Raw genomic sequence first — 109,689 nt, 5'->3', positions numbered from 1 at the left:
ATGGAATAATGCTCAGCCATATAAAAGAATGAAATAATATATTTGCAGCAATATGGATGGACCTAGAGATGATCATACTAAAGTGAAGTAAGTCAGAAAGAAACAGACAAATACCATATGATATCACTTATATGTGGAATCTAAAATGTGGCACAAATGAACTTATCTGTGAAACAGAAACAGGCTCACAGACGTAGAGAACCAATTTGTGGTTGCCAAGGGAGAGGCAGGTGGGGGAGGGAGGGACTGGGAGTTTGGGATTAGAGGATGCAAGCTATTATATACAGAATGGATAAACAATACGGTCCTACTGTGTAAGAGAATAATATTCAATATCCTGTGATAAACCATAATAGAAAAGAGTATGAAAAAGGAGATATATATATATATATATATATTTGATTTACAATGTACAATGTATTAATTTCTGCTGTACAGCAAAGTGATTGTCAGAAATTAATATATTGTAAGTCAACTACACTTCAGTAAAATAAATTTAAAAAAGAATAAACTCATTCTCTTATATAATCACAATAGCCTTTTCCTCCTCCCGGGGAATCTCCCTGACCCAGGGATCAAACCCGCATCTCCACACGGCAGGCGGATTCTTGACCAACTGCGCCACCTGGGAAGCCCGTAACCACAATGCAAGGATCAAATGCAAGGAATTTAACATTGATAGAACATTATCATATAATATATGGTCTCCTTTGACTATCTATTGCTTTGTAACAAATGAACCCAAAACTTAGAGGCTGAAAATAACAATGTATTAACTATTATATCTCGTGATTTTGTGGGTCAGGAATTCAGATATGGCAGAGTGGGGAGTGCTCATTTTTGTTTTATAATGTTTAAGCCTCAGCTGGAGGTGACCCTGAGTGGTTGGTGGCTTCTTCACATGGCTAGTGTGGGCTTTCTTATAGAATGGTAGCATCAGGGTAGCCAGGCTACTTCCATGGTGGTTCAGGGTTCCAATAAAAAGTGAGTCTAGTAGTCATGTATGGATGTGAGAGTTGGACAATAAAGAAAGCTGAGCACTAAAGAATTGATGCTTTTGAACTGTGGTATTGGAGAAGACTCTTGAGAGTCCCTTGGACTGCAAGGAGATCAAACCAGTCCATCCGAAAGGAAATCAGTCCTGAATATTCATTGGAAGGACTGATGCTGAAGCTGAAACTCCAATATTTTGGCCACCTGATGCAAAGAACTGACTCATTGGAAAAGACCCTGATGCTTGGAAAGAATGAAGGCAGGAGGAGAAGGGGATGACAGAGGATGAGATGGTTGGATGGCATAGACAAACTTGGTGGACACACATTTGAGTAAATTCCGGGAGTTGGTGATGGACAGGGAGGCCTGGCATGCTGCAGTCCATGGGGTCACAGAGTCAAACACAACTGAGCGAATGATCTGACTGAGAGATCTCCAATAATACAATTAGTGTCATACATAAGGTGATGCTTGAGGACATAATATCATTTTTTAAATCATATTTCTTTTTTGTGGAAACAATTTTTTTTAAATTTTAAATTGAAGGATAATTGCTTTACAGGACTTTGTGGTTTTCTATCATACATCAACAAGAATCAGCCATAGGTATACCCATGTCCCCTCCCTCCTGATAGTGGAAACAATTTTTTAATGCCATTTAAAAATTATTCATTCATTTACTTTTGGTTGTACTGGGTCTTTACTGAGGTTCTTGGCCTCTGTTGCTGGGTGCAGGCTTTCTCTAGTTGCTGTGAGCGGGGACTACTCTCTAGTAGTGGCTCTTGTTGTTGAACTTGGGCTCTAGGGCACTTGGGCTTAAGTAGTTGTGGCTCATGGTCTTAGTTGCCACATGGCATGTGGGATCTTAGTTTCCAGACCAGGGACTGAACCCATGTGTCCTGCACTGGCAGGCGAATTCTTTACCACTAAGTCATAGGAAACAATCAGACAAACCCAAATTAAAGAATATTCTATAAAACAACTGGCCTGTGAACTTAAAAAATGTCAAGGTCATGAAAGACAAGGACAGATGAGAAACTATTTCAGATTAATGGAGAATGTATTAGTCAGCTTGAGCTGCTAATATAAATATTAATACCACAGACTGTGTGGATTAAACAACCGAAATGGATTTTCTTACAATTCTGGAGATTGGCAGTCCAAGATAACGGTGTTAACAGGTTGGTTTCTTCTGAAGCCTCTCTCCTTGACTTGAAGGCGGCCACCTTCTACCTGTGTTCTCACATGGTCTTCCCCCACCTGTGCTGGCTTTTCCTCATCTCTTCTTCTTTATAAAGACACGGGTCATGTTGGATTATGACCTACCCTAAAAACACAATGTTAACTTAATGACCTTTTTAGAGGCCCAGTTTCCAAATAGAGTCACATTCTGAGGTACTGGGAGTCAGGGCTTCCACATCTGATTTCAGGAGATTCAATGCTGTCCATAACAGAGGCTAAGGAAATTTTTTTATATGTGGTCTTAGATTGGAAAAAATTGTTTCAAGGTATATTATTGAGATAACTGGAAATGAGTATGTACAGCATTACAAATTAAAAACAGCTTCAAATTCTTTGACAGTTCTCTTACTGAGGAATGGGGCTATGTTGCCCATGCCTTTAAATCTGGACTGGCCTATAACTGCTCTGTCACATAGGAGAGAGCGAAAGTGGAAGCAGAAACTGCCTTTAAAAGGCTGGACTCAGAACTGACATAGCTTCACTTCCTTATTTTCAATCTACTTATTACTGCTTAATATAATCATTTCCAATTGTCTCAGTAATATACCTTGTAACAAAAATTTTTTTCCAATCCAGGAATTTAGATGTCACATCTAACATTCCTCATCTATCCTTGTCTTTCATGACATTGACTTTTTTTAAGTGTACAGGTCAGTTGTTTTGTAGCACATCCTTTAATTTGGGCTTGTCTGACTGCTTCTTCATGATTAAATTCCAATGATGCATTTTTGGCAGGAATACAATAATGGTGATTTTATGTCCTCAGAGTATCACCTCATGTGTGATGTCTCTTTGAACTATTGCTGAAATTAATTTGGAGTACTAGGTTAAGGTAGTAATCTGGTAGAAATCTGCCAGATTTCTCCATTGAGTACTATCTTCTCTTTGTAATTGGTAAGTAACCTCTAGGGTATTGTTTTTTCTTTAAAATGTAAAAAAAGAGCTTTCCTGTATCCTGTTGCAGACAATTCCAGTATCTGATGTCCTTGGGGGATCAGGCAGGTCTAAATCTTTTGGGTATTCCTGCTAACTGTTCTTACACGTGGCTTCCAGTGCTTAGGGTTTTTTTAAATTTATGAACTTGAATTTGAGTCCTCTAGGACTAAATTGAGGATGCATCCTCTAAAGTGTGCTTCCATTGCACAGTGCACAAAGAACTCCTCAGTGCTCTTCTGCAGCCTTGGCTTGACAAGGAAGGCACAAGTTTGGCTCTTCTCATTTGGATCCCAAATCAGTGTCAGCAGAAACTTTCAATTACTTCAGTCGTGTCTGACTGTTTGCCACTCTTTGGATTGTAGCCCACCAGGCTCCTCTGTCCATGGGATTCTCCAGGCAAGATTAAGTTCAGTTCAGTTGCTCAGTCGTGTCCGACTCTTTGTGACCCCATGGACTGCACCACGCCAGGCCTCCCTGTCCATCACCAACTCCCAGAGTTTACTCAAACTCGTGTCCATTGAGTTGGTGATGCCATCCAACCATCTCATCCTCTGTCATCCCCTTCTCCTCCTGCCTTCATTCTTTCCCAGCATCAGGGTCTTTTCCAATGAGTCAGTTCTTCACATCAAGTGGCCAAAGTATTGGAGTTTCAGCTTCAGCATCAGTCCTTCCAATGAACATTCAGGACTGATTCCCTTTAGGATGGACTGGTTGGATCTCCTTGCAGTCCAAGGGACTCTTGAAAGTCTTCTCCAACACCACAGTTCAAAAGCATCAATTCTTTGGTGCTCAGCTTTCTTTATAGTCCAACTCTCACATCCATACATGACTACTGGAAACACCATGGCCTTGACTAGATGGACCTTTGTTGGCAAAATAATGTCTCTGCTTTTTAGTATTCCTATCTAGGTTGGTCATAACTTTTCTTCCAAGGAGTAAGCGTCTTTTAATTTCATGGCTGCAGTCACCATCTGGAGTGATTTTGGAGCCCCCCAAAATAAAGTCTGCCACTGTTTCTACTGTTTCTCCATCTATTTGCTATGAAATGATGGGGCCAGATACCATGATCTTTGTTTTCTGAATGCTGAGCTTTAAACCAACTTTTTCACACTCCTCTTTCACTTTCATCAAGAGGCTCTTTAGTTCTTCTTCACTTTCTGCCATAAGGGTGGTGTCATCTGGGTATCTGAGCTTATTGATATTTCTCCCAGCAGTCTTGATTCCAGCTTGTGCTTCATTCAGCCCAGCGTTTCTCATGATGTACTCTTTATATAAGTTAAATAAGCAGGGTGACAATATACAGCCTTTATGTACTCCTTTTCCTATTTGGAATCAGTCTATTGTTCCATGTCCAGTTCTAACTATTGCTTCCTGACCTGCATACAGATTTCTCAAGAGACAGGTCAAGTGGTCTGGTATTCCCATCTCCTGGAGTGGATTGCCACGCCCACCTCCAGGGGATTTTCCCGACCCAGACATCTCTTTTGTCTGCTGCATTGTCAGTTGAGTTCTTCACCACCAGCGCCACCTGGGAAGCCTTTTTCTTCCCATGGTTTGTTCCTTTTGGGGTGGGGTGGTTCTTGGAGACATTTACTTCCCCATCAGTAGAAGGGTGACTTGGAGAATCTAGTCTGCTATCTTCCCTGCCTAAGCAGAACCCACTTTAATGATTTTCCATTCTAATCTTTAGTATAAATATGATTCTGCTTTGCTTTTTGTAATGATATCTTTGAAGAAATTTGGTTTTCTCACAACTTGTTAATATTCTCAATAATCCTGTTAAATGAGGAAGTCAGTTACCTTGGTACGTTGTGCAGCTGGGGTGGTGCTAGTATTAAAGAACCCGCCTGCCAATGCAGGAGATTAAAGAAACACGGGTTCTATCCCTGGATCAGGAAGATCCCCTGGAGAAGGAAATGGCAACACACTCCAGTATTCTTGCCTGGAGAATCCCATGAGCAGAGGAGCCTAGAGGGCTACAGTCCATGGGGTCGCAAAGAGTCGGGCACGACTACAGCGGCTTAACACGGGGTGATGTAAATTTATTAACTTGTAAAACCTCAGTTTTCTACTCCGGAAAATGGACAAGTTCCTATCTCCTTCCCAAAGCTTTGTGAATATTTACGAGGATGTAATTTGGGAAGTGCCCAGACCCTCGCGCATTACTGGCACAGGGCTTTATTAAGATCACCTGAAGAACAAGGGATCCTTTTCCCTCCAGCTTCCCCTTCGGTCGCCGCGGGCAGCGGGGCGGGGAGGAGACCGAGGGTAGGGGCTGGAGGGCTGGCATCCGTCGGGCCCGCCCAGCGGAGGACCGCGCAGACCCGCCCGGGGCCTGGCAGTAGCGACTCCCGACGCGGGCGGGGGCGGAGCAGGCGAGTGGAGCCTCCTCCCGGCGGCGGGGGCGGTCCCCACGGCAGCTGCTCCGCGTCTCCGCTTGCTCCGGGCGGTCCTCGTCGCCGCGGCGTCTGGGGTGAGTTCGTGGGGCCTCCGCTCCGCCGGTGCCCGGGACGCAGGGTTTCACGCGGAGGGCGACTGGCGCCGTGTGGGCATTGCCGGGCGGCAGGGCGGGTCGGTCCCCGGGTTGCGGCTAGGCGCGCGCGGGCCGGGCCTCGGAGGGCCGTCCTGCCTCCTCCCGGGCGGCGCGGCCGGGCAGGGGGCCTGCGGAGGCCGAGCCCAGCGGGAGGCACCAGCTCAGGTGAAGGCACCACTGCGGCGCTCCCTCTGCTGCCGGAGGGATGGCCAAGCGAGGTGCTGCCAGGTAGGAATCCAGGGGTCATCCCCCGAGGCCCCGCGTCACGGTTCCGGGGTCGCCGCCAGCACCTCTGTCCGTGCGGGGAGCATCAGCGTGAAGATGTCCCTTCCTCCTTGCAGCTCTCTTTCCCCAGGGTTTCTGCTGGGAAACCCACCCGCTGATCCCAGCCTGTGGCCTGCAGGGAGGGGCCGACGAGTGGTGAGGATCGACTGGATGGTAAAGTGTATCAGCTCTCTACGCTTAGTCTGGCTCTGAGTCCATACACTGTGTGTTGATCCAAAGCCCATGAGGATGGGGACTGAGGAAAGGCCTTTGGGTTGGTGGCCTCGGGAGAGCAGTTATCAATAGCGTGGGCGTGTGCCGGGTTGCATGGTGTTCAAGAGTGGGTGAATGCTGAAGACGTGGTGGCGGCCGGGGCACAGCCGTTGGGTGATGAAAGGGAGCAGGAAGAACACAGTCCTTTGAAGGTTGGGGGTGTTGTTTGTTTAATTTCTAAATTTCTGTTAAAAAAGAAAAATAACATTGAGGATGCGAGAAAGTCAAGGAATCTCGGATAGAGATGACTAAGATTCAGTGTCCAGGCTGAGAAAGTGGGCTTAAAAAGAGGGGCGGAGGGCGCTCCTAGGCACCCAGGCTGAACAGGGGGGCTGGAGTGCTGGAATATCACTCTGGGGAAGGAGATAATGCTTAATAGGACCATAGTTTTCCTTTTGGAATTTTATTTTCTAGAGCCAGGTTGGCCTTTAAACCCTATGAAAGTGCACAAGTTTTCACCTGCCTGTTTGTGTTGTAGGGGAGAAAAACTTTTCTTCTTGCCCCCTTCTAGGTTCTTTGGCTAGACAAATAATTAAATTGGATTAACATACAACAAATTAACAGGAGAAAACCAAATTTAATTTCATGCCAGTGGGATCCCTTAAAAATATGAGGCTCAAAGAAGTAACCAAAGCAGGCAGCCTTTATTATCTTTTAGACAAAGAAACACACATATGTGAAGAATTGATAAGACAAAGAAGTTGGGTTTGGGGTAGTAAATTAATGAAAAAGTATTAAGGTTTATTGTACTGAGCTCTCTCCCTTGCATTCTTATCTCTGATAATAAGGATGCTTGATCTGGTGCCCTCCTGGTATAGAAAAGGCACCTTTCACATGGGATATATTTCCGCTTTTAGGGGAAGAAAAAAGGGTAAAGTGTCCTTACACTGGCTGTTAAGTAACTTTAATTCAAAATAATCAGTATGTCAAAGTGGCCTATTTTGGTGTGGCATATCTTGCTTCCCTTCAGCGTGCATTTTTAATCTGATTCAAAACATCTGTTAAAGAGCAGTACTGAACTGTTTGACTACACAATGTTGCAGGGGGCAATAAAACTAACTCAGTATATTTTAGGTGCCACTTGATAGAATAAGCTTTTGGTATCTAGTTTAAACTGAGCTGTTAATATTGTGTGTTTTTTCCAGAAATGCATGCAAGACTTGAGAACTGTTTCTTTGAAGATCTTTAATTCAAAGTGGAAACATTCAAAGCAAGTCAGTTGTGGTTTTCTTCTCTCTTTTTTTTTTAAAAAAGCCATCGATGAACAATGGTTTCTCAAACCCAAAATATTGATTACCTGGCCCCATCTTGGGCCTTGGAAATAAAGATCTCTTGGGGTTGGAGCCTAGGAATAGGAATTTCAGAGAGAGATCACAGAGTTCTCTGGCATGGGAAATTATTTGACCCCTTCTGAAGTTTTTTAGGATTTGGGCTCATTGAGGCCTCTTTAGAACAGATTTCCTTACCAGTTATGTTAATAAATTGCTACTGCTGCTGCTGCTAAGTCACTTCAGTCGTGTCCGACTATGTGCGACCCCATAGACGGCAGCTCACCAGGCTCCCCCGTCCCTGGGATTCTCCAGGCAAGAACACTGGAGTGGGCTGCCATTTCCTTCTCCATTGCATTAAAGTAAAAAATGAAAGTGAAGTCGCTTAGTCGTGTCCGACTCTTAGCGACCCCATGGACTGCAGCCTACCAGGCTTCTCTGTCCATGGGATTTTCCAGGCAAGAGTACTGAAGTGGGGGCCATTGCCTTCTCCAAAATTGCTACTAAAGTTAGGTAAATTATATGCTATACTATGCTAAGTCACTTCAGTCATGTCCGACTCTGTGTGACCCCATAGATGGCAGCTCACCAGGCTCCCCCATCCCTGGGATTCTCCAGGCAAGAACACTGGAGTGGGTTGCTATTTCCTTCTCCAATGCATGAAAGTGAAAAGTGAAAGGGAAGTTGCTCAGTCGTGTCCGACTCTTAGCGACCCCATGGACTGCAGCCTACCAGGCTCCTCCATCCATGGGATTTTCCAGGCAAAAGTACTGGAGTGGGGTGCCATCTCCTTCTCCGAGGTAAATTATAATCCCTGTCTATTGTGTCATCTCTAAATTTTAATATATTTTAAAGGAAAACTATAAAGTCATCAGAAAAAAAAAAAACTTTGTTTCTGATTATAACCCTATTTTTTAAAAAATAGATTGTGAATAAACAATATTTCTCTAATCTATTATTAAGAGACAGTCACCAGTGATTCTTTCTGGCATTTTGTATATAAAAGGCATGTACACCACACATACATAGCATAATGTGGATTGTATTCTATGTACATTTTTATGTTCTGTTTTTTTTTTTTCTCTTAGCTATCATGAGTATTTTCCTGTCTAGTTAAATTTTTAAGTGCCATTTTAAGGAAAGCGTGTGGCATCATATGTAGGTATTGTAATTAATTCAATCAGCTTCCCTGGTGGCTCAGATGGTAAAGAATCTGCCTGCAATGCTGGAGACCCAGGTTTTATGCTTGGGTTGATAAGATACCCTGGAAAAGGAAATGGCAGCCCACTTTAGTATTCTTGCTTGGAAAATCCCATGGACGGAGGAGTCTGGTAGGCTATAGTCCCTGGGGTTGCAGAGTTGGACACAACTGAGTGACTTCACTTTCACTTTCTAGTATTCTTGCCTGGAGAATCCCAGGGACAGAGGAGCCTAATGGGCGACAGTCTGTGGGGTTGCAAAGAGTCGGACACTACCGAGCAATTTCTGCCTGTCTGTTGTCCCTATTGTTAGCATTTTGATTCTTTTGAATTTTTGGTGGTTTTAAGTAATGTTGGTTTGAGTATCATGGTTTACCTGATTATTTCTTAGAGTGATTTTCTAAATGATAGAGTCGAAAGCTATTCAAATACATTTTAAACATCTTCTTTTCACATATCTTCTTACTGCTTTGCCTCACCAGAAGGAAAATGGAATGTTTCTGAAGATCTATTGCATTACAGGTCCAATCTCTTATTTCATCGGTTCTCAAACTTTAATGCGTATAAGAATCACCTGGGGAGCTTGTTAAAAATTCATTTTCCTGAGTCCCAGGCCCAGGTGTTCTAATCCATTTGCTCTGGAGCAGGGCCCAGGAATCTGCAATCTTAACATATTTCCCTCTGCATTTGATATAGGCACTCTTGAAATCACACGTTGAAAAATGTTTTTAAAATGAATGGCAAAACAGACTCAGCTTTAGGTCACTTGCCCAGCGCCATTCATGCATCTGGTAACCAGATTTGAATTAGCTTTCGTGGCTTCAAAACCCTTGTTTTTTCCATTACCTCAGACCTTCTTCAGCCTCTCATTGATGTGCTTCTAATAATGGCAGAAAGGGAACTTCAGCTGACCCCACTGCAGCCTTCTCTGGGATAGCTGAGAATGACACATAAATACACAGTGAGCCTCCACTAAAATCCCCCACTGGAAATTCTTTTCTTTCTGCTGCATAACATAGACTAAATGAAACAATTTCAGTCCTTTCCCGGTTGAATTTATTTCCTGTTTCCTGACGGTTTCATGCCAACCCTTGTAAAATAGGTGGTGCCGGACCATCAGGCCCCTCTTGCCCAGGAGGCAGGGACACTGCTCTGGTGTGCTCCGTGGGATCAGGGAGGAAGTGGCAGGGTAAACAGCATCTCCTCCTAGAATCAGAAAAGAGACGTACTGCTTTTGAAAAGTCAGTGGTAGAGGAGCAAAAGGTGGTAGGCATGACTGAGACAAAGTGTCATTTATTAGAGATAGGGCCTCTACCCTTAGAAGAGCATTAGTGTTAGTAAACCAAAGGGAGCTAGCATGGGGGTGAGCCTTTTGCAGTTTTAAAAATCTTCCCTAAATAGAATTTTATGCCCAGTTAAATTTCCCCCTTCTTTATTAATCTTTATTTATTCTCCTTTTATACTGTTATCACATTTATTTTAGTAGTAGTTGGGGATAATTGTGTGTCCTTATGTATTTCAACTAGTGTATCCTAGAAAGTCATTCATTATTTACCAAATTTAGCACCTATTATGTGTCAGGTCAGTGTGAGGCACTAGGAATACAAAGAAATAGTGATTCTCCTTGAGAATTAAGTTAACCTTACTGCTGTATGTTGACTTGGATTATACACAGCCTTTGAGTTTTTAGCTTTAGTTGTAATTAATTTTAGACTTAGAGAAAAGTTGAAAATATTGTACAGAGAATTCACTCAACTTCCCCTTTATTGGCCCTTTACATAACCATTGTTCAGTTATCAATACTATTAACTATAGACTTTATTTGAATTTCATCAGTTTTCCTGCCCATGATTTTTTTTTTCTGTTTCCATATGCTGTCGAGGATCCTACCTTGCATTTAGTTATTTCCCCTTAGTCTCCTTCAGTCTAAGTAATTCCTCAGTTTTGCCTTATTCTTCATTATCTTCACTCTTTTAAAGAGTACCAGTTGGTTTGTAGAATGAAGGTATTTTGTAGAAAAGTAATGATTAGTTATTTGGTAGAGTGCAATTCATCACTGATTCATGAGGTTGATAGGTCATCACTGATGATGTTGACCTTGATCATTAGTTAAGGTGATATCTGCTAGGTTTCTTCACTGTAAAGTTACTCTTTCCCTTTGTTGTTTGTTTTTTAGTCACTCAGTCTTGTCTGACTCTTTGCGACCCCATGGACTGCAGCATGCCAGGCTTCCCTGTCCTTCACTATCCCCTGGAGCTTGCTTGAACTCATGCCCATTGAGTCGGTGATGTCACCCAACCATCTCATCTTCTGTCATCTGCCCCCAGTCTTGCTCAGCATCAGGGTCTTTTCCAATGAGTTGGCTCTTCCCATCAGGTGGCCAAAGTATTGGAGCTTCAGCATCAGTCCTGCCAATGAATATTCAGGGTTGATTTCCTTTAGGATTGATTGGTTTGATCTCCTTGCAGCCCAAGGTACTTGCAAGAGTCTTCTCTAGCATCACAGTTCAAAAGCATCAATTCTTTGGTGTTCATCCTTGTTTATGGTCCAACTCTCACATCTGTCAATGACTACTGGAAAAACCACAGCTTTGACTATATTATTTGAGAGGAGATACTTTGAGACAATGTAAACTCTGTTTATCCTCAAATTTTTACCTACTAATTTTAGCACCAATTGGGGATCTTGTCTGCCACAATTATTTACAATGATGTTTGCCTAATGGTGATTCCCACACCCCCCCCCCCATTTCCTGCTTCTTTATTAATTGAAAGTTTATTGTAAGAAAGAGCTGCCTTTTCCCATTTATTTATTTAATCATTTATATCAGTATGTACTAATGGATATTCATTTTGTTCTGTGGGTTAAAATACAATATCATTATTTTCTTGCTCAGATGCTTCCAGTTTTGGCCATTAGGAGCTCAGTCTGAGTTTAAATGACCTGTACGTGTAAATGGCTGTTAATCATTTCTATCCTTCCCTTGCCAATAAAACAGCCAGTTACTTTACAAGCAAAATGGGTTTATTCAGGAGCAGTAAAGAATTGCAATTTGGAACATGCAACTGTGTCAAACCACATGCAAGTCTGGTAAAGCAAAGGCAAGGAAACTCTTTTATAGAGTAGAGGGGGAAATTGGGAGGGGCTGTTATTGAAAAAAAAGTTCATTGGACGAAACTGGGAGTTTGAAGTATGGTGGCTTTTCATTGGCTCAGTTCTGACAGTTGTGACAGTCTCTCATTGGCTGAGGTGTTGCCAGACTAGGAGAAAAGCTTCCTCTTCCTGCTAGTGGTAGTAAAGTTGCAACACTTCCTGCCAGAGTTGCAAGAAGTCTGTTTTGATGTGATCTATATCTCCCCTTCTGGCCTCCCAATTCCACTTCAGTTAGGTTTTTCTTCATTAATTTTCACAGAACCATTGCTTGTTTAGGGTCTGGGCAATGATCACTGAAAAGCCAGGTTCAGTTCAGTTCAGTTGCTCAGTCGTGTCCAACTCTTTGCGACCCCATGAATCGCAGCACACTGGGCCTCCCTGTCCATCACCATCTCCCAGAGTTGACTCAAACTCACGTCCATCGAGTTGGTGATGCCATCCAGCCATTTCATCCTCTGTCGTCCCCTTCTCCTCCTGTCCCCAATCCCTCCCAGCATCAGAGTCTTTTCCAATGAGTCAACTCTTCGCATGAGGTGGCCAAAGTACTGGAGTTTCAGCTTTAGCATCATTCCTTCCAAAGAAATCCCAGGGCTGATCTCCATTAGAATGGACTGGTTGGATCTCCTTGCAGTCCAAGGGACTCTCAAGAGTCTTCTCCAACACCACAGTTCAAAAGCATCAATTCTTCGGCGCTCAGCTTTCTTCACAGTCCAACTCTCACATCCATACATGACCACAGGAAAAACCATAGCCTTGACTGGACGGACCCTTGTTGGCAAAGTAATGTCTCTGCTTTTCAATATGCTAAATATGGTAAAGGAGCTTTAATTCCGAGGAAAGTAGGACAATACGTGTGGAAATAGTCTGCTCTGAGGAACTCCGCAGGAGTAACAGGAGTAGCGAAATGTTGGCCTTTCCGTTGGTGCTATCCCAGAGAAGCTCAAAGGAGTAGGACCATGTGCCTGGTGCCACATTTTGCGCACTCTAGACATCCTGTGCGTGCAGGATTACCAGATGGATTTAGAGACACTGGAATGCTGATTTTAGTGTTCTTGGCTGCTGAATGAAAACCACACCCCTCTCCCTGGGTGCATAAGTGCTTAGTGAGTATTTATGGAGTGACACTTGGTGTCTTCCCGTGGTCTCCCATGGTGCTATAAAAATGTGTGCATGTAGAGATTCTCTAAGAATGATAATGATACTTAGCATTTATGCTGATTTGCCCTTTGTTATAGCTTGTCTTCTGTGCTAGATTTTTTTTTTAATGGAAAATTCCAAGCCTTCAAAAAAGTAGGGTGAAAAATAAAATGAAACTCTCAGGTACCTGTCACCTTACTCAATACTTTTCAATTATTTAATCTTTTTCCCCATTTTCAGGGTTGGGGTGGCATATTTGAAAACGAATTGCAGACATTAAAATCTAAGGAAGGGTTGGAAATACTCTGAGTACAAGGACTATATCTTAATTCCTTTGGTGCCTAGCACTGTGCCTGAAAATAGCAGGTGCTCAGAAAAGACTGGTTAAATTGAGAGGAGAAAGAGCAAAATTAGGAGAACATCACCATTTTGAGCTAACTCTAGGGCAGACCTAAGAAGGAAAAGGGTGGTGAGACTTGCCCTAAAATAACTTCTTTCACATTACCTGAATTTGTTCTCTATAACTGTGATCCTCCTGTCACTTTAAGATAGCCTTAATTAAAAGAGAAAACTCATTTTAGGGAGAGTTCAGGGACTCTCTTTTATTTAAATATTTTTACAGGTAACTCCAATCTGATGACATTTTCTCAAACACCAACCAGGAATGACTTGCCCTAAAAAGGACTTTCTTTAAAAAAAATCATTAAAAAAAAAATTATAAAAGTAGTATATACTATCCCTGGGTTGGGAAGATGCCCTGGAGAAGGAAATGGCAACCCACTCCAGTACTCTTGTCTAGAAAATCCTATGGATGGAGGAGCCTGGTGCAGGCTACTGTCCATGGGGTCGCAAAGAGCTGGACACGACTGAGCGACTTCACTTACTTAGTATATACTCATTGAAAGAAAATAGGAAATAACAGAGAAATAGAAAATGAAATGATTCAATATGGATTTCAATATGTAATTCCAGAGATAACATTTTCTTGGTTAGCATTCTGATAAAATTTGAGTGTGAATCACATTGGTAATCAGAGTCAGATCAGATCAGATCAGTCAATCAGTCCTATCTGACTCTTTGCGACCCCATGAATCGCAGCACGCCGGGCCTCCCTGTCCATCACCAACTCCTGGAGTTCACCCAGACTCACGTCCAGTGAGTCAGTGATGCCATCCAGCCATCTCATCCTCTGTCGTCCCCTTCTCCTCCTGCCCCCAATTCCTCCCAGCATCAGAGTCTTTTCCAATGAGTCAACTCTTCGCATGAGGTGGCCAAAGTACTGGAGTTTCAGCTTTAGCATCATTCCTTCCAAAGAAATCCCAGGGCTGATCTCCATTAGAATGGACTGGTTGGATCTCCTTGTAGTCCAAGGGATTCTCAAGAGTCTTCTCCAACACCACAGTTCAAAAGCATCAATTCTTTGGCACTCAGCCTTCTTCACAGTCCAACTCTCACATCCATATATGACCACAGGAAAAACCATAGCCTTGACTAGACGGACCTTTGTTGGCAAAGTAATGTCTCTGCTTTTGAATCAGAGTCAATAACTATTTATTTGTCTGTGAGAATGTGCTAGGTCTGATCGATGCATCATCTCATTAAATTCTTACAGCAGTGTTGTAAGATAAGTTAATTTTTTATTATTGCTTTGTAGCTGAGGAAATGGAAATGTGGTAAGAGTATTTGCCTTCAATCACTTAGCTGATAAGCAGGCTGGGCAGATCTCTATTGAAACACCATTCCTTTATAAGCATAGCAGCTCTTAGACAAACAATGTTCCCTAAGTTTTCCAAGATTGAGATTTTATCAAAAATGATTGCCAGTCCTAGCATTCAAGCCTTCTGCTGTTAAGTCTGTGAGACAGTCTGGCTCCAGGAACCTGCAGGCTTACTGTTACCTGGAGGGAAGGAAACAGACCTCCAGGAAACCATATCAAAAGACAGTCCCAAAGAAAGGGACAGGAGGGGAGAGGTAGAAAGCTGCATATTTCAAGGGTTTGTGCTGGGCACAGCCAGGTACCAAGAGGAGGAAAGAGATAGCAACATTAGTGTGAAGGGTGTGGCAGAAGCCCAGGCTTTGGAGCTGAACACTGGGCTCATACCCTAGCTCCACCGCTTACTATTAATAGTTGTGTGGTCTCTGGCAAGTTCCATAATCTCTAAACCTTTGTTTTCTCCTCTATAAAATGAGGAGACTTGGAAGGAAAGTTATGACCAACCTAGATAGCATATTCAAAAGCGAAGACATTACTTTGCCAACAAAGGTCTGTCTAGTCAAGGCTATGGTTTTTCCTGTGGTCATGTATGGATGTGAGAGTTGGACTGTGAAGAAGGCTGAGTGCCGAAGAATTGATGCTTTTGAACTGTGGTATTGGAGAAGACTCTTGAGAGTCCCTTGGACTGCAAGGAGATCCAACCAGTCCATTCTAATGGAGATCAGCCCTGGGATTTCTTTGGAAGGAATGATGCTAAAGCTGAAACTCCAGTACTTTGGCCACTTCATGCGAAGAGTTGACTCATTGGAAAAGACTCTGATGCTGGGAGGGATTGGGGGCAGGAGGAGAAGGGGATGACAGAGGATGAGATGACTGGATGGCATCACTGACTCGCTGGACGTGAGTCTGGGTGAACTCCGGGAGTTGGTGATGGACAGGAAGGCCCAGCGTGCTGCGATTCATGGGGTCGCAAAGAGTCGGACACGACTGAGCGACTGAACTGAACTGAACTGAATAATTCTAAAGTCACAAAGTTGAGAAATAAGTAAGTTAATATAAGTGATTGAACTCCTAGAACATGGCACAGAATAAATGCACAAGTGAATCACTCCTCTTTTTAATGATTAATCTTCTAATGAGTTATTACTGCCTTTAGCATTTACTTGTGATGCCTTCACAAGACCCTAAGCACAGGCCATACTGTTTAACTGCTTCCTGGGTCAGATCTTCTCTTTTGTGGTTTGATCCAGGAACCTAACCTCCATTTATAACATTGTGTCTAGAGAAGAATGCTTCCTAGGTTTCCCTCAAACTCATCTAGGCTAAAATTTGGGGATACTACCCTTTAGTAAGTATGAGGCTGTCTTGAGAGTTGCTAGGGTTGTTTTATTTTTCACAGTAAATTACCACATCCCCGCATCTCATTTAAAGAATCAAATTTGTTTTCATTACAAAAAGACAAAAGTGTGTTATACTTTTCCAAAAATGAAAGAAAAAAGGAAAAAAAAACACCCTTGGCTAATCCCCTATTTCTAATAGAATCATTGCTAGCTTTTGGTTCTATTTCTTCCTAGAGTTTTCTTATTTCTATTATTTTAGTGGTAATCATATGCACAGATAGACTTTATTTTCTGTTTTTCTTTTTATTAGGATTTAATCATACATGTTTTTGTGTTATTTTGGCAGGGAATATAGTTTGGTCTCTATTCTCTCCATTTAATTGAGAATAGGTTTGCTGTGGAGATAATCAGCATCCTGGCTTTAGCATTTTCCACACTCTTACGATGACACATTTAGAATTTGAGAAGAGACGTGGTTTTGGTAATGCAGAGAAGATGTGGGGCCTTGCCAAGTAGCTTTCATCACCTTAGTGTAGTTACCATGGTCCAGGGAGGGCCCTCAACTAGGTGGCCTCAGAAACTGAATTTTTGTTAGTTACTAAGAGCATAGCCATCTCTCATACTATCCTAGTACATGCAATTGAAGTATAAAATGAGGATGGCAATTTCATCCTGACAGAAATGCAGCACAGCAGAGTGGTGATTCTGGCAGCCCAGTGGTCATCCTGGAGGTCATCCCTAGTCTGAGTCATTAATGTAAATAATGTAACAGCAGTGACAGTCACCACTTGGTGGGTGCTTCGGGCGGCACAGTGGTGAAGAGCCCGCCTGCCAGTGCAGGAGATATGAGAGATGCAGGCATGATCCCTGAGTCGGGAAGATCCCCTGGAGGAGGGCATGCCTACCCACTCCAGTATTCTTGCCTGGAGAATCCAATGAACGGAGGAGCCTGGTGGACTGCAGTCCATGGGGTCGCAAAGAGTTGGACGCGACTGAAGCGACCGAGCATGTATGCATGCACTGTGCGTCAGGACGTGGGCTAACACTTTTTGTATTAATATGTTACGTCATCCAGTCCCTCAATAACCTCTCTAGGAAGGTACAGTTTTTATCCCCATTTTACAGGTAAGAAGACCAAGGCCAAGTGAAGTGATGGGTCATACTTTCTGTCTAAACCCAAACCCCAGATCTGAAACACTGTGCTGTAGTCTGTTATTCTTGCAGATTCTTGTGTCCTGTGTTGGCATTCTTTTGTGTCCTCTGCCCTCTTCCCCACCTGTTGGGGTGTGCCCTGTGCCTTAGTGTGGCTATAACATTTATAACTGAAAAACCCTTGAACTTGGGGCTGTGCCAGCTCAGAACTGAGGAGGCAATGATCGGCTCTCCTTTGCCTTCTCCACCTGTGTGACGTCTGGAGTGAATGACAGCTGGAACCTTCTACCTCCAAAATCTCTGGGTTTCTGATCTTTAAGCTCTCACTGGAGAACTCCCATTACTGTTATAGTCAAGATTGGTTGGGGACAGGTTTTCAGTGTGTGCTGGTGAGTATTATCTCAGGTTAGGATTTCCATCTGAAACGGCATGCCTTTGTGATTGCATTTCAGGGATTGTTGGAGCAGAACGCCCAAACAAAGACAGGCATCGCACTTGTCATCGAGTTTGCAGACTGGAATAGCTGAACTTGAAGCTTCCTGCCTGCAGTGGAAGCCGAGAGATACCTGTTGCTGACATACTCAAAGACATGAACTTCAACGTGACTTTCCACCTTTCCTACAAATTCCGATTGCTGTTGCTTTTTACCTTATGCCTGACAGTGGTTGGGTGGGCCACCAGTAACTACTTTGTGGGTGCTATTCAAGAGATTCCTAAAGCAAAGGATCTCGTGGCTAGTTTGAGCAAGGGTGTCGTTTTAGGGAAGAAAGGAACTGTGACGGATGAAGCATTTGTGGAAAAAGCAAGACTTGACAATTGCCCTTCTGTGTCTCCACACCTCAGTAAGTATTTGTTTTTCCTTTTTTACAAGTAGTACATACACTTTTTATTTAAATACAACAAATGTACTGAAAAGCACATTTCAGAAGTGTACATTCAAGATTCACAAAATGAACATACCTGTGGAACCAGGACATAAATTAAGAAATGGACTCTTCCCAGAACCCCAGAAGCTCCCATGCTTCTTCCTGTCACTACCCTTATTCCAAGTTTATAACACCAGGCGTTAGATTTTTCCTGTTTTTGAAACTGCAGGTGATTGGAAACATCGTATGTACTCACAGAGTACATACGCTATGTACTCTTTTAGGTCTGGCTTCTGTTGCTCAACGTTATGTTTGTGAGCTGTATTCATATTGTGGACATATTATATTTATTATATGAATATCCCCAGTTTGATCATCCAGCCGCGGAAATCTCAGCAGGCATGTCAGTAGGCATGTGTGATGAGCTGGGGTCAGTTGCCCTAGGCTGGTGGCTCTGCTCCGTGTGTTTCTCATCCCCCCGGATCAGCAGGCTAACCTGGACGTATTCTCCTGGCATCCACAGAACACGGGTGGAGAAATGCCAGCACATCCAAGCTTCCACTTGTGTCACATCTGTTAGCATCCCCTTGGCCCTAAGGATGGAGTCAAGGGACAGGGTAGTACTTTTTCAGTGTTGTCTTAGTTTATTTCTTAAATATGTTGTATGTGTTGATACTCCTCTAATGCCTTGCCTTTCACTTTAAATGAACAGTAAGTTGGTCTTAGGAAGCACATTAATTAGGAAAAACTCCACAGCAACATTCTGTCTAACCCACACAGGTTCTATCAGACTTCTCTAGAACATCGAAGGCCTTGTGGTTCTCCAGATAATGCTTGGAGTGTCTTTCCAGAAGGCCTTTCCTCAACCCGTGTGGGTCTGGCAGATTCATGTTTGGTCATCAGATGTGTGGTTTAGATTCTTCTCTCCCAGAAAGTTTTCTGGGACTGTCCCAGAGTTAATATCAGGCTCCCTGTGTGCTTGCCTTTTTTCTGTTGTTGTGTTGGTTAGTGTACTGCCACATGTTTGACTTTCCTTCCCAGGGGACAGTGTGCAGTCAGGATGAAGGCGGGTGATCCTTTCTAGCTCTGTGAAGTTCAGAACTCCCCCCTGGTTTTTCAGAGGTGTAGCTCTGCACACACCCACTTAGCACTCCGGGGGCCAGTCTCGGGCTCTTCAGAGGCTCCTTGCACTTAGTTACACAAAACTAGCAGACTCTTTTCTTGAGTGACTCGCAGACTCATACTGTGCTCATACTGGCATGTTGCTTCCCTTTACTCAGTCATGGAAAAGCCAAAACATTTTTCCTGATTGTTTGAGGGCAGTCATTCTGCTCACAGATCACACAAGTTGAGATGGGAAAATGAGTTATTGAAACACAGATCTGACTGCATCATGCCCCTTGTTCAAAATCCTCTCAACATACTCAAGCAACAAATACATTCATGGAAACAGATGGGCAGTGACATAATAACACGTATGGATCCAGAGGTTGATGCAGTAGTAGTGAATCAGGATAGACCATTAGTGATCCAGTGGGGGACATAACTTGAGAGAATATCACGGGGGCGCTAAGGGAGAATGCTAGAGCAAGTGGAACCAGGTACCCAAGATTAGGTGCACTGAAAGTTGTGACCATGAGAGAGTGGCCAGGGGGACTGGTTTTCATCGAACCTGTTGCTTGTTCTCCCAGGGGCCAGGAACTGAGACATGGTCCATGTAGCCCAGATGATGGGATTTATGAACAGGCTACGTAGGAAAACATCTCAGCGGCCATCCATCCCATCGTCTCCCAGCAGCTCTGGTAGCTTGCTTTTCCTTATAACTGCTTTTCTTACTATTTGTTTTTAGGGCATTACTGCCTGCTGACCCTGTCTCATGTGCAGACCCTTCTGAAAAGGGTCTTGTAGGTCAGTTATTTTCTCTAGGTGGCTGGAAGCAGTTACCTGCTCTTGGTGCTATTGCCTTTTGGCTATGTCACAGACACTAGAGCCTGGTTTAAGCAGCCATGGCCAGGGTAGAGGAAGGTCACATGGAGCGAGGCACAGTGACATACACAGGAAAAGCGGGCGAATGCTTTGCTCAGAAGAGGATAGTGCAGTTGCAAAGCATCTTGAGATTTTATAGCCTGACCAGGATACAAGGAGTGTTAAAATGTGTGGCTCTGTTCCCTAACCAGAGCTCTGCCTCCTCCCTTACCAGTTGGTATTTCCTGTTCATTCAGAGCTGAGGGGCGGGTCAGTGGCTTCAGCTGTCTCTTTAAAGCTCTGCGTGAGATTGGTTACCGTGAATGGTCTTGGGTTTCATCCAGTCAGGCTGTGTCCAGACTTGCTGAGCAGATGCCCCATTGGGGATATCTGTCTTGTGAAACAATGGGAGGGCTCTTACAGTGTTGCACATACCTGTTATTGTTGAGTTAGGGAGGGAGGCTAGTTTCTGTTGCCTTTCACTGTTTTACCTTCAGGGAGTTAGTAGAGCTCTCAAGAGCTTAGGGAAGGACTTTAGGGAAAAGGGTCTTGTCCATGAGCTTGATTCCATGGAATGCTTGTAATTAAAAAAAATATATTTTATAATAAATTATTATAATTTATTCTGGGTCTTTGTTGCTGCATGCAGGCTTTCTCTAGTTGCAGCAAGCAGGAACCTACTCTCTAGATGCAGTGTGAGGGCTTCTCATTGTGATGGCTTCTCTTGTTGCAGAACATGGGCTCTAGGTGCACGGGCTTCAGTAGTTGTAGCCTACAGGCTTAGTTGCCTCTGTGGAATCTTCCTAATCTAGTTATCCAACCCCTGCATTGGCAAATGGACTCTTAACCACCGGACCACCAGGGAAGTCCTGGAATGCCCTTAATTTTTAGGAGACTTCACCCTCCTTTGGAATTTTTTTTAATGACAACCAAAAAGTTGGATTTATTTATTCATTCATGTATTCATTCATTCTATGGGTGAGGCTTCCTGTTATTTTTACCCCACCTTTGGAATTTTGAGAAGAAAAAGAGATTAGAGCAAATTTGAAGTTATTTAGTCTGCCCCTGATCTCTGCTCTTCACCAGGGTCATCAGGACAGAGTATATTTCCTAGTACGAATGAATCATAGAACCAGAACTGGTTACTCTGCCACAGGGGACTACTTTTGTATGTCATTTGCTTTTTTTTTTGCAGCCAGTAACCTGAGTCATAGATTCTGTGGTTCTGTGGTTATATTTTGTGACCAAAGGAGGCTTTACAATAGTGCTTATGGTGTGCCAGGCAGTGTTCAAAGTGTGCGGCATGTACTGGCTCCTGCAAGCCCATTAACATGTGATAAGCTTGCCCCGTTAGTTCCTGTGCCCTGTGTTTATTGTAGAAGGCCAGACCAAGCTCGTGTTCAAGCCAGATCTCACTCTGGAGGAAGTCCAGGCAAAGAACCCCAAGGTGCACAGAGGCCGGTATCGCCCTGAAGAGTGCAGGGCTTTGCAGCGGGTTGCCATCCTCATCCCTCACCGGCATAGGGAGAAGCACCTGCTGTACCTGCTGGAGCACCTTCACCCCTTCTTGCAGAGGCAGCAGCTGGACTACGGCATCTACGTCATCCACCAGGTGAGTCTGGGGGGGTGGACGACGCCTCTGCCCTCCAGACTCCCCTTTCTGTGGCTCTTTGTCTGTCTTGGGTAAAAGAGCGTCTGACCATCATCAAAGTTGAGGTCTCTTAACTCATTTGTCCTTGAAAGGAGTAAAGGAGTTTCTTGTCCCAGAGTTTGGAATAATGGGATAAGTGCTGGGAAATTTTACTGGCTCTGGAGGAAGCCTGTTTTCTTTTGTGAGCTCTTCCATGTTAGCCAATGACTGCCCTGAGATATTCCCCTGGTCTTGACCTTACATTGCCTTCTGTGTCTGCTCTGTATTACACAGTGAGATGTTGGAACCGTACTTTATTATTGAGCTTGGCTCTTTGATGGGGATCTAGATAGAGGAGTCGACTGCTGTGTGCTAATCACCATGGAATTCTATAACTCTTTCTGCCTTTAACTTTGCCACTATCTATTACATAAAACATTATGTTTAGTTTTCACTTTTTTGATTCAGTTTTGTGACTTCCAGAAGCATGAGTTAGTAGGAACACAGTAAGTATAAGCGTAGGCTGCTTTTCAAGAGTTTTGCTCTAAATGAAGCAGGTGATTTAAGATGCCTCTATTTGGTTTTAACATATATTGAAAGAAAAATAAGACATCAACTTAAATATCTTTTTTATGGCTATCTTTTCAAAATTATGCTGGGCCATCCAAATAATCCCCCTCAAATCCTTACAAATGCTCTGAAGGCAAGTGCCCAGTTGTGTCTGTCTCTGTGACCCCATGGACTGTGTAGCCCACCAGGCTCCTCTGTCCCTGGAATTTTCCAGGTAAGAATACTGGAGTGGGTTGCCATTTCTTCCTCCATTGAATAGAAGGAAAATAATTAACTACATGCCTAATATCAGTTATGGCTGGTAACATTTGTCTTAGGAAAACTTTTGATAGATCAGAAGATGTTATTCTGCAGTATATACATTGTAATAAACTGGGGCTCTTAGAAATTGATGTGCATATATATATATTACATTTATGCTCATTTTGTGAGGATTTGAAAAAAATTAACTGTTACACTGGTTTGTCATTATTTTTATTTTTAACACTGTAAGTCATTCAGAGTTCTTACTCAAGACAGCAGCCCCCAGCATATAATATTTTTATGAGTAGAAAAATATGCTTTATGTTATTCTTTTCAGGGAAGTACTGTGGTGAGTTTTGAGAATTGCCTGTACTTTTGTTATGATAAACTGTTTACTGAACTGGAATCTATTCTTAAGGAATTTGATTCAAATAGCCATGAAAAAATTACTAGTGTAAATTTTTTTTTTTTAATACTATAGCTTTGATTATGTTACTGGTTGATTTATGTTCTTTTCTTACCTGGTAATGAATCCCCTCTGTCAGGCCTCTGCAAGGATTAGCATCTGCAATTAACCGTTAAGACAGGATTCTTTCACAATGATTCCATGAGACTTTTAAGTAGCTTAGGAATATTAGCAGTAAACCTCTCTATTTATAGATCAAGATTTCTTTTCCTTTTTTTTTGTGGACCTCACTGTGCGGCATGTGGGATCTTAATTCCCTAACCAGGGATTGAACCCAACCCCCCTGCAGTGGAAGCTCAGAGTTTTAACCATCAGATCATCAGAGAAGTCCCTAGGTTAAGATTTTTTTGATACTTTCTGGCCAGCTATATTTTTGGGGAGCTTAGTGTAGGTCTGTTACATGGGGTATGATTGGGATTAGCTGAGAGTTGAACAGTGAAGCAGTGATACTACTTGTCATGACTAGTATATAAGAAAGGTTTTTTAGTTTTCCATGGAATAAATAAAGGTATGTTTAAAGATTTTTTGAGTTTCTTTATTAGTAAAAACTTTAAAAAACTATGTTTTTTGAAAAAATTGTTAAAAAACACACATAACATAAAATACACCATCTTAACCATTTTTATTATACAGTTCAGTAGTGTTAAGTATATTCATATTATTGTGCAGCTGATCTCAACTAATCTTTTTTCCTGCAAAACTGAAACTCTAAACCCATTAAACAACAGTCTTTCATTTTAAGGTGCTTTTAGTTATGGAATATAAGTATGTATGAAGCATAAAGAAAAACACAAAGGGTCTGTTATTGTTAATTCAATCTACTGTGTCAGATTTTCATGTCATGTGTGTATTCTTGTGTGTTAGAGAATAATACCCACTCCTGCATGTGAAATGAAGAGGGACACAGTGTGAAATCTTGTCTTAGGAGCTTTTCAAGTTGTAATTTCCATATCTACAGGCTGGAAGTAAGAAGTTTAATCGTGCCAAACTCCTGAATGTGGGCTATATAGAAGCTCTCAAGGATGAAATTTGGGACTGTTTCATATTCCACGATGTGGACCTGGTGCCTGAGAACGATTTGAACCTTTACAGGTGTGAGGATCAGCCCAGGCATCTGGTGGTTGGCAGGAACAGCACGGGGTACAGGTAAGGCGGCTCTGCTCACGGCTGGCTGGGGTCAGGACGCCTGGCCTGTGGTCATCTAGGCTGTGGAGACTATTTCTGGGGGTGTCTGCGGAAAATGAGAAATAGGAAGAATGGTCCATGACAGCTCCTTCAAAGTTTAAAACAGGAATTAGAGAAATTAGATTTTTTTTTCTTATTAGGAAAAAGTCCTACAAATGCCTTGGCAGAAGATCACAAAGCTAAAGGGGGAGAGAACAGGAGAGGAAAATCATCTAAACACTGCACATGGTGGCCAGACTTGCCTGCAGGGCCCGCCTGGTAGAACTTTGCTACGCGCTCCCACACTGAGTAGGGCTACAGTAACTCATCTATCTGTCCCTGACTTCTGTCTCTGGGAGGCAAAGAGAGGGAGCCTCCAGGTCAACTTTTAGGCCTCTTTTGTGAGCCTGTGATGTCTCTTTCCAGACTGTGGCATCTTTCTAGAGTCCAGGGGGAGCCTGGGAGGGGCATGTCCATCGAGTGGGCTGCCCGGGAGCCGGGACACCCGGGACAAGTCCCTTTCTCTTAAAACCACTGTGGGAAGAGCTAGGCATCGTCATTTCTGCGTCCATTCCCCACCCCACGCCTTCCCTCAGGAGAGCCAGAGGTGCTTTGCAGTCTTAGTTTATTAATAAGTTCCTCTTGAAAACAACCGAGAGGAAATAGTGAGCAGGAAGCTTTTCCAAAAGTGAACCTGCATGTTTACTTATAAGTGTGCACACTTACTTGTCAGCCTGCCCCAGGCCCTTCCTGTCATATATGCTCATATATGGGGTACTTACTATGCTGGGGCCAGGAGACCAGTCTGAAGAAGGGAGAGTGCCTGCCCTCACAGTGCTTCCTGGTGTGTGTGGGGAGACGGGCATCTAGAGTGGAGCTGTGTCAGCTTTGCACTTGTGCAAATTCAACTAGCAGCGCTTGTTAATGAGGGGGAGAGTATGGGAGTGGTGAGGCAGAGGAAGAGAGAGCTATAAAATAATAAGGGAAGTTCCACCAGGGTCTACTCCAGGAAGTGAGCACAATCTCTTGACACCTTCCTTGGTCTTGGTTTCCATGTTGTTCTTAGTATGTAGGTTTCTCACTTTGGACTGTTTAAGAGTTTTCCAGGAGTAACACTGACTGCAGGGAATTTTTGCCTCAGGTAATACTGTACAGACAGAGGATGAGATGGTTGAATGGTATCACTGACTTGATGGACATGAGTTTGAGTAAGCTCTGGGAGTTGGTGATGGACAGGGAAGCTTGGCGTGCTGCAGTCCATGGAGTCTCAAAGAGTGGGACACGACTGAGTGACTGAACTGAACTGACAGACTGTAAATCCAGTCCCTGTGTGAAGTGTGGGATATAAACAAATACCTAGAATAAACCGCAGTGGGTGAGAGCACACTGTCTTTAAGAAACACCTTGGGAAGGGTTTAACGCTGTTGTTCAGGAAACGTGGCACCTTTATCTTGTGAAATCAATGGGAGCTTCCCAGCAGAGTTCCAGGACATGGAAGCAAGAGAGAATGTGGCACAGGTTTGGAGGAAAAGCAGGTGGCTCGTTAGTGCTGGAGAATGAGTGTCTGGGATGGTGGAAGGAGGAGAGGCTAGAGATGAGAGTGGGCAGGAGCCAGGTTAGGCAGGCCTTATCCAGTCTCATAAGGTGTTTGGAGTTCCTGTGGAAGGTATCAGAGTGCTGCTGATGCACGGTTAGAACTGGAGAATGACAGGAGAATTCAGCTGGCCTTTGGTGTGCGGGATGGAGCCAGGCAGGAGGGGAGAAGATGAGGGCAGACGTCCACTCCTGCCTCCAGGCTTCAGGGACACTGGGGCAAGAGGGCAGGGGAAGGTCTGGAAGAGAATCCGAGGGCTTTTTCTTTTGGGAAACTTGATCATTTTCTGGAGGTTTTGGTGTCTGGTCTCTGAGCCACCTCTGCGTTGAAGAAAGCAGTATATCATATCCGGGTACCTTGGTATTTTCAGAAGCATGGCAATTATCTGCTCATTTACGGGTAGTAAAATGTCACTCTCTACAATACAGAATACTGTACTTCAGACCCTTGACATGGATGATAACTTCCCATTGCCCAGTCTTTCTAAACACTGTGGTGAGAAATTATAGTCACACAGGATTGTTCTTTTGTTTGTTTTTGGATTATGGATACACTGAATTGTCAAGGACAGCCCTTTTGTTAGGATTCTAGATTTTATCTCTGCTTTAAGCTGCACCATAAGAAAATGAGCTCTTGGGCATTTCTGCTGGGAACCGATCTGGAGTATAACTTTGGTATGATGATCGTGGGTTTTATCAGATGCCACACAGTCTAAAAACAGCCCCTTATGAATCTTGCTGTTTTAACTTGCTATGGCAATTGGCCAAATGTTTCTTTTATAACTAGATATCTGGCAGTCTTTGTCTTCCTTGAATAACTGACAGTTTTCCAATGTAAATCATGTGGTTGAATGTGTCTCCTCTTTTGATCTGGATGCAAGAAGCTGGGAGCTAAATCTATGACCTTCTTGTAGAAGCTGAACGAATCTTATTTGCAGATCAGAGTTCTAATGTATTTCATATCCTAATCTCTCTAGTTGGGGCAGGTGCAGTCAGTTGCAGGCAACTAAGTGTCTGCCCATGTGTAGAGTCTTCTCTTCTGTTTTTGGAAGAGGGTGTTTGTTATGACCAGTGCATTTTCTTGGCAAAACTCTATTAGTCTTTGCCCTGCTTCATTCCGTATTCCAAGGCCAGATATGCCTGTTACTCCAGGTGTTTCTTGACTTCCTACTTTTGCATTCCAGTCCCCTATAATGAAAAGGACATCTTTTTTGGGTGTTAGTTCTAAAAGGTCTTATAGGTCTTCATAGAACCGTTCAACTTCAGCTTCTTCAGCGTTACTGGTTGGGACATAGACTTGGATTACTGTGATATTGGATGGTTTGCCTTGGAAACGAACAGAGATCATTCTGTCGTTTTTGAGATTGCATCCAAGTACTGCATTTCGGACTCTTTTGTTGACCATGAGGGCTACTCCATTTCTTCTGAGGGATTCCTGCCTGCAGTAGTAGATATAATGGTCATCTGGGTTAAATTCACCCATTCCAGTCCATTTTAGTTTGCTGATTCCTAGAAGGTCGACATTCACTCTTGCCATCTCTTGTTTGACCACTTCCAATTTGCCTTGATTCATGGACCTGATATTCCAGATTCCTATGCAATATTGCTCTTTACAGCATTGGACCTTGCTTCTATCACCAGTCACATCCACAGCTGGGTATTGTTTTTGCTTTGGCTCCATCCCTTCATTCTTTCTGGACTTATTTCTCCATTGATCTCCAGTAGCATATTGGGCACCTACTGACCTGGGGAGTTCCTCTTTCAGTATCCTATCATTTTGCCTTTTCATACTGTTCATGGGGTTCTCAAGGCAAGAATACTGAAGTGGTTTGCCATTCCCTTCTCCAGACTCTATACATGGACATCACCAGATGGTCAACATCGAAATCAGATTGATTCTATTCTTTGCAGCCAAAGATGGAGAAGCTCGATACAGTCAGCAAAAACAAGACCAGGAGCTGACTGTGGCTCAGACCATGAACTCCTTATTGCCAAATTCAGACTTAAATTGAAGAAAGTAGGGAAAACCACTAGACCATTCAGGTATGACCTAAATCAAATCCCTTATGATTATACAGTGGACGTGAGAAATAGATTTAAGGGCCTAGATCTGATAGATGGAGTGCCTGATCAACTATGGAATGAGGTTCGTGACATTGTACAGGAGACAGGGATCAAGACCATCCCCATGGAAAAGAAATGCAAAACAGCAAAATGGCTGTCTGGGGAGGCCTTACAAATAGCTGTGAAAAGAAGAGAAGCGAAAAGCAAAGGAGAAAAGGAAAGATATAAGCATCTGAATGCAGAGTTCCAAAGAATAGCAAGAGATAAGAAAGCCTTCTTCAGCGATCAATGCAAAGAAATAGAGGAAAACAACAGAATGGGAAAGACTAGAGATCTCTTCAAGAAAATTAGAGATACCAAAGGAACATTTCATGCAAAGTTGGGCTCGATAAAGGACAGAAATGGTATAGACTTAACAGAAGCAGAAGATATTAAGAAGAGATGGCAAGAATACACAGAAGAACTGTACAAAAAAAATCTTCATGACCCAGATAATCATGATGGTGTGATCGCTGACCTAGAGCCAGACATCCTGGAATGTGAAGTCAGGTGGGCCTTAGAAAGCATCACTACGAACAAAGCTAGTGGAGATGATGGGATTCCAGTTGAGCTATTTCAAACCCTGAAAGATGATGCTGTGAAAGTGCTGCACTCAATATGCCAGCAAATTTGGAAAACTCAGCAGTGGCCACAGGACTGGAAAAGGTCAGTTTTCATTCCAAGAATGCTCAAACTACCGTACAATTGCATTCATCTCACACGCTAGTAAAGTAATGCTCAAAATTCTCCAAGCCAGGCTTCAGCAATATGTGAACCGTGAGCTTTGTGATCTTCAAGCTGGTTTTAGAAAAGGCAGAGGAACCAGAGATCAAATTGCCAACATCCGCTGGATCATGGAAAAAGCATCTGCTTTATTGAGTATGCCAAAGCCTTTGACTGTGTAGATCACAATAAACTGTGGAAAATTCTGAAAGAGATGGGAACACTAGACCACCTGACCTGCATTTTGAGAAACCTATATTCAGGTCAGGAGCAACAGTTAGAACTGGACATGGAACAACAGACTGGTTCCAAATAGGAAAAGGAGTTCGTCAAGGCTGTATATTGTCACCCTGGTTATTTAACTTAAATGCAGAGTACATCATGAGAAACGCTGGACTGGAAGAAACACAAGCTGGAATCAAGATTGCTGGGAGAAATATCAATAACCTCAGATATGCAGATGACACCACCCTTATGGCAGAAAGTGAAGAGGAGCTAAAAAGCCTCTTGATGAAAGTGAAAGTGGAGAGTGAAAAAGTTGGCTTAAAGCTCAACATTCAGAAAACTAAGATCATGGCATCCGGTCCCATCACTTCATGGGAAATAGATGGGGAAACAGTGGAAACAGTGTAAGACTTTATTTTTTTGGGCTCCAAAATCACTGCAGATGGTGACTACAGCCATGAAATTAAAAGACGCTTACTCCTTGGAAGGAAAGTTATGACCAACCTAGATAGCATGTTCAAAAGCAGAGGCATTACTTTGCCAACAAAGGTTCGTCTAGTCAAGGCTATGGTTTTTCCTCTGGTCATGTATGGATGCGAGAGTTGGACTGTGAAGAAGGCTGAACGCTGAAGAATTGATGCTTTTGAACTGTTGGTGTTGGAGAAGACTCTTGAGAGTCCCTTGGACTGCAAAGAGGTCCAACCAGTCCATTCTGAAGGAGATCAGGCCTGGAATTTCTTTGGAAGGAATGATGCTAAAGATGAAACTCCAGTACTTTGGCCGCCTCATGCGAAGAGTTGACTCATTGGAAAAGACTCTGATGCTGGGAGGGATTGGGGGCAGGAGGAGAAGGGGACGACAGAGGATGAGATGGCTGGATGGCATCACTGACTTGATGGATGTGGGTCTGGGTGAACTCCAGGAATTGGTGACGGACAGGGACGCCTGGCGTGCTGCGATTCATGGGGTTGCAAAGAGTCGGACAGGACTGAGGGACTGAACTTAACTGAACTGAAGTGTCTGCCCCCCGGTGTTAACTGTGTGTCCTTGCACCACAGAGCTTAAATCAGCACAATATTGTCACAACTGTCTGTTGAGTACAAAGAGAAGTGCAAGAAATGTTTTTACTTTACACACATGCAGAGGGAAGAAGTTTAAGTAACTTTTCTCAGCTATCTCAGTTTCTGTGAAGATAGAGATAAATCTTGTTTCTCCGCGTGATTATGTCAGTAATAAAGATCTCTTCTAGGCCGTGGGACATTTTGTTGCCAAGAATTCCTTTGATACCTTCCTGCTTTCTACAAGGACGCTACTGTTATTTTATGACTGCATTTTCCCCACCCTTGGGCCTTTAAAAATAAGTAAAACTGTCTCTGGGCCAATCAAGTATTTTATGCTTTTCTAGGTAAGAATAAAAACCAGGAGCAATGAACAATAAACATGTAGGTATTTGGCACCTAAGAGGCAACTGAGAAACTGATAATTCTTGAACCTCCCTTTCTGGCTGGTCTCCTCCTACAGCTGAACAGGTCTCTAGGTTCTCCTCAGACAGCCTGTACTTTTCTCCCTCTCTGCTTTTCCTAATGGAGCTTGGGTCATCTGCTGTTACTCAGTCGTGTCTGACTCTTTGCAATCCTGTGAACTGTAGTCCACCAGGCTCTTCTGTCCTTGGAATTCTTCAGGCAGAAATATGGGAGTGGGTAGCCATTCCCTTCTTCAGGGGATTTTCCCAACCCAAGGATTGAACCCCGTCTCCTGCACTGCAGGCAGATTCTTTACCATCTGAGCCACCAGGGAAGCCCCTGATTACCAGGAGTTCCCCCCATTTTTCTACCATTCTGAATCCTTCCAGGCCCACTTGCCCTGATGTTGTCATCGCCTTCCTCAGAACCCCGAGAATAGTCACCTCTCTTGTTGGACTGTCAACCGTGTGTGAGGCTGGGCCCACTTATTCCAGTGTTGAGCCAGCTGCTTTGCACCCAGTGGATAATAGTTACGTAATAGATGACTCCAAGTAATCAATGCTGTTCCCTCCTGGTGACCCCTTGTTGGTGCTCTGCAGGTTATGCCTGAGAAGTGATTCTACTCAGGGTCCTGATGAAGCTGCTGGTCTTTAGGTAGTTTAGGAATCCCTTCCCAGCCAAACAGTGTCCAGTCACAAGGCAGCAAGTCACTGTAGTTGATGTCTTGGTCAATAACACCTGTCTTCTGAGCACTTTGTTCTTTTTGTTTGTTTTAGGTTGGGGGTATATAAGTAAATCTGCTTCCATTGTGGGTTAAGCAGGGTCCACCCCGTCTGTACTCAGAGCATAGAAACAAACAGCTGAGCTACAAATTAACTTTTGGGACTTCATCTGTTAGGTGGCAGGTGTCAACATCAGGGGTCCCTAACCACTGGGATCTAATGCCTGATGATCTGAGGTGGAGCTGATGTAATAATAATTAGTAACAAGTGCACAATAAATGTAATGCATTTGCTACTGCTGCTACTGCTGCTGCTGCTGCTAAGTCGCTTCAGTCATGTTCAACTCTGTGCGACCCCATAGACGGCAGCCCACCAGGCTCCCCCGCCCCTGGCATTCTCCAGGCAAGAACACTGGAGTGGGTTGCCATTTCCTTCTCCAATGCATGAAAGTGAAAAGTGAAAGTGAAGTTGCTCAGTCATGTCTGACTCTTCGCGACCCCTTGAATCATCCCCAAACCATCCTTCTCTCATCCCCTGCACTGTCCATGGAAAAATTCTTCCACGAAACTGGTCCCTGGTGCCAAAAAGATTGGGGACTGCTTGCCTACTTGGTGACTGATCTTTCCTTTTGGTTTTCCTTCTTATCTGAAAAAGCAGAAATATTTCATTGGTCCTGGAATACTTTGAACTGACATTAATTAAAGTAAGAAATCTTCCATATTTTCACCTTCTCTTATTCGATAACATCTAAGTTGTTAAGCTGCCTTGGTTTGCGTTTCTAAATGGTTACCGTGTTCTAAGGGATGTCTCTATTTCTCAGATTTGCATTAGTCCTAAATGAGTGGGACATGCTCTCTGGCCAGTGCCTCTGTTCTTTCCCTTTTCCTTGTTGGTATCCCCATAGCTCCGCCCTCTTTACTCTTCTCTCTTCACTTATTGCATTGTCTTCAGGCAACTTTTGCTACTCTTGTGCCCTCAGGTACCACGTCTCGACAGCTTATTTCCGAAGCTATCTCTGTAACTACTCTTCTGTATTGAACTTGGACCCTGTATCCTTTTTCCCACTGGCAGAAGCCCCACGAGAACCTCAAATTCAGCTTATCCAAACCATAATTTGTCTCCTTCTCAAAACCTAATAATTGGTGTGTATACCCTGTTTTTGTGACAGGCATTATCATCTACCTAGTTGCCCACGCTGGAGCCCTCAGGGTTATTAAGGTATGTCGGGTTCTCCAGGAGACAGGCTCTGAGATGGAGATTTGCGTAAAAGTGGAGGTTTGCATACAAAGTGTGTTCAGGACCTGTCTCTTGCCCTCCACCCTACTCGCTAAAAAAAGTAAAAGTGAAAAACCGTTTTGTTGTTGTTACTCATGTTGTTGCTGTTCAGTCGCTCGGTCATGTTTGACTCTTTGCCACCCCATGGACTGTAGCACGCCAGGCTTCCCTGTCCTTTGCAAAATTTAATGCCTAACCTGGACCCAGCCTTAGATTTCTTCTTAACCCACACTGTTTGGCACACCACTGTTTACTGGATTTACACATGAGATGAGGTCTGTCATCCAGGTCTGGTGTTACAATGTACATGTACAGGTACCTGTGTAGACCTCTGCACACAACCATGAACAACCAAAGGTGGGTGGCACCTTGCTGAGCGAGCCTGTCTGGACAGAGGTTGGAAGGCCGGGAGTGTGGGGAGGTGGCTCTGGAGCAGGAGTGGACGGGTTAGAGAGCACAGTCTTCAGAGTCCCTGGAATACGCCCGCCCTGCGAAGTCTGGATCGGCTGTAGAGAACAAAAGGACTTCGTACTAACCTTCTTGCCTTCTCTCTCCTCTCTTTCAGGTTACGTTACAGTGGATATTTTGGGGGTGTTACTGCCCTAAGTCGAGAGCAATTTTTCAAGGTGAATGGATTCTCTAACAACTACTGGGGATGGGGAGGCGAAGACGATGACCTCAGACTCAGGTGAACAACAGAGACAGGTCCCCTTCACGGGGTCTGCTAGCCATAGTTGTGTGTGGTTCCTGTGGAGGCCAGGCCAGCAGGTCATGAGGCTTGAACTTGTCCTAGAAGGGTGGCAGAGGGCGGGGAGGGGGGCGAACAAGGGGGCCCAAATTGCCCCACTGGCAGTTTAGAGATGACAGAGGGTGGTCCAGTTCTGACTTATGGATGTCTGCCGTCCAGGAGTGTTGATGGAGGCGTCTGTGGACTTGGCAGCAGGTCCTAGCTACTGAGATAGGGTCTCCCCAGTGAACGGGAAGTCCCAGACTAGAGTGTCTGTAAAGCTACAATCCGAGGACGGTGGCCAGAGGTCTGTTCTAAGCCTCTGCCTTCTCTCAGGCCCCAGGTGACACTGGCAGTTCCCAGTGTTGTGCACAGCAGGGAGTGCCTGTCGCACGCCCTGGAGCAAACCAGGATGCCCTCTCCCACGCCCTGCGGGAGCAGCTGCTGGCATGACCCGGAGCTGCTGGCATGACCTCAGATTCTCTTGGACTCTTTCCCACTCTGGAGGATTCACAAGGAATATGCCTGGTCTCCTCTCTCAGCCCCTTTTCCTGAACTTGGGTTTCGTGGCCACATAGTTATGGGTATCCCTAACTCCCAGAATTAAGTAATTTTTTTCAAGAGCCTGGGGGCAGTATATTCAGACTTGTATTAACAAGGTCTTTCTGTTAGGAGACCCCCCAGCCCACCCTGCCCCATCCTCCTATTGTTGCCTCTTAGAAAGTAAACCTCTCAGCTGGGGTTCTGAATTAATAGATGTGTGGCTTCCAGAAATTTTCCTTTGCTTTTCCATTGCTTCAGCATGAGGAAGCCATGGCTCCAGGTTGCTCTTGTTCCCAAGTCTAGGCTGAGAGTCTCTCCAGTGTTTTTGGCAGGAGGGAACGGATCTCTCTGGCCAAAGGCTGCCTAGGAAGGGCTGTAGTGCTGGGCGGCGTACTTCATGGCCCAGCCCATCAGCAGCCTGTGTGGCTGTGGCTTATGAAGTGGACAGAAGATGCCCGCTAGATTGCAGGGCAGGAATAGCAAGGGCTCAGTCAACGTATCTATCATATTCCCCAGCTCCTTTTTACTTCCCAGATGGGATGGTTAGTAGAATTTTGCATTGGTGATGGATCTTCACTCTGCTATTCCTGTTGCTCTTTGGCTTCAATGTAAAAGGGAGCCCCCAAGTTTGTTTTCAACATCATAGCCTCCAGAGTGGTTCTTGACTAATGCTATGAGTAAACCAACTGATTTGAGCATAAAAATTTTGTGGAAATTTCTTTACTACTTATTTACTCATCTGTGCAACAGGCACCACCCTCTTTATGCTTATAGAGTACATTACATTTTGCAAAGGATCTTCCACATGGACTGTCTTATTTGAGCCTGTCAGATCACCTGTCTGTCCCATTGCTGTTTTACAGTTGAGGAAACCCAGGCCTGGAATAATGAACTGACTTCCCCAAGGTTGTAAATAATAAAGTCTAGATTTGAATCTAGGTTTGTGGGCTTTAGCAGTTGTACTTTCCCTACAGAAGATAACACTAAGTAAATTAGGGATCCTGAGAGACTTGGCCTTTTAAAGATGTATTTTCTCAGCTGTTTTTGGAAAACAACAAACTGTGTATTGATACATCTTTGCACCTCATTAGTAAATGTTAAATGTGGTTCTTTTATGAATTTATTGCCTGAGGTTCAACATAAGAAAATTCTTTTTTTAAAATACCAAAAGAATCAAGATATATGTATCAGTTCAGTTCAGTTCAGTCGCTCAGTCGTGTCCGACTCTTTGCGACCACATGAATTGCAGCACACCAGGCCTCCCTGTCCATCACCAACTCCCAGAGTTCACCCAAACTCACATCCATCGAGTCGGTTATGCCATCCAGCCACTCATCTTCTATTGTCCCCTTCTCCTCCTGCTCCCAATCCCTCCCAGCATCAGAGTCTTTTCCAGTGAGTCAACTCTTCGCATGAGGTGGCCAAAGTACTGGAGTTTCAACTTCAGCATCAGTCCTTCCAATGAACACCCAGGACTGATCTGCTTTAGGATGGACTGGTTGATCTCCTTCCAGTCCAAGGGACTTTCAAGAGTCTTCTCCAACACCACAGTTCAAAAGCATCAATTCTTCGGCGCTCAGCTTTCTTCACAGTCCAACTCTCACATCCATACATGACCACTGGAAAAACCATAGCCTTGACTAGATGGACCTTTGTTGGCAAAGTATGTCTCTGCTTTTGAATATGCTATCTAGGTTGGTCATAACTTTCTATGGGCACATGTATATAAATTTTTGCAAGTGACTTTTTTCTTGAGTACCTAGTGGCAGAAAAGTGGAATAGAATTTTTCTTTAAACACCTCTGTTATTTTTCCAGGGTTGAACTTCATAGAATGAAAATAACCCGGCCACTGCCTGAAGTGGGTAAATATACTATGATCTTCCACAAGAGAGACCAAGGCAATGAGGTGAATATAGGACGGTAAGTCCTGGAGTCACATGCCTGACATGCTACCTGTTTAATCTCTTCAGTCCATAGTCCTATGCCAGATTTGATCAGATAAACCAGTTTATTTTGTTCAGGGCTTTTTCTTAAGGTAATTTTTCAAACAGACCCAAAAACAAAGGGAATAGTCTATTGAATTCTCACATAGACATATCCCATACCCAGTTTCAACAGTTATCAATTCATAGTCTCTCTTTTTTCTCTCACTTTCTTTTCCTCACCCACTGGATTCTTTAGAAGCAAATCAGATATCACAGCATTTTGTGTGTAAATAATTCAATATGTATCCTTAAAATAAAAGAAGTATTTAAAAAAAGAATTGCAGTACACCATTATCATGTGCGTGCATGCTCAGTTGTGTCTGACTCTTTGCAACCCCCGGAGAAGGCGATGGCACCCCACTTTCTTGCCTGGAAAATCCCATGGACGGAGGAGCCTGGTAGGCTGCAGTCCATGGAGTCACTAGGAGTCGGACATGACTGAGCGACTTCACTTTCACTTTTCACTTTCATGCATTGGAGAAGGAAATGGCAACCCACTCCAGTGTTCTTGCCTGGAGAATCCCAGGGATGGGGGAGCCTGGTGGGCTGCCCTCTGTGGGGTTGCAGAGTTGGACACGACTGCAGTGACTTAGCAGCCGCAGCAGCTTTGCGACCCCATGGACTGCAGCCTGCCAGGCTCCTGTGTCCTTGGGATTTTCCTGGCAAGAACACTGGACTGGGTTGCCATTTCCTACTCCAGGAGATCTCGATCCAGGAATTGAACCCATGTCTCCTGCTTTGGTAGGCGGATTCTTTACCACTGCGCCACCTCCACCATTGTCATACCTAAAATAAAATCAGCAGTACTTCTTTACTGTTATCACATGTCCAATTAATGTTCAGATTTCCCTGATTATCTCATAAATACTTAAGAATTTTTTTAAACAGTTGGTTTATTCAGGTCAGGATTCTAGACAAGGTCGGCACATTACGTTTGAATGATCTCTGTGAAATTACTTTTAATTTGTAGGTTCCCCCTTCCTTTTTTTCCCCATTGTAAGTTATTTGAACAAGCCAGGTCATTTGTCTGATGGGATTTTCACATCGTGGAATAAAGGGAAAAAATTAGCATTGGTTTATCATTTCAAAATGATGAGTGTATGCTACCTGCATCCTTCTGAATGTAGTTAATATTCTTTTTGATGCTCGGATTGTCTTTGGCAAACGTTATCTTTTCCTAACTGTTGCTAAATCCTTTGACAGAGCTCTAATTGTTTTGAGAGCTTCTTTCCCTTTGCTCTGGTGTGATGAGCTGTTTTAGGTTCATCTTGTGTTTCTGCCCTGGGAATTAACTCTTTTGCCAAGGAATCCTGGCAGATAAACCAGTTCTTTTGGGCGCTATGACTGAGGACTCATAGATTCCCTGAAGCTTATCCAAGGGCCTGTCAGCAGTAAATGACATGTATCATTGTACATTCTTCTGTCCTATAGACCAGGGCTCACCACGTGCAGGATTGTTCTCATCATTGGTTCTCGGGGTCTTCCATGGGGTCTTCCATGGGAACACATGGCTGTCGTTGGTGTCTGTAACCTTTGATGAGAAAACTTCTTTTATAGTAGGAAGCCCAGCAGGTACAATAATTTAGAAAGATGCCTTTGCCAAACTTTATGGCAAGGCAAAAAGCAATGGAAGTAGATGTTACATTCTTATCATTCATGTTTGTTCTTTTTATCTTTAGGATGAATCTCTTACATCAGGTGTCACGTGTCTGGAGAACAGATGGGTTGAGCAGCTGTGGTTATAAATTACTCTCTGTGAATTACAATCCTTTATATGTCAACATCACAGTGGATTTCTGGTCTGATCCATGACCCTGGCTCTTCTGGTGACATTTGGAGGGACTGAATATTTGATTGCAGTACTGTAGAGACTTCCCCTAGTAGCACACGTTAAGAACTTGTTGTGGCCAATCTTTGAGCTGATTTTCCCTCTTTGGTATTTTCTTAGCAGAGTTCCTGGTGATGTGGAATGTAAAAAAATTGTAGAAGACAGCTTTCTTAGTTGTTTTGATCATGAAGGTTAACTATGGTACTGTAGATAACTTGGGACTAACTATGAAAGGACCACTCGAAAGATACCATGAAGGCTACTTGAGAACTCTGATTGGAGAAGACGTATTTCTGTTTGAAGTGATACATGTTTTCTGGAATGAAAAAGGCCATGGGAAATAAGATGCTGAATGTCCCAGAGAATCAGAATTCTTCTCGTCCCAGGGGGAAAGAGTTGAAGATAAGTTTCTGTTACTCATTTATCCTGCGTGGTTGTCTGTGAAGAGGCGGGTCCCACGTGAGAAGAAGGCTGAAGAAGAGGAGAGAAAGGTGAAGAATCAAGATGCCATGAACTTGGGGCTGAAGAGGTGGCAGAAGGACCACGTCAGGCAGAGGGCGGCTGTGGCTGTGGCCCTGCATCAGGTGCCCCCTGCCCAGGTACCCCTTCCAGTCCCAGCTCAGCAGAGAACACATTTTATCTACTAGTTTTTAGGGCATTTTTGTAAAATCATTTTGTACGTGTAGGGTATGATGTAGCAGTTTACAAATTGCATATTACCTAATAATACATTGGAAATACCTCTGTAGTAAAATATGAAGAAGCTTTGGTTGTTCATTCTTGTTTTTTTTTTTAAACTGTTCTTTTGTTACCAGACCAAACTTGGGTGTGCTTTCTCACATGCAGTATAGCCAGTCTACTGAAAGCAGTCTGGTGAAGCACTTATTGTGGGCACTAAGCAAGGGAATCCAGGCAGCTAGTGCCTAAGAGGTTCAAGCACTTTAAAAAAAATTAATTTATTTGTTTTAATTGGAGGCTAACTACTTTACAATATTGTAGTGGTTTTTGCCGTACACTGACACGAATCAGCCATGGGTGTACATGTGTCCCCCATCCTGAAACCCCCTCCCCGTCCCATCCCTTAGGGTTGTCCCAGTGCACCAGCCCTGAGTGCTCTGTCTCATGCATCAAACCTGGACTGGCGGTCTGTGTCATGTATGGTAATATACATGTTTCAATGCTATTCTCTCAAATCATCCCACCCTCGCCTTCTCCCACAGAGTCCAAAAATCTGTTCTTTACATCTGTGTCTCTTTTGCTGTCTCGCATATAGGGTCATTGTTACCATCTTTCTAAATTCCATATATATGTGTTAATATATGTATTGGTGTTTTTCTTTCTGACTTACTTCATTCTGTATAATAGGCTCCAGTTTCATCCACCTCATTAGAACGGATTCAAATGCATTCTTTTTAATAGCTGAGTAATATTCCATTGTGTATATGTATCACAGCTTTCTTATCCATTCGTCTGCTGATGGACATCTAGGTTGTTTCCATGTCCTGGCTATTGTAAACAGAGCTGCGATGAACATTGGGGTATATGTGTCTCTTTCAATTCTGGTTTCCTCTGTGTGTATGCCCAGCAGTGGGATTGCTGGGTTGTATAGCAGTTCTATTTCCAGTTTTTTAAGGAATCTCCACACTGTTCTCCATAGTGGCTGTACTAGTTTGCATTCCCACCAACAGTGTAAGAGGGTTCCCTTGTCCCCACACCCTTTCCAGCATTTATTGTGTGTAGACTTTTGGATAGCAGCCATTCTGACTGGCATGAAATGGTACCTCATTGTGGTTTTGATTTGCATTTCTCTGATAATGAGTGATGCTGAGCATCTTTTCATGTGTTTGTTAGCCATCTGTATGTCTTCTTTGGAGAAATGTCTGTTTAGTTCTTTGGCCCATTTTTTGATTGGGTCTTTTATTTTTCTGGTCTTGAGCTGCATGAGCTGCTTGTATATTTTTGAGATTAATTCTTTGTCAGTGTCTTCATTTGCTATTATTTTCTCCCATTCTTAAGGCTGTCTTTTCACCTTGCTCAAACACTTTTAGGGAAAAGTTTTTAAAGACAGGATGAGAGAGAGGGGTTGCAGTGTGTGATCAGCTCATGGACATCCTTCTGACTGGTTGTTGGTAAGGTAATCAGGAGTCAGCGTCATCAACCTTCTGGTTCCAGCACATCTGGTGTCTAGGTGTTTGTGGGCAGCATAGAATTAACTGCTTCTACCTGGTGGGTTTCAGTATCTGCAAAACAGCTCAAAGGACATGGCTCAGAATATTATCTATATAGTGCTTGAGGAGGAACTAAAACTCCTTGACTTCTTTTAATAGCTAAACTCTTATAATTTTATCTTTTTCCCCCTCCCATTCTGTCTGCAGTTCTTCACTTCTCTGATTAAATTTTCTCTTTGGAACTCAGGGGAGACCTTGGAGACTATAATTTCTGTGCACACAAGAGGCAGGTAGAGGAAATGGAGGTGGGTTTCTTCTGGGAAGGCCCCATAGGGTCCTCCTTGGTTCCAGTTTGAGGCCTTCAGATGTATTCATGTGAGTAATCCTGCTGCTTAAAAACAAACAGGTGAGACTCAGTCCTGTCTCCCTCCCGTCTTCAGCCTTCTGTCACTCTGGGCCATTACGCGCACATCCTCCTTGTGAGCAGCTCCAGGCCTGTGCAGGCGCCTCTGCGCCTCAGTTCCTGGGCTGCATCGTGTTTTTGTCTTCATCCTCCCGTGTTTGCTTGTGATCACTGATGGGCACAGAAGGGCTTACTCAGGGGCACACCTGGTTGGTGAGAGGATGGGAAGGGCTAGAGCCAGGGCCCACGGCTCCTGAGGCCTTTGATTTTGGAAGGAAGGTGGGGCCGTGGCACTGATTTGGTACTGCTGAGCTTCCTGGGAGAGGGGTTGCGGTGTGGGAGGAACATCTAAAGAAGGTAATTGGAGATGGATGCTGGCTCAGAACACAAACAAGAATATTTTGTTCACCTAGGACAATGGGCACAAATAGTGTAGATGTTGGTGTTCTTGAGCACGTGTTATGCACCTGTGCCCGAGGGTTTCTCAATCCATCATCATATTATGACACTTAGTTGTTAAACTTCTGCGTGAATGTGTGCCAGCCAGTTAGTGTGAAGTAACTTCCCAAGTAAGGCGAAGAAGGGCATAGGAGGACTGGGGGCTTCCAGTAAAGACAGCAGGCAGCACCTGAGTGGGCTTCCCTGGTGGCTCAGTGGGAAAGCATCCACCTGCCAATGAGGGAGACACAGGTTCAATCCCTGGGTCAGGCGGATCCCCTGGAAGAGGAAATGGCAACCCACTCCAGTATTCTTGCCGGGGAAAATCCCATCAGCAGAGGAGCCTGGCAGGCTACAGTCCATGGGGTCACAAAAAGTGGGATACAACTTAGTGACTAAACAACAAACACCACCACCCAAGTGGAGAAGAAGAATTTGAAAGGAAAGTGCATTCTGTGGACATGACAGGTTTACCTCGGGCTGGCCTGGCTTACCTTTAACCCAGTAGGGAAAAGTAAAAGCTGTGTTTTTTCTTTATTTAGAAAAGAAATATTGTAATAATGGTTTTATTCCCCCCATACCCTCTTGTCTCTTCTGAAGAATCTTCCTCTAGCATTCCATACTGATTTTTAAAAATTGAAGTATAGTTGATTTACAATATTGTGTTAGTTTCAGGTGTACAGCAGGGTTTTGTTTTGTTTTTTGCAGATTATATTCATTATGGGTTATTACAAGATACAGGTATCTTGTGCAATACAGTAAATCTTTGTTGCTTATCTGTTTTATTTATAGTAGTTTGTATCTGTTAATGATTCCGATTTTCTCAATTATAATCTTGTGCAGGCTGAACCTTTGTAATTGCCAGCTGCCTATGTTAGGGCCCTCCAGTTTGAAGGCTGTGGGTCCCTGGTCTTGGCTGGGGAAGGTAAAAGAAGAGAATGGTGTACGCAAGGAATTTGAGGATCCCAACTGAGAACAATTTCTCATTCCATGGAAACAAAATACAATAGGTACAACGAGGAAACTCCCTATGTATTTTCTGCTATTAACAAGGCATCTGCATTTTTTTAAAGGTTGGAAACCACCATCCCATGCCTATTGGTGTTCTTCAGGTAATTCTTTCAACCAAGATAGCATGCAGGTCATTTGAAGGACTTGCTATGAAAGTTTTTGTGGTGGAAGATAGTTTTTTAAGACCTTTCTTTTCCCACTCTGCCTCTGTACCTGCACCAGGGGTTGGAGCCCATGACACAGGAGGTGTGTGGCTGCCCGCTTGCTCTGCCGGGAAGGTTGGCCTCAGAGGAACCCAGCTTCCCCAGTTGCCTGCCCTTTGTTGTCATTTGCCACAAAGAGGCCAAGCTTTCTGAGTTTTGTAGATAAAACTACTGCACTTGCTGGGGATTATATGGGTGCAGTCTGTTTGGACACCACAAATACTTAACATGAAGAATGAACTGCTATAAAAGTTTTTATTGGTTTTTTCTCACTTATACTACCACTCCTTTTTGTAGTGCTTTATGGTTTATAATATTTTTACACAAACTTTATTGATGCTCTTGAGTCAAGAGCAGTAGGGTAGAAGAGGATGTGGAGGTCCCTTTACACAATATTATCTCCATCTGGACCCCTCTTATTCTTTTTTTTTTAGCCATGCCGCATGACCTGTGAGATCTTTTTTCTCTGACTAGGGATTGAACCCAGGCCCCAGCAGTGAAAGCAAAGGGTCCTAACCACTGAACCTCCAGGGAATTCTCTGGACTTCTCTTATTCTTTCGGGAAGGTTTCTTATCTCTACATCCTTGTCCCAGCTCCTAGAGAAGTTTGGTTTCTTCTGGACTCGAAAGTATATTCCATTCTCACCTAGTCTCTAAACTTTTTCCCCTGATTCCCTCCCTGGTTTTTCTGCCCTTTTCCCCTTCATGTCCATTCAAGCCCCTAGAGGGCTTGCTTTTTCCTGGGGCCCCAACTGCTCTGTGAAGAGACTCTTGGGAGAGAGGAAAGACATTTTCTGCTAGACTAACAACATCCACTTTCCTCAAGTCCTGTGAGTATATAGTCTCTCTCAAAAGCCATTAAGATGTCTCACAAAATGCAGCATATTCAGGGACATTTGATAAGTTCTTCGCTCATCACGTTCCAAAAAGTTTTTTCAATTTTTTTCAAGATACTATTCCTTAGTGTCTTAAATGTTTAGGCTATTGCCACCTTCATTAGCTTCAAATACAGTTTGAAGACGATCTTATACCTGCTGAGAGGGCCAGACCAGTCTCTCAAAGATATTCACAGAGGAAGGGGCCTATTGGCCCCCAGGGAGTGCAGCTGTACAGGTAGGCCTCCATTGTTCCACTGGCAGCTGCTGAAATAGAAAACTCAAATAAGATTGAATCTTATGTACGTATGTGGGGAGTGTGGTGTGTGTGTGTGTGTGTGAGAGAGAGAGAGAGAGATTTGGGGCCGTGGGCCCAGAGGTTGGTGAAGGGTGGGACACAATAATTGAATGCTGGCTCTGTATTTCAATTTTTCTCAGTTTTTAAATTTTAACTTTCAAACAGTCTTATAGGTAAATATGTAGTACTGTAAAGAAAATGCAGATTCAAGTAACTTCCCAAAATTGGTAAGAGGAAGAGAGAAACTTTGAACCCAAGTTTCTTGACTCCACTCTCTTGTTTCCCCGCCCCACCCCAGAACACTCAGGAGATTATGAGATTTCTCCGTGAAGGCAGAAAGGGCAGAGATCTCCTTTGTATTAATGAGACTCTGGAATAATAATACACAATAATACAGGACTCTGGAAATAATATACAAAACTTGAGATGTACCCATTAAAATGCCTTATCTTGATGTCCTAGTACATTCTTTCACTATTGAGTAGGAGTTTTGCTGAAAAACTTACTCACAGCTATTGTTTGAGGGCCAGTGAATTTAGACCAGTATATTTGGTCGTTAAGTTTATCGCAGTGAATTGAAGTAACAAGATATTAATTGGCATGTGGGATTATGGGCCAGAGATCTTCAGACCAGATTTATGGTATAACTTCCTGTTGGTATTTCTTACAGGCTGTTAGCTGTTCAAACACATACTTCTCGCTGAATCCTCCCAGTCCCCCGTGAGACCTGTCTTTCTGAAGCAGGTTCTAAGAGGCTGACTTGCCTGAGTCATGAAGTGCTGGGGTTGGGAGTCAGGTTTTTGACTCCAAGGCTTGTGTTCTTCACCACTTCACAGTAACAAAACAACAGATACACACAGAGAGGAAATAAGGGTAGGCAGAGTTATTTGGAGACTGTCTATCTACGGAAGCCCAGGGACACATCTGCAGATAAGTAAGTGGGATTCTGACTCATTGCAAAAGCTCTCGAGAACACACCATGGGGAACCTCGAGGTGTCTCAGGAAAAGGGAGTCAGACCAGGTCTTATCAGCATTTGGGTTTGGGGTGGGTCATCTGGGGAGGGTTTAACCAGACGGACGTGCTCTGTAGTGGACGCTCTCAGAAAGCAGGGGCAGTTCTGTGATTGTGTATCAACACATTTTACCCACAGGGAAGGACTAGTGGAAGAACAGAGCTGTAATTATAAACACGTAGCAGTCACTTATTTTACCCAAAAAAGTGTGTGTTTGGCATTTTGTGAGTGGCACAGTGACCTTATATCTTTGTGCTTGGACAGAATTATGAAGTGGCCTTGATTTGTCTCATTTCATGAAACATTATCTGAAGCTGATATTCTGTGAATTGTTTAGGTCTAGCAGGAGAATAGCAAGGTGTGGTTGTGAGTGCCAGGCTGGCTTCTGGAAGTCAGGGGCTGTCTTTTTTCGAGAGGGACTCAGGGTGAATACCTCTAGAAAGCAGGGCATGGCAGCAACTTTCTGTCTAATCCCAGAAGTTGGCAACTTGTCTTATTTAAAGACGATGTTTGCGTCTGTTTTTGGAGTTGTTTGGGGTTTTGGGGGAGGGTGGCTTGAGAAAGGGTCTGGTAGCTATACATTTCTCAGCAATGCACCATTTTCCAAGATGTTTTGGATCTACTCAGTAGATGTGGCCATTCGAGCTTTGTGATAAAAATGTCACATGTGAAAGCAAACTCAGTAGCTCACAACTAGTCTCCTCTGTGTTTCTTCTTTCTTTTAAAATTTTTTATAATTTTTAATTTTTTGGCCACACTGTGTGGCATGTAGGATCTTAGTTCCCTCAGCCAGGGATCAAACCCAGGCCCCCTGCAGTAAGAGAGTGGAGTCCTAGCCACCAGACTGCCAGGGAATTCCCTCTGCATTTCCTCTTTGATTGAGCCTCACATACAGGAGGTGATAAGGATCTGGGTGAGGTGAAGCAGAAAAGAGAAAGCAGGCACAGGAGAGGAGACTGCTTATTCTATAGAAATGAGAAAGCAGCTTAGCTTCCAATTCCTCAACCATAGCCTGGCTTGTCGGTCAGTCTGGTGGGGGTAGGAATTGGAGTGAAGTTAAGAGAAGGTTAAGAGGAGATTCAATTTTCAAACCCACGTGATGGTTGCTATTTCTTCTTTCCTTTATGGGTAGCCAGAAACTACCTGGTCTGCTGTGTAGATTAGGAGCAGTCCCTGTTTATTCCAGCTGATGTCGGAAAAACTTACAGGGCTAAAAAAAAATGAGCTTCCTAATGTTCAGGGTGAACAGCCTGCCAGAAGCCTGAGTAACAGTCTGGGGAGGAGACGGGCAACCAAGGAGCATGATGACCCGTCCACTATTGCAATTGGGTAAGACCTATCCCAAGGTCAGCCTGACACATTTTCAGTATCAAGTTGGTGGTAAACTGTTCTTCACCCACCCGATAAGCAGGCCTGTTGAAGCGGGAGGTTTCTCGAGATGGTTTTGTCTGTGTGTGTCTCCAGCCAGCAATCCAGAGCCCAGCTCTCCTGCTGTCGTCCTTCTCCCTGGACTGGTGGGGTGGGTTGGGGCCTTAATGAGACTGAGTCTGGGTTCCGCCTGAACAGTGTGGCTTGGGTCTTGCTGTGAGCCCCACTTCCATCCCAGAAGGAAGAGGGGCAGGGCTTGGCTTCCAGGGCAGGTGGAGAGGGTGGATGCAGGAACTGGGTAGAGGAGCTGCTCTGAGGTTAAACTACAGAACCTAGTACCAGGAAGTGCAGAGTCCTGAACGGCTGGACTCTCTGCAGGGAAGCCCTCAGGCCTGGGTCTGTCTCAGCTGAAAGATGTGTTCTCCCCAACTGCCAGGGGCTGAACACATTGAGTACCTGGGCTCAGGGTCTTACTTGGTAGGAGGCTATCTGGAGAGGGGGTGGTGGGTAGTGACCAACAGAAGCCCATTCTTTTTCTAGTTACTTCTTGGTGGAGAAGGCAGGGGGTAAAATTTAACGAGCAGCCAGTGGGCCATCTTTCTCCACAATAGCTCTTTCCAGCTTGCATTCCTGCACTGGATTCTACCAACAAAAATCCATTTCAGTTATTCAGGAAAAATCTACAGAGAAGATTAAGAGAGTGTGGACTAGCCATCACTCACACCTTAGTATGAATTAGTTTAGAAAAATGCTTTCCCTTAACCTAGCTGAGATCAAGTCACAAGGAGAATGGAATTTTGTAGGGAGAGAGAATTCTGAAGCTCTGAAGCCTTTGAGAGGGAAGGCAGGAGTGGGTCTGAGACAGGATTTGCTCAGGCTTGAGGGCACTGGGAAATCCAATTAGCGGCAAAAGAAAAAGACACCGGAACACATGAGAGAGGATGGAAAGGGAGATGGGAGAGGCGTTTCAAAGCTTTGCCCAGAGTAAAGCTTTCTCTTCCTTTCTTCAAAAAGACCAGAGAGAAACTTCTCAGTCATGTTCAGGGCTCATTTATCTTGACACACCAAGCTTTATCCTGGAGAGGAAAGTGAGGCTGGGGAGGGGCAAGCTGGTGGTGTGTCATGACAGGAGCCTTTGACCCCTGCTCCTCCTCCAGCTTTCCCACCCAGCTGCAGGCCAAGGTGCCATCCCCCCTGCTTTGTCCCTCCCTGCCCTGGGGCTCAGTCTGATGCACAAGAAAAGTCAAGGCCTGGGACCCGGCTACTGCATGGGAGAACCTGAAATGCCAGGTACATTTTCTTCATGGAGGGTACGGCTGAGCAGTTGGAGTCAGAGATGCAGGGGGAAAGGATTTGAGGAGCAGCAGCCCCATTCCCACTTCTGGGTGAAGTGTAGCGGGAGCAAAATGTTAACAGAAACTTGGAAGTTCCAACCCTTTAAATGTACAGTGGGATTACCCAGTATCCATGGGAAGCCATACCATACTGCATTTTCCATCTCCTAAACTTTAATTCCCGTGAGCCTCCTAAGCTCTTCTGTTGGAAAACCCATTTTGCTAGACTCATACATGATCAATTATGACAGTGCTAAAAAGAAACAGAAGTGAACATATTTAAAACTCTCTTTATTTATATAAAGACAAATGTTGTTATAAGAAATTCCTTCAGGATCACAAAAGGAAACAGATCAGAAGAAAAATATTTTGCAGTGCACAAATCACCCTAAAGCACCTAAGTAACAGCTGGCTTGCTTCTTCCCTGTTGGAAAGCAGTTTTAGGTTGAAGGTGGTAAATGTGTAACAGGTCTCTCCTTTGTCCCAAAAGTTCACATACTTTTAATTAGTGGGAGAATTGAGGTTACCAGCATGAATCACTCTGCAGTGTCTGAGAGGAAATTTCAACCACTGTTTGCCCAAGATCAGGCCTTGTCTTGGATAATAAAGGGTTCCCAAGCTAGCTTTAAGAGAATCACTTGAGTCTGTAGGTGGGAGCCACCATAGAACAAAGGCAAAAGATATGTTTCAGCAGTCTTCTCCTTAGTTCTCTCACTGGGACAATACTGACACAATGAAAGCCTTTGCTGCTGCTGCTGCTAAGTCACTTCAGTCGTGTCTGACTCTGCGCGACCCCATAGACGGCAGCCCATCAGGCTCCCCCATCCCTGGGATTCTCCAGGCAAGAACACTGGAGTGGGTTGCCATTTCCTTCTCCAATGCATGAAAGTGAAAAGTGAAAGTGAAGTCGCCCAGTCGGGTCCGACTTTTCGCGACCCCACGGACTGCAGCCCATCAGGCTCCTCTGTCCATGGGATTTTCCAGGCAAGAGTACTGGAGTGGGGTGCCATTGGGGTACTTTTAGAAAGCAGTGAGAAATACAGGCAGATTTGCTGTCCCAATACAGACTTGGCTTGCAGTATAACACAGGTTCCTAGGAATGTCTTTATGCCCCCACATTAAAAATAAACAAAGATGGGAATAGTTATTATCTACTATCCTAAATCCTCCCTTTCCTACAGTCTATAACAATGTTGCAGAATCCTAGATTAGGGTGAAAACACATGTGCTGAAAATTTCGGAAGTCTGAGAGCTTAAAGGAACCCCATACCAACTGACTTGGCAATGTGAGGAAGAATGCGTTAAGTTCCCGGGCAGCACAAAGGTAGAACATTAGGAGACAGCATTTCCAGCACCAAATCCAAAGTCACTGTGGGGAGTGGTATGGTGTGTACACTTCATTCTTAATAGTCAATTCTGCTCCAGTAGAACATGGTACCCAGGAGAACCCAGAACTAGAATACAAGAAAAATAAAAATAAGTAAGGAATTGTTCTAGAAACATTGTAGTTGGGGGTAAAATTATGTTAGGTTCATTCAAGCTTAGATGACACTGGATTGTTAAGAATAATCTTGCCTTAAGCGTCACAGGGGCAGAGGTGCCTGAGTCCATCCTGCTACATGCATTGCACGTGGATTCTTTACCCACTGAGCACCATGGAAGCCTATCCTGTCACGCAGTGAACCAGTATTTTCCCAAATGACCAGTCATGAATGGGTAAAAGATTTGTGCAAATTGCAAGACACACCAATGTAATGTACTTTAATGTAACAGAGTCCTAAAAGTTCTTTGACAAAGTTTCAGATTCCATATTGCAACTAACCTTTGAGAAACTAGTACTATTTGACCAGTTTTCAGTAGTGCCAAAGAAGAATACCCAGTTATTTTCAGATAAGGCTACCAAAATATTCCTCTTTTTTTTTAACTACATATCAGTGTGTAGGATGGATCTCCTTCAAATCTTTCAATGTAAGCAACATATATGACAGATTAAATGAAGATGAAATATGGGAAGCCAACTGTCTTCAGTAAAAGCCAGACATTGAAGAGACTTCCAAAAATGTAAAAAAATGAATGCTACTTTTGTCGCTTTCTGTCTGAGAAAATAGTCTTTTTTTCCCACAGAAATATATTCTTCATAGTAACATGTAATAGTTTGTTATTGCTATTTTAAATGAATTAACACATATTTTAAAAAATTCTGTGTTAATTTGTAACAAGGTTAGTTGGTTAACTTTCCCCATAGATAAAAAGTTTTTGGAGTCCTCAGTAATTTTTGAGAAAGTGAAAAGGGGTTCTAAAACCAAAAGTTTGAGACTGCTTCCTGAATGCACTGGGTCTTAATCCTGACAGCAAATTAGAACCATCTGGAAAATTAAAAAAAAAAAAAAAGACCTGGGTCCTTCCCTTAAATCAACTGAAATCTGAATCTCAGAGGTTGGGGCTCAGGTATGCTCCCCTGCAGCTCCTCCATGAGGTTTTAATGTGCAGTTAGGACTGAGACCCACTGTTATACCCTCCTGGCTGCATGTGCATCAGATAAGGTGGGCAGAAGGACCAGGGGAGACTGGTGAAGGCAGCCCTTTGTAAGGAGGGAGGTAGGTGAGGGTTGGGCAGGAGGCATCTAGAGAAATGATAGTCTTTGATATCTACTTGTAATGAATTTATAAGATCTAGAGAGATGGAGAAGATGCAAATGCACCCCAGTCAGCCAGAGAAGGACCTGTTTGGTAGAGGAGGTTCACGCCTACCTCCGCCTGGAAATTCACTTTTCTTTCCCTGGTGCCAGCACCCTGCTGACAAGCCCTCAGGTCTGAGCTTTTGTTTCTAGACAGTCTGGTGTGGTTGAGTTAACCAGGGACAGTCTCGAGGTCTCTCATCATCACTATCCTCTCAGAAATAAAACATGCAATGGGAAATACTCACAGTCCAACAGAGAATGGCAAATCCAAACCACGCAACTCCCCAGGCATGTCGGTTCATTGGTCCAGAGATCAGCTCATAGCAGCCCTGGAGAGGAGTGGGTGATTCCACATCCGCGTGGAAGGGACCAGAAAAAAAGAGGTAAAAGATGGTGGGAAGGTGATTTGAATCAACGCCAGCTCAAAGTCCAATTTAACATGACCCTGCTATTTCTATATCCCTGTGGACAGCCAGGTATTAACTGTGCTCTCCAGTGTTCTTGCCTGGAGAATCCCAGGGATGGAAGAGCCTGGTGGGCTGCCGTCTATGGGGTCGCACAGAGTCGGACACGACTCAAGCGACTTAGCAGCAGCAGCAGCACTGAAGAAATAGGAATAATCCTGATGAACAACTATTCTATATCATATTCATTTCTGTTTCTTTCTATTTGATCTAACCGAGGTGCTATTTTAACAAAACGTTTTCTCATATTGATTATGTGGCAATGTAAAGTATTCTTAATAAAATTTGAGCTTTTTTTTCTCTCCCCAAAGATTTTATTGGTGACATGTTTGAAAGCAGAGTCACTTTTTGATTTTTCAATAAAAGTGCTTCTAGTTAATGAGAATTAGAGGTTTTATTTTTTAATCATTCAAGGAACTCCTATACAGTGCTTTCTGAATTCTCATTTGACCTTGTATTCACCATATCTTTACAGGATTCTAGAAGAGCCACTGTGTGTGTGTGAAAGAGTGATTCATTTTTTACTCATCGAGTCATTCATTCATTCATGTATGCCATAATCTGGTTAGTTTTATACGTAGTACATTCTGTCCTAGTCTCTATGCAAAGTGCTGGAGTAATACATGTAATGCATGTAATGCATAGGGCTAGACCTGCCATCGGAGTGGCCTCTGCTAAAGCCCTTGAAATCACAGGAATGCCTAGGAAACGCAGTGACCAGATTGGTTTTATGAACTACTGAGATCTAGAGAGAAATGTCTTTGAAAGGCTGACCTTGAAGTTTAGGCCCTGCCTAGTGTCTACAGTCCTTTTGGACCCTGCCCCAGTCTCCTGTTCATCCACTCCCGTGCCCTGGCTTTGCTAAATATGCCTTGATTTCTGTTCATTTACCCTACTTCATCTACCTGACACCTGCATTCACCTTGATGCTCAGATGAGTCTTGGAATTATCCTTAATTGTTTTTCTCTTAAGCACATCTGTTTGGATTTAGAATACACTTCAAATCTAAGCATGTATTACTTCCTACCACCACCGTGGGCCGCCGTGGCCTCACTCCAGGGTTCCTACAGTCTTCTGCTTGCTGGTTTCCCTAAGGCCCAAGGCCACCCTTGGCACCCTACTAGTTTTCATACAGTGCCAGAGGGGTCCTAGTAAAACATGTCGGATCACTTCGCCTTAACCCCCTGAAGGTTTCCCACCACCTTAAGATGAAATTCTAAGCCTCACGATGGCCTGTGAGGTGCTGTAGGTTACAGCCCTGCCTCTGTCTGTGGCCCCAGCCCCTGCTAGCAGAAGCTGTCTCACTGCAAAGCTTGGGCTCAGGGCTCCTTAGTTGCAAGACCATTTCAAAGCCCTGTACCTAATTTTGTATTCATAGTATGCAAAAGCATTTAAATTGTTTTTCCAAAGGAGAATACCTCCCCACCAATCTGAAAAGCTTTAGGCCCTAAGAAATCTACCTTCTTCACTCCTACTGTTCTTCACTTGTTCTGGCCTTGCCAAATGGATTGCCTTGAGAGCCCCCACCTTAGGGCCTCTTCACTTGCTACTTCCTTGGTTCAGAACTCTCTTCAATTTCTTTAATTGAGGGTCTCCTTTCCTCACTTAATTCAGAACTCTGTGCAAGTATCTTAATAAAGCCTTTTCTGACAACCAGAGAAAAATAACTCTCTCCCCATCATTTTCTATATCTTTATCCTGCTGTATTTCTGCTCATAGCACTTACCACTACCTTGCACTGATTGTGTATTGGTTTGGTAACTTGTTTGTGGTCTGTCTCCCATGCTACAGTGCAAGCTCTATGAGGGCATGGACTTTATCTTGCTCCTTATTGAATCTCTAGAACCTAGAACAAGTGCCTGGCGCAAAGTGGGCACCTGGTTAGGATGAACGGAACATGATAGAAAGTAATAACTACAATGATGTTATTTGTGACACACTTGATGCTTCACAAACACTCTTCTATCTGTCTCTCACTTGGTCCCCCTGACAATCCTGGGAGGTGGTCATTTGTCCAGTAATGTGTTTAAAAGCCCACTTATGCCAGGTGCCAGGCTCCAGGCTGGGGATTCAACTGTGACAAGGCGGAAATGAGTCTTGCCCTCGTGAAGCTTACAGACAAAATCCCAGGTTTTCACCCCTTCTCATTTAGTGCCTTTCATGATGCTTTTTTCTCATTGTAGCGGTGCTTTCCTTCATCTTCCTTAGCTCCATCATAATGTTCTTGAGGTGTAGTAAATCAGAATTTGCACATAGCATTTTGGGGGGCAGATGAACCATGATGTAAGAATGTATGGATTTGCATCTGACATGCTATGTGACATTCTGGTGGGTTCTATTACTACTATACTTTTGATAATGCCCCTCATTTTGTTAGCCTTTCTTTGTGAATTGCAGATCTCACAAAGCTTTTGGATTGCCTCAAAACTGGGTTGTTTGGTTTTAAGTGAAAATAAAAGATACATTTTTCATTTTCATTAAGAATTTCATTGAACACTGTATTTATTAAGTGAATGAACTTTCTGGCCAGTCCAATACAATGTGGTCAATACAATTTGACCACCTAGCAAACATTTATTGATGCCTGTTTTGTGCCAGGCATTATGCTAAGTACTGAGATACAGAATTGAATGATGCATGGCCCTCAAGGAGACTAATGGAAAAAACAGGCTTGCAAGCAAATACTTATTTTTCAAGGTGTCAACTGCAATAATAGAAGTAAAGTATATGAGGTACTGGGTGGCATACTTTGCTTTGTGGAAAGGCAGTGCTATAGGAGACTTAGCAGGACCTGTCACTTGGACGGAGTGGTGGTGTGTGGGAACCTGGGAGATCAGAGAAGGGAGAATCAGGAGGAAAGTGTAGATAAGAGATTTAGTCAGGGGTGAGTGAGGGGGATTGAAAAAGTAGGAGCACAGGGAGTCAGACAGAGAGGAATTTCAGAATGCAGGAATTGGGTGCAAGAGCATGATTGAATGACGTGAATGTGTAGTTGTGGTGTAGCTAGTGGGTGGAGGAGGTGGTAAGGCCAAGGAGTGTTAGGGAGGACGAGACAAAAGTGTCAAAAGGAGTGTAGAGTTCCCTCATTACTAGAATATTCTATGTGTAAGGGAAAATGACGTGGCTATGAAATAAACCATTTTTTTTTTATGGCAAACCTCCTTTCTGGTCTCTTTCAAAGGCATGATCAGTGTGTATGGAATTACAGTCCAATCAAGATATATCTGCATGGGCTAGTTCCAAGGTTGAAATGTTAAAAGCATTTTATCATTCTTCAAAGTGATCATTATATTGCATATTGTGATTATAGGCAATATATTAAATTTTTTTTTAGCAGTCTGAATATAATTAAGATGATACCAAAACAATGTTGCTGAAAGGCTAAGTGAGAGTTTCTTTGAACAACTCTACAACATAATCTGTATCACTCCCATGTCATTTTCTGGGATAATGCAACCAATCCTAGTCCAGGCACCCTTCCAGAGGCGGTGGTGGGGGGTGGTGTTAAGGTGGGGAGGAGGGGAGGCCTGATGACCAGCAGTGCTTTGTCCTTCATTCTGAGAGTACATATTATTTCATCTGAGACTGAAGAGTCTGGCATTTCTCAGTTACTTAATGTACTGGCACACAACTAGCTTTGCTCGAAGTGGTAACTGGCACAGCAGTGTAAGCATTTTAGAGGCCGACTGCAAGTGTCGTGCAGAATCCCTGAAGTGAGGATTCTCTTCAGGGGTTTTTGGGATGATCACCAAGTTCCTCCTTGGCTTAGAGTCTGGGCTCTGCAGCCAGGCTGCTAGCATTTGAGTCCTGACTCTTCTACCTGCAGCCGCATGACTTGGGCAAGGCCCTTATTAGTATCTCTATATCTTAGTTCCTCTTCTGTAAAATAGGGATCAAAGTGGCACTACCTGCTGAGCCTTAAATGAATTAATGTCTGTATGGCACTTAGAACAGTGTCTGGCATTTGATAAGTACTCAGTAAATGTTAGTTTTCATGATCATCATATCATTCTCATCAGGCTGGAAACACTTTTTCAAAAACCAATTGTATGTAAACCACCTTTTACCCAAATCACCAATCGAATGTTTCGGGAAGACTATCCTAGCTTACCACTGAGTAAGGAAGGGGATACATCATTACTGCATCTACCCGCAGCAATCGCCATTGCTTTGGAACTGGCAAAATGTCCCTTTTGTATGTTATCCTTTTCAATTTACATTTTGCAAAAATAGAGCAAATCTTTGTTTGATGTAAATATTTTTTCAAAATACTAATTCTATACATTGTACAAATAGTTTTCATTAAATAAAATTGGATTTTGCTATTGCAATTCTCATGTTCTGTTAATTTCATTAAAATGTAAATTTTCCTAGATCAGCCCTGGATTAGCATTTACATTTTATTAACAGAGAAGGAAATAGTTAACATGAGGTTTAGGAAAAAGGATGCAGAATTCCTTAATGAGAGACTATTACCTACAGTTAACTAGTATTTTCTTCATGAAGAGCAGATAAACCTGGCAGGTCTTGGGTGGAACAAGGACAAACCTGGCAGGTCTCGGGTGGAACAAGGACTCACCTGACTGTGGTAGTATCCAGGCACTCCTAGTTTGCAGGCGTCCAGGTTGAGAGGTTCTTTAAGGCTGTTCATAACACAGCACTGACGAGGCCAGGGGTAGTCAGCATCGCTGTTTTCAGTCCGGAAGGCGGAGGTGTATTTCTGCCAGTCTGACGGGCCATTTACACCACAGCAATTGTCCTGTCAGCACACGAGATACAAGATTCTCTTTCATGATCCTTGACAAAACCACCAATGTAGCAACTGAGATTTCGTGGAGAAAAAAGAGATGGAAAGTGTACCCTATTTACTGTTTACTAAAAATCTGCAAATGAAAGCTGAAGGTATTTTTAAGGTATTATATTTTAGAGTTTGCAAAATACATTTATATTTACTACTTTACTAGCCATTAATGAGCTCTGTGCTGCTGCTGCTGCTGCTGCTGCTGCTAAGTCGCTTCAGTCGTGTCCGACTCTGTGCGACCCCAGAGACGGCAGCCCACCAGGCTCCCCCATAGGCAAGAACACTGGGGTGGGTTGCCATTTCCTTCTCCAATGCATGAAAGTGAAAAGTGAAAGTGAAGTCGCTCAGTCGTGTCTGACTCTTCACGACCCCATGGACTGCAGCCCACCAGGCTCCTCCATCCATGGGATTTTCCAGGCAAGAGTACTGGAGTGGGGTGCCATTGCCTTCTCTGAATAAGCTCTGTAGCTTTTGGCAAATTAAACTTTCCAAGCCTCATTTTCCTTAACTGCAAAGCTGGGACAGATGGAGTACCTAACTCCTAAGCTTGTGAAGATTAAATTAGCTAATACCTTTCATGTGTTTACACAGCCCCTGGGCCCTAGTAAACCTTTAATAAATGTTAATCATTTTTAGTATCTTGATATAATAAGGTGAGAGAGTTATAATTATTCTCATGTTACATATGAGCAAATGGAGAATCAGAAAATTAAAATTTTTGTGGTGAAGAAATTATGAGAAATTCTTCTTGTTTTACTTTTCTATTTTTAAAAAACTTTTTCTGGAGCAATTATGTATTATTTTTACAATGGGAGAAAATAAACTAGAATAAAACAACCAAAACCTAGTGGCACGTGGTTATTCCTCTACATAGGAAAGAAAGGTCACTTAATACATAGCTCATGGCCACGTGGTTACGCCTCTACATAGGAAAGAAAGGTCACTTAATACATAGCTCATGGCCATGTGGGTACGCCTCTACATAGGAAAGAAAGGTCACTTAATACATAGCTCATGGCCACGTGGGTACGCCTCTACATAGGAAAGAAAGGTCACTTAATACATAGCTCATGGCCACGTGGTTATGCCTCTACATAGGAAAGAAAGGTCACTTAATACATGGCTCATGGCACTCTGGATAGAATTGAGGATAGAGGAGAAGACACATTTCATATCACCTTCCTTCCTTTTTATAAAATCTGCAAAAATGTTTCAAGGGAAGGAATTAAAACTATGCCATCTCTCAACTTTTAGGACAAATATATTCAGCAAACTTGGTGATAAAACAACTACCTTAAAAGCATGTCCGGTTTTGGCACTGGATTATGGAAAATATCTCACCAAAGAAAGTAGTCATTCTGTAATTTGATGTGAGAATTTTGAGGGGAAATGATTAAATTTGAACCAGACTTGTTTCAGACTAGACTTTCAAAAGTTGGAAAGTGGATCTTTCAAAAGTGTGACCATTCACATTTTAATTTGAAAAGCTTAGTTCTTTGCTAATTGAGTGGGGGAAAAAAATGCTTGACCTCTAGTCAGAATAGTGATAGGAAATGAGAAAGTGACTAAGACGCTGGAGGTCCTAATGGGCTAAAAAACTACAGAACAGGAATATTAGACTAAATGAAGGAAATTTTAGAAGATAGAGTGTAAAGAGAGTTCAAAGAAGGGGTGGAGGCTATAAGAAGTTTGCTGATGATGGACTGGGAAATGGTGGAAGTTGGTTGGGAAGGGGGACAGGACTGTACAGAGTTGGGTCAGATAAGGGCATACGTAGGAGATAAGTATGTACATTCTTACAGCCACGTGGGTATGATAATGGGTATTCTGCAAGACTTGTACTTTTGATGGTATTTGAGGTAACTTTGGATATAAGGTTATGATTGCCAGTTAGAAAAAACTGGCTGATCAAGTCTAGAATAGGACTAGCCCACAGGTGTGAAAAGGCACTCAGTCAGTAAGATAGACAATAATTTCCACTTGAGTTCACTGTGGGGCGGAGGCAACATTTTCTTAATAAGTGATGTCTGAGTTCTAAGAAGCAGAGCATATGAGTAATCTACATTTCTTTTACTCCTATAAATGGAAGTGAATCAACATCACAGTTTAAAACAAAATATAGATCTAAGGGTTCACTGAGTCATATGTCCCTGCCAGTAAATGAGAGGAAACAGATGAACTTGCTTATGTCAAGTTTCTCCTTATTTTTAATTTTTCTTTACTTGGGTGCACTGGATCTTAGTTGCGGCACATGGAGTCTTTGTGGTGTCATGCGGGATCTTTTGTGGCAGGGCATGGACTCTCTAGTTGTGGCACTCGGGCTCAGTAGTTGCTGCGGGCAGGCTCAATTGTTCTGTGGCATGTAGGATCTCAGCTCCCCGACCAGGGATTGGACCTCTGTCTTCCACATTGCAAAGTGAAAGTTGCTCAGTTGTATTTGACTCTTTGCGACGCCGTGGACTAGTCCATGGAATTCTCCAGACCAGAATACTGGAGTGGGTTGCCATGCCCTCCTCCAGGGGATCTTCCCAACCCAGGGATCAAAGCCAGGTCTCCCTCATTGCAGGCAGATTCTTTACCGTCTGAGCCACCAGGGAAGCCCGCACATTGCAAGGTGGAATCTTAACCACTGGAATGCCAGGGAAATCTCTCAAGTCTTTTTTGAAGGAGGCCCCTTTAGAGGCTGTGGTCCCCATACTTTGACTTCACTCCTAACCACCCATACACCTTGGATATTGGTTTAGGTACAAAATGGGATCTCCCGAGCAGGTATTACCTGGAGCATAAGTCTGTCCCAGGTCTTGGTGACTCCATTGTTTTTCCATTGGTCATCATTGTTTGAAGGACTGTTGTTTTGGTATCTCTCCAGCATCTGCTTCAGGAAGAGGTTGGGTGTGAACTATGGTGGGAGGAGGCAACACAAGAGGAAGAGTTAGCATATTAATCCTCAAGGAGGCAAAGTGATGTTTAGCCTGTGGCTGGGGGCACTGAACATTATCTCCTAAATAAAACTGAGCTCAGAGGCTGGGGTGGGGGTTGGGATTGGGTGTGAGGTTGTTCCAGGTGGCTGAAGTGCCTGTGTGGGGAGAAGACTCCCATCTCCAAACACATCCCAATGAAACCCAGGTGGACAGGCATTGGAGGGTGACCTAAGCCAGGGAACGGAGAAAGGAAAGAAAGCAGGATGCTGACTTAGGAAGATGTCTTAGATACAGTGGATTACTGATCATCCTGGTGGAAGGCCCGTGGCTGTGGCAGGGTGGTGAAGGGCATGGCAGTGGAAGCTTGGGCCTTGGACATGGCCTGGACTCAGGATTCCTCTCTTTCATTTACCAGCTGCGTAACCTTGGACAATTTATGTTTTTAGTCTCATTTTATCTATAAAATGACAATAGTGTTAATATGTATTTCAGAAGGTTATCGTGAGGAGAAGAATTATATATTTATTATGAATGTGCATATTACGATGCCTGGTTCAGGGTAAGGGCTTAACGCATGTCAGTTATTGTATTGTTATCATGGTAATGATGATTCATACAGTCGTTTCTGGTCCACTTTGGGAGGCTGTACTCACAAAGTCTCGTTGTGTTGCTGCTGTGATACAAGATGCTACTTCAAAAGCATATACAATAAACATCAGGATGAAATACTGGAAAGGAAACAAATGGAATTAAAAAATTATGTCTACTTCCAAAGAATTTTTTTAAAACAAATTATTTTTTTCTGTAGCACATTTGCCTAAATATAATTATGCAATAATTTACACAATTATTCAACAAACCCTCACTGATCAGTTATTGGAGCCAGACTTGGTGCTAGGTTCTAATCAGCTCAAGTCCCTTCTTTCCCCAGAGAATAGAAGACTGTTAAATACACAGCTTTCTCAGTTCAGCACCTTGCATTTCCATTTAAACTGGGGAAAAACATACAAGATAATGAACTGGTGTTTCTGTGTTTTCATTCAATGGCTGGCAAGAGAGTCTTAGTGTATCGGACACTAGGTAGAGCCGTCTAACTTCCCTCTTTTGGGGGAACATCTTTATGGTTTACTGAAGATTTAGGATTACCGGGGACACAAAAGCTGAAAAGGGCCATGTTTAATATCTGTCCTGCCTCCTGACAATGTCCAGTCTTATCAGAGAGGAACAGGCTCTACCTAGTGCCTGATACACCTACTGATGTATCTTCTCTGATAGCACTTCTCTCACCCCCCACCCTAGTTGCATCAGGTCAGTTGAGTAAAACAGCATTGTGTGTTTTGGTGTGTGTGTGTGTGTGTGTGTGTGTGTGTGTGTGTGTGGTGGGGTGTGTGTATGCTCACGATGCCTCCACAGCACACTGCCCCTGTTTGTGGCTGGAGAATAACTGAAGGACAAATGACTTCTGAATATGGGCCGGGGACTTTGCTGTCCTCAGCCTTGCACAGTGCTTACTGTCCTCGGGTTCTTCTGGGGAGGGGCGCAGAGGAAACCGTTCTTCCTACCTGGGCAGGGGCGATTGGTTCTCAGAGCTGGACCTCTGCCGCCCTAACCATTCTGCCCAGGAAAAAGCTTTGGCTACTTTTCACTCCCATTTAACAGCAGGAGCCCCTTCAGAGGCGTCAGGACAGTATCCCCTGCTGTAATAGCTGTTGCCTTGCTATTTGTCGAGAGCTTTGCTTGCTCCCCTTAAAAAGGCTCAGAACCCCCTTAGAGATGCTCCAGAAAGGAGACACAGGGTGCAGGTGTTTCCCCTCAGTCGCATGGAGGGTGCATGGCTCGGTCTCCTTGCCAGGCTTGGCCAAGGGTGCTCCCAGCTGTGCCGTGCGCACACGACTGGCTCAGAGTGAGACCAGGACGTGGCTGAAGCTCACCTCTAAGAACACCTTTCCCTGAATTCCTTTCCCCACCCTGAAAATGTGGGTGCTTTTGCCCTGGGACTAACTCACACTAAGGACCCAGAAAATGTAAATATTCTACATTCCCTGGGTACCAGCATGATGTTAGTCCACAGGAAAAGCAAACCAACAGGCACCTTAGCTTGCTGGACTTGTTCCATGAAGATGGAACTCAGGTCCTGCAGCCTTTGGCTAGGAGAGATATTTCTGGGTAGGAAGTGGGGCCCCATCTTGAGGTGAGAAACTGCTGTCCTGAACATGGGTAGAGGGAGTGGAAGTTTAGACCTAGTACCGAGGGTTCTTAGCCTGGCTGGCTGAAAATCTGCTTCCACCTGCAAAGTCAGGGCACAGCCTGCTGTCTGCAGTTTGGGGCAGAAACCTCCCTATGGATGCCCAGAATTAGAGCCTTCATAGGCAGGTGGGAGGAGAAGGCAATGGTAACCCACTCTAGTGTTCTTGCCTGGAGAATCCCAGGGATGGCGGAGCCTGGTGGGCTGCCATCTTTGGGGTCGCACAGAGTTGGACACAACTGAAGCGACTTAGCAGCAGCAGCAGCAGCAGCAGCAGGCAGGTGGGAACTGAAACTCATCTCTACCTGGAGCCCAGCAAGGGGTTCCAGGGTCCCTAAAAAGCAGAGTGAATGCATGAGATGGGAAGTGTAGGCCATTCCACAAAATCATCAGCCTTGAGCTCAAAAATGTCTAAGGAGGCTCATGTTTTCTCTTAAAACTTTATGCATATTTTGTGATTTATATCCTAATATATTAACACTTGATTACTATTATAATAAGATTTTAAACTACTTTTTCTCAGGAGAAAAAAATCTGATCATTGAGTTCTCACTTTGTCTCTCCTTTGGCCCGTTGTAGCTCCTGGCTGTATTTGCTGGGCACATGCAGACACCAGTCAGAGAAGCCAAGATCTAGAATGTACTTAGTAGGTGACCCCCCAGGTGTCTCCCCTTCAGCCTCTCTGTACTGGACTTTTCTGGACTTGTGATACAGGAGAGCATCCTTGCCCCCACATGCAGGGAGGGTCTTCCCCTCTATTCTCCCCTCACCTGGCACCTGCTTCTACCTACCCCGCTGAAAACCAAAGCATTGTGCTCAGGGAAGAAGAAACAGTACATCAAAATTGGTCCAGGAAAGAAATGTACAGAGTTTTCAGGTCTTACCACCAGAAGAATTTTCCTGTTGGACTTCATGATGCCTACGATGCCCAGGACAGAGAGGCAGAAGAGGCAGATGCCAACAAACATGCCAATCCAGGCTGCTGCATAGATATCGTCATTGTTGGTGGCTTCAAGCAGTGGGTAGAGGCTGTTTTGGTCTGATACAAAGAAGATGCACTCTGCCATCAGGGCGATGCCACACATCTGCGAGCAGAGGGGGTTCAGTCAGGCTGATGGCCAGGAGAGCAGCGTTGGGAAAGGGATGGAGGAGTGGGCAGTGCTGGGAGGGACTAACTCTGCCCCCTGCATAGGCTTTAAGCAGCTGACTTAAACTCCTCACTGCCAGGCAACCAAACAGCTCCTTCCATCCTGTGAATTGGTTTCGTGCCTCCTTCCACATTTCTCTCTACTTTAGCCTTTGGGAGGAGACACAGGCAATTTCAGACCATCCATAAAACTCTTGGGGGCATGGACCACTCGAACAATGACTTCTTGTAGGAAGATCATCTTTCACTTACATTCCTGCTGCCCACCACCCTAATTCTTGGACTGTAATAAATACTTAAACTGGTCCAGGTCATGTTTATCAGTGCCAGAGAACCAGGCAATGTTGGAGGACGAAGGAACCTTGGTGGTTATCTTTCTTGCTCCCTGGATTTTATAGATGAAGGATCTTGGCCCAGAAAGACAATGACTTGTCCAGAGTCATGCAGTCAGGCAGGGTTGGGCCCAGAGCCAGCGATCCTGACTCCTAAGAGCTCTCACCTCACTGTGCCCATGCAGCCTGGCTATTGAGCTATTCTCACATCCCAGTCCTGGCCTTTATGTGACCAGAACAGGAAGATGCAGACTCCTGCCCCCAATAGCGGAGTCCACGGAAATCAAACCCAAAAGGGAAAGGAAAGACACAGCATCGTGTGTGTGTTGAGGATACTTGGACACTAACCATGGTAGGCATGGCTCCTTTTAGATTCTGGTGTTTAAAGCTTGGAGGAAAATCTATCTCTTTTTCCACATGGTCTTTAGATATATTACATAGTTGGGTGCGTGCTAAGTTGCTTCAGTCATGTCTGACTCATTGCAACCCTGTGGACTATAGCCCACCAGGCTCCTCTGTCCATGGGATTCTCCAGGTAAAAATACTGGAGTGGGGTGCCATGCCATTCTCCAAGGAATCTTCCCGACTCCAGGGATTGAACCCAAGTCTCCTGCGTCTCCTGCATTGCAGGCAGATTCTTCACTACTGAGCCACCAGGAAGCCTTATTACATAGTTACATAGGATTATTCATATTGTTAAATTCTAGCTAGTATGTTTTACTAATACATTTCTTAAAAGGGAGAAAAGATGAAGAGAATCAGTCACTATCTCATTATTTTCCTTTAAAGTCTTACTTTTGTTGGATCTAAAATCATGATTACAGAAAGAGCAGAACTTCCTGGAAAATACTCATTACTTACACCGATAATCACATTTCCAAAAATCAGCAGGCCCTGGAAGCAACGAACAGTGGAGTCGTCTTTGGCCATCTTCAGGATTTCCCCCAAGCTGTGGACACAGTTGAGAACATTACAACTGGATAGGAGCAGGGAATGAAGACGGCTGGATAGGAGCAGGGAATGAAGACGGCTGCAAGCTCCACAGCAGGGCTCACTCACACCACGTGCCTCCTTGTGTTCTGAAGCACCCACACTAAGCCAGGCGGCATTTAGCAATGGAGGATGTTTCGTTACTATGTTCAGTAATCACTGTAATTTCATAAAGAAGAAAAAAAAGGTAAAGCCGATCTGAGTCTGATTATCAACTTTTAGGAGTTCTTTAAGATGTGCAACATACAGACTGCATTCTTCTGAGTGATGATCTGAGGCCCAAAGTCACCCAGGACAGACCTGAGGTGGTGATGAAGCACCCTGAGGTCGCCGGTATGGTTCTTCTTGCCCTTGGTCATGGCAAGCTGAAGCCCAAAGGAAAAACATGTGGGTGGAGTGGGCAATTGGTTCCCATTTAGACTCTGGGCAGCTGTTAAAAACCATTATTTTCAGGAGGTCTTATTATCTTCAAATATAGCTGGGAAATTAAAAATACTCTGTCACATTGAGCGGGGGGTAGTGGGAGAAAGAGGGGCTAACCGTTCCTTCTATGTGCTACTCTGCTAGGGACTTGACATACACATATGTGATTTTCATAACCCAATTAGGTAGAAAAAGAAAAAGGATGAGGAGGCTCCATTTTGCAGAAGAAGAAACTCAAGCTTAAATTGGTAAATTAAGTTCCCTGGGGTCTCACAGCCAGTAAATGGAAGAGCTGGGCTGGAGGCTTGGTCTACATGACTCCAGAGCCCAAGTGCTTCTTCTTAGCTCATGTTGCTCCCAGAAAGTATTTACGAGGTTTAATGCTGTGTCCAGTGCTTTATGGGTCTCTCCCTCGGTAAGGATTCTCTGGAAGGAATGCGGGGTAAGTGTTTGGGTGCTTTATTTTGGCTTTTACACTGGAATTATAGCTATCCACATCTCTCAGTGTTTTGTTTATTAAATTAATTAACTACCCACTTCATGCACTCAGGCTCTAAATCAAAATGTATTATATGACACAACTTGCATTTTGAGGTATACAAAGATACATAAGGGAGATTGATGCATTCTAGACTTTCAGGCTTTAGTAGGGAAGCTGTGTTCCCAAATCATTATAACGCATGTAATAAGATCTTAATAACTTCAGAGTTTTGAGGAGGGAAGAGATAATGCTCGCAGGGTCTGTGTGGTTTCCGTGCATCAAATAGATGTGGGTGGGTGTGGGAGGAAAGTGGGAGTGACCTTCCAGGTAAAAGGAAAGGAAAGATCGGGGAGTAGAGCCTTAGAAGAGTGAAGAGCCCAGGAGATAACAAATGAGCCAGTTTGGCTGAAGTCCTGGTGTGTGTCGGGAATCCCTGGGAAGCAAGCCTTCTATTTGACTCAGACCTTGCTAAATTGTAACTTCTTTGTTACACTCTAATGTAAGTATCTACAACCTTCCAAGTACATCTCTAAGTATTTCCCCCTACCTGTTCACTTGGCTAGTGGTAGAAACTGAAGGAGTTGAAATTTATGAGTGTTTTTTGGCCCAGAATGGGGCGCACGGTGGACATCGCCAGTGTCATCAGTGTTTGCTGAGTGAATGGAAGAAACGGGGCCGTTGTTACAAGATTGCTATGCGGAGCTTCTGATTACAAATGGCATTCATTTCTTTCCGGTTGGAAATGTCATTTCAGGCTTAGAAATGTCCTTTCTTCCCTGAGACGGTTGCCCTGAGACAGAGTGGAGCCAGAGTCTGGAGTTAATGCACAACCTCCACAGACGGGAGCCTCACTCACGTAGCCGGCTCAGCATGTTATAAAGTCCCTCCCTGGAATGTGCAGATACTGCTCCTGACCAGTTGGGTTACCATCTAAACTAGACACAGATAAATAGACCGTGAAAGGTAGAAGTTCAGGCAACACAGGTACATATAGAGAGTAAAGGGTAAATGTCCAGAGAGGCCGGAAGCAGCCTGGTGAGCACCCAGCACCCATCTGCAGGGGCAACTTAGTTGTGGGCATTAGTTGGGCTTAAAGAACGGAAAGAAGGCAGTTTGTTCCTTTAAGGAATTTAAAGTGTGATGATAGCAATGTGGATTCAAAGCAAAAATGACTATACCCCCATAGAATAAAGGAGGAAAGTAGAGCTATGGGGAAAAGGGAAAAGGCAGGTAGGTCTTCAAAGAAAGAGGGGGAGCTGATGGGACCCTGAACAAAGGACCTGGCGCCAGTGGCCTAAATATATCCCACAAGATCCCCAAGACAGTTCTGCCACACAGAAGTTTAAAGAAGGGGAAGAGACCCAGGAATACTTTGTGGGAAAATTGCAAGTCAAAATTAGGGTGGGAAAATGTGGACCAGAGTGGGAGAAAGGCAGGAAGGAGGCAGGTGGGAGCTTGGTTTGAGGAAAAGGAGAGTGAAATGAAGAAATCGAGACAAGCGTGAGGTAGGAGATGTCAGGAGGCAGCCGGCCGGCGACTGATTGAGGAGGGCAGGACAGTGTGGATGGGCAGGAAATGCCCTCAGCTTGCTGCCGCTAGATGTTTCTCCTTTTCCACTACGAGTTCACTTCTCCTTCAGCAGTGCTTAATCACTTAGATAATGGCACAAAAGAACAAAGTGATGGTGAAAGCGTCATGTTGCAATCACTTAATGATAGCCTCAGCACATGCTGGCACTCTGTGTTCATCCTCTCAGCAGACCTGAGAGATGGGGATTTTCACCAAAATCTGTGTTTGTTTCTTGTTGCTGTAGTAACAAATTATCAAAGACTTAGTGACCTCAAAGAACAGCCCGGTTTCATCTTACAGTTCTGGGGGTCAGAAGCATGACATGAGTCCCAGTGGGCTAAAATCTAGGTATCAGCTGAGCTGATTCTCCCCTGGAGGATCTAGGGGAGAAGCTGTTTTCTTGCCATTTAGCAGATGCAAAAAAAGAGGCCGAAAGAGATTAATTGCTTTGCCCAAAGCCATGTTGCTAGAAAATGCAAAAGCTGAGACTCAAACCCAGATCTGCCAAGATCCAGATCATTCACTTACCAGGGCAGATTGTAAAGATCTGCCATGTGGCTGACACTTTGAGAAGGAAAAGAAACACCTGGGTTGTTGTCTTGCCTATCTGGGAGTGGAGAGGGTAGATGCTACATTTTCCTGCTCAGATGATCCTGTCTTTGCAAAGGTCAGAATCACTAGGTCTCTTTTCACTCTCCTCTCTAAGTTCTTGCCTCCTTAACCCCTCAACACTGCACTAATTTTTGCACATTTTCCCTAAACCCAAGGCTGCACCCATAAGTTGTTCTAGAAAACCTGTCTAGATGCATCCCAGACCTGGAGCTCTCCCACCCACCCTTTGGTACCAAAATTTTTAGAAGTAAGAGGTGCAAACATGCAGGTTAATGAGAGTCAGCATTTCATAGACTCTCCATGGCTGCCTGTAGTTAGACTAGGTTGGCGTCTAGAAGACCTAAAATATTTATTACATCCTCCAAACAGCCACAAATGTCAAGAGGTGTGGCAGTTAGGGGGCCAAGTGCAGGTTTCTAGCAGCTCACAGTGTGATCTACTGGCTGTGGTCTAACGGTAAGCAGCCCAGACTTGATGGTAGAAAGCCAAGGTTCAAACTCAGTCTTGCCCAGTCCTTACTGTGTAACCCTGGGCAATGCGACTCAGTGTCTATTCAATCCTCATATATAAAATGAGTAGAATACAAGTTGTCTGGTGGGATTGTTGTGATTACTGAGATAAAAGATGGGGAAGTGATCGGTAAACACCAAGATTGTTTACTAACATAAGAAATTATGCATAATAATTGGGCTGTGTCTTAGCTTTATGTACCAGTGACTCCTGGACCCTAGGAAGGAGGTTTCAGTGGTTACTGATGCTACAACCAAAGGCTTCTAGGTTGCGGTGAAGCAGCCTCTTTCACCTTCCCCTACTCCCTCAAGAGCTGCTCTGCTGGAGGGTCCTGAAAGACTTACCCATCTCCCATCTGAGCTCCTTTTTATTTTCCATGGAAGGATTCATGGTCGGGGGAGGGGAGCTCACTGGGAGAGGGAAAATGCTTCCCGGATGTGCTTGGGGTATGGCCAGTCAGGTACCAAACTGCACGTCCATATGGGAGGGGCCCTCTGTGCATTCCACCGGCATTCCTCAACGGTTAACACCCACCACGGGGCAGGCCCCTTCCCTCTGGCACTGGGGTGCTCTGGAGCCTCTGGTCCAGACTGCGAGGTGATGCAGAGATGACCCTCAAGATTCCTCCTCTATTCTGGGGCCGCTTCCTCTCTGACACAGAAGGGACTCAGGGAGTACTCTGTTCTGCCCTTGTGCGTTCTTTCCTCCCAGTGTCAGCCTGTGAAGGGCTTCCTGCACTTTACTGCAAGAGTCTCCAAAGCAAGAGAAGGCCCTTGGAAGCCTGTTTTATTTGCCTTATTAGGTCCTATGTGGCACAGTGCCTTACACGTGGTAGGCACTTAATAAATTATTTTACTCAGTAAAAGAGTATATGAAGTACATTTTTAAAATGTGTATTTGAATGAGAAGAATAAATGAGTGAGTTATTGGCCTAGATCTTTACTGCAGAAGAGTTTATAGTGAAGGAGAAAAACATGGGCTTTGGTCTGATCTAGGTTTGAATCTTGCTCTACCACTTAGTGGTTTTGTGGCCTTTGGTAATTACTTAATCTTTTTGAGCTTTCTCTAAAAGGGTAACACAAGACTTAACTAAAAGGGTTACTATGAAAATTACGTGGGTGTATGGGTGAAGTTCTAACACAGTATCAGTTACCCAACCAATATTTATTTTCTTTACCTTTGCCTCAGTTTCTTGAAGCAGACAGACCAGAACAAATAGTGAATGATTAAAGCACCTAAAACTAGTGATTTAATTTTGTTTTAAAACAGAAGCACATTGGGAATCTAAATTGGTACAGCAACTGTGGAAAGGTTTCTCAAAAAACTAAACTAAGCCATATGACTCAGCAATTTCACTTTGGTGCCTATTCTGAAAAAAAGAAAAAGCCCCACTATTCAAAAAGGTAAATGTACCTCTATGTTCACAGCAGCATTATTTACAGTTGCTAAGATATGGAAGCAACCTTAGTGTCCATCAACAGATGAATGGATAAAGAAGATGTAATCTATAAAGAATAGAATTTTGCCATTTGCAATGACACAGGTAGACTTGGAGGTTACTATGCTAAGTGAAAGAGAAAGACAAATATGATATCATGTATATGTGAAATCTAAAAAAATACAACAGACTAGTGAATATAACAAAAAAGCAAACTCACAGACATATAGAAAACAAATTAGTAGTCACCAGTGGGGAGGAGGAGGGGCCTAGGAGGTACGAAGTATTAGGTATAAAATAAGCTATAAGGATATATTGTACATCATGGGGATACAGCCAATATTTTATTATACCTCTAAGTGGAGTATAATCTTTAAAAATTGTGAATCACTATTATTATACACATGTAACTTATATAATGTACATCAAGTATATTTCAATTAAAAACAAATAGCCACACTTTCAAAGGAAATATGAAAATATGACTTCAGTATGAAACTCTCATATACAAACTCAGATCAAAATCTGGCTGAAGCAAAAGTTGAGAGTCTGAGCTTCCCAGAGCTTCCCATCTTCAGCTCTAAACTTCCTAACCACAAGGCTAGCCCCAAATTGGTTGGAAACGGCTATTTCTAGAACTAACAGAAAAGAAACATGTAGGCAGATCACTACTCAAAATGCAGTTACCGAAGAAGTTAGAAGGTGCTGAAGAGTGACACTGGAAAACCCTGGTTTAATGTGTAGGCTGATATTATACAATCTCTCTAGGGGAAGCTAAACTCCTAGGAAAGCCTCCTAGAAAATGGTGGCAAGTGAGTTTACTTCCCTAGTAGACTAGCTGGAGAAACCTCTTGGAAGGGTTGTGTTAGTGGATCACTTAGAACAAAGGCAATGTGATTTCTATGAAAGAAAAGGATCAGACCTTGTTAATCTTTTGAAGTTCTTGGAAGGCTTGTAAATGTCTGTGCACAAGGGTAAACTAATAAACTTACTTAGATTGCACAAAGAAAAACTCTGACAAAGTGCCCTGCTGATGGTTATTTAAAAAAAATAAAAAAGACATTAAGAATTTGTTGACCTTTCCACAGAGGTCAGGCATGGAGAGAGACAAAAAGAGAGGGACAAATGGGCCCTTCTCTACATAAGGAATATAAACTGTGATGGTCTCTGTAGCCTGGAGTAGTTGTGCCTTAAAAAGTTAATAAACTTCTTGAGTTTTGTCTCTGCCTGTCTGATAAGGAAGTACCACAATGAATACCCTTCCATGATTAATTTTATGTGTTAAGTTGATTAGGATAGGGCTTACCTGGTGGCTCAGATGATAAAGAATCTGCCTGCAATGTGGGAGACCCGGGTTTGATCACTGGGTCAGAAAGATGCCCCAGAGAAGGAAATGGCAACACGCTCCAGTATTTTTGCCTGGAGAATCCCATGGTCAGAGGAGTCTGGCAAGTTACATTCCATGGGGTCATAAAGAGTTGGACACAACTGAGGGACTAACACTTTTTTCACTTTGATTAGGATATGGGGCCTAGTTGTTTGGTCAAATATAATACCAGTCTAGGTATCGCTGTGATGACATTTTTTAGATGTAATTAATGGTTAAATAAGTTGCCTTTGCATAAAGCAGATTACCTCCCATAACGTGGATGGGCCTCATCCAATCAGTTGAAGGGCTTAAAAACAAAGACTGAGGTTTCCCAAAGAAGAAGCAATTCTGCCTCAAGATTGCAGCATAGAAACCCTATACAAGTTCTCAGTCTGCAGATTTCAGACCCAAGACTGCAACACCAGCTTACCTGAATTTTCAGTCTGCTAGTCTGCTCTGCAGATTTCAAACTTGTCAGCCCCCCACCCCCATCCCAGCCACATAAGCCAATTCCTTAAAATAAATCTTTTCCCCTATATATATATCCTATTGGCTCTTATTTCTGTGGAGAACTCTGCAAGATGCACGCCCCTGATTTAAACTGATTTATAGTTTTGGTAGAAACAAATACAATCATTTTCTGGTATTTTCTGAGAACATTTCACCCTTTCTTTCCTGTTTCCACTTCCAAATCTTGACTTCTGGCTCAGATGGATCCACCCATTTCTGTTTCCTTTCCACACACTGCCTTCAGAGGGAAGTTTCTAGAGCAGAGGTTCTTAAACCATCCTACAGAACACAGATGTTCCACCTACTGGGGGGACATTTCTTTGATGCTGAAATTGAATAATTGCAGTCATTTCCTAAGCTGAAGATAAATGAACGATCAGAATTGGTCATTTTAAGCATTTTCCTCCCACAAAGTTTTCCTTAAATCTTGGGTGCCTGCTACCAACTGCCTACCTGAAATCTAGTTTATAGTATGAACTTAGGCCAACATGATTTACTGAGTTATTTTAAATCTAATACATCAACATGTGGTGTTCCACAAAGATGAACATGCCTTCTAAGCTCCAGACAGAGGGCTGGCTGTCCGTTCAGGTGAGTTCCACTTCTCTGAACCTAGCCCCCAGGTTCCCCCCAACACATCCCCGCACTGTGCCCACCCTTGGCTCCCCTCCAGGAGTTGTCTGGCTGGGCCTCTGTGCTCTCCGGGGTTGGGGTGTGGCTTGCCCCAGAATTTTGGCACAGTATAAGAGGGATGCGGAGAAGGCAATGGCACCCCACTCCAGTACTCTTGCCTGGAAAATCCCATGGACGGAGGAGACTGGTAGGCTGTAGTCCATGAGGTCGCGAAGAGTCGGACACGACTGAGCAACTTCACTTTCACTTTTCACTTTCATGCATTGGAGAAGGCAATGGCAACCCACTCCAGTGTTCTTGCCTGGAGAATCCCAGGGACAGGGGAGCCTGGTGGGCTGCTGTCTATGGGGTCGCACAGAGTTGGACACAACTGAAGTGACTTAGCAGCAGCAGCAGCATAAGAGGGATGAGGAAGTAATAGGGCTTTTTATCAGTAAAACGTTGACACCTACGTTTTCAGCTGTTTGGACCCAGAAAACTAATAATGACCCTGGTCTTGGGGCTTCCTCCATCAGGAGACAGGAGACAGTGCTCCCAGTGCAAACGTCTCTCCAGGTTAAGACTTTTACTCTTGTTCTTTTTAAATGCTACAATGTTACAATAGCTCTACTTGAGCCAGACACCTCCTCTCCACAGTTCAGTGGGCCTTCCTCCTGTACCAGCAGCCTGGTCCCAGGTGTGACCTGACATAAGCTGTCACTGTGATCCTGCTCCCATAGTCCCAGAACTGGAGATGTGATGAGGCAAAATTGGTCAAACAGGTGCCGGGGGGCTGGCTTAGGGAAAACACACCTGGGATCCCGGGTGGGAAAGGTTGCGGTAAAGGATGTTGCTGGGACATCTGGGAAACCTTGGGTCTAGACTGTCCACAGAGGGTGGTAGGGGAGGGGGACATCAATGTCAAAGCTCAAAGCCCCCTGGTTTGATGGCCTGCAGCCATCTCAGACAATGTCCTTGTCATGACAGATGCCTGCTACGGTCTTCAGGGCCACAGGATCAAGACATCTCAAAGGTTGAGCAAAGAAACAATAACAACAATACACAGACACTGAGCATGGCAACCCACTCCAGCATTCTGGGCTGGAGAATCCCCATGGACAGAGGAGCCTGGCGGGCTACAGTCCATGGGGTTGCAAAGAGTTGGGCACGACTGAGGGACTAAGCACAGCACAAGTGCCAGTCACTTAGTCTTGAGATGCACTGTCCTAAAACCAACTCTGGTTTTCTATCACTCCCTTGCTTAAACACCTGCAAAGGCTCCCTGCATCCTCAGTTCAAGGTAGGGGTGGGGGTGGGGGTGGGAGCAGGATGGGGAGGGGTGGAGTCCCCACCCCAGCACAAGCTCAGCCGCAGGCTGCTTCTTGCTTCCTAATTCCAGATGGCTTTACTTGTCCACTCATCCTCTCCTGCTCACCAATCTCTGCAAATCCAAATTTCTCCTCTCCTACTCTGCTGCACTTGAATTTGAGACCTTTTTGGCTTTTCAGCTCTTAGAGACAGATTAATAACTTCCCTTTGCCTGTGTCTGTAGCTTTTGTCCAGTCCCAATCATTTTATTCTCCTTCTGGCCCAGGGAAGAGAGGCTGGTCAACCAAAGAGATAAAGCACAAACTCCTCAGTTTGTATTCAGTCGTACCAACCATGTTCTGGATGGCCTCATGCTCACTTTCCTCTGCTCCTCTGTGCGGTGTCTCATTTTTGCTTCTTGAACTCTTTATCATCTTCTGAAGCTCAGCTGAAAATCCTTTCCTTTCCTCAAGCACCCATGCCCAGAATTATCCTTCCTTCCCTACTTCCCTTTCTCTGCCCAAACAGTTCTCAAGGGCAGCCCGCACTGGGTCCTGTTTGGTGCACTTGTGTGCATGTGTGTGTGTGGGGGGGCTTTTCTTCCCTACTAGCCTCTGCCATGACAACCTAAGCTGACACCTTGTTCCTGTTTTTCTTTCTTTTTTGTTACTTCTTTTCTTTACCCACCTTTGTTAATAAGTTAATTCTGAACCCCAAAAGGAATAGATTGCTGTACATTTAAAAAAGTCATTTGATGAATAATTGCATTAAAGAAACAAAATCAGAAACTTTCAAATTACTTGGTCAGTGACACACTTTAAAGTCAATGACTACACTCTTAGTAGTTTTGTCTTACAGAGAAGGTAAGTGATTGCGGAGAAATTAAGGTGTCACTTATCCCAGGCTCATTATTGGCTACGTGCCCTTTGATAGTATGATCCAGTATCAGCTCTGGCTGCAAACCGAGAGGCTTTATAGTCAGTCCCGTCATGGTGCAGACGAGGAAACTAAAGCTGGTAAGGGAAAGCGACTTGTTCAAGATCACTGATGTGTCATTTTCAGAGCCAAGATCTGAGTCAGATCTCCTGACTCTTAAACCAGGACTTTGTATTAAATTTGTCACTGATCTTTCTTCTTTCTAAGGTAGGGAGATACTACCTCCCTTTATATTTCCTTAAAACGAAGAGAAACTCCTAACGCCCTGCCAGAAGGTGAGTCACATAAGCAAAGCTGACAAGGTGAGAACTTTCTACGCTTGCTCTCCAAAGTCTTTCTCACTCTTCATCTTAATTTCCAAATTTCCACAAATTGAGAATCACTCCTTTGCTCCTGGTTAGAATGCAAATATATATAAAAGAGGCACAGTGAGCCTCACAAGCCGTCAATATCAATGTCTCATTGTGAATGGTTTGAGTAGAAATCGGTCTCCAAATTTCCAAAGGAAGAGAGAAGATACCATGGGAGGGAAAAGGACCCAAGGAGCAGGAAGAGCCGAACAAATGAACTTCCTCCCTCATGATCTAGGGGCTTGGGGCTGTGGGTAGAGACTGACTGCTGATACTGTGCCTGTGTCTGCCCCTCTCCACTTCACTCTTAGCTCCCAGTATGGGTGAGCTTTTTCAGATAGGGGGTTTCCTGAAACTTTCCTGAGTTATTTCAAAACAATGCTTCCCTCAAATATATTTGAACTTTTTCTTTTTCTTCCTTCCTTTTTTTTTTGTTTGTTATTTGGGAGGGCTAGGCACCCCACTCCAGTACTCTTGCCTGGAAAATCCCATGGATGGAGGAACCTGGTAGGCTGCAGTCCATGAGGTGGCTAAGAGTCAGACACGACTGAGCGACTTCACTTTCACTTTTCACTTTCATGCATTGGAGGAGGATATGGCAACCCACTCCAGTGTTCTTGCCTGGAGAATCCCAGGGACGGAGGAGCCTGGTAGGAGGCCGTCTATGGGGTCACACAGAGTCGGACACGACTGACGTAACTTAGCAGCAGCAGCAGCAGTAAAGGAAGCAGATGGGATAGAGTGAATTTTAGAAAGTGGAATTGGCAGTGGGCCCAGGATGGAGTAGCTGCTGTCCTCTTTAGAAATGACATTGCCCCTGACTGAAAGTACTCAGTTCACCTCAAAATATTTTCCACACATAGTAAAGCCCCTGTGAGCCCCACCCTGTGGAAGACTGCCCAGTGGCCTGGCACCATGATGATTTATTCCAATTGCACAACATCCTGGGAGTTCCTTTGCTCTGAGAAGTGCAGATTCTTTTAAGAGGCTGGAGTTTTCTTTATGTTTTTTTTTTTTTTCTTGTGTCTTCATTCAGTTTGTTTTCTTCTAAAAATTATTCATCTACACAGTGTTGATGTTTCCAGACACAATGAAAAATAGGTCTAAAAATCATTGCTCATTTCTAAACAAACCAATTTTCAAAGCAGGAGAAAAAGGAGAGAGACTCACCCACCAAGCATGAGATCATTTTTTCAAGTTCATTACCTCTTTTCCTCACCCAAGTTTTGTTGGACCAGAGAACACACAAACCACACCTCCCATTTTAGTTCCTGTTAGTGAAATTTGGGCTGACAAAGAAAAAAAAAAAGAGAAATAGGAGAGGACAAAATAGACAATAGGCCATTGCCTTAGCCCAGATTCTGAAACCGAGAACTAGATCAGACACTTGTACGACTCAGAGGTGAGGATAAAGATGTCTGTGGAGATTATATCAGGACAATTGCTGGTCTGCTTACATTTAGGGTATGATGAGTCCCTGGGAATGATAAGTGATGAAAGAAGGAACTTGTTCTCATGGCCATGACCCCCATTGCACAGAGCATCCCTTAGTTTTTCTTTCTTTAAAACTCTAAACCTGCTCTGACTCATGTACTAACTAGTAGAGACTTGAAGCTATTTAGATTCTAATTAAATTCAATTAAAATTCAGTCCTTGGGAGGGGGGTTCAGGATGGTGGGACACATGTACACCCATGGCAAAAACCACCACAATATTGTAAAGCAATTAGCCTCCAATTAAATAAATTAATTTTTTAAAAAGAATAAAGTTCAACCTGTTTTAAAAAAAATTCAATCCTTATGTTGCACTAGTCACATTTCAAATGCTCAATAGCCATATGTGGTTAGCAGCTGTTGTATAGAACATTTCCATCTTTGCAGAGAGTTCTATGGGACAGTGCGCTCTTGCCTCCTGGTGCTTGCTGTGCTGATCTGAGTCACTCTCCAACCTGAAGTCAAGCACTAAGCTGTAAGCAGTGGCTCAGGTGTTCTCAGCCCACTGAGGACCTCGGGTGCAGGCAATGTGAGTGGCATGCCCAACCCCAGGGCAGGAACACTATGGAGATTCTTGGGGGAGGTGAGGTTAAGGTACCTCCCCATGAACTTGGTCTCTGCACCAGTGAGGGAACAGTGACGCATCAGGGGTGTGGGTAGCCTGCATGGCCATGAGGCCCAGATTCCAGCATCAGGGTGAAGCATATTCTAGGATTGACCACTGTTTGCCCTGGGTAAGAATGTAAGCAGGAGGGGCCAAAAGAAATTCTGAGATTTCATTTGGTTTTCTTGACTAGATGGTGTCTAAGATCCCCTTTGTATTTACAAGCCTGTGAATCTTTCCAGATAGCTAAAAACTCCCAGATGAGTTGATTTTTATGCCCTTTTTTTGCAGAAAGCAAAAAAAAAAAAACAAAACAAAACAAAAAAAAAAACTAAACTAAAAACTCTGTTGTAACAGAAAGCGAAATAAGAAATACTTCTCCTCATGGAGAAAGGTTAATTGCTAGAACTAAACAATTCCTTACAAGGCTTGAAAACTGTATAACCCAAGCTATATACATAACTGAAATATGTATTTATATACAATCTAAGTGAGTTCTTTCTGTAGTACTTAGCAATTCTATTCACGCAAAACATCATCAATAAACATGCTCTTTAATTAAAAAAACATTAAAATTCATAAAAATTCAAAATGTCTTAAGTATCTTTAAAGCTATTTATAAATGGGGTTTTAAGTTCATAAATGTAAAGTAGTACTCATATCATTTGAATCTTAACCTGTATTATGTGTGGAAGTGTTGTTAGAACATAAAATACAACCTGCAAACCCTGATGGAAACACCAACTGATGCAGAGTGAAAAGAAGTTATGTAAAAATAACATTGTGTAGATGAAGCTAATTTGTTGATCTGTTTCAACATTTATTAAGCAGAATTGTTTGCAGAGAAGAAATGTGAATAAATTGCCTTACATATCCCTTATGAATGGACAGGACCAAATGATTTCTGACAAGAAGGCTGGGAAACTTTCTTTCTGCTAGGCTAATTTTTCTTTTGCTTTTCTGACTCTGCAAGGAAACTGGAAGCCCACAAAGGTGCCTGTCTATCTGAGATTTAGTCAGGAGATAGAGGTTTTCCCAGGGTTCTCAGATTTTTCTTGGTTTTTCTGTGAGGAAATGTGAGGTGGAAATCAGGATGGGTGAATAATACCCGACGGAAGAACTTTATCTCAGTTCTGAGAACTGAACCATATCAAAGGGGGTGAGAAAGCAGCTGCACAGTTTAAAGTAAAAGATATTGTGAACAGCCACAATAGCCTAACTTACAAAAAAAATGACAGACTCTATTCATCAGGAAATGAACTTCTCCCCCTCTCCCTTGCAGACAGCTCACTCCCTTCCCAGGAAAGCAACCCAGCCCCAAAGAGTGCAGGTATCTTCCCTGTGCAGTGGAATGGGTCTACTCACCTTACCCTCTCCTCCTCCTCCTGGTACTGTGTCGGCTCCCTCTGCACGCTGCTCTGGCCAGAGGTGCTTTTCTACCCCGCACCAATCCTTTGAACCTCTGGGACCAGGGAAGGGTGGTCTGTGATTGGGAGAAGGCATCTCACATGGGCTGAGCCTGATGCTGCCTAAGCCTGCCTCTCTAGGGCCGGAAGTAACAGGAAACTTTCAGCCAGTAGATTTCTGCTGCTCTGGAATGTGTAATTCTGACAGATGGAAGCACCTGGACAGGGTTCATCTCATCACACGTCTGGATTCCTCATAGGTCTGGGCTTCCTTGAACACACACTCAGGGCTTCTGTTTTGATTTTGATTTGTTTTGTTTTTATTAGTGTGATTTAATCCTTAATTCTACTCTTGAGCATTAAAAAGGCCTTTTTTGTTGTCCTGACTGTTCAGTCATGCTGGTACACATTTATGTGTCCAGGGTCATGTCTAGTTTAAATTTCTGTAACTTCCAGATGCTATGTCTATGGGGATAAGAATTGCCCAAGGAACGCCACACTGAGTTGGTCCAAAGACTGATAAGGGTCAGGAGACCTGGAAACAAAGAGGTTGAGAGATAGAGAAAGGGCTCAATCAATCATCCCATGTTATCCAATTAATTTCTCCATTCCTTCTCTCCCCTTCCTTTTTTCTTTCCTCCTTTCCTCTGGAGCCACCTGTCATACACCAGCACCAACAATGTCTGAAGAAGATGTTTATTTCAGTGGTTGCATAACACACCATGGATACATGCATCATAGTTTGTTTAGCCTGGTGTGAGTGATGGGTCATGGCACTCGTGTTAGGATTTACTCAGTGCCTTAATCGATAGATTTTCAGGGTTCTTGTGGGTCAGGACCATCCTTCTAACAGGTTAGGTTTTTCAGGAACAGACTTGGAGACTGAGTACAGGGTGCAGTATATTTATTATTGAGTAAATACCCAGGGAAGAGAGAAGGGAGAGGGAAGAAACAAGGTTGGGTGGAGAGGGAGGTCCATCTGCCATGCAGGTGGGACAGCCCCAGGAAACTCTGGAGGAAGATGGCCTGTTACAGTTGCTCTGCCTTGGTTCCCTTTATAATCAGCCCTTAGACACAGGTTGCCCTAGGAATGTGGCTTTTTGTAACAAAAGGCTGTCCCTGAAGTGGGTGGGCAGGGGAGGCACGAGCTGTGGTACTCTCAGGAGCTGGGCAGCATGTTCCCCCTCAAAGGTGCCTGCACGGGGCATCTCTGTGTCCATCACATGACTTATTTCTCCTCAGCTCTGCAGGGCCTGGTTAGGGAGAAAATTTTTCACACAGTGGAATTCTATGCATTTGTGATAGGAAAAATGAGGTCACAGAAAACCACTTCATTACATGGAAATATGTTCAGTTATTCAATATTTATTTATATAAATATGCATCAAGAACTTATGAAGTGCCAAATACTTCCTAAGTACTACAAATGAAAAAATCATGTTACAAAATAGTTTGTACAATTCAACACACTTTTTTTTAAAGTATGTATATGTATAAGTGAATTTAAAAGTTAGAAAGAAAAAGATTTTAAAAAGTTAGAAATTAAATATACCAGGATTTTATATGGATGATGTGATATGAATGACTTTTTGGTAGCTTATATATTTATAAATGATCTATGTTACAGAGAAATATGTAAATTATTAAAAATGTGTTCTTTTGGAAATCTTTGTGGTAAAGTAACAAGGATACAGACAAGGACATATGTTTCCATTCATATCTTAGGCAATGTATGTTCTATTACTAGGATTATGTGGGGAGAAAACATGAATCTTTTCAAAACAGATTCAGTTCAGTTCAGTTCAGTCACTCAGTCATGTCCAACTCTTGGTGACCCCATGGACTGCAGCACGCCAGGCTTCCCTATCTATCACCAACTCCCGGACCTTGCTCAGACTCATGTCCATTGAGTTAGTGATGCCATCCAACTGTCTCATCCTCTGTCATCCCCTTCTCTTCCCACCTTCAATCTTTCCCAGCATCAGGGTCTTTTCAAATGAGTCAGTTCTTCGCATCAGGTGGCCAAAGTATTGGAGTTTCAGCTTTAGCATCGGTCCTTCCAATCAATATTCAGGACTGAGTTCCTTTAGGATGGACTGGTTGGATATCCTTGCAGTCCAAGGGACTCTCAAGAGTCTTCTCCAACACCACAGTTCAAAAGAATCAATTCTTCGGCGCTCAGCTTTCTTCACAGTCCAACTCTCACATCCATACATGACTACTGGAAAAACCAAATCTTTGACTAGACAGACCTTTGTTGGCAAAGCAATGTCTCTGCTTTTTAATATGCTGTTTTCAGTTCAGTTCAGTTCAGTCGCTCAGTCATGTCCAACTCTTTGCGACCCCATGAACCGCAGCACGCCAGGCCTTCCTGTCCATCACCAACTCCCGGAGTTCACCCAAACCCATGTCCATAGAGTCAGTGATGCCATCCAACCATCTCATCCTCTGTCGTCCCTTTATCCTCCTCCCCTCAATCTTTTCCAGCATCACGGTCTTTTCAAATGTCAACTCTTCACATCAGGTGGCCAAAGTATTGGAGTTTCAGCTTCAACATCAGTCCTTCCAAAGAACACCCAGGACTGATCTGCTTTAGGATAGACTGGTTGGATCTCTTTGCAGTCCAAGGGACTCTCAAGAGTCTTCTCCAACACCACAGTTCAAAAGCATCAATTCTTCGGTGCTCAGCTTTCTTCACAGTCCAACTCTCACATCCATACATGACCACAGGAAAAACCATAGCCTTGACTAGACGGACTTTTGTTGGCAAAGTAATGTCTCTGCTTTTGAATATGCTGTCTAGGTTGGTCATAACTTTTCTTCCAAGGAGAAAGCATCTTTTAATTTCATGGCTGCAGTCATCATCTGCAGTGATTTTGGAGCCCCCCAAAATAAAGTTTGTCACTATTTCCATTGCTTTCCCATCTATTTGCCATGAAGTGATGGGACCAGATGCCACGAATGTTGAACTTTAAGCCAACTTTTTCACTCTCCTCTTTCACTTTCATCAAGAGGCTCTTTAGTTCCTCTTTGCTTTCTGCCAGAAGTGTGGTGTCATCTGCATATCTGAGGTTATTGATATTTCTCCTGGCAATCTTGATTCCAGCTTGTGCTTCATCCAGTCCAGCATTTCTCATGATACACTCTGCATAAAAATTAAACAAGCAGGGTAACAATATACAGTGTTGACATACTCCTTTTCCTATTTGGAACCAGTCTGTTGTTCCATGTCCAGTTCTAACTGTTGCTTCTTGACCTGCATACAGATTTCTCAGGAGGCAGGTCATGTGGTCTGGTATTCCCATCTCTTGAAGAATTTTCCACAGTTTGTTGTGATCCACACAGTCAAAGGCTTTGGCATAGTTAATATAGCAGAAATAGATGTTTTGTATGTATGTTGTTATATGATATGGGGTAGATCCAAATAATTAAATAATAATTACAGCAATATTAATTGGACACATGGAATTTCATTGCATGGATAAATTTGATCAATTTGTGGTTGGACAATTTTGAGGTTGGACAATTATCCCCATGTTTTTCTCATAAAAATTTGACACAAATCTTCTCTATGAAATTCTCCATGTTCAGTGTCATGGCTGGAAGCATGGTTTGACTACATGCGTGATTTCATTGTGGGGCAGTTTTGGTGAACACAAGGTGTGGCTCCAGTGGTAGCCAACTAAAATAGAGCATTAAGGTCACAAGAAAGGAGGAGTCCTTTGTTACTCAGGGCATACTCCTCTCCCCTGTACCTGCCCACTCTGAGTCTGGAGCTGTCTGAGGCTCTGCCTGGAGAAATGCCTACAGTTAGTCGCCTCTGTTGGTTTTGAGGTGGGTCAGCTGTCCTGCTTTATCCATTATTGGGTCCCATCTGATTTCTGTCTCCAGAAATTCTAAAAATCTCAGGTTTCTCTCTCTTCTGCTTTGACTATTAAAATAGACTTACTTCTTTCTGTAAATATTGACTGTAATTTTAAAGGAGTTTCAGGAGGACTGCTTTGGGTATTTAAAAATATTTAAAAACACAGAATTAGGCAGACAACTCAACTCTGCCCTATTGGACTCCTATCTCCTCATAAGAATAAGCCACAGTAGCCACTGTGTATCTGGTGTCAACTTACTGAAAATTCCCCTAATACTACAAGAAATTAAATAGCCTTTTCAGAGCCTAATAAGGTGCTGGCACACATATTACTTGCCACCTAAAGTGACATAACTCTCTTTGTCTGAGTTTTAGCTTTATAATGTCTCCAGCCAAATAACTGGCATGAAGTTTCAAGCACAGGTCACAGCCATCGACAACCATACCTCTTCACCTCCCCAGTATACAAAAATATATGTGCACACATGTGAGCACAAAAACATCAACAGACATTATTATACTTACATACTCACTTCTTATTCACAATAGGTGGTTTACACAGTGTTAACACAAAAGTTGATGACATAACAACAAAAGAAGGTAAGTGGAAGAGATAGGGTGAGTAAAACTGAGTCTGATCACTTTTGACATATACACACCCATGGAAGCATCATGTCAATCAAGATGGTGAACAACCAATCAATCACTCCTGAAAGTGTCCTCCCTCCTATGCCTTTGTAATCCTTGCTCCTGCCCCCTTTCCCCCCAGATAACAATTGATCTTCTTCCTGCCACTATAGATTAGCTCACATTATCCAGAATTTAAAATAAATGGAATCATACAGTAAAAAAAGAGAGAAAGAAATAATAGGAAGCTTTATTATGGAAAGTATCTCCCAATACATACATATATCAAATCATTACATTGTACACCTTAACCTTATGCAATGTTATTAATATATGTCAATTATATCTCAGTGAGCTGGAAACACACTCACAAACATGAAATAACAGAATGCTAATTTAAAAGAAAATAAAACACATGCAGGAGACCAGAGTAAAACAAGGGAATTCATAAAGAGTGGGGGAAATAGAAGAATAATTCCAGAAGCCTGAGTCTTCCTGTTTCTATTGTGTCTGAGCCTCATAGCTATTCTCCTTCACTTTCATAAAATGGACTTAAAACATTAATCTTCACATTAATTAAAAAAAAAGCTTTATGGATATATAATTCATATACTACAAACTTTACTCTTTGAGGTGTACAATTCAGTGGTTTTAGGACAGTCAGAATTGTGCAACTGTTACCACTATCTAATTCTAGAACATTTTCCACACCCACAAAAGAAACCTCCTTCTCATTGCATTCACTCCCCACCACTCCCTCTCCCCTGCCCCCGGCAGCCACTCATCTGCTCTCCATCTCTGTGGGTTTGCCTGTTCTGGACATTTCACCTAAATGGGCTCACACACTATGTGGCCTTTTGTTACTGGCTTTCTTTCACTTCACAGAATGCTTTTAAGTTTCATCCAAGTCATAGTCATATATCAATACTTCATTCCTTGTTATTACCAAACAATATTCCATTGTATGTGTATATATATACATTTTTTCATTTTTAAAAGTTGTAGTAGAAAACATATGACATTTACTATCTTAACCATTTTTTTTTTCACTTTACAATATTGTATTGGTTTTGCCATACATTGACATGAATCTGCCATGGGTGTACATGTGTTCCCCATCCTGAACCCCCCCTCCCACCTCCCTCTCCATCCCATCCCTCTGGGTCATCCCAGTGCACCAGCCCTGAGCTATCTTAACCACTTTTAAGTGTAAGGTTCAGTGGAGTTAATTATAATATATTCACATTGCTGTGTAACATATCTCCAGACTTTTTCTATTTTGCAGAACTGAAACTCTACCTGTGAAACAATTCCCCATTTCCCCTCCCATAGTCCCTAATAAGCACCATCCTACTTTGTCTATATGAATTTGACTATTTTAGATACCTCATAGAAGTAGAATCACACAGTATTTATCCTGTTGTGACTGGCTTATTTCACTTAGCATAATGTCCTCAGTGTTTATCCATGGTGCAGCATGTGTCAGAATTTCATTCCTTCCAAAGCTGAATAACATTTCATTGTATATACAAACCACATTTTTATTTATCCACTCATCTATCAAACATCACATTTAAAAAATCCATTCATCACTTGCTGGGCATTTTTATTATTTGCACTTTGGGGTTATTATGAACACTGCTATGAATATTCTTGTAAAGTTTTTTTTTTAAATTTAAAATTTTAACACCGAAAGCATTTCATATTGGGGTATAGCTGATTTTCAGGTTTCAGGTGAACAGCAAAGGGACTTAGCCACACATATACGTATCTCTATTTTCCCGCAAACCCATCTACCATCTAGGCTGGCACATAGCATTGAGCAGAGTTCCATGTGCTCCACAATATGTCTTTGCTGGGTATCATTTTATGTTCTGTACACGTTTTTAAATGGCCATATATTTTCAGTTGTCTTAGATATATTCCTAAGGGTGGAATTGCTGAGTCAGAGATAATGTTAAAGTTTTTGAAGAATTGCCAGTTTCCCAAAACAGCTGCTCTATTTTACATTTCCACTAGCAGTATAACTATTCTAATTTCTCTACAGCTTTGTCAGCACTTATTATTATCTGTCTATTTGGTTACAGCCATCCCAGTGGATGTGAGGTAACACCTCATTGTGGTTTGGTTTACATTTCCCTAATGACAAATTATGTCACGTTTATTCTTTAAATGGAGGAGGAAAAGGGATGTGCCCCAGAAAAGTGTTCTAGCAGCTTGATTCTCAATTACTGTGAGGAGATGGAGGAACACAGTGAGTGAGGGTCAACAGGATTGCTCAGGGAAGAATCTAATATCAATACTATTGATAATAACATTACTAAAATAATAAGAACTTACAGTACCAGGCACTTTTGTAGGTGTTTTTCCATATTATCTCATTCAATAACATTTGAGGCATTCACACTTCATATCTATAGGAATAACTCATCTTTTAGAAGCATTCTTAAGGGATTGATTCCTTCAAGGGAGGTCATACTTACGAACCCTGCTTGTTCTGACATTGAAACTTTTATTCCCATTACATTTTTTTCCCTATGTGTCATGTCCTCTGTTAGTTTTACTCTGAAAAGGCTGGGACTCCTCTTCCTTTTCTAGTGGACAGCCAGCTCCACCCAGAGTCTCACCTTTCATATTTACTCCTGGTCTGGAATTACTTCCTACCACATAGGGACTGAGAACTGAACATACTTTTTGCTGATTGACTCAGGCTCAAGAGAGAGCCTGAGTCACTGAGAGTGAGGCTTGATCTCCATTTTCTCCCTTCTTTCAGTCAAACATATTCAGTCAGGAGCACTGGACCATACCAAGTGCATCGCTACTGGTCCACTGCCTCATTGTGAAAGGTCAAAGGACAGCTCTGAAATGCATCACAGATTGCCAGTGAGAAGGGCTGAAGTGACTGTGGAGGACTAATTTGAAGTGTTCTGCTTCATGGAACACAGCAAAGTGTTAGGGCTGAAAACCAGTGGACTAAATCCAGTAATTTCAGATGTTACTGATAACATCCAAGTCTTTGATCACTAATAATATCAATATCCTCAGATATGCAGATGACACCACCCTTATGGCAGAAAGCGAAAAGGAACTAAAAAGCCTCTTGATGAAAGTGAAAGAGGAGAGTGAAAAAGTTGGCTTAAAGCTCAACATTCAGAAAACTAAGATCATGGCATCTGGTCCCATCACTTCATGGCAAATAGATGGGGAAACAGTGGAAACAGTGAGAGACTTTATTTTTGGGGGCTCCAAAATCACTGCAGATGATGACTGCAGCCATGAAATTAAAAGACGCTTGCTTCTTGGGAGGAAAGTTATGACCAACCTAGATAGCATATTCAAAAGCAGAGACATTACTTTGCCAACAAAGGTTCGTCTAGTCAAGGCTATGGTTTTTCCTGTGGTCATGTATGGATGTGAGAGTTGGACTGTGAAGAAGGCTGAGCGCCGAAGAATTGATGCTTTTGAACTGTGGTGTTGGAGAAGACTCTTGAGAGTCCCTTGGACTGCAAGGAGCTCCAACCAGTCCATTCTGAAGGAGATCAGTCCTGGGTATTCATTGGATGGACTGATGCTGAAGCTGAAACTCCTATACTTTGGCCACCTCATGCGAAGAGTTGACTCATTGGAAAAGACCCTGATGCTGGAGGGGTTGGGGGTAGGAGGAGAAGGGGTTGACAGAGGATGAGATGGCTGGATGGCATCACTGACTCGATGGACATAAGTTTGGGTAAACTCTGGGAGTTGGTGATGGACAGGGAAACCCAGCGTGCTGCTATTCGTGGGGTCGCAAAGAGTCGGACACGACTGAGAGACTGAACTGAACTGAATATTGTTGATCCTTCGATATTTGGGTCAATGTTGTTCTACCAGCTGATTAATTATATCTTAGTCATGTCTCTCAAAGTTTTCCCACAGGTTCACTGTAAGTTTATCAGCTTTCACCTAGTTTTGCCAGCCTGTAGTCAACAGAAAGACTGCTTATCTGCCTGGAGAACATTTATTGAGTCTGAGCACAGGCACATTTTATGGACAATTGAAGGAAAAACGAAAGAAAGTTTGAAGTTCTAAGCATAGATTTTTAAAAAATATAATTGTTAGACATAAAATTCATGTATAAAAAAGGGATTTGTGCATGACTATTCAAACAGGAGCTTAATTCATTGTAATATACCACATAATTAAACCAAGTCACCAGGGAAACAATATGAACAATTAAGTCTGCTTTAATGCTCAAACAGAAATTAAATGAAATTTTCAGACAGTAGTAGTATCATATGATCATCTCAGTTATGATTGCTGGGTGCTCTCAGACTATGTAGACCTCGTTAAGGTTTTTAGCTTTTAAATACCAGTTTGACTGGTTGCACATTCCACACAATGTAGACAGTCTTCAGAGGATAAAGGTAATAAGGAAGTGACATTCTGCCTCTCCCACAGGTGTGTACAGAGTAGTATAACATGTTTGAGTTTTGCTGTAGGTTAAAAATCAGAAGAAGACTATCCCAAGGAATAGATTAAATTGTATCCACTAATGTCATACCGTGGCAGGGTCAAAGGGGAAAATAGTAAAAATATCTTGGAGGTATTAAGAAACAAGAAAAGAGATCTTACACCAATTATCTCCTAAAAGTACTGTTAAAAATTATTTTCTGCACATTTTCTGATTGAAAATTCTATAAACAGCTTAGAGACATGATGGATTTGTATGCTTTTGGGAACTGCATATAAATTGCTAATATTCTTTTCTTTATCCTCTTTGGGATTCGTGAACATGTTTCTGTTCAGTGCTTTGGAGGAATGAGTATTGAAATATCAATGCACGGATAAGTATACATGTATATGTTTTGTATGATTAACCAGAAGTATCTGTAACTGTTCTATGAATTTTACAAAGATACTCAGCAGATTTTTACTTAAAAAATAAAAACATATTTAGGCAGAGTCACTACCAATGACCATTCAAAAATGATTTTTCAGAGTGGGCAACAGAACATGGTGTTGACACTGATGGTGATAAACAATGTTGAGGAGAGATTCATTCTTTGTTAAGTTTCACTTTTCTTCCTGTTTTGTATCATTTCCTGTACCTGAGGAGAATGAAAAAAAATTTTTTTTCCACTTGAAGTTTTGATCTCCTTGGTACTATCATATCTTGTAGGGTTAAAATATATAGAAAATCAAAATATAGAGGTCCTTATACTGACTTGGTACAAATACTTTAGATTTTGATAACTCAAGGAGAACCACTAAAAGTATAATATTAAGAAGATTATTAGGGTTGTGACCTTTTTCTGTATGAGACTGTAAATACATAGCATATACATTAGTCAAAACCTATAACGTATATAACACAAAGAGTGAAAGTCATTGAGTTGTGTCTAACTGCTTGCAACCCCATGGGCTATACAGTCCATGGAATTTCTAGGCCAGAATACTGGAGTGGGTAGCCATTCCCTTCTCCAGGGGATCTTCCCAACCCAGGGATTGAACCCAGATCTCCCACATGGCAGGCAGATTCTTTACTGGCTGAGCCACCAGGGAAGCCCAAGAATACTGGAGTGGGTAGCCTATCCCTTCTCCAGCAGATCTTCCCGACCCAGGAATCGAAGGGAGGTCTCCTGCATTGCAGGCAGGTTCTTTACCAACTGAGCTACCAGGGAAGCCCATACACAAAGAAACTTTATGTAAATCATGAACTTTAGTTAATAATAATGTATCAATCTGGCTGTCCAATTGTAACAAATGTACCATAATAATGCAGAATGTTAATAATAGAGGAAATGGGGGGAGGAGATGGGATTAAGTGGGAACTCACTGTACATTCTGCTTAATTTTTCTGTAATGTAAAACTATTCTAAAAAACAAAGCATATTAATTTAAAAAAATCACCTCAATGTAAAACCAAAAAACAAACTGAGTATAACTTCTAAATAGAAAAATGGAACAATAAAGGAAGACAAAAAGTAGAGGAAAAGAAACAAAACAGGTGGGACAAATAGCATAGATTCAAACCCAAATATATCTTTAACAACATCAAATATAAAAGGACTACTCTAATTAAAAGCTTGCCAGATTTGAATAATTATAAAAATTATAATATATGCAATTAATATTTATAAGAAAGATGTCTAAAACGTAAGGACAGAGAAAAGTTAAAAGTCATAAGGATGGAAAATATATACCATTTAAACATTGAGTAAAATAAATCTGGTGTAGCTATAACAATATTGGAAAGAGTAGTTAGAGTTCATGTTATACTTCTTAATGATAAATTCAATTTACCAGAAAAATATAAGAACCTAAATTTATAAGCACCTAATAACATAGCCTCAATTACATATATACAGCATAAATTGACAATAATATTGGAAAACTTGAATAACATGTTTAACAAACCTGATCCAGTGGATGTATTTAGACACTTCTCAATAACCAAAGAATAGATATTTTTTCAATCCCAATTAATTCACTCACAGAAATTAAATTATATGCTGCATCATAAAGCAAGTAAATACATTTCAAAGATTTGAAATCTTGTTCTAGGAGTAAAGTGCAATTGACTTTGAAATCAATAACCAAAGGGCAACAAGAAACCAATATTTAGATACTTATATAAATAATCTACTGTCCAAAAATCCATATGTTGCAGAATAAATCATAAAGAAAATTAGAAACTATTTTGATCTATGTGATAAAACCGTAAGAACATATATTATATATTAATAATATATAATTTAATATGTGAGGATATATTATATATTAATGATATATAGTTTAATATATGAAGATCTGCTTCCTATATGCAAGAAGAAACACTAAAAAAATGAATTCTTCAAATGACACCTGTGTACTGTAGACAAAATACAAACCCCCATCCAAAAGAAAAAACCTGCAAACTGAAACAAAACATAAAGTCTAACAACTACATGAAGGTTCTGGACACTAAGCAAATACAGGTAGGTTTTGAAAAGGAGTCTAAACTTAGAGCAAGTGATCAACATGGAATGAATTCCTCAGTTTTCATAATTTTGACCCAATGACAGTCATGACCCACAGACACAGCTGTGGCTGCACTAGAATACCTCAAACTCTGATAGAAAACCCATTGCTTTTCTGGAGGGAAAAATCACAGAAAGTGGCCTGGTCACATGTCAGATGCTGAAGAGTGAGGGGGAATCCTCAAAGAGTGAAGGTCTGTGCATGAACTCTGCACACGCCTTAGGTTGCCTTCTGAATCATGCATTCGTAGGTCAGATTCAAACTAGCAGTAGCAAAAAGAAGTGACCACAGAAGGCAAGAGACAGTGCTCACAGTTCAAATCTAACCATGTTAACAGCCAGTTAAACAAAAACAAGCACATCATCACTTGTCAGAAGAATATGACAGAACACAGTCTGCACAGCACAATATTTATGATGTTCAAGATGCAATCGAAATTATCCTAGTTACATAAAACCTAGAGAATGCAATTCATTTTAAATGGAAAAGACAACCTTTACTTCTTCCTTTCTGATTTGGAAGGCTTTTACTTTTTTTATTTAAAGTAGTTCAGATCAGATCAGATCAAATCAGTCGCTCAGTAGTGTCCGACTGTTTGCGACCCCATGAATCGCAGCACGCCAGGCCTCCCTGTCCCTCACCAACTCCTGGAGTTCACTGAGACTCACGTCCATCGAGTCAGTGATGCCATCCAGCCATCTCATCCTCTGTCGTCCCCTTCTCCTCCTGCCCCCAATCCCTCCCAGCATCAGGGTCTTTTCCAATGAGTCAACTCTTTGCATGAGGTGGCCAAAGTACTGGAGTTTCAGCTTTAGCATCATTCCTTCCAAAGAAATCCCAGGGCTGATCTCCTTCAGAATGGACTGGTTGGATCTCCTTGCAGTCCAAGGGACTCTCAAGAGTCTTCTCCAACACCACAGTTCAAAAGCATCAATTCTTCGGCGCTCAGCCTTCTTCACAGTCCAACTCTCACATCCATACATGACCACAGGAAAAACCATAGCCTTGACTAGACGAACCTTTGTTGGCAAAGTAATGTCTCTGCTTTTGAACATGCTATCTAGGTTGGTCATAACTTTCCTTCCAAGGAGTAAGCGTCTTTTAATTTCATGGCTGCAGTCACCAGTTATTTATGCCTAATTGCTCTGGCTAGGACTTCCAGTGCAAGGAGCACATAAAGAGTAAATATACCATTCTCTACTTTTGCATATGTTTGAAATGCTCAATAGTTGAAGAAAATTTACAGACAAACAGCATAAAAAGAACATCCAGAACATATTTTGTTCCTTGAGGAAGAAGAAAGTGGGTAAGCGGGGAGAGATAGAAACAGTATTTGAAAAAATGCTGGCTGCAAAAAATTTCAAAATAGATGAAAAGCATTAAAACCCAAAGGTCTGGAACTCCTATTTCCTCTAAGACCAGATTTCCCTCTTGTTTAAAACAACTTAAAAAATGAACAACATATAAGAAACAATGGTTTTCAAGATGTTAGGCAACAAAGGACAGTGCTCTGTGAGAGTCAGGAAAGAAATGAAGTGAGCCTTATGAGTGCTCTATCTTATTGTCTTCAGAAAGCTTCCTGGCCTCATGGCCAGGAAAGTGAACCCAAGAAGAACTCGGCAGACCCCTAAGTTGTGCAGATGGAGCTGAGATCCTGAGGAAAGCATGGTAGCTTATAGTTCACAGGACAGAGTGCCAGAGAGGAAAGAACTTCGCAGAAAGAACTCTGGAATCTGCAGAAGTTCCCCTTGAAATAATCCCCTGAGTGTGGATCAGTACATGTGTGTGAGGAAACTCCCTGAGGCCACGGAAAGAACCAAGCCAAGGATATTGCCTATTATCACCAAACTGGAAAACCTAGCGTGATTCATGGGGCACTGGGTAGAGTACTCACAAGGGTCTTGCCTCAGGAGTAGGGAATACTTAGTCCAAGATGAACACTGTTCTGCCTCACTCAAAAAAATATCTTGAAAGCAAAGCTGGAAAGGATTAGATTGTTTCCAACTAAATCAGCTGGGTTGCCAAAAAAAGTCCAAGAATATTTACATGAATGCAAAAAAAGAAAAAAAAATCCAGTACCTACTAAGGTAACATTTATAATATATTGCACCAATCAAAAATTACCAGGCATGAAAGTGACAATGTGAAAGTGTTAGTTGCTCAGTCATGTCTGACTCTTTGTGATCCCAATGACGATAGCCTACCAGGCTTCTCTGTCCATGGGATTTTCCAGGCAAGAAAACTGGAGTGGGTTGCCATTCCCTTTTCCAGGCAATCTTTCCAACCCAGGGATCAAACCTGGGTCTCCTGCATTGAGGCAGATTTTTTACCATCTGAGACTCCAGGACACCTGCCTATAACAATGTTATATGTCAATTATATGTCATATATATATATATATGACATACATATATGTCAATAAAAAAATTACCAGGCATAAAAACAAGCAGCAAAACCAATTATTATAACTATACTCTCTCTGTTAAAAAAGTTAAGATCTTGACACTACAGAAAAGATAAAAACTAAATTGGGGATGAAAAGTGTACTGTAGATATTACACAACAAAAGATCAATACCCTTGAAGACAGCAATAGAAAATTGATATATGGAAAGGGAAAAAAAGAGTTAAAAAACATTAACAGAGAATTAGGAAATTGTGAGACAACTTCAACTGCCCCCATATATATGTAATTGGAGCTCCCAGAGGAGAGGGATGGGATAGATAAGTGTTTGAAGAAACAGTGGCTGCCAAATTTCCAAATATGCTGAAAACCATAAGCCCATAAGTTCTTAGTTCAAAGCACCACAGCATAAGAAACATGAAGAAAATTACAACAATATACCACTTTAAGTGGGATCGTAAACTTGTCTGAGTACTTTGGAAAATTTTTGTCAGCCATCTGTTAAAGCTGAACTTCTGCCAATAACCTACCGCTACTGCTAAGTCACTTCAGTCGTGTCCGACTCTGTGCGACCCCATAGACAGCAGCCCACCAGGTTCCCCTGTCCCTGGGATTCTCCAGGCAAGAACACCAGAGTGGGTTGCCATTTCCTTCTCCAATGCATCAAAGTGAAAAGTGAAAGTGAAGTCGCTCAGTCATGTCATCAATAACCTATGATTTAGCAATTACACTTCTAGGTCTGAACCCAATAGAAATTCATGCACATGTGTGCCAAGAGACAAATACGTGAATGTTCACCACAGCATTACTCATAACGACCAAAAAAAAAAAAAAAAAAGGAAACAATTAAACGTCTAATTCAGAATACAGAATACAAAAATGAAAAGGAATGAATAATATGCACAAGATGAAAGAATCCCAGAAATATAAGTTCAGTTCAGTCTCTCAGTCATATCTGACTCTTTGTGACCCCATGAACTATGCCAGGCCTCCCTGTCCATTACCAATCACTGGAGTTTACTCAAACTCATGTCCATTGAGTCGGTGATGTCATCCAACCATCTCATCCTCTGTCGTTCCCTTCTCCTCCTGTCTTCAATCTTTCCCAGCATCAGAGTCTTTTCAAATGAATCTGCTCTTCGCATCAGGTGTCCAAAGTATTGGAATTTCAGCTTCAGCATCAGTCTTTCCAATGAATATTCAGGACTGATTACCTTTAGGATTGACTGGTTGGATCTCCTTGCACTCCAAGAGACTCTCAAGAGTCTTCGACACCACAGTTCAAAAGCATCAATTCTTTGGCGCTCAGCTTTCTTTATAGTAAAACTCTCACATCCATATGTGACTACTGGAAAAGCCATTGCTTTGACTAGATGGACCCTTGTTGGGAAAGTAATGTCTCTGCTTTTTAATATCTGTGTAGGTTGGTCATAACTTTCCTTTCAAGGAGTAAGCGTCTTTTAATTTCATGGCTGCAGTCACCATTTGCAGTGATTTGGGAGCCCTCCCAAATAAAGTCAGCACTGTTTCCACTGTTTCCCCATCTATTTGCCATGAAGTTATGGGACCAGATGCCATGATCTTAGTTTTCTGAATGTTGAGTTTTTTGTTTTTTTTTTTTTGAATGTTGAGTTTTAAGCCAACTTTTTACTCTCCTCTTTCATTTTCATCAAAAGGCTCTTTAGTTCTTCTTCACTTTCTGCCATAAGGGTGGTGTCATCTGCACATCTGAGGTTATTGATATTTCTCCCAGCAATCTTATTCCAGCTTGTGCTTCATCAAGCCCAGCATTTCTCATGATGTACTCTGCATGTAAGTTAAACAAGCAGGGTGACAATATACAGCCTTGATGTACTCCTTTTCCTATTTGGAACCAGTCTGTTGTTCCATGTCCAGTTCTAACTGTTGCTTTCTGACCTGCATACAGATTTCTCAAGAGGCAGGTCAGGTGGTCTGGTATTCCCATCTCTTTCAGGATTTTCCATAGTTTGTCATGATCCACACAGTCAAAGGCTTTGGCATAGTCAATAAAGCAGAAATAGATGTTTTTCTGGAACTCTTTCACTTTTTCGATGATCCAATGGATGTTGGCAATTTGATCTCTGGTTCCTCTGGCTTTTCTAAATCCAGCTTGAACATCTGGAAGTTCACAGTTCATGTACTGTTGAAGCCTGGCTTGGAGAATTTTGAGCATTACTTTGCTAGCATGTGAGATGAGTGCAACTGTACTCTAGTTTGAGCATTCTTTGGCATTGCCTTTCTTTCAGATTGGAATGAAAACTGACCTTTTTCCAGTCTGGCGGCCACCGGTAAATTTTCCAAATTTGCTGGTATATTGGGTGCAGCACTTTCACAGCATCATCTTTTAGGATTTGAAATAGCTTAGCTGGAATTCCATCACCTCCACTAGCTTTGTTCGTAGTGATGTTTCCTAAGGCCCACTTGACTTCACATTCCAGGATGCGTGGCTCTAGGTGAGAGATCACACCATCTCTCTCTAGGTGAGAAATCACACCATCGTGATTATCTGGGTCGTGAAGATCTTTTTTGTACAGTTCTTCTGTGTCTTCTTGCCACCTCTTCTTAATATCTTCTGCTTCTGTTAGGTCCATACCATTTCTGTCCTTTATTGAGCCCATCTTTGCATGAAGATTTCCCTTGGTATCTCTAATTTTCTTGAAGAGATCTCTAGTCTTTCCCATTCTATTGTTTTCCTCTATTTCTTTGCACTGACCACTAAGGAAGTCTTTCTTATCGCTCCTTGTTATTCTTTGGAACTCTGCATTCAAATGGGTATGTCTTTCCTTTTCTCCTTTGCCTTTTGTTTCTCTTCTTTTCATAGCTATTTGTAAGGCCTCCTCAGACAACCATTTTGCCTTTTTGCATTTCTTTTTCTTGGGGATGGTCTTGATCATTGCCTCCTGTACAACATCACAAACCTCTGTCCATAGTTATTCTGGCAGTCTATCAGATCTAATCCCTAGAATCTCTTTGTCACTTCCACTGTATAATCATAAGGGATTTGATTTATGTCATACCTGAATGGTCTAGTGGTTTTCCCTACTTTCTTTAAGTCTGAATTCACCAATAAGGAGTTCATAATCTGAGCCACAGTCAGCTCCCTCAGTCAGCTCAAAAGAAGCTGGCCCGTAAATAGTATCATTATAAGGTTCCATTTATATAAAATCCAAAGAGTCAAGCTAATCTAGAAGTTGAAATAGTGGTTATTTTCTGGAAAAGAAAGTGTAGTGATTGGAAAATGGTCACCATGTGGGATTCTGAGGAGATGAGAACTTTCAGTCTTTTGACCTGAGTGGTGATTTCCTGGCTCTGTTGAAGTGGTGACAGTCAGGTTGTGCAGATTTGATCCCTGTAATCTTCTGTATGTATGCTTGAAAAGTTTTAAAAATGAAAATATGTTTTCCCATATTACCAGGAAAAGGAAGAAAAATCATGTGATCATCTCAATAGATATAGAAAAATAATTTGATAAAATTTAATGATTCATGGCAAAACTTCTCAGAAAACAGACTATAAAGGGAACTGCCCTAATATTATTAGTAGCATTTATAAAGCACAATAAACACTATAATTAATGGTTAAATAAGAATTTTTTTTTCTTTTAAGATTGAGTGCCAGCAAGGTAAACCACTTGTAGCTACTTCTATTCAACATGAATTCTGCCGGAGAGTCCTAATCAGTGTTCTGTATCAGTCAGGATTCCAACAGGAAACCGTACTTTCAAAACAGAAAAATTCAAAGAGGTTTATTCAAAAAAAGTACTGTTTTTAAAGAAGTAGGCATTAGGTAGTCACAGGAGATAATGCAATAATCCAAAGCTAGGAAACATTGAACTTTGAGACTGAAAGTCAAGAGGAGGGAACATTACTCTAATTCAGGAGAAAAGAGCTGTATAAAGTAAGATGCTTTAAGAGAATCAATGACTTCCAGAAAACTCAGGACAGATAGATCATGGAGAAAAGGACAGGGGAATAAATCTGATCTCATCCTCTTTCCTCCTTCCCATCTTTCTCCAGGGTTTCCTGCTGGCTTAACCCACTGTGAATCAAAAGGAATGAGAGCCTATTGATCTAGTCCATGCAGATTAGCTTCTCTGCAGCATAAAGAAGAGATGAAGGTAGATCTGAGGGAGTTATAAGACATGCAGTAAGACAGAAAGAAAGAAAAGGATAGGGATTGGAAAGGTTAAATATGATACGATTGTATATGCTGGAATACCCAAAATATCTACAAGTGCTTGATTAGAAATATTGAGTTTAACTAGGTTGCTGCAAATAAGATCAACAAAAATTAGTTACACATCTATATGTCAGAAATTAGAACCTGAAGTTTTAAAGGTTTCTATTTATAACAGCATCAAAATTATAAAAACCTATGAATAAATCCATCAAAAGGTATGTAAAATCTTTATGCAAATAATAATGATACTGGAAGAAATTAAAGACCTAGATAAATGGAGAGGATAAAGCTTATTGTTTCAAGCTGGTATTCAATACTTCTCCCCAAATTGATCAACAGAGCCAAAGCAATCTCCCCACAAAATCCCATCAGTGTGTGCTAGTGTGTGTGTGTAACTTGACAAATAATTCTAAATGCTGAAAAGGAAATGCACACACCTAAGAACAACCAAGATACTTTAAAAGAAGAATAAGATGGGAGGACCTGCTCTGGTAGATATTAAGACTTATTATGGGGCATTCTAACTAAGAGATTCTTATAGTGGAGCAAGGATCAACAAATATACTACAGGAGTCAAATAAAAAAACAGCGTGGAAAGTACTGTCTTTTCCTATAAGGTGCTTGGTCAATTGGATGTCTGCTTGAAAGAAAATAAAGCTTGACCTCACCTCACATCCTACACAAAATCAATGTGAAAAGCAAAACAAAACAAAACCTATAAAAAAGATGGGTTTGTATTATCTTCTACAAGATAATACAGGGACTAAGGTGAGGAGCTTGGGCTAAGGAGACACTTATAATATAGGACACCAGAAGTAATAAAATAAATTTGAATATATAAAAATTAAAAATTCCTGTTCATCAAAAGATATCTTTAAGAGATAAAACAAGAAGGCAAAGAGTCGAAGAAGATACATGTAACAAACACATCAACAAAGAGTTCACAACCAGAATATATAGAAAACTGTTACAAATGACTTAAAAAGACAATAGAAAAGAAATATTTCCAAATGGCCAATAAACAAATGAAAAAGTATGCAACTGCTTTAGTACTCAGGAGAAATAAGTTTAACCTGAAATGATTTATTACTGTTCATCCATTAAAAAGGCTAATGCTGAAAAGATTGGTAATATTGTTGGGTGTAAGTGGTAAGGATGTAAGACAACCAAAACTCTAATGCACACTGCTAGTGGGAGTGTAAATTGGTGAAATTTCCTTGGAAGATCATTTGATGAATCTACTAGAGCTGAGCTACACATACTTTAGAATCCAGCATTCTCTCTTGTGGGTATGTACCCAAGAGAAATGTGTATTTATGTGTACCAAGAGACATGTGCATGAAAGTTCCTAGGAAAAAGGTTTATAATAGGTTATCCTGAAGATCCATATCTATCACAGAATGAATAATGATGAATGCTATATAGCAATGAAAATAAATGAACTACAGTCATACACAATAGCATGGATTAATTTCACAGACATGGTTTTGAGTAAAAGAGTGAACAAATGAATCTCTACTACATGGTTCCCTTTTTATAAAGTTTAAAAGGTTGACAAGTCTACACAGATACAGAGAACAAACTAGTGGTTACCAGTGTGGGGGCAGGGGGCAAATAATTGGGTGTAAGACAGGCTCAAGCATGTATTGTACAACATGGGGAATATAGACAATATTTTGTAATAATTGTAAATGGAAAGTAAGCTTTAAAAATTGCATAAAAATTTAAAACTAAAAATATTTTTAAGTCTAAAAAATAAAGCAGTTTGGTTCTAGAAGTCATGTTCTTAACTACTAAATAAAATAAAATAAAAATTTCAAAAATCTGACAAGTCTAAACAAAAGTGTTTTATGATTCATGTTTCATGGCAAAATTAAAAAGAAAAGTGAGAATGTCATTACCATAAAAGTCAGAATAATAGTCCCTTTGTGGGAAGTGATAACCTTGAGGAAACCGAAGGGGACTTCTCAGATGCTGACAATGTTTATTTATTTTTTAAATAAAATAGAGTTTATTAGCTTTTCTTTTAATATAAACATGAGGAAGAAAAACCACATAAGTTGTAGCATTCTTTTCAAAATAAAACTGCAATCAATACTTGAATCTCCAAGCTCCATAAACAATATTTTTTGAGGTGGTAGATTGTAATATTTTTATATCCATTATTTATCATTTATGTCTCTGTCCTTTAAAAATGACGGAAACTGTGGCACTCAATATAATGTGAAGCCTTGCTATAAAGAGAGAAAGTATTTCTGGCCCAGAAATGCTTTGTTTACAGGCAAAATTCCTAGGATCACATTTGAGAAGGTAGGAGGAGAAAGATTTTACATAGTTGAGAAACTTTTTTTTTTTTTTTTTTAATGTTTCAAGATTAGGTGACATCATTACCAATTTCCTAGAAGACTGACTACTGGACCTCCCTGTCTTTTAATGGGCTTCCTGGTGGCTAAGTGGTACCCTGTGTTTTAAAAAGCCTGAGGTAAGGGTTCTTAAGATTTATCTTTCCTCAAATAACAGAACACACCTACAGCCAGGTCAACACACAGGATAGAAAAGCTGTTTCATATCACTTACTTTCCTATTCCTGTTGCTGCTGCTAAGTCGCTTCAGTAGTGTCCGACTCTGTGTGACCCCATAGATGGCAGCCCAGCAGGCTGCCCCGTCCCTGGGATTCTCCAGGCAAGAACACTGGAGTGGGCTGCCATTTCCTTCTCCCTGACAACGTTTATTTATTTATTTTTTTAACCTGAATGGCAGTTACAGATATGCTGTCTTCATGGTCACTGACTGAGTTGCACATGTTTTGTACACTTGTATGTGTGCTATATTTTATAATAAAAAGAATAACAAGGTTGTTCTTTTTCTCCTATTCCATACCTGGCACAGCATAAAATTCAGGGGATCCTCTGGCTTTTCATAGACTAAGTTTTCAGTGATCTGCTGAGAGAGAGAAAGATATTACATTATGGTTCTGAACTAAACTTATGTGGTCAGGTTATACTTCCTTATTACTGATATGTTTAGGTAAATTGATAAAATGTGGGTGAATAAAGATTTAGTAATAAATAGCAGTGGATATTTTTCTAGTTTCTAAGTTCCACCTCATGCGAAGAGTTGACTCATTGGAAAAGACTCTGATGCTGGGAGGGATTGGGGGCAGGAGGAGAAGGGGACGACAGAGGATGAGATGGCTGGATGGCATCACCGACTCAATGGACGTGAATCTGAGTGAACTCCGGGAGTTGGTGATGGACAGAGAGGCCTGGTGTGCTGCAATTCATAGGGTCGCAAAGAGTCGGACACAACTGAGCGACTGAACTGAACTGAACTGAAGATCAAAGAGGTAGTGAGAAGGTTTTGGAGGAAGTTTTTATTTTGAGAATTGTGATTTTGCTAGACTGAGAAATCAATAAATAATTTACTTCAAAGAACAGTCAAAGAAACTTTTTCAAGTAAAAATTTTTAAACACTATGATTTTTACATAGAAACTTCCTAAGGCATTTGATTCTAAAAGTTTAAAATGATGTTCTGTGTTTGTAATAATAAATGAGAAAGCATATCAAAGACTTCAGAGACTCACTTTCATATGTTTTGTTGCTGTTGAATAACAAAAATTATTAATAAAGTAAACAGAATTCTCATTTGCAGGGAATAACAATAGGGCAAATTTCTGGTATAAAGTATTCTGATCTGTTTAATGCATGCATGCTCATTAATCATTTTACACATATTTCTACTGAACACATTTATAACTAGTTTTTCTTATAACAACGTTCAATGCATAAACACTGTTTTTTCTTGACAGATGAAGAAAATTGCTTACAGAATGATTAAAATTCTACTTTCTAGGGCTTCTGTCCTTCAGTTTAACAATTAGTAGTTCTTTGTTAAAGTCAGAAAGCCCAGCAGTTACCATTCTCCCACAAAAGGACATTTTAAAGAAAGAAAGGGCATAATAAAGTAAATATCACTTATCCCTGTTATATGAGGACACTGAGATTCACAGAAATTAGGTAATCTCTTCCAAATTACAAAGATGAGAAGGAGCAAATTGAGCTTGGAGACTTGGGCTAATAGATTATAAAATTTGTGCACTTTCCTCTACATCCTACTTCTTTAAATTTAAATCCTTCCAGCTTAAATGTTTTCATTTGAGGTGGGCCATTCAGTGCCTGATGAACTATGGAATGAGGTTCGTGACATTGTACAGGACATAGGGATCAAGACCATTCCCATAGAAAAGAAATGCAAAAAAGCAAAATGGCTGTCTGGGGAGGCCTTACAAATAGCTGTGAAAGAAGAGAAGCGAAAAGCAAAGGAGAAAAGGAAAGATATAAACATCTGAATGCAGAGTTCCAAAGAATAGCAAGAAGAGATAAAAAAGCCTTCTTCAGCGATCAATGCAAAGAAATAGAGGAAAACAACAGAATGGGAAAGACTAGAGATCTCTTCAAGAAAATTAGAGATACCAAGGGAACATTTCATGCAAAGATGGGCTCAATAAAGGACAGAAATGGTATGGACCTAACAGAAGCAGAAGATATTAAGAAGAGATGGCAAGAATACACAGAAGAACTGTACAAAAAAGATCTTCATGACCCAGATAATCATGATGGTGTGATCACTGACCTAGAGCCAGACATCCTGGAATGTGAAGTCAAGTGGGCCTTAGAAAGCATCGCTATGAACAAAGCTAGTGGAGGTGATGGAATTCCAGTTGAGCTATTCCAAATCCTGAAAGATGATGCTGTGAAAGTGCTGCACTCAATATGCCAGCAAATTTGGAAAACTCAGCAGTGGCCACAGGACTGGAAAAGGTAAGTTTTCATTCCAATCCCAAAGAAAGGCAATGCCAAAGAATGCTCAAACTACTGCACAATTGCACTCATCTCACACACTAGCAAAGTAATGCTCAAAATTCTCCAAGCCAGGCTTCAGCAATATGTGAACCGTGAACTTCCTGATGTTCAAGCTGGTTTTAGAAAAGGCAGAGGAACCAGAGATCAAATTGCCAACATCCGCTGGATCATGGAAAAAGCAAGAGAGTTCCAGAAAAACATCTCTTTCTGCTTTATTGACTATGCCAAAGCCTTTGACTGTGTGGATCACAATAAACTGTGGAAAATTCTGAAACAGACGGGAAAACCAGAACACCTGATTTGCCTTTTAAGAGCCAGGTCAGTGTTTGTCTTTTATATTATAATTACTTTAAAACTCACATTTTAAAAAGAGATTGAGAGGTTTACCTGGAATATTTGCAGAATGTGGTGTTTCTCCATGTATCGAAGTGAAACTTGATAAGGATCTTCATATACTATAGGAGGGAATCGCCTCTTATAAGGTTGACTGTATGCGTCAGAAATCCTTCTTTCCTGGTATGATGAAAAATCATCCTAAAATGGAAATATCCCCCAAGAAAGTCTTTAATGAATAGAAAATTCCCAGGAAGTTTTGTTACTGTTGATGTTATCAGTGGAATTTGGTATTGACAGGATCTGAACTGTACAAACTAAAGACCTTATGAGAGACCTGGCTGATCCTCCAGGCAATGTAATGTACCTCAGGTCTTGAGAGATGCCTTAGACATAGCCAGTCTACTTTTCCCTTCACAGAGATATCCAATGGACTCCAAATTCCTTTCCTTTGGCAGAAGCTCAGAGAGGGGACGGAGAAGGAAATGGCACCCCACTCCAGTACTCTCGCCTGGAAAATCCCATGGATGGAGGAGCCTGGTAGGCTGCAGTCCATGGGTTCGCGAAGAGTCGGACACAACTGAGCGACTTGACTTTCACTTTTCACTTTCATGCATTGGAGAAGGAAATGGCAACTCACTCCAGTGTTCTTGCCTGGAGAATCCCAGGGACGGGGGAGCCTGGTGGGCTGCCGTCTATGGGGTCACACAGAGTCGGACACGACTGAAGCGACTGAGCAGCAGCAGCAGCAGAGAGGGGAAATGAGTTAGTTTCCCAGGGTTAGCAGCAGAACCAGGACTTGAAACCCAGGATTCCTGCATCCTAGTTCATTGATCCTGCCTGAATGGTCTACTTAGGGTAGCTGAGAAGGCAACCCATCTCATTATCTCCCACCCTACTCCTACCTTCCTGAATCCTATGGGTTACACATACCACAGCATGTGCCCTCTGCCCGCATTCTCCCAGAACCCTGGCTTGATCTCCAACCTCCCAGGTGGGTATCAAATGTCCTTATAACCTACAGGCTCGACTTCTGTGGGTTGAGGTTTTTCTCGACTGATGATATAGTCCAGTTTAGATGAAATGGAGGGAAACTTTTCAGAGTAGGCCTGTTCTTTTGTTTGGAAAGTACTGTTATCAAATGGCATGAAGACTCGCAGGTCAGCTACACTTTCAGTGTCACTTTCAATGGAAGTCTTAGATATGCTGGCATCTGTCTGGCTAGGCTCAAATTTGCAGGGTTGCACTTTGAAGTCATCCTCTTCCTCTTCCTTGCCATAGCCAAGCTGTCTGAATAATTCATCATTAGACTGTTCTCTGTAGTCAAACAGGTTGTCTTCTGTGTAATCATCCTCTTCATCCAGTAAGTCATCAGTCTGGTCAGATTCACCACCAGCCTTGTCAGAGTCAGTCTCAGGGTGTTCAGCTGGTTTAGTAGTCTGGTCATGCACTTTGAGGTGAGTCTTTGAAGCTCTTTTGTGGTCAGCTTGGTCAGATGATCTCTGATCAAATTGTTCATAAGTTTTTTTCTCAATCAGGCCGGACAATCTACTTTCTATCTGTTGAGCCGTTCTTTGGTCAGTGGGTCGGGGCATTCTGTGATCACTTCGCCCATGGGCTCTTTGTAAAGATGGCACAGATGGCTTTTGGTCAAACTGTTCAGAAGCTATTCTCTCAGCTAGGCTGGACGTTCTCTGTTCAGTTTGCTCATAAGTACCTTGTTCAGGCAGAGCAGACATCTGGTTGTCAGTCTGTTCAGACCTGACACCATCAGCTTGGCTAGATGCCTTGCTGTCCATCTCTTCTGACATCCTCTGATCAGCCTGATCAGATGTTCTACCACTGGCAAAATTATCATGGTCAGATGCTCTGAGGTCAGCCTGATCAGATGTTCTTTCTCCCACGTGTTCATCTACTTTGTGGTCAGCTCCATTAACTATGTTGGGTTCAGCCAGGCCAGACACCATTTGGGCAGTCTGGTCAGCTGCTCTGTCATCAGTCCGGTCATCTGCCTCCACTTCATACTGGTTCTGCCTGCTGTCTTCCTGGCCATCTGTGTGGCTGTCATCTGGGGGTTTGGCTGGTCTTTGGATTTCCGAGGATTCGGTGGGAGCTTCTTCTGGAGGCTTTTCCATTTTCTGCCTGGTACCCGACTGGTCTAGATTGCCAGACTCTGTGGGTGGGGCCGGACCTGGGTCGTCTAGGCAACCATCAGAGCGTATGTGAGTGATAACAATGGCCATGGGCTTTATTCCAGGCCTCTGCGCTGGTTCTTTCAGGTACGCTGGCGAATGCTAGTGAGTGTCAGGCAGTGAGCGGGACTTCCTGCGGCTGCCTGGGGACCAGCTGCCTGGCGCTCAGCGTGGATACGAGCTCAAGATGCGAGCTTATCTCACCTTCTCCCAAGAAGAGAGGATGACTACAGGCTGGTGTCGCCGCCACCCGTGAGCAGGCCTCAGGGCTCTGTGAAATGGTGCCTTAGAGCGCTCCCCTCCTGGCTTTTTTCTTGCAGAGGCCCAGAGCGTGGTGTGTGAAATAGGATCCTACAGGTATCGCTGGAATCAACAGAACACGCGTCCAACCACACGAGGGCGGCATACCTGAACAGAGGTTACTGCTGCCATCAAACAGACCCATGATTCATTGGCTACTTGTATAACCACAGTTGTAGTGCAGAGTATGATATTACTGCTGGGTACTGTACTTGTAAATGGTCCTGCTAAATGTTATTTTTCTTTATAAACTCTAATTGGTATTGTCGTGAAAACCACTCTTTTTTTCTTAAACAAAACAAAACAAAACTTAAAAAATAATGCCTTTACAAACAGTGCCAGTTCTGTTTTTGGTGGTGCCAGGAAAGGTTTAGTCCTTCTAACACTCAAGGTACCAAAGACATATATGGTTGGAGGGCTGGAAGGAGGAGAGAAAATGCAGTGAGAATGGGTTCTAAAATCACACCATCCAATGGTCTTACAGCAGAAAGGAGTGTTAGGGTTAGGAGCCAGAGTTCCAGAAAGAAAAGGAGTAAGAAAGGCTAGGGAGAGATAGGAGAAGGAATATTTGACAGGTGGGGAATTTGCACTTGATGGTGGCCAGTGGAGTCCACATTTTGACAGTTGCCCTCCCTTTTTGAAATAGACCTTAAGAATCCACTTTAGGCCAGCTTGCTCTCTATTCTCAGGAGCTGATCAGTACAGAGGTGGTGACTTCAGAGTTTGGCTTTCCAGAGCCTAAATCACTGAGGCAGGCCAAGGATTGGTAATATAATGCCAGATATTCTTTTAGTATGGGTTTAATTGCATTCGGTAATTAGAGATAAAACTTAAAATCCAAATGCAAATAGTAGTAATTAAGGAGTGAGAGGGAGAGTGGGTACCTTTGGTGCCATACTTACGAGCAGGAGAATTTAGACACACTGAAATAAAATCATTTACCTAACGGTACCTAGCACATGGGCTTCCCAGGTGGCGCTAGTGGGAAGGAACCCACTTGCCAATGCAGGAGATATAAAAGACATGGGTTAGATCCCTGGGTCGGGAAGATCCCCTGGAGAAGGAAATGGCAACCCACTCCAGTATTCTTGCCTGGAGAATCTCATGGACAGAGAAGCCTGGTGGGCCACAGTCTATGAGGTCACAAAGAATTGGACATGACTGAGTGACTAACACCCACACACACCTAACACATAGTAGGTGCTCAAGATGTGTTTGTTGAATATAAATATATTAAAGATTTGCCTCGATGAGCTATGGCTTGCAACTTTACAGGGATGTTGGTTTTGTAGATTTGTTTTTCCATTTATAAATTAAATATAATTATTGTAGAAAAGTAAGTAAAACAAGCATAAATTTAAAAAGCTCCCCAAACACTCAGGGATAACCTTTATTAACATTTTGATGTATATCCTTTGAGAATTTTTCCCATGCAAATCTATATGTTTAATATCTATAAGTAAGTGAAGTCGCTCAGTTGTGTCTGACTCTTTGTGACCCCATGGACTGTAGCCCACCAGGCTCCTCCATCCATGGAATTTTCTAGGCAAGAGTACTGGAGTGGGTTACCATTTCCTTCTCCAGGGGATCTTCCCGACCTGGGGATTGAACCCCAGTCTTCTGCATTGCAGGCAGACGCTTTACAGTCTGAGCCACCATATCTAAAGCTATTTAAAAATATATATGTAATTTATTATATGCATTTTTTGCTTTTAACAGTGCTGCATTGACTGTCATTGTACAAACATTTTACAAGCTTCTTATATTTTTTCTTTGAGATAAATTTGCCTGGGTAAGGAAATGTGCTCTTTCTGGTTCTTTGAAGGTACTATAGTTAAAAATGTCTTCCAGAAAAATTGGACCAGTCTCTAGCTGCACCAGTAATTTATGAGAATGCTACAGAGTCCAGTTCTGTATATATTTTTAATTTTTGCCTATCTGATAAATGAAACATAGTATTTTGTTTTAATTTGTATTCTTTTTTACATATTTAATAACCTTTGATTTTTTGGGTAAATTTTCTAGTCTTATCCTTGTCTTATCCTTTTTGATTTGTGAGACCTTTTTATGTATTAAAACTTTTAAATTCTTCACTATATAAATTGCAAATAAAGTTTTCTGGCTTGTTTGCCATGTGGTTTTATATTTTTTGATTATGTTGTTTTTGCTGTTGTTGGCTCGGTCTCTTTATGTGTTATAGATCTGTTGAGATTTTCTATTATTTTTGAGTCAGTTTTGATAATATGTGTTTCTAACAATGTGTCCATTTCATCTAGGTTCTCTCTCTCTCTCTCTCTTTTTTTGCTATGCAGTTGTTCATAGTATTCTCTTATCCTTTTTACTTCCATAAGTTTGGTAGTAATGTCCCCACTTTCAATTCTGACTTAAGTTATTCACTATTACTACATTTTTTGGTCAGTCTGGCTCAAGGTTTGTCAATTTTGTTGATCTTTTCAAGGAATCAAATTTTCGTTTTGTTGATTTTCTGTTTTTCTATACACTATTTCATTTATCTCTGCTCAATTCTTTAGAATAGAATTTCCTTCCATCTTCTAGTTTGTGTTTAGTAGTTTGCTCTTCTCCTTATAGTTCTTTAAGGTCTAAAGTTATCAACTGAGATTTCTTCTTTTTTAATATAGGCATTTTCAGCTCTAAATTTCCTCTGGACCATAATGTTTCCTGTATCCCATAAGTTTTGGTATGTTGTATTTTTATTTCCATCCATCTCAAGGTATTTTCATCCATCCCAAAATATACATTTTCCTTGTAATATTTTTTTCATCCATTGGTTATTTAAACTGTATGCTTTAATTTCAAATATTTATGAAATTTCCAGTTTTCATTCTGTTACTGAATGCGTCATTCCATGGTATGTATCAGAGAAGATACTTTTTAGGATTTCAGTCTTTCAAATTCATTGACTTGTTTTGTGGCTAACGTAAGTTCTGCCTTGGAGAATGTTCCTCGAAAAAGAATATTTATCTGCTATTTTGCGTGGAATGTTCTTTATATATCTGTGAGGTCTAGTTGGTTTATAGTGTTGTTTAAGTCTTTTATTTTCTTATTGATCTTCTGTCTTGATATTCTATCCATTCAGCATCTGTGTCAGTCCTTCAGGTAGCCTTCAGACAAATCACAAAAGACAAACACAGTTCTTTGAGAATGGAGTGCATTCTGCTTCCTGTGGAACCAGGGACTGTGGTTCCCCACTGTGAACATGGACTGCTATCTTCAAAACTGTGGCTGAGTTGAAAAGCTGGGAGCAAGGACAAGTGAAAATGCTGCAATAATTTTCTACTCTTCGTAAAGTTCCCTCTTTCTTGACTAAGTATTCACTTGGTTGCTGAAAAGCTTTGTCTACTTTCCAGAGTCCCAGCAAAGCTGACTTACTGTTTTGATTATTTTCCCATTGTTTCTATAGAAGGACAAGGCCTGTCCATTTTCTGTCCGTACTCTACCATTTTCATTGACATCATTACTCCCTACCCCAGCCCTCCTTAAAGTTTTGAAAATGAGACATTGTATACCCACATCAGATTTCCAGTTTCTTTTGAAGAATTGGAAAATCTGCCAATCCTGGGCTCACAGTTCCACATATCAACAATTGCCTGGCGAGCAGCAGTTGCCCAGTTCAGGGAGGACATACATTCTTCGATTTTCCCACACTATCCTTTCTGCCCCTTAATTATTTAAGTTACCTGATTGGTTCCTCCATCCATTTTAATTTTCGATCTCTTTAGTATTACATGGCGACTAAGAGTTCAGGCCTTGAGCTAGACAAAACTGGGTTTGAATGTTGTCTTTGCCATTTAAAGCCCATGTGTCCTGAGGTAAATGATGTGTGACCTGTGGTGTCTTCACTTGTAAAATGAAGAAAAACACAGCTACTCAATGGAGTTGTTGAGATGAATAAATGACATAATAAAGAATTTAGGCCAGTGCCTAACATTCAGCAAGTAAATAGTAGTTCGGTTATGAGTTTTAATGTAAGTTTATTAAAGTCATTTTTTATGTCCTTTGGTAATGTTTAAATTTTGCATTTCTTATATGTTGAACATATTTGTTAATAAAAAGTTATTTGTATGGAATTTTTGGGTTTTATTGTTGTGAGTTAGATTTTTTCTATTGTATTTTTTGAATAGCTAATATGTAGAAAAGGTAATTTCTGTTTCTTTTTTGTACTGCCATCTTTTTTGTTATTATATCAAGTATATTTTCAGATTCATTTGATTTTTCTTAATAGAGGTAATGATAATTTTCCCCTCTTCCTGTATAATATTTATACCTCATTTTTTCCTTTCTAATGTTGAGTAGGACTCCCAAACAATGTTTAATAACTATGAAGACTATGGATGTCTTCATTTTATTCCCAAGTATAATGAGAATGTCCCATTAGGTGCAATACTTAGTTTTGATTTCTGAGATATATATATATATAACTGGGGCTTCCCAGGTGGCACTAGTGATAAAGAACCTGCCTGCCAATGTAGGAGACATAGGAGACATGCATTTGATCCCTGTTGGGAAAATCCCCCAGAGGCGGGCATGGCAGCCCACTCCAGTATTCTTGCCTGGAGAATCCCATGAACAGAGGAACTGGCAGGCTACAGTTGATAGGGTCGCACAGAGACAGACATGACTGAAGTGACTTTAGTGCACGTGCACACACACACACACACATCTGGAAGTTTCTTTCTAGTTCTGTTTTATGAGAGATTTTAATTGGCTTTGAATTTTATAAAATAATTTGTAGCATCTATTGAAATAATCATATGATTTTCTTCATTGATTTATTCATGTGATTATATCAAGAGATTTTAAAATGTTAAATCATTTATCCATTCCTGGAATAAATCTTAGTGGGTCATCCTATTTTTTTCTTTTAAGGCAGTTCTGGAACAAGTTGCTAATATTTTATTTAGGGTGTTTGTACTTTATTAATCAGTAAGATTGCTCTGTTGTTATCTTGTTTTATATTTATTAAGTTTTGGTGTCAGGATTATGTTAGCTTTACAAAATACTTTTAAAAACTTTATTTTTCTATACCCTGTAATAGTTTGTATATGATTTATCTGTCCTTTAAAGCTCACCTATAAAACTTATGGTCTGGTCCTTGGAGGGGACAGGAGTTATGGTTGTGGTGTGTACAGATCTTTCGTAGAATTTCCAATTTATTCTATGGTATTGGTCTACTTAGATTTTCTCCTTCTACTTGAAAAAATTTTTGATAATTCAACTAGGAAATTATTTCTGCTCAAATTTCAAGTTTCTTGAGCATAAAGTATTTTCTTATAATATTATTTCAATCTTCTCTACATATGCTTATTTTTCCTTTTTAATTTCCAATATTGAGTCCTCTTTTTTTCTTGGTTACTGAGTCATACTTTAATATTTTTTTCAATGTTTCTTTGAACAGTGTTTTAAAATTAGTACCTCTTTTGTTTATTCTATTGTAAGTTGTTTTGGGATATTGTTCTTCAGTTGCTCAGTCGTGTCTGACTCTTGGTGACTCCATGGACCGCAACAGGTCAGGCTTCCCTGTCCTTCACTAACTCCCAGAGCTTGCTCGAACTCATGTCCAATGAGTCGGTGATGCCATCCAACCATCTCATCTTCTGTCATCCCCTTCTCCTCCTGCCTTCAATTTTTCCCAGCATCAGGGTCTTTTTGAATGAGTCTGCTCTTTGCATCAGGTGGCCAAAGTTTTTGGGGTGTTAAGCCTATAATTGTTTTCTACCAATTATTGTGGAAGTTCTGATTATCATAATTATATGAGCTAAAATATTGATATACATTCAGTAAGTACTCATATTAACATACTATAGCTATTAAAATCCCCTTTCATAAAATATATAAAATACTTCATTGTAAGTAATTTATGTATGTGTATATATGAAGTGTATATATATATTGCTTTGCTGGAGCAGCCGTGAAGAGATACCCCACATCCAAGGTAAGAGAAACCCATGTAAGATGGTAGGTGCTGAGAGAGGGCATCAGAGGGCTGACAGACGAAACCACAATCACAGACAACTAGCCAATCTGATCACATGGACCACAGCCTTGTGTAACTCAGTGAAACTAACCCATGCCGTGTGGGGCCACCCAAGACGGAGGGGTCATGGCGGAGAGGTCTGACAGAATGTGGTCCACTGGAGAACGGAATGGCAAACCACTTCAGTATTCTTGCCTTGAGAACCCCATGAACAGTATGAAAAGGCAAAAAGATAGGATACTGAAAGATGAACTCCCCAGGTTGGTAGGTGCCCAATATGCTACTGGAGATCAGTGGAGAAATAACTCCAGAAAGAATGAAGGGATGGAGCCAAAGCAAAAGCAACACCCAGTTGTGGATGGGACTGTTGATTGAAGCAAGGTCCGATGCTGAAAAGAGCAATATTGCATAGGAACCTGGAATGTTAGGTCCATGAATCAAGGCAAATTGGAAGTGGTCAAACGAGATGGCAAGAGTGAACATCAACATTCTAGGAATCAGGGAACTATAAAATGGACTGGAATGGGTGAATTTAACTTAGATGACCATTATATCTACTACTGTGGGCAGGAATCCCTTAGAAGAAATGGAATAGCCATCATGGTCAACAAAAGAGTCTGAAACACAGTACTTGGATGCAATCTCAAAAATGACAGAATAATCTCTGTTTGTTTCCAAGGTAAACCATTCAGTATCATGGTAATCCAAGTCTATGCCCTGACCAGTAACACTAAAGAAGCTGAAGTTGAATGGTTTTATGAAGACCTACAAGACCTTTTAGAACTAACACCCCCCAAAAATGTCCTTTTCATTATAGGGGACTGGAAAATGCAAAAGTAGGAAGTCAAGAAACACCTGTAGTAACAGGCAAATTTGTCTTTGGAGTACAGAATGAAGCAGGGCAAAGGTTAATAGAGTTTTGCCAAGAAAATGCACTGGTCATAGCAAACACCCTTTTCCAACAACACAAGAGAAGACTCTACACATGGAAATCACCAGATGGTCAACACCGAAATCAGATTGATTATATTCTTTGCAGCCAAAGATGGAGAAGCTCTATACAGTCAGCAAAAACAAGACTGGGGGCTGACTGTGGCTCAGATCATGAATTCCTTATTGCCAAACTCACTTAAATTGAAGAAAGTGGGGAAGAGCACTAGACCATTCAGGTATGACCTAAATCAAATCCCTTATGACTATACAGTGGACACGAGGAATAGATTTTAGGGACTAGATCTGATAGAGTGCCTGATGAACTATGGATGGAGGTTCGTGACATTGTATAGGAGACAGGAATCAAGACCATCCCCAAGAAAAAGAAATGCAAAAAAGCAAAATGGCTGTCTGGGGAGGCCTTACAAATAGCTGTGAAAAGAAGAGAGCAAAAAGCAAAGGAGAAAAGGAAAGATATACCCATTTGAATGCAGAGTTCCAAAGAATAACAAGGAGAGATTAGAAAGCCTTCCTCAGTGATCAGTGCAAAGAAATAGAGGAAAACAATAGAATGGGAAAGACTAGAGATCTATTCAAGAAATTAGAGATACCAAGGGAACATTTCATGCAAAGATGGGCTCAAAAAGGACAGAAATGGTATGAACCTAACAGAAGCAGAAGATATTAAGACGAGGTGGCAAGAATACATAGAACTATACAAAAAAGATCTTCATGACCAAGATAATCATGATGCTGTGATCTCTCACACTCAGCTAGAGCCAGACATCCTGGAATGTGAAGTCAAGTGGGCCTTAGGAAACATCACTATGAACAAAGCTAGTGGAGGTGATGGAATTCCAGTCGAGCTATTTCAAATCCTAAAAGATGATGCTGTTAAAGTGCTGCACTCAATATGTCAACAAATTTGGAAAACTCAGCAGTGGCCACAGGACTGGAAAAGATAAGTTTTCATTCCAATCCCAAAGACAGGAAATGCCAAAGAATGCTCAAACTACCACACAACTGCACTCATCTCACACACTAGTAAAGTAATAAAAATTCTCCAAGCCAGGCTTCAGCAATATGTGAACCGTGAACTTCCAGATGTTCAAGCTGGTTTCAGGAAAGGCAGAGGAACCAGAGATCAAATTGCCAACACCCGCTGGATCATAGAAAAAGCAAGAGAGTTCCAGAAAAACATCTGTTTTTGCTTTATTGACTATGCCAAAGCCTTTGACTGTGTGGATCACAATAAACTGTGGAAATTTCTGAAGGAGGTGGGAATACCAGACCACCTGACCTTCCTCTTGAGAAATCTGTATGCAGGTCAGGAAGTAACAGTTAGAACTGGACATGGAACAACAGACTG

The 109,689-nt window shown here is 42.2% G+C and overlaps 3 protein-coding genes across 11 annotated transcripts; 1 reads left to right on the top strand and 2 right to left on the bottom strand.

Moving 5' to 3' along the window:
- The first annotated feature begins 5,497 nt into the window (after positions 1-5,497).
- On the top strand, positions 5,498-38,061 carry B4GALT4 (beta-1,4-galactosyltransferase 4). 7 transcript variants are annotated; one of them, XM_055568274.1, is made up of 10 exons: positions 5,518-5,644; positions 6,046-6,124; positions 7,387-7,455; positions 17,657-18,046; positions 21,415-21,647; positions 23,903-24,090; positions 32,528-32,569; positions 32,778-32,900; positions 35,299-35,403; positions 37,148-38,061. In XM_055568274.1, the coding sequence occupies exons 4-10, from the start codon at positions 17,794-17,796 to the stop codon at positions 37,278-37,280; spliced, it is 1,077 nt and encodes a 358-aa protein (XP_055424249.1). In that variant the 5' UTR covers positions 5,518-5,644; positions 6,046-6,124; positions 7,387-7,455; positions 17,657-17,793; the 3' UTR covers positions 37,281-38,061. The 7 variants fall into 7 exon arrangements, with proteins under 7 accessions (XP_055424248.1, XP_055424249.1, XP_055424253.1 ...); XM_055568278.1 differs by having other exon boundaries at positions 6,046-6,142; positions 35,299-35,389; XM_055568272.1 differs by having other exon boundaries at positions 6,046-6,142.
- Positions 38,062-46,691: 8,630 nt separating this feature from the next.
- UPK1B (uroplakin 1B) lies at positions 46,692-75,705 on the bottom strand. 3 transcript variants are annotated; one of them, XM_055570282.1, is made up of 8 exons: positions 75,570-75,705; positions 61,861-61,948; positions 60,405-60,605; positions 57,929-58,003; positions 57,131-57,253; positions 54,133-54,312; positions 49,334-49,417; positions 46,692-47,862 (listed from the first exon to the last, which is right to left on the bottom strand). In XM_055570282.1, the coding sequence occupies exons 2-8, from the start codon at positions 61,927-61,929 to the stop codon at positions 47,812-47,814; spliced, it is 783 nt and encodes a 260-aa protein (XP_055426257.1). In that variant the 5' UTR covers positions 61,930-61,948; positions 75,570-75,705; the 3' UTR covers positions 46,692-47,811. The 3 variants fall into 3 exon arrangements, with proteins under 3 accessions (XP_055426257.1, XP_055426256.1, XP_055426258.1); XM_055570281.1 differs by lacking the exon at positions 75,570-75,705 and having other exon boundaries at positions 61,861-62,401; XM_055570283.1 differs by lacking the exons at positions 57,929-58,003; positions 75,570-75,705 and having other exon boundaries at positions 61,861-62,401.
- Positions 75,706-96,487: 20,782 nt separating this feature from the next.
- TEX55 (testis expressed 55) lies at positions 96,488-101,143 on the bottom strand. Its single transcript, XM_055570086.1, has 4 exons — positions 99,923-101,143; positions 98,955-99,101; positions 96,585-96,647; positions 96,488-96,529 (listed from the first exon to the last, which is right to left on the bottom strand). Exons 1-4 carry the CDS (start codon positions 101,141-101,143, stop codon positions 96,488-96,490), a joined length of 1,473 nt encoding a protein of 490 aa, XP_055426061.1.
- Positions 101,144-109,689: the final 8,546 nt, after the last annotated feature.

The sequence above is a fragment of the Bubalus kerabau genome, chromosome 2, assembly GCF_029407905.1.
Source record: "Bubalus kerabau isolate K-KA32 ecotype Philippines breed swamp buffalo chromosome 2, PCC_UOA_SB_1v2, whole genome shotgun sequence".
In the NCBI taxonomy this organism is placed as follows: Eukaryota; Metazoa; Chordata; class Mammalia; order Artiodactyla; family Bovidae; genus Bubalus; species Bubalus kerabau.
This window is presented reverse-complemented; position numbering and strand designations above follow the sequence as displayed.

Coding starts and splice junctions, on each gene's coding strand:
- TEX55 (XM_055570086.1), bottom strand. CDS start 101,143: ATGGCCATTGTTATCACTCACATACGCTCTGATGGTTGCCTAGACGAC. Junction 96,648..98,954: donor ACATTCTGCAAATATTCCAG/GTAAACCTCTCA, acceptor TCTCTCTCTCAG/CAGATCACTGAAAACTTAGT. Junction 96,530..96,584: donor TGAATTTTATGCTGTGCCAG/GTATGGAATAGG, acceptor TATAAAATATAG/CACACATACAAGTGTACAAA.
- B4GALT4 (XM_055568273.1), top strand. CDS start 17,794: ATGAACTTCAACGTGACTTTCCACCTTTCCTACAAATTCCGATTGCTG. Junction 24,091..32,527: donor AGGAACAGCACGGGGTACAG/GTAAGGCGGCTC, acceptor GTACATGTACAG/GTACCTGTGTAGACCTCTGC. Junction 32,570..32,777: donor ACAACCATGAACAACCAAAG/GTGGGTGGCACC, acceptor CCTCTCTTTCAG/GTTACGTTACAGTGGATATT.
- UPK1B (XM_055570282.1), bottom strand. CDS start 61,929: ATGGCCAAAGACGACTCCACTGTTCGTTGCTTCCAGGGCCTGCTGATT. Junction 49,418..54,132: donor CTGGATACTACCACAGTCAG/GTGAGTCCTTGT, acceptor ACTCCTCTCCAG/GGCTGCTATGAGCTGATCTC. Junction 47,863..49,333: donor TTGCCATTCTCTGTTGGACT/GTGAGTATTTCC, acceptor CTTGTATTCTAG/TTCTGGGTTCTCCTGGGTAC.